The sequence below is a fragment of the Cornus florida genome, unplaced genomic scaffold (assembly GCF_030987335.1).
Source record: "Cornus florida cultivar Cherokee Brave unplaced genomic scaffold, ASM3098733v1 CherokeeBrave_3.0.0_Hap2_Chr11, whole genome shotgun sequence".
Classification (NCBI taxonomy): domain Eukaryota; kingdom Viridiplantae; phylum Streptophyta; class Magnoliopsida; order Cornales; family Cornaceae; genus Cornus; species Cornus florida.
In genome coordinates, this window is record NW_026775581.1 from 111738736 (window position 1) to 111882914 (window position 144179).

At 34.6% G+C, this 144179-nt stretch overlaps 7 protein-coding genes, 1 long non-coding RNA gene, 1 other non-coding gene and 1 pseudogene across 10 annotated transcripts; 7 read left to right on the forward strand and 3 right to left on the reverse strand.

Moving 5' to 3' along the window:
* Positions 1 to 263: 263 nt before the first annotated feature.
* Positions 264 to 10797, reverse strand: LOC132286985 (uncharacterized). The gene is made up of 6 exons (XR_009472908.1): positions 10447 to 10797; positions 9655 to 9740; positions 1980 to 2185; positions 1672 to 1897; positions 836 to 907; positions 264 to 335 (listed from the first exon to the last, which is right to left on the reverse strand). It is a non-coding gene; the product is annotated as an uncharacterized LOC132286985 (long non-coding RNA).
* A 2427-nt stretch (positions 10798 to 13224) lies between these two features.
* LOC132282291 (agmatine deiminase) lies at positions 13225 to 22639 on the reverse strand. The gene is made up of 10 exons (XM_059783905.1): positions 22220 to 22639; positions 20764 to 20877; positions 20578 to 20667; positions 20378 to 20462; positions 19728 to 19783; positions 19519 to 19597; positions 17851 to 17985; positions 16841 to 17073; positions 14183 to 14341; positions 13225 to 13757 (listed from the first exon to the last, which is right to left on the reverse strand). Exons 1-10 carry the CDS (start codon positions 22304 to 22306, stop codon positions 13671 to 13673), a joined length of 1125 nt encoding a protein of 374 aa, XP_059639888.1. The 5' UTR covers positions 22307 to 22639; the 3' UTR covers positions 13225 to 13670.
* Positions 22640 to 39489: 16850 nt separating this feature from the next.
* On the forward strand, positions 39490 to 62713 carry LOC132287211 (inorganic pyrophosphatase TTM1-like). Of its 2 annotated transcripts, none has more exons than XM_059789750.1 (12): positions 39490 to 39703; positions 43943 to 44310; positions 47461 to 47575; positions 48829 to 49024; positions 49147 to 49260; positions 49362 to 49535; positions 51108 to 51302; positions 58902 to 59024; positions 59093 to 59205; positions 59515 to 59638; positions 60420 to 60692; positions 62128 to 62713. In XM_059789750.1, the coding sequence occupies exons 2-12, from the start codon at positions 43971 to 43973 to the stop codon at positions 62344 to 62346; spliced, it is 1986 nt and encodes a 661-aa protein (XP_059645733.1). In that variant the 5' UTR covers positions 39490 to 39703; positions 43943 to 43970; the 3' UTR covers positions 62347 to 62713. The 2 variants fall into 2 exon arrangements, with proteins under 2 accessions (XP_059645733.1, XP_059645734.1); XM_059789751.1 differs by lacking the exon at positions 39490 to 39703 and adding an exon at positions 42484 to 42879.
* Positions 62714 to 73719: 11006 nt separating this feature from the next.
* LOC132286395 (inorganic pyrophosphatase TTM1-like) lies at positions 73720 to 98660 on the forward strand (annotated as a pseudogene).
* Positions 98661 to 99084: 424 nt separating this feature from the next.
* On the reverse strand, positions 99085 to 103034 carry LOC132282538 (H/ACA ribonucleoprotein complex subunit 2-like protein). Its single transcript, XM_059784258.1, has 4 exons — positions 102809 to 103034; positions 102643 to 102712; positions 100424 to 100529; positions 99085 to 99460 (listed from the first exon to the last, which is right to left on the reverse strand). Exons 1-4 carry the CDS (start codon positions 102942 to 102944, stop codon positions 99299 to 99301), a joined length of 474 nt encoding a protein of 157 aa, XP_059640241.1. The 5' UTR covers positions 102945 to 103034; the 3' UTR covers positions 99085 to 99298.
* Positions 103035 to 105989: 2955 nt separating this feature from the next.
* On the forward strand, positions 105990 to 107990 carry LOC132281861 (strictosidine synthase-like). The gene is made up of 3 exons (XM_059783523.1): positions 105990 to 106271; positions 106552 to 106818; positions 107442 to 107990. Exons 1-3 carry the CDS (start codon positions 106012 to 106014, stop codon positions 107920 to 107922), a joined length of 1008 nt encoding a protein of 335 aa, XP_059639506.1. The 5' UTR covers positions 105990 to 106011; the 3' UTR covers positions 107923 to 107990.
* A 610-nt stretch (positions 107991 to 108600) lies between these two features.
* LOC132281862 (protein STRICTOSIDINE SYNTHASE-LIKE 11-like) lies at positions 108601 to 109571 on the forward strand. The gene is made up of 4 exons (XM_059783525.1): positions 108601 to 108679; positions 108880 to 109009; positions 109098 to 109246; positions 109288 to 109571. Exons 1-4 carry the CDS (start codon positions 108601 to 108603, stop codon positions 109569 to 109571), a joined length of 642 nt encoding a protein of 213 aa, XP_059639508.1.
* A 17158-nt stretch (positions 109572 to 126729) lies between these two features.
* On the forward strand, positions 126730 to 128000 carry LOC132281863 (protein STRICTOSIDINE SYNTHASE-LIKE 12-like). Its single transcript, XM_059783526.1, has 3 exons — positions 126730 to 126977; positions 127110 to 127379; positions 127520 to 128000. The coding sequence occupies exons 1-3, from the start codon at positions 126730 to 126732 to the stop codon at positions 127998 to 128000; spliced, it is 999 nt and encodes a 332-aa protein (XP_059639509.1).
* Positions 128001 to 131755: 3755 nt separating this feature from the next.
* LOC132281864 (protein STRICTOSIDINE SYNTHASE-LIKE 10-like) lies at positions 131756 to 132993 on the forward strand. Its single transcript, XM_059783527.1, has 3 exons — positions 131756 to 131991; positions 132091 to 132360; positions 132449 to 132993. The coding sequence occupies exons 1-3, from the start codon at positions 131756 to 131758 to the stop codon at positions 132921 to 132923; spliced, it is 981 nt and encodes a 326-aa protein (XP_059639510.1). The 3' UTR covers positions 132924 to 132993.
* Positions 132994 to 134618: 1625 nt separating this feature from the next.
* On the forward strand, positions 134619 to 134702 carry TRNAL-CAA (transfer RNA leucine (anticodon CAA)). Its single transcript has one exon. It is a non-coding gene; the product is annotated as a tRNA-Leu (tRNA).
* The last annotated feature ends 9477 nt before the right edge of the window (positions 134703 to 144179 follow it).

The window sequence follows — 144179 nt, forward strand, 5'->3', positions numbered from 1 at the left end:
TTGCAAACAACACTAGATATCGTCTAAAAAAAAGAAACATTCAAATAGTAGACGAAGAAACCGTAGTTCACAGTAAATCCAAAAGTCCAACAAATTCACGAAGACAAACAAAAGAAAGAAAATCAAAAGGAATTCGATACAAAAGCTAAAAGAATTTAAACTTTTCTCGTTTTCTTGAATTCATTGCAACGAAATAGAAAGCCGAAAATATCAATTGGTTGGCGAACATACATAAACACACACAAGCAGATGGAAACACATACTTTTTCGCACAAATTTTGCCTTCGAAGTTTCTGATCGGAGAGAGGGAATCGCGACATTTTTGTGTCCAATTCCTGAATCCAAAATTGATGTTTTAGGAACAGCATATATATATATATATATAGGGATTAAAATTGTATAAAAATAGAGTAGATTCCTAGCAAAACGATGAACAAGACTAGAGAGAGAGAGAGAGAGAGAGAGCAAGAGAGCGTTGATGAATGAGTTGGGTTTAAGAGAAAATTAGCAAAACCTCTACATATCAACATGTACGAAGAACGTGAGAACTTGCATTAACTCATTAAACAACATATCAACAACTTCTCCTCCACAACAATCAATCAAAACCTCCACATACGATGATCCCATACTCCCATGCTTTCAACATTTTAAAACAAGAAAAAAAAAAATGGGCTCCACATGGGCCGATGTAGCAATAAGGTAATAAAGTTCATGATACACCATAAAATTGGTCACTTAAAGGCATGTGACCCCCCCGAGTATGAGTATAAAAAGCATTACAAATGTGCAATCATAAAAGATTTTTATCGAACATAAAGACCATATAACTTACAAATTTGATGTACTTGATAGCCATGCAATCGACGCTCCCGTTGTTATCTCTTCCCAGCCCCTAGCGGGAAGACTACATTTGAAGTACATGCAAATCAATTAAACAAAATATAACACCAAAATATTGTACAAGTGGAGATGGTTAAATGAAAAAACTCAAAAATAAGGGACATATGAGCAAACAACTTTTTTATTAGGCGCTAGTAACCAAAAGCAAGACTCTAAACAAAATAAATAAATAAATGGGGTAACAGTAGTCAACTAAGATTATAGCAAAATCCTTTTTATTATTGTTTATTTATTTTTTTATTCTATCAAACATGATTGGACAATTTGGACAACAAAAAATCAGAAGGAAGCCCAAAAATCTATTTGAAACAATTTTTCCCAGAAATACATACTTCACTTTGAAAAATCAATAAAAAAGAAATTCTCAAACAATTTGCATGAAACCAAGTCCATTGGAAGCTTAAACACACAATTTTTCTTCTATCAATTTAAATCAATAAATTTTCTTACCGATTAAATAAGGTTTGAAGGAAGAGATAGGAAGAATTCTGCTTACAAAACAAGGATCACAGCATGTTAAGATTAACTTCAAAAATCCATACTAATTTCAAAATCCAATCAATTTGAGCCAAAACAAAAACCTGTAAACTCATTAATAATAACTGATATCACATAATTTGAAGTGATTATTGTCAATTATGCTCGTGAGTTTGAAACGTATTCGTTCACGTGATCTTTTGGACATTTAATAGAGAAACAAACAAGTCTTTTTCTTTGTCATTGTATAAAAAAGAACAAGTGATAAATACCAAAAAGTGCCATACATACCTCATCGGTTCGCAACACAACAAATTGGTCTCTGCTGGTTATATGTGACAACACCTCACTTCAGGGACGGATATAAGTCCAAAATCCTTAATAAAGTAGTCCCCAAAGGCTCTAGACATTGCCAATCTGGGGCATTCCTCATTCGGCAGCCAAATTTTATGCACCACAGGCTTGTCGTTTAAACTGAACACTCTTCCTTTGTACTGATTTATCCATTCAGCCTCATCTGTCAAACAATGTTGATAATGTAAACACAATGTTCATATAATTTTTGAGACACAAAGAAAGTGAGGAAGAGAGAGACTCACGAGGTAAATTGTGGTTGAAATAACAGTCATAATGCAGTAGGGGAGCTCCAAGGAATTAATAGTGAGGAAACAAGTCATAATGACTTTAATATGATGTTATTTTCCTAGCCTTCCGTAAGCATGTAACATGTAAGCCCGTCCATTGTCACATAATCCCATAACCTCCTTGCTTTCACGACCCTCCAGCTGCCAGAAAACTCACACACCTATGATTTTTAAATAACACTCCACATGAGACTCATACGAGGACCCAGGAAAATAATTTCAATACCAAAATAAACCACCAGACGAATAATACAGATTCAACTTAGAATAAGTTACATCATACTTAGAAATGTTTTCTAAATAAGTTAGAAATACTATCACAACATAGTTATACTAATGCAGTAGGGGAGCTCCAAGGAATTAATAGTAATTACAAAATAATTCCATATTTAAGGCCTTAACACCTTACAAAATAACTCCACTAGAATTAGCAATTATATAACTATTCTATCCAGGTATAGGAGCCTTGCACTTTCGACGATTATGACCATTCTCGCCGCATCGCGAACAGTGTAACGACCTTACATTTTGAAATTGTGATTCGATTCGTTTAATACGAGGTCGTCCAGGGGGACGTGTTACCGCAGGAGGCCTAAGATGGGAAGCACCTTCACCGTCAGCTGCAGCAACAGCAGCTGCATTCGGCATATCATGCATGGGGACAGAAGACATGAGATGTTCACATAGTTTTTGTTGTGTTTCAACCCTAAACCATGGATCAACCATCTCATAAATATTTAAAGATAATTCATGGATGGCATAGCATGCATGCGAACAAGGAATCCCACTCATGGTCCACTTCAAACAACTACAAGAATTTTCACTGCCAAATACCACCCTGAATGGTTTTCTGTCTCGATCATATATTGTACACTCAGTAGGCGAAACACGCATCGACTGAAAACCAAGAGCTAACTCTTGCTCTTTTTTTATTTTCTCCTCAATACGATCCCCAACCGGGATAGTCCACTTCTGAACGTCCAAACTCTTTTGGTATAAAAATTTGCTGAGTCTTTGCATGTGTGTATCCATCAACCTTGTGATTGAAAAAACCCTCTCTTCTTTCACCCATGCATTGAAGGACTCTGCTTGATTGGTGTATAATTTATCCCAACGCTTGGAAGTAAACATAGCATTTGACCAATGTTCAGGTGAATTCGCCAAAACCCAATCACATAACTCCCCTCGAAATACCCGCATGGCAGCCAATGCATTCTTATACTCATCTACAGTTCGAGCATATGCAATTTTATCGAGTAATTTTTTCGCATGCTCTTTACCCGAAGCCCTCAATCCTAAACTTTGTCTCCCAAGAATGGATGTAGAAAAATTCGCCGTTAGGTGACGAAGACACCATGAGTGGTACTGGGAGCCAAAAATATCTCTAATACAACTTATTAGGCTCGGATGCCTGTCGGTTAAGATTGTCACAATGCGACCATCTAGAATCTCTTTCACCTTGCTCAAGAACCAATGCCAATCATCATCATTCTCAGAAGAAACAACAGCATACGCCAAAGGCCACAAGCCATCATTCGCATCGAACCCCGTTGCACCAAGCATTGTTCCTTTATAATTGCCACTCAAGTGGCAAGCATCGATTGCTAACATGGGCCTGCAATAGTTGATGAAACCTCGTATGGAGCACCCATAAGCTACAAACACTCGCTTAAATCTCCTATCATCCGTGCACTCCCACGATGTAATTGTCCCAGGAATATATTCTGCTATTCGTTCACACAACCACGGGACTAAAATATAGCTATCCTTGGGATTTCCCTCAATGATATGACGTGCACACTCCTTAGCTCTCCACGATTGCATGTAAGTCATTTTAGCAGAAAATTCACCGTTTATGTCTGTGGAAATAGTCTTGGGGGTGCATTTAGGATTGTCCCTAACCTTGTTCACAATAGCTCGACCCATTTCCTTCGACCAAAAAATGGCTTTATAATCTGAAATGTCTTGAGCAGTGTGAGTGTGAACATTATTAAACCGCTTGATTCTCACTATATCACCACTTCCTTCACAACCAGCTGATAATTTCCATGGACAATTATTAACCTCGCACACAACTCTATAATATTTTCTGCTATTGTCCAAGTACTTGAACCGAAAATGATTACGAAGACCAAACAAAACGAGTGCATCTTTGAAATCATTTGGGCTGTCAAAAAGCTGATCCACGCAAAGAATGTCATCAATGTGTCGGAAAGAATCCCGATGCGCATTTATCGGAGGAAATGAAGACGTTGACGCAACACTTTGTAGAAGACCAATTGGCGATGTGGCTTCAACAAATTGTCTACAAGTGGATAAAAAGGTATATTAAAAATCACATAACCTATGCAGCGCATACATCAATGTATTACTTTAAATATATGTGTCTTACCTCTCACTATGATCAGTAGAAATTGTGCATGATGCAATTACAGGCTCTGCATCTTCCATATACACATTTAGCATGGGACCACTCACTAGAAGCATCACTCTAAATCCAGATTCTCCCGTCATCCTCAAAAGTTCATTCTTGTTAGATTCGGTGGTATAATATATGACTTTACCACTCATGTTTGAAGATGAACGTTGTTGTAACTCATTTATAAATGATTCGTATGTTGTTGTTGTTGTAATCATAAAAGGGTCTGTGACACCGCCGATGTATATAATTTCCCCATTCTCATTTTTGTCAATTTTCCCATCAAATCGACAATAGCATATAATTTGTCTCTCATCCATTTGTCCAACTGCTTCGAAAATTGACTCATTAGTTTAAAAAAAAAAACTAAATATGAAGTTCAAAAAAAAATGAAATATAAAACAATTAAATATCATAATTATATAATGTAATTTAGAGATCTATTTACACCGAAACACTACTAATTCCCTCAATAGGGATAGGCGGTGTCAAGATTAAACTTTTCCTAAACACACACTACAGACCTTTTTCAAATCAAAATACAACCACAAAATCAATGCCATTGATTACTAGATAATTGTATCACTATGTGTACAACAAACATATATACAAGATGAGGGAGATTATGAGATGAATAGAGAGTTAAATGGGACAATATAGATTGAAAATAAAAAATTGAGAGTTAAATAGAGAGAGAGCAGAGTGTTGATTATTTTTCACACACAAATATTATATGTGTAAGTCTTGAAAATGGGGGAGACAAGTACAAGGGAATGTTGGAATAATAAATTAATACTAAATACATTTTTTTTATAAATTAATGCTAAATACATATATTAAAAAAGCCTCATTCATAGAGTTTGCTAGCTTTTGCATCAATTCTATCATGTGCGTAGATGCCTAAAGACATATTACACAGAGGTATACTCTACATGCCATTTGAGAAAGAGGCAACAATCTTGAATAATTCTTGATCTAAATTGAGTTATAATAATTAATTATACATAAAAACTAATTGGACTACCTATGTGTTGGTGGCTTTGAATTTTAACTCCTAAATTCCTACGTTCTGCTGAGGATTTAGTCTGCAGTCATCAAAGAGCCTTGAATATATAGCTTGAATACAGATATAGCTGATTTAGTCTGACTCTTTTTGTAGGAAGATACAGATATAGCTGATTTTACATAGATATTATTTTCTAACGGAGTGAATTGATACTACTCATAGTTATCGACCAATATTGTGGTGTGTATTGGTTATAACTGACAATGTGAATTTAAAATTTCAAATGGATATAACCATGGTCAGTATTAATGGTTTTAACTAAATTTTGATATTTCCATTAAAATGGTATCTCTCTTTGATTTTGGATCATGTGTGTGGTTATTAAATTATGTGTTGATTTGTAAGGTTGCTTTCAGATTTGGACAAAAATAAAATGAAAGTCTTGATAGTTTGTTGATGTAATGAGCTTAAAAATTTAAAATTATATGCTTTGAATATATATCTATATCAGTCCATGGCAACTACTGCTTAATGATAAATAAGCCGTGAAACTACTTTGATCATATGGAGCTTATTAGTTGCATCATGATTACTACTAGTTTTGTGTATGTGTTCCATTATGTACTAGTTAATGTGTGGTATTTAGGCTTATGGCCAGTGTGTGTGTGTTAAAATCATGTATAAACATACATATATATGACAAAGTCGTGTTATGTTTAAATATTTCAGCCTAACTCTTGTAAAAATTAGAACAAATTCATGTTGGTTTGGATGACTCCTAAAGGTTTTTTGTTTGGAAGGTTAAACAAGTATTATTATACCATTTCTCTCATTCCTTCTCTTTCTCCTTCCAAATCGAGGTACGTTAGGGTTTTCTCTCCCCTAATGGCACACGTGTTCTATGGACCTGTATTAGAGTATAGTTCACACTATGATTCTTAAGATTGATGTGCTTATTGACGGTCCAGTGCTGTTTCAATCTCCTCCTAACAGCACTTAACATAATCATAAACTAGATTTAGCTCAGCCATTTTGTCTTGAAGTTTTTCCTCAATCTCATTGGGAAGCTATTCATGTAGTGGCTGAAATATGTTTGTTTTTTTATGATCCAAACACACTCAAACAAACAAGAACAGTGACCAATAGCTAGCCGCAGAAGTTACAATAGGTGTAGCTAGCCTATGACAAGTGTGTTTGTGTTAAAATCTAGGTTATACAATTCTTTTTAACAGGTGTAAATCTAGCTCCCATTCTCACGATTTGTTTGTAATTTAATTTTGTTGCTTTTGCGCTCTATCTACCACTTTATGCGACTTAGTATAAAACCAAATATAAATATTAACTTACTGAATTTTTCTGTTACTATCAAATACCATTAAAGCAAAATTACAAAATTAGACCCTCCCTCACAAGAAACAAAATTTTAAGAATTTATTAATCACTCTAATCGATTGCAATAGGCTGCCAACATAGTTAATTGAGAGTCGATAATTCAAAGAGCATTTCATTTTATTTTTGTCCAAAGCTGAAAGCAACCTTACAAATCAACACATAATTTCATAATCACACACATGATCCAAAATCAAAGAGAGATACCATTTTAATGGAAATATAAAAAAATAAGATGTTTGGATACAATTGAAAATCAAAAAATAAAAGTACATGAAGCACCAGATTTAAAATTAGATTCCTCATAAGTACAAATAATTCTTTGAGACTACGCTTTCATGAGTACAAATAATTCTTTGGGAGCTCCGAGAATTAGTGGGGTAAAACCATGTATATCTCGATTGCGAGAAATATATATAATGCAGCTAAAAGAGCATAGGCAGATTTAATAAGGCAATCCCCACAAAAATCTATAAACTCTACCATGTTTGAAGGCTTTTCTCTTAAAACAGACTTTAGTAGTACTACACTTATCTGTTTCCCATTGAAAACTTTAAATCACCCATTAGCTGTTTTGATTTTGATTTTGATTTTGATTTTGATTCCTTTCCTAGTGCAAAGACATGTAGTATCCGTATTCACCTTCACATAAAGGTGGTGTCTTTGGTTTGATTGTAGTGCCAGAGTTTTGGACCAAAAAAATCAGATCCACCTCAAAGAGAGAGAGAGAGCTCTCTCATGTAGCCTTTTCAAAACAGAGCAAAATACAAAGAAATATTGTCAGTGTTCCCTCAACCTCTTCACTCCTCATTTATGAAACCTGTCTTTCTTTATTTATTTGACATCAAAGCTCTATCAAGTGAAATTCTCAACTCAACTCACAATATTATATATATATATATATATATATATATATATATATATATATATAATATGTTTTTGGAGTAAGTGTTGTGATTCTGTACACAATAGGAGATTATTTATTATCTATTATTAGAAAATCGAACAGATAAAATGAGAAACTTTGGGAATACCCCCCCTAAGGTAGTGTGTTTAATTGTGGCATTCATATTAAGTCATCAATTTAATATGTATGTTCCACAATATATTTATATATATGCACGGGTGTAGAATATATTAGATAAAAAAGTAGTGTTACTCTTCAATTTATACAAAAAGTAATGTTACTCTTCAATTTAGTTCTAACTTCTATTTCTACTTTGATTCCAAATAATGCAAAGAGGTGTCATATTCTGATCTGGTATAGAGAATGCTACTCAAAACCTAATTCTCAGAAAGCTTAATTTCTCTATTAAGCTCTCCTCTTCGCACTTCTTCAGCTCTCACGGCTGTTGGGGAAGTTCTTAAAAAATCGGCAAACTCTCTCTCATCTCCCAGAGAAATGCTGCCCAGAATTGACGAGAGTGGCAGGTTTTGCAGCCCCAGAGCCGCCAGAGAGATCACCTTCTATGTCCCCCTCTTACCAATTTTTGTTTTTCTGTGTGTGTATATATATAGAAAGTTCGGGCTATTTGTTTTGGTTCTTTGATGGGTTGAAAATTGCTTGAATTTCAATGTCAGGATAATTATTTATGCGGCGTGTTTGGAGGGTTATGACCCAATTCGGCTATTCAAGAAGAGAATCAACGCCCGAAGAGGTATTAGTATTACCAATGCTATGTCTTGTTTTATGACAATATGTTTATCTTCGGAGGAGTTTTTCTGCATCCCTTTTGATAAAACTGAATAAGTACTTAATTTATTTATTTATTATTATTTATATAACTGGTGTTTAGATAACTACCTACTGCTTTATATTTTCTCTTTTTCATCTCGTTAGAAACTAAATAACTTCCAAAGCATCAGTCTTGGACAGAATTTTGATCGAAATTTACTTCTTTCTTTCATTCTCTCTTTCTTTTCCCGTAAATACAATTTAGACGTAAAGGTCATATAACAGTTTTCCCATTATTGTTCGTGTCTTGTATTTTCAACTGAATTTGGGCTTAGGTATAAAGCAGCTTGCACTCTTCACCGGTTGGGGGGGGGGGGGGGGGGGCGCGGGGGGAACTTGTAAGCATATCTAGAAATTTGTTGTTTAAAACCATTCAAATTTCATGAACAGATGGTGAAGAAATCTTTTCCATTTCTGGTCATTGCATGGCAATATCTTAGACTAAATTTTTTAATCGTTTAAAAATGTTAACATATTCAATCAGTCTACTAAAAAGAATTATTTATCTAATTTATTTAAATGTTGGTAATTATCAGACACCAAGGCCATCACTGACATGCTCTAAAATGCTATGTTTCCCTAGTGAAAACATTTACCAAAGACTTCCAACCTTGTAAGCTAAGGCACAAATCATAGCATAACCATGAAGATTTGTTACTTCATCTATAAGGCACAAACAGAGTAGCTTCTTCCCTTTTGTTTTATATTGAGAACTAAAATCTTTATTAGTGATTCTTAACACCCAAGATATTAATCATGAAATTATTATAAAGCATTTTCATTTAATTGAACCAAACTCAAATTTTATATTTAATTACATTTCAACCACTAAACCACAACAAATATAGTATGTATGAAAAACTTGTTTTTAATTTAATATTGTAGAACCAATACTAGTAATCTTAAACAATTCTTTTACTAAGCAAATGCAAATGGGAATGTAGATTTCACAAACATTTGATAACAAGTGTCCCTACCCAAAGACTATCACATGCATGCCTCTTTACAGTTTACATTCATTGATTGTATCATAAGGTCTCCAGAGCAAATGACTTATGAAGATAGGATTTAAGCTTGTTACCTTGGCACAAGCTAGTTAGCTAACTAGTGAAATCCAACAAAAAGCCTGTAGGCACCACACGTACTGCCACTTGCTTCCACATGGTCCTAGTAAATTTAAAGAACATGAATTATTTGGATTTAGGGACATTGAATCTCTACTATACACAGGTAGGCATTAACAGTACAATGTTTAAGTTTTAAGATCAGATTAATGTTCTATAAAAAAAAATTCAGCAGGTAACAAAGGACATGCATGGAAATTTGTTTTTTATCCTGTTTAATTATGTTTTCTTCAGCAAATTCCGAGTATTTTAAGTATGAAAACCCATGCTAGTGGAAAGATTGTAGGATAACATTTGGGATTTCAGTTCAGTCAACGTATAAAGAAAGCATGAACTCTTCAAAAACAAGCAAACCTAATTACAAAAGAAGAAGAAGAAAAATAAAAAATAAAAAAAAAAACATTTGATTAATTAAGTATCTACTTTATGAAAATTTTGCCTTTGTTGGTGGGATAAAACTGAGTTTTAAAAATTAATTTTGTCACGCACAAGAGAGCAACATTTTGTTACGCACATTTCAAACATATACAACAAACAGAGCAACAACAATCTTGATTGCAGAATAGAAATTATATATATATGATTGCATAATAGAAATTATAAGAGGAGAATATATATAAACATAACCTCCATGAAAATCAGACATCCAATTGGAAAAAAAAAAAAAAAAAAAATATTATAACACTAAATCAGGACCATAATCATCTAAAATATAAACGTGTGTGTGTTAAGAGGGAGAGAGTACTTACCATATTACTAGAACAACAATAAATGAATGGCAGAAGTGGAGAAGTGCTTCGCTGGGTTACAGAGAGGGTGCACCAACGACGGTTAGACGTGGAGAAGTGCTTTGCTGTTACAGAGGGGGAAAGAGAGAGGGCTTGAATGAGGGTTAGGGCTCAACGGCTACGCTTCAATCCTGTTACAGAGATGGGGGGAGAGAGAGAGAGGACTCTTAAGGGCTCTTCACGAATGAGATGAGGGAGGGTTAGGGTTCCATGTTCGGTGATGCTGTGTTTGCCTGGGCTTGCTTCGCTGGATTTGTGACTGTGTATTTTAGGGCAACAAGTTGAGTGACTAAATTAAACGGGGGCAGTAAGGTAAATGTGCTGGAATAGTGAGAAGGGCATTTTAGGCACCACATGTTTTAAACAGTAATAATTCATGTGCCATGTCATCAATTTAGTCAACCTCATTTTTAAGAAATATGAGACTTTGACTCAGCCTCTTGGTAAATATGAAACTCTAACCCCATTTATATGTAATAATCCCTAAAAATTAGTAGCGGCAATGCTGTAAAAAGTGGGTGCCAATAATGCTTCAAGCCACCGTACAAGCCCAAATTGTTGTGTGTTTTTTTTGGTTGGGTTGTACTTCCTCCATCCAAAAAAAATAAAATTGTCATGGTTTATTTTTTTTATTTTTTTTTTTTTGGGGGTCTGTTCTAAAAATAATTGTTCACTGTTTTTTTGAAGCACTTTATTCAGTCCCATATACTAACCCACTACTCCTCCTAGCAGTTTAAAATTTTAATTTTTAATATTTAAAACTTAAAAGAATAAGTAACTTTTTAAAAAGACAATAAATATCTAGTATGTCCCTTTAAAAATTAATACTTCCTGAAAAAGACACTTAAGTTGAGACACTTAACATTTTATTCAGTCCTGCAATGTCATTTACATATGTATATATATTTTTACTAAACAAGAAAAGTAGTAATTAGTTTGAAATACGATCTAACATGTTGCTTTAACAATCTAAGTAAAGAACCAAGATTAAACACAGAATCCCCTCCACAAGAGGGGATCCGAACAAAGTTAACTTTTTTTTTCATTCGTCAAAAGAGGTAATTTTTTTTAAGGTAATTTTTTTATAGATCAAAAGAGATAATTTATTAAAATTAATCATCTTGTTTTGGTACTCTTTTTTTTTTTTTTTTGGATCTTGACAAAAGAGATAATTTTTTTTTTTTTTTTTTTGGATCTTGACAAAAGAGATAATTTCTTCAATAAATATATTTTTTGAGGTTTTTTTTCTCATGTCAAAAGAGAAACTGTAGTTTTTAATAGTTACTTTTTATTTTTGGTCCAGTCAAAATAGGAAATTTATACAACCTAATTTTTTTTTTTTTAGTAGTGTAAAAAGAGACCTAAAATTTTAAATATTAGAAATAAGTTGAGGAAATCTGGAAGGGCAGTTTTGTTATTTAAAAAATAATAATTATTTACTTGTAAAGTTAGTGTTAAAATTGTTAAGATTTTAGTACAAATGTTGAAAAGTGAAATGTTCGTATTGCCTCCCTTTTAGGATTTAGCAATTCGAGTGAAAAAAAAAAAGAAAAATCTTATTAAACTCAATAATTAGCTGAGATAAAATATGAAAAAGTTGTAACTATATTATTAAGTTTGCACCAACGGAATTCTTAATGATAAGTCGAAGGTCGAGTGCGTTTCTTGTGATAGGAATTTGAATGATCATTTATTTGCACAATTAATACCAATATCAATTAAGTATCTCAAAACAGTTATAACATAAATATTAATAAAACATTTTAATAACTTATTAACTTATAACGTACTAAAAGAACTTGCAAACTTATAGTTTGCCAAAAAAAATTTTACTTGCAAACTTCTTGTAATGCTCGATGGTGATGGTAAGTTTTAGACTTTAGCACATTGCCAAGAGTATATTGATCTGCATATTGACCCATTTGCATTGCAATATATTATGCATATCTCAAAACAAACCAATAGTGTGATAAATTTATCATTTAATAATAATTTAGAGGAGTATAATAAAAATTTAGTGATTTGCTTCATATTTTTAAAGAATAATAAAAATACAACCTTCTGATAAAAGTAATTTTTATGCTAAATGGAGTTGATAACCCAATCCCCGATTGGATTTAGCTTTTCAAAGCACTCATGTATTAAAATTCTGGAGTGATTTAAACATCCAAATTTTGTCAGTATTATTACAGTAGATGTTAGTATACAATACGTAGTCACAGTTGCTCCTACTTTGGCCTCAAGCTCATACCTAATTTTGTTTATTTTCAAAGATTCTATAATTTAAAGCATATTTAAATAAAATATCAAATTATATCACCTTGCATTAAAAATAGTTTTGGTAATAGCAGCACCACACTAAAGATACGTACATTGTTTTCGGTGAATCAGCCTTTGAAGTCATTTGCCTTGTAAATAGAAATCATTGTTGAATTTGATAAGAATGAAATCAATCTAAGGATTCAGAAAAATAAAAGTAACGATACAAAAACTGATCAGTTTAAATAAGAATGAAATCCATCTAAGCATCTCATCTTTAAGTCCCCCATCGATATTTATACCATCTTTCAAAAAATACTCGATCGATAAGATGTGAAATCGTTTCACAAACCAAGAGCACAAAGTATCACTGACATGAACACCTCACAAAGGCGAAAATTAAATTCCCATTTTTCACAAAGATCTAGCAAATTAATTTTCTGTTGAGTAGCCATCACATGTAGAACTTCTTCCTAACAATTCTTTGAAGAAGATCATAAACAATTCCAATTCGCCTTAATTCTGACAATAATTCTTATACATAATTCAAGTTTTTTAAATGTAAGCTTAACATTTTAATTGAAAAATTAAATAAATAACTCAGTGCTTAAGCACCATCATGGAAACCACCTCTGACCCTCCACAAACCCCTTTAAAAGTTTTTATGAATAGAACAGTAACTGATCAAACTCAGGTTGAGTCAAAAACAAAACAAAAAAACTTAAAGTTATGCTTGTACCTATTTTCAAGAGGTGTACCAGTAATTATTTGGTTAAGTGTCCTGTTTTGGCTCAAAATGTTGCCTTCACCATTTCCACACACGTTCAAAGTGATTAATCACAAAGTACCCATTATTTAGTTCATCACAAATGAAACAACTAGACCTCCGCCGATCTATTTATCTACTTAGTCATGCTTCAGTGCACTCACGGACAGGCTGGCTGCTGTTGTGTGATACAATGTATATTTCCACCTGCTAAAGCAATTTCTCTGGCACCTTCGATTCTTACCACCTGAACAGAAGGCCCAAAATGAAGTATGTTTAGTAATGAAGAAAGGGCATAGGATATTTTGCATGAAAAGACGATTATTGTTTAGTTAAAATGTATATACATGATTTAGATTTTCTTTTTGCAGCATTTGGTATGATTCCGTTCCATATCACAAGAAGATCATTATAAGAATTTCAACAACAAACATTACTTGGATGGTATATTATTATTTTTGCTGATGGCAACAATTTTTGCGTAACCGTTAAAATTTTTGCATGATTCAAACCCTTTGGCCTTTCTGAATGTACACCCTCTTCTTCTACAATAGCATTCTTAAAGATGGCATAAACTGGATAACTTCAGCAATTTACCCCTTTTTGCGTTTTAAAGATGAAGACTGCAAAGTAAATAGATAAAGCAAGCAGCAAAGAGTAAACATTGCTTACTTCATGATCCGGAAAGGCCTGCGACAGGACATGAACAGCTTCATCGTCCCACTTTTGATCCCCAAATTGTGGTGCTATAATTCCTCCATTGGCAATGTAAAAGTTTACATATGAAGCAGCAAGCCTTGTACCAGGAAGTCTTGCTTTAGCCTCACACTCCTGTTCTCCAAACATTAAAGACCCAAAAAGAAAAAAGGTAGGGAAAAAAACATAAAAAAAGATGCACTATATATGTATGTATGTATATATGTATGCATGTATGTGTGTGTATATATTATGTTCTCGTACACAATCTAAAATAAAAAGGGGGTAAATCAAGAGTTAGTTGCTTAGGAAATATAATATAATGATCATGCAATGCTAATGCAGATGAGAAATCTGGAAGCCGAATTGATTTTAATAGCTTCTCATAATAATAAAACCAAAGGTTCAAGAGTTAATAAGCTCAACTCCTTAAAAATATGACGAAACCCCCAAAATAATGTGAGAAGTCTCTGAACTATCTCCCAAAGTAAGAAGGCTGCTTGATACTGTAAAATATTTACATCAAATGACAAGGATTGTATCTGCTGGCATAGTAGGACTAAAGTAACAATTAAATCTTTATCTATGTTCACAGCTAGTAAGGTACCTCAGTAAGCTCTCTCTTCTCTAGTCCCTACCAATTGTTCTACAAGACAAATTTTTTGAGCATATAACACGCATCTATAGGCTGGTTATGGCTACCAGCCTAACTTTTCAAATCCAACTAGGACTCCACCTATCACAACACTTATTGTGCTAGAACACATAAAGACCGACCTCTACTGATATTACCAGAAGCTACCCGATAAAATGGCTAAAATATAACCATTGTGTTCAACTAAAACCATGATGTCGTTGGGACCAAACCTATCATCATCATCATCTCATGTTTTAATAGCCCAACAAGAACATGAGCCAAGAGTCCATGATTCTCTTAGTTCTCTCACTTGCACTATAACAAAATGTTTTTCATAAAAAAAATTAAAACAAAAGCTCTGAGTTTAAAACAAGATTTTAAGTTAAGTGGCTAGGCAATTGAAAAACAAATGATTATCTTCTTATTCAGGTTGCCCAACACTGAAGGAAAATTAAGCAATATTAGAGTTATCCAACAAAAATTAATTACAAACAACTCAATGAACGCCCAATGACGAAGGGCATATGCTTGTGCAGTACTGACCTTTTACCATGGTCAAAGCATCTATGAAACTAGTGTTCCCATGTAGCAACGTGCAGAAGTATGCACTGTGGAACAAGAACCACAGTGATGAAACAAAGCAGTCCTTCCCGTAAATGATTGCAGAAAACTATTCCAAAATAAAAAATCAGAATTTCACTAACATATAAAGCTTTAAGGCGAAACTTGAGCTTCCTTTGAATTTAAAGCTTTAATAGTACCTTTTTTTTTTTTCTTTTTTTTTTTAATAAGTAAAGCTTTAATAGTACCCTTCTCTTTTAGCCTCCAGCAATCTACTACCATAGCTTGCCCAAACTTCTTACAGAAAATTCACGGCTTCTGGAACTGTTTTGGCTTTGCAAAACTCTAAGGTTCATCCTCATTTTTCTTTTAATAAACTTTCTAGAATTACTGGAATATGTAAATTTATTTGTTCAGGCACAGTATTTCTCCTCCTTATCTTTCTTCCTCTATTAACAAACAAATATTCTACCATAAAAGAATATTTATGTAAATATGTATTGTGCATGACCAAAACGACAGATTAAATTTTATTTCAGAGTCTTAGTTGTTGGTATTGTCATATCCACAAAATCATAAGATAACTTTCCATTATACTATTTTCCATACTATTGTTCGATGTATAGTCCCCATTGTTAGGCTGATTTAACCATGACTCTGATGCTACAAGTAAATATTTGCATCAAAAAAACACACACCGTATCCGTTACAACACAGTAGAATTCTAGACGATAGGATTAAAATGACAATGAAATTTATTCCTGTATTCAAAGCCATTCAAGTACCTTGAAAACTAAGTTTTGTTCCGACAATCTAATGGTTTTACTTGAGAACAGTAGTTATATTTTAGCTGCCTGATTGGATATTGTTTGGTGGTAATTTTAGCAGAGGTTGTGGATCCGGTGCCCAATAGCCAATAGAAACTGTGATAGGTGGAATTCTACTTAGATTTGAAAAATTAGGGCTAATAACTGTCACCCAATCACATACAACTAGCTATTATACTCTTGAGAACTGTGACACGAAATATTAGGTATCATTATCTTAACTCAGGTATTAATAGACCAACAAATACACGAACTGTAAGGTTCATAATTCTCACAGATGGTTCATGTGACTCAGCTACAGGAACCTACAATATACAAATATTGAACTTGCAACATAAGATTATTGTTTTTTTCTGAAATGGATAGAATGTAGAAGTTTAAACAATGTTATTGCCGTAATGAGAGCATCTTCAAAAGGAAGGTTTGAGAAGAGATGGCAGACCGATTCACGCAAGTAGAAAATCAACCATAAGCTTTGAATGGTAAATGTGCCATTTGAAGAAAGTGAGCATATCCTCAGAGATTAATCTAGTATTCAGTTGTATGAATAAAAGTATGAATGCATAAACATACAGGGCATTAAAGAAAAATTCCAAACACCATGCTTACCTGCATTATTCCAGCTGCCTCTTCATCTGTCATATAGAGTGGCCCAGGTACATGGAGTTTAATTATTTGCAATTTTCTACCATTAGCATCTGTAGCATTGGAGAGAATAGAAAAGGCTTCCATAGACCGCTCATATTGTGGATCGGATTCATCATCAGTCCAGGATAAAATAACCACACCGGGCTTTACAAAACAGCACATATTGTCAATATGACCATTTGTATCATCATCACCTGTAAAACACGATGTGAAGGATTTCAATTTCACTAGATCATAAACAGCTAAACCTGGGAAAAAAAATTTCTTTTTTCTTTTTCTAGAGAATAAGTGAGCAAATAATTGAGATGATCAACCACAAAAGCACAAAAAGATATATTCGTAGAGGATCCCAGAGGACTCGACTTAAACATAAAATCTCTTTCTCGGAGGCCAGGACTTCTGTAGAGGCCATACTTTGTCCATCCATGGGTTATATACAGAAAAGATGGAAAACCTAATTCTTCTTTTTTCAACAAGAAAAAAGATAATTATTACTCAAACATATTTAGACAACCAACAGTCGTAAATACACTTATGAGAGTTTGACATATATTGTTGGCTCATTTTATGATAACTTAAGATTTTGGGATAACTGTTCTTCTAACTTGGTATTATAAATTTTATCATGGGAGATATTGGGTTTAAGTCGCTACATGCACATTTGTCCCTGCATTCTATTTATCTATCTATCCATGCACCTGTGCCATTCTCTCTCTCTCTCTCTCTCTGTGTGCGCGCGCTTGTGTTTGTTTCTTTGTATGCAGAATTTGCACATGAAGAAAGGTTGAGAACATTCGCAAGTGAGGTAAGGTTCTAGACATGCATTCTCGGCCTGTCCTCTAAAAGCTTAAAGCCTTCATGAATCAACAAAATGTGGCAAAAAACTGCCCGGTAAACCAAAAATCATGGATGAAATAAGCGGAGAGATGCTTTCTGTTGAATGAAGCATTCAAGGTGAATAGGATGCATACCGAACAATCCACGAGGCAACCAGATAATCTTCTTGACTCCAAGATATGCTTTAAGTTCATGCTCTATTTGTTCTTTTGTCAAATCAGGGTTTCTGTTTTTATTCAAGAGGCATTCTTCAGTAGTAAGGCAAGTCCCTGAAGGAAAAATAAATAAATGCTGATTAATTTCAAAACAGGAGAATTAAATCGGTAGAAAGCATGTGGTATCCAATATCCCATGGTAAAACATCAAACTGAATTCCTTGTCATAAGAGGGAGGGGGGAGGGAATGGTATTGAATGTGTGCAGGATTAAGGGAGAACAGAGATATGCATGAGATGATATGCCATAAAAGGGAGCTTTCACCACCAACTTGTCCCGTCTTTTATCGATGAAGCCATCCTTTTGTCATAGAATTACTTCGTCAGATCCTATATGCTTTCACTACTGGTCATAATGACCCATCTCACTGAATTCACCCCTCATCCCTTATCTATTTGATAGCCAATAATCCAAGAACCAGATTGTAGAAACAGAGGGTGTTAAGGAACTAACAAAGGCTATCAAACATTAGCTTGGTGAACTTTCTTAACACTCGCCAATACCAGTAGTTACATAGATGTAGGTCCATAAAATGGAATAGAAAGGTTGTAAGCGGTAACAACTAGTCATAACAACCCACTACTTTTGCTAGCTAATAACCTCATCCTGCCCCCCTCAACAGATTCTTTAAAATGCCTTCAACAAATATGTTGAACTTATAATTTGAAACAAATAAATGTTAAGATCAAGGCATATCAAAAAAGGATTACCTTACTAAAACCAGTCCGACACAAAGTTAACTGTGCAAAAAGGTTTTCATGGTTTTTTTCTTTGCATCTGTGTCTCCATCTAATCATCCCATCTTGTAGCTTTTCCTAAATTACAGTAAAGCCATAGAGCACATGGGGCATGCCTTTCACCCTTGTTTCATACATGTGCTGTTTTATTTGACTTGAAAATTAAATCAACATAAAATTTAAAAATTTGTGGGTGATTCAAAAAGTTGTCTTTTCAATTTAAAATGAAAAAATGTGACTATTCATTTTGAATTGAGTAGCTGCTTTTGACTTGTGACTTTATATCACCCAGAGATGCCTAAAGTCATGTATCCACTCTCGAGGTGCAATAGTGTCCATGTAAGGAAACCTTGCAACTAATTCAGTGGGTATTACTTTCAAGTTTCCTACTGTTTTGTTATATCATTTTCAAAGTTTTCTATACATTGAAGCACAATTGATTAGAAGCATTTGACCTAAGCCCGGTTGCTGGTACAATTGATCAGAAGGCTTTGACTTGACACTGGCCAACAAGCCTAGAGCACCAAGGATACAATCCAAACGGGAATGAATTCATTATTAAAGACAGTAACCACCATATCATGCTTCGATCATCAATATATAAGTTTTCTTTCTCTTGAAAGAGAAACAGAGGAAATGTTTGTGTTATGGGCCTCCACTAATTAATTTATTTCAGTAATGTCTAGTCCGACAATATAAATGTATGCATTTCTGCATGTATGAATACAAGAATGACAAATTAATGGAAGGATAAAGAGTGAAATTCTCATCTAATATGAATAAATTGGAAAAAAAAAAAAAATGTCACATTCAGCCGTGTAGTTTGTTTCTACAATATGGAACTTGTTACCTTCTCCATCTACATGGATGCTTCCACCTTCAAGAATCATACACTGTGGAAACCTAGGAAGCATTTCAATTGCCAGAATCTAACAACCAAACAATGAAATTACAGATTAAATGAGGGGAATGAATAATTAGCAATGTACTTGATAAAAGAAAACACGTGAAACTATGAACTATAACCCAGCAGACCTGCACACAGAAAATTTCACTAACCTTCCTTGCGACAAGAAGGTCAAGACTCCAATCTCTATAACAACCATCGTCAGTGCCTGGAAATTCAAGATAACAAAGTGAAAATATTTCATCCAAATGTAAAGAGCATAAATTTCTCATACAGAAGTTTTAATACTATCATACAATAGAATCCAGAGATATTTATAAGTTACTGTTTACAAGCTGCATATGGGTCCCCATAACTGCAACAATGCAATTAATATATCACAGCACATATCAAACAATTCCTTTCATAAGAACAATGATAGTAAAAGGTTAATCTAAGCACTACAGGATACAGTTGATTCTTGTTCCAGACCATCAAAATACCCTTTCTCAATCACCACCTGCAGTAGGCCTGTAAGTATGACAGCAGAAGAAAACAAGAGTGTCTGAAAATCCTATTAGGCTCTTCAAGTTCTAGGGTTGTTTCATGGACTGTCATAACATACCACTATATATCATAGGATGCAACAGACTATTACAAGACCACTTCTTAAGTTACGATACCCATAATATATGAGTTATTCGATTATCCGAGCGAATCACATTAACAATAATAATTGATGGTATTACATTAATAGAATGATAGCTCCAAAAGCAGTATCTAGTTGAAGGCAGAGATCAGAAAGCATATTTTGCAGCCTTACCACCCCAACTATTGAAGTTCCAATCAATTCCTGCAACTTTCTGTTCCGGGTTCCCAGAACTTGATTTGCTCTTGCGTATAACAAACTATCCAGGCAAAGTTCACCATTCCAGAGGTTAATATTTCCATGAAAAAAGATGATCACAGTGTAGAATAACACCGGTAGAAACTTATTTCAAGAGAAAATGTAGAAATGCTTACAGTTGGCCCAGTATCACGAAACCAAGAATCATTCATACTCATCTCAATAACCCTGATATGTTGAGGTAACTGACTGCGTGCATGTGTCCACTGACAGGTGAAAGAAATTACTTTCAGACTCAATCAAGTACAAAATGTCAAATATTGTATGGTGAAAGGTTTCCATTACTTACAACTCATACCAACCTGAGCAGCACTGGCACAGACAGTGACAGGCTCAAACTTTGAGATTGCAATTGCTACTTTGACAAATACACGTTGGCCGTGGAATGCACAGTCTCGCCAATTATCTTGACGTTCCTGCAAATCACAATGAAGTATCGTAAGTGGTGTCAAGGACCTCAAAGCCCTTACAGGAAAAATACAGTATATCTGAATAATCATAAGGACCAACAGAAAGCTACTGTTGGGGGGTTGGGGGGTGTTGTAGTACAGAAAAGAAAATTGATTTATACTGCAACCATCAAATTCATGAACATTTGTTTTAAGTTATAAGTTTATAATAAGGAAGCTATTATCCAATGTGGTCCATGTTAATTGTTGATTAAGAGTGATAGGAGGAATTGAGTAGGGACTAACCTAAAATTTGACAAAATTTATAGTCAAAAATGTAGAATAAAGTAGCAAATTGACTCTTTGTGACATCACTGCAAGACACCACAGAGTCCTAGCTTGATATTAATAACACATTAATACAAAATAGTGGCGGCATAATTTTTATTATTATTATAATTATTATTTTTTTTTTTTTTTTTTTTTTGATATGTAAAATTTCATTAAAAGGAACTCAAAGGGAAGTGCAACCTAGAAACAGTTATACAAAAGAATACAACTCTACAATTTCATACTGTCCAAAAAATTCATTAACTCCTCTACAGGTGTACAAATTATCCCTGAAACCCATAAAAAGAAGAGAACTCAGATATGTTGTTTTAGCACCCAAGTGAAGGCTTCCATTGTCATGACCCGCCCACCCTGTGTAAAAAATGTTCACTTTGCACACACTCGTGCTTACACTTTTCAATACGCACGTACACAGTTAGAAACTGTCCACACATATAAGTACCGAACAACCCACAATCACCCCCTATAGGGACCTAGTGTCCTCGCTGGCCTAATACCATATGTCACGATCCATCCACCCTGTGTAGGACTATTCACTTGGCAAACTCTCCATGCTCCCAATTTTCAAAATGCCTGTTAGGAAATGTTCACAAATATAAGTGCCAAACAACTTTTTCCCCAGGTGATATGGGACATCACATCGACTCCGTCAAAAGACCTATTTCTATTGCGCCACAAACCCCACCATATAGGACCTACTCTCCACGCATATCGAGCATGTCCCCCGCTTAACATCCCCTCCAAGACTTATACTTCCCAAAAACACAAAAAATCGTTAGATACATTTAGACACCCATTTAAAGCATCAACTGACCCATTAGAAATCTCAATTTACACATCTAACATAGTGTTGTACCAACTTGTTCTAAGTAAGAGCATAAATTTCTTCTTCTTTTTTCGCAAGCTAAAAAGTTGCTTTAAAAAACATAATCAGCTGAATAAAAATTAACTCATCAAATTATATATAAAAAAACATGACTAATTTTTGCATAGAGCCAACTGAAGAGAGATAACTCACCGGCCAACCCATCCAACAATGTGAGTGGGGTTCAAACTCTGCGGGCATGTGGCATCCATGGAGAGTCGGCGTCCCTTCCAAGTCCATCTGATCGATCTCTCTCCCTACGAGCAGTAGTATAATTGTGTGTGTTTATGTGTGTGTTTATTCAGTAGCATGTAGCAGCTTCAGGACTGGAAATGCAAAGCAGTAGCCAGTAGGCACAATGGACAGAGCGACGACCCGAGGGTTTCGAAGTTGGGAACACGAAACGAGCTTGGTGCGGGTCGCAATAATATTTGATAATTTCGTGCCGTTTAAAAGCGAATCCTTCGACAACCAATTATACTTTGAACGTAAGAATGGTTTCTGCAGCATTCGATCGTCTAATTTATCTCGGTTTCAGATCGGATCGGCTATCTATTTGGAACCAAATGATATATTGTTAAATAATGTTTATATATATATTTGGGAAAAGTACAAAAAAAAAATAACTCTGTGCTATTGACAAATTGCAACTAACCGGCTGAATTATGAATTTATTGTATTTCAGTCCCGGTGACTGACTTAACAGGAAAAATATAAAGTTTGTTTTACCCGTGAAGTAGTTTTGACCAAAAGTTGACTCCATGTTTCTTTTTTCCCTTCTCAAAACTCAAATTGCAGGCACAAAGGCTTTATTTGGATACACAGGAAAGAAAATAAATGAAAGGATTATAACAGAAAAGAAAAGAAAGGAAAATAAATGAAAAAATAACTATAATTTATATTCATATTTGAATAAATAGGAGAGAAAAGAAAGGAATTGGCAATATTGTTGTTTGGATAATACAAAAGAGAGAAAAGAAGGGAAAGGATAATAATTGGTGGCTTGTCGCACACTGACCCAAAGTTTGCACTAAAAGATAGTGGTGTAGAGATATGATGAATGTGGTCAAGTTTTACATTTAGAAATTGTCATTACTACCTTTTACTAAAAATATAACTAGAGCAAGTAGGAATCGTCCCAAGGGATTAATGAGTCGTACTAGATTGAGAAATCAAGATTAGGGTTAGTAGGTCGAGTGATCAAAGGATTGGTTGATGGTTGAATTACACTAAGATGCAATTTAAACTAAAATAATCAATAATGCAATAAAGAGAATAAAAAAGAGAGAGAGATCTTGGGATTTAGATATCACCACTAAGCATACTTTTCTACACCCTTAATGAGTGATTAATGAGGAGAAAAATATGTATTGCAACAAAGTGTGTGTGTGTGGTTGTTTCAACAAGTATGGATGACAAATTAAGCATGCACTATCTAAGCAACATGGTGGATAGCACAACATATCAAATTACGCCATTAATCCTTTTTTTAAGCTCACAATCCAAACACATCACAAGGTTAGAGATGTATGTTACTTGTTTTCATAAGTATGGAACATCAACAACAAGCATGGATTGTCCTCCCATTTAACATCTAAACTACAACTACACTACAATTAAGCTAATGACATGAAATTAAACTAATTAAACTAAGGGAGAGGTACAATCCATCAAGAAATGAGTGTGAACCATCAAATAAATCACAAGAACATTCCATTAAGTACTATGCCTTGACAATCTCTATATCTATAGCATTAATACACATAGACATACATCAACAACACAAGAAATAGAGATAAACACGTGAACATTTATTTTAGCATACATAGATATATGGATAGAATGAAATGATCAATTAGAAGCATTAAACCATACAAATCATTGAATAAACAAGATCTCTATATATAAAAGTGTCAAAACACGTATCACAATACAAATCCCCTAAAAAATACATAAATCAAGATGTAGAAAGCATGCTTAGGGCTAACTCTAGCCCCAAGAGGATGTCTAGCCACTCATAGATGATGTCTTCCAACCCTTAAGGGCAAGCTCCATGGAAGAAATCTGCTCCTTAGTTGATGAAGAACCTCTAATGGTATCTCTAGCCTCCTCTTCTCCTTTGCTTCCTCACTAAGAATTCTCTCAAAATCTCCCCTCTAAGTATCTAAGTATAAAGTATAAAGTATCCCTCAAAAAGTGGCTCATATTCCTTATATAGTAGGGGTGCACACGGTTCCGGTCGGAACCGGAACCGTTCACAACGGTTCTTTGAAAATGGAACTTGAACCGGAACCGGAACCGTATAACATGGAACCGGAACCGGAACTGAACCGTAGAACCGGTTCGGTTCGGGTTCGGTTCTACCAGAACCGTTAACTGTTTGGTTTTTGCGTGTGTGTAAATTAAGATACAATAACAGAAATCAATATTACTCTATGCACGATAGAGAAACTACACATGTGGGCATCTCAAAGATAAAACTGAACACCATCACATGCGGCACTCGGATCAATTGAGTATATTAGTATAATAAACTCTAACTAAGTCTAATTTATCTCAAAAAGAAAAAAAAAAAAAAAAAAAAAAAAAGGAAAAAAAAAATACAAAAGACTTGTTGGGCTGAAATTGTATGCTGATCAGACAACCACTTCCTTCTTCAACCATCATCATTTACCTAGTAAATCAATTCCAAACATGTACTAGATTTTTCAAAGAGTAAAAAATAAAATTAAATTAAGAGAGATGACAGAAGTCAGTGCTTTGGATTATCTCTTGGAAAAGACGATGAAGTTAATAAACAGCGACAATGAATTAATTAGCTTGAGATGAGACTTGAGACTTGAGAAGAGGCAAAGGCAATGAGGATTGAGGAGATGAGAGGAGGCGACTCAGGCGAGGGCGATGAGAGGTGAGGGGAAGCGATGATGTTGAGGCGAGACAAGGCGAGGCGGCCAACAAAGAGGAGTCAAGGACTGATCACTGATGAGGCGACTCAGGCGAGGCGAGGCGAGACGGCGGCTTCGATCAATTTTCAGAACAGATCGAGAGTTGGGATGAGTGTTGAGATTTGAGATATTAGATCTAGGTTTAGAATTTAGATAAGAGACTTGAGATTTGAGTTTTTGTGGACCACCACGTGCCATATAATGATTCTTGACTCATCTAAGTCATCCATCTGTCAACACATAGCTACAAATATCTGTCTATACAATTGTGGAATACATATAATTAAATATATATATATATATATATATATATATATATATATATATACGGTTCCGGTTCCTGACGGTTCCCACGGTTTGGAACCGGAACCGGAACCGTAACTCACGGTTCCAAAATTCCGGAACCGGAACCTTGAGAACCGGAAAAAATAGTTCCGGAACTGTTCCAAAATTCCGGAACCGGAACCGTGAGAAACGGAAAAAACGGTTCCGGTTCCACGGTTCCGGTTCTTTTGTGCACCCCTATTATATAGGTAAGTAAAAAATCACCCCAAATGAGCTGGGCTCGTACACCAAATATTCCTCCAAAGATTGGATATGAGAGAACTTTTAATGAACTGGAATTTGGATTTCCTTGGGATTTGGGAAGTTCGATCGATCAAACTTGTGGTAAGATCGATCGAACATGGCTGAGATCTATCGAATTGAAGCTGGATCGATCCTCTATGGCGGCACCTTTTTGGATAAAAATAAATCTGAGATATTTTGAAGATATTTTTGGGAAAAGGACAAAAGTGGTTGGTAGGGTGGTACAGCTGGATAAGATCAATCATTTGGATAAGGACAAGATGGTTCGATCGATCAGAGAATGAAGTTGGATCGATCGAACTTTGAGATCTTTGAATAGGGACAAACATGGCTCAGATCCATCTGGAAGTGCTGAGATCGATGAAAGTTGGATCGATCGAACTTTTCTTGAGATCGATCGAAGTTGCTGAAATTTCACCTTTTGCTTCCTTTTGTTCTACTTTGCTCATTTTTTTGATTCATCCCGTAATTGCTTCATTCTGCTCTTATTTGGCTGAGTTAGCTTATTTTAGGGATAAATACCTGAAAATGAAAATAACACGAAATCAATTTAAAGTGCGAAAATAAGATAGATAAAGGTCCTAGAACACCTAAGCTTAAGGGGTTTAAATACGCACTTTTCAGTGCTCATCAATAATGAAATTACCATCTTACCCTTTTTGGTAGGGTTAATAGGGCAAAATCATTTCAGCCTCTCATCGCCTCCATCTCTAATCCTCTTTCTCTCCAACTGCATATCGGCATATTTTTTCAGATTGTTCAAAAAATCAAAACCCATATATTTCAAGCTTGCCCCCCTCTCTCTACAACTGCTAACTTGTATGTATGGGTTTCATTTTAAATTTTTTTTCTAAAATCAACTAATCAGGGTCTGTAATTTTTGTTTTGCAACTTTCTCTCTCTTTCTGCAACTGCAAACTACAAACTACAAACTACATATATATATATATATATATATATATATATATATATATATATATATATTTCAGCCTCCCCAATAGCCTCCATCTCCTTCTCAGCCTCCCCCTCTCTCTCTCTACGACTGTAAAAATCTAAACCCATATCCGCATATCATTTCAGATTGTTAAAAAAATTAAAACCCATATTTAATAGTTTCTATCACCTGCTGTTCCAGTCCAGTTCGGTCGCCGTTCACAAATCAAAGTTTCAGTCGGCTGTCTCTCAACTCTCCAAATAAGGGATTTTGAGGGATTGTTATCCTCCAAATCTCTCCAAATCCTTTCTTTTCTCTCATATTCCTCTTATCTAAACACACTTATCACTATTCTTCCCTTTCTTTTCTCTCCAAATCCCTTTAAATCCCTCAATCCAAACGAAGCCAAAGAGGAGAAGCTTGATTTGGGGAAGCCATGTGATACCCCTCGATTCTAAAGCTACGGGTGATCAAGTCTGAGCACAGATCCGAGAAATACCAAACAATTAATATATAATTGAACACAGAATACAAAAAAATGATTTAAGAAATAAATTAAAAGCTAAAAAAAACTAAAAGAAAAACCTTGTATCACAATTAGTCCAATCTGATATTCCAAAACCTCCATAAGTTTACAACTCTGGAATCCATCCATTGGGCCCCTTATCAAAATTCTCAAACCGAAATTGAAATGACAAAAATAAACTCTAAAGCTATTATAGAGAAGATTTCTACATAGTCGGAGGAATGAATATCTGTATTTGCTCTGCACGATCAACCTCTAACTCTGGAACTGACGAGCACCTGAAAAATAAAGTAGTGGGTCAGGCCCACATGCAAGTCATGATCTACTACAATCCAAGCAGTAATTCGTTACGCAGATACACCCTAGGAAGACTCAACAATATCTAGAGTAGTCCATATATGTATATAGTACACACTATAGGACGCTCGCTAGTCCAGTAGGTCTGTCTCAGCCTGAATAGAAGGCAACATGCAAATACGCACCCTAAGCTGAGCATGAGTACCTAGACCTGCCAGGGAACAATACCTATGTCCAGTTATCCATCCTAGGCGATATACGCGCCCTAACCATGGTCCTGAGACTCAAGCTCACACCATGGCACATATAATAAATATATAAAGTCCGTACTCCTAATACAAAATATCATCCATCTGATTTGATTGACATGATAGGTCATTCAATCCTGAAACCATAATAGGTCATTCAATTTATTTGATTGACATGACACAAATAGGTGATGGACTTAACATTTATGGTTAATCCATACCTTAATCCAAATTAGGTAGGACTTAGTGTTTTGAACTAATCCATTCCCAATATAGGTAGGTCTTAGTGTTTTGAACTAAGCCATCCCTAATATGACGCCATCCCTAATATGACACCATCCCATACCGGTTCAGATATATCCATATAAGTAAGACTTAACATTTTTATGGTTAATCCAACTCATTCCAAATTAGGTAGGATTTAGTGCTTGAACTAATCCATACCTAGTATGTCACCGTCCCATACCGGTACATACAACCCTTCAGCTAACATAGTCGATAAAACAGTATTAGATGCAAACCAATCATACTCCAGTATAAGCGTACATAACACTCTAACAGGTGTAAGATCGAATTATGGACTCAATATAAGGTTTAGAAGTCCTAAACCAACCCTTTAAACTGATCAAGAATAATTGATCATTTAACTCTTCCGAACTGTGTAGTTAATAAAACCACACTATATAATCAACATCCATCCTCCAAAGTATGCATCAATATATATACATACATATATAACAAGGTAAGGTAATCACAATAGAACCTAAATATCATGCTCTAACAAATTTAAATAGCTAGAATTTGTCATAGCATTTAAATTCTTATGAAATCCATAAATTGATAAAATTAACAGAATGTAGATATCAATTTATTTTAAATCAAGCACAAATGATTTCAAGAACTTACCATATTTATAAATCTGTTTAATATAGTTAAACAGAAATAAATTATATACCACAGAAAATCCAAGTTCCAGAAATAAATTTAAGTATTCAAAACCGTGCGCAACATTCGAATTTTTCATAGGTTTATCCTGATTATTTTCTTAGTCCAGTTGGGAATTAATGTTTTCGAAAGTATTATAGGTATAATACAATCTCAAACCACATTTAAAACAGTTTAAAAACCATGCCAATACACTATATAGTCCAAACCCACGCCCAAAACACATACTATATGCAAAACTAGCAAGAACAGGCTCTAAAATTTGAGAGCCTGCTCTATTTAAAGGAAGAGCCGGCTCTAGTCTCCAAGAGTCGGCTCTAGAGCTGCAAGAGCCGGCTCCCCACCCTTTGGGAGCCGACTCTAAGAGTAGGAAGAGCCTGCTTTTCCTCCTTTAGATGCTGTCGTCCGTTTCTGCGTCTTCTTCTCCAACTCCGATGATTAACAGAGCCTCTGTGGTGGTTTTAAATCCTTGTTCTAGGTTCAACCTCAGTCCTAGGTACATCTTAAACCACTGACATCCTACCAGAACATGTATTGAACACAACCTTTTAAAGCGACGATTACAGAATCTCAGTTATAAACTTAAGCGTTTCAAAACAGATTTCTTATGTGAAAATTGAATACTATTTTTAATACTTATTTCAGAGTTCAATCTTAACCCCAGATTAATGTCTAGTCCTCAATACATAATCAGGATCCCCATTTAATCAAAGCTCAACATAAACACCGAAAAGAAACAAATAACAGAAACATCAAGGATTAGGCAAACCAGATTATCAACGAGACTAAATAAAAATCATATATGCATAAAAGAATTGTTATTACTTTTATTTAAGTCCGTTTAATCTTTATTTAAATCCCTGGAGTCCAACTAGGCATGCACAGAACACGAATTAACGGGAAAGAGAATAACAGAGACTTGCCTGCAATTTCAGATTTTGAAACTGTAAACCACCGTCTCTGAGTTCTTCGTCAACGTTGTCGACTACAGTTCTACACCTCCGGCGCTCTTGGTTTAATCCAGAAGCAACCCCGTTCCCTTCTCCTTGAACCTTTCTATTAAACCTTCAAAGATCTCACACTCTGCTGCTCTCTGTGTATCTCTCTGTTTCACAGACGTGACTATGGTGACTAGGGTTTTGTTTGTAACCCTAAACCAACGTATAATATGTATATATATAGGCTTCACACCACAATCCTAATTCTAATATAAAACCATCCCTAAAATCCACTCCCTAACTATTGTCAGCGTGTAAAATAAACCCTAATAATACAACCACAAATAACATTTAAATGCAGACCCACATAGACACGTAAATAATAAAAACTTAACAATACAATTCAGTGAATAAAACAAACCAAAAATACATTTTAATTTACCAATTAAAACAAAAACAATTAATACAATAAAATGAGCAATTAAACAGATAAAAACAAATAAACAAGCAATTAAACAATTAACTTAATAAAACACAATTAAATACAATAATTAAATTCCAGAACTGTCTTTTTAAAATTAGGGGTATTACAAACCAACAGTGAACCGTTGTATATATTTAATGGGAATATATATAAACAACATATATGTATACATTTTAGGAAGGGCTCAGCTGTGACGAGTATGGCTGTAGATAAATTGGCCGGTGGAAATGATGGCAGAGAGCTCGAATGGTGGAGCTCTGTTATGAAGAAGCTCGGCCGTGATTGGGTTTGATGGCGGCTGGCGGCGAAGTCTCTGCAAAAGCGATATGAAGGGTTGGTGATGGTTCGAAACAAAGGGATGAAGGGTATATGGGCTTGCTATTGGTCTCACCTTAAGCCCATTCTGGTTCATAATCCCGATTCGGGTTTGCCCAAAGCAGTGAAATTGAGGTGTTCTCTGTGTGAGTCTCTCTTATCTGCTTCGAACCCATCGAGAACTGCTTAAGAGTATCCCAAGAAAAGAACTTACCCAAATTACAATCATTTTCCCGACATTTCATTAATTTCACCAAATTCGGCAATTTTTACGCCTCATCTGGTTTCGCCCTCCTTTGCTGCGCAACAACACCACCACTACTGTTACACTGTAAGCATAGTTCATCTTCTTCCGGTGGTCGTGGCAGTGGGTTTGTGGGGAACTATTGGGTTTGACGAGAAATTGTTTGAATTTCAGTGGTAGGTTTATGGGGTTGTTTGACGGTGGTTCAAAGTCGCCGATCTCAGCCAATTTGGCTAAGCGGTGAATCTCGTAGCTCAGCAATTTTTTTTTTTCTTGTCAAAAATATGCAAAGAAGATGAACATTTTGGGTGTAGCAGGAAGATAAGGGCTTGTTTGTGTTTGAGTTTCACGTGCATAATGAATGGCATTCATTTGATATTGGAACGTAGTTTGTATGTGTTTGAAGGTTGATAGTAATTGAAATCCCTTGTATGATCCTCTTTCATCTTACTATGCTTGCCATTTAGGTATCCTCTATTGAGCGATGATGCTCACCCCTTTATCTTAAACATTTCAGGACTCGGAAGAGACGAAGTGGATGATTTATCTTCCCCATCGTAGAGCATTTAGGAAAAGACATTTGATGTCATTATAGTCTTCATTATTTGTATTGGTTTGAGTTCAATCATGTTGTAATTGTGTTCATTCCTTTGGCAATGCAAATTTTTATTATTTTGGGGTATGTAATTGGTAGCGATGGTATTACATCCTTATATTGTAATTTTTACAAAGCATTGTACCAACATTGTAATAATATTCGCAATAATTCTATTTGGGTATATAACCATGTTAACATTGTTTTGTTTAAGCAGATTGCATGAGGTGTAAATAAATAAATAAATATATATATATATATATATATATATATATATAGTTTCGGTGGCATTGTAAAGTATATTGATGGTGGTTTTAGTGGTTGTTATTTGGGTGGTTTAAGTGGAATTGGTTGGGTAAAAAGAAACGGACAAATACATGTCTCGTGAATCTCACAATTTTGGGCAGTGAGACGACTCCTATTAGTCAACGTGAATTACTCACACGTCGACCGAATGTCCCAAACCAGTCGACGTGTAGTATTCACACGTGGCTGTTTTTTATTTATTTATTTATTTTTATTTATTGTTGTGTTTTATTTCCCACTTTTACATTTTATTACACATTTAATGTTGTTAGTATTTACTTTATAACCCAATAAAGTACATTTATTATATTTTTCACAAAAATGACCATATTACCCACAACTCTTCTCAATCATTGGATAACCCTATCAAATGATTTTTTTACCCTTTTAAAGTCTTCAATCATCAAAATCTTGTTGGGCCTTAAAGTATTAATTTAATGGTAAATGACCATATTCCCCTTGCATGATATCGGGTTTGAGTAAGGACCCGGTTAGCTATTCGGACCCCATGGTATGGATCGTTACAGAAGATTTCCTTAGATAGATCTTCAAGTACATCCAAATAAACTCATTCACCGTTCAAATATCAAAATTGGTAGGGGCATTCTTGTTACACAAAAAGGGTACTTTTGAATTTTCAGAAAAAATTTACATCACCAACAGCTATTTTTCATCAAATTTATTCAATAGGGGTCATGCTCAAAAGATGAATAATACAGGGAGTTATATGCATTTTTTTTCCCTTTTATAATTGGAGTGTTTTTTACACATTTTTTATATAGCTAGAGGATTTTTTACACTTAACCCTAAAAATAAAAACACAACATTTTCTGTCTAATGTAACATTGAGAGTATGAGTATAATAATAAATACACATATTTTTAAAATTCATTCCTCAAAAATAAAAATAAAAAGGAAAAATTTGGCAGTTTTTTTTTTTTTTTTTTTTTTTTTTTCCTAGTTTGGGACTCACACACACTACCTCCACCGAGGTTCGAACCCCTGACCTCTTTTTGGAAAGTAGGAGCCTTATATCGCTAGGCCACAGGTCTATTGATTAAATGCTATGGGTAGTGATATTCACACCAAACACTTGTAGTAAATTGTCTAACCGAATTATTTTTAATTGGCTATTTATACCAAATACAATTAAGTGGAGGGTTTCACTCCTTATTTGTTCCATAATTGACCAATTAAAAGACTATGTTTAACAATTCACTGCAACTATTCGGTGCAAAAATCAATTTCCATAGATTGTATATATTGACATGTCTAAATGATGTATTGTAAAATCTATGGTACATTTGTTACAATAAAATTACACCCTTTAGGCCTGACAAATGGGAGTTGAGTCATGTTTGGGTCAGATCAAATATGGACGGGTCAAAACGGGTTGTGGTTTATATTCAACTTGCTTGTGGTTAGTTGTTACAAGGGATGACTTGTCATATATTGGATTCGGATGGGAGTGAAATGTGTATAAATTGGTGAGTGTGTAGCAATGCTCAATAGTTTAAACTTTTTGATAAATGGATAAGCGCTCACCCGTTACACTAGTCAAATATGGGTTAGATCAAAACGGGTTGGTTCAATTAACTATGACCCAATAAATTATTTAAAAAAAAAAAAAAACATAAAATCCATTATAAATTTGGATTGATTCATCATACTCTAATGGATAAATCCAATAATCTTATTTTTGGAAATTCTATACTATTTATGGAATTTGAAGTTAAAAATCTAAGTTACATGGGCTGCCTTGTTTATAAAGATTTGGCTCGTTTACAAGAATCCGCCCATTTTACCACAAACCGCCCATTTTAAATGAACCGACCTGTTAGACCAAAATATACTTTTAAAAATACCGCCTGTGGCGAATGCCACGTCACGCTTTAAAAAAAGAAAAGAACAAGTGCCCTTATTAAGCGATAAAATTGACAGAAAAGGAAAAAAAAGAAAAGATGAGATCATATCAGATCAAGTCTTGAACGAATTTAATTCCCCTTGGCCTGGTCCTGCCCAACGTGTATATGTATAGTTTTTTTATTTCTATTTTTATTTTTATTTTTATTTTTATTTTTTACACACACATATATACTAGTAAAAGGCACGTGCGATGCATGTGATGAATATTATGTAACTTATCGAAATTTTTTTTTTTATATATTTTTTAATTATTTTATAAAATTATTTTATTTTATTTATATATATCCTTATCTAATTAGATTTTCTTTTATTAAAAAACTTATAATAAATAGATAAATATATAGGTTATATGTAATAGAGTTCTATTTTAAAATTTAATAAATTTTTTTATAATAAAAAATAAATGATGAAATGCTAAAATCTTTATACTTTTATACTTTATTTATATGTATTATTATATTATTATATATTTTCTTTAAATATATCATTATCTAATGTGATAGAGTTTATATAAAATAAAATAAATAATTTGTGATAGAGTTTTATAAAATAATTTGTCATTTGTGGTAGAGTTTTATAAAATTATTTTATTTTCTTTAAATATATCCATATATAGCTTGTTTTTATTTTCTTTTATTAAAAAACTCATACTAAAAGGTAATTTGAGGTAGAGTTTTAGAAAAATTATTTTATTTTTTATATCAATTATTAAATATTTTTTATATTAATAATTCTTGTCTAGTTATTATATTTTATTTTATTAAAAAGCTCATAATAAATATACAAATAGGTAATTTGTATTAGAGTTTTATATAAACTTTTTAAAAAAGATATTTTATTTTCTTTAAATATATCGTTATCTAATTTGATTTGCTTCATTAAAAAACTCAAAATAAATAGATAAAAATAGGTTATATGTGATAAAGTTTTAAAGAAAATAAAATAGATAATTTGTGGTAAAGTTTATAGAAATTATTTTATTTTATGAAAATCTATTTATAATAAATAAATAAATAGGTAATTTGTGTTACAGTTTAATGGAAACTCTTTAAAAAATTATTTTTATATCAATTAATAAATATTTTTTATATTAATAATTCTTGTATAATTAGATTTCATTTTATTAAAAAACTCATAATAAATACATAAATAGGTAATTTGTGTTGGAGTTTTATAGAACCTCTTTTCAAACCTTTTTCTATATTAATTAATAAATAATTTTTTATCTTAATAATGCTTGTCTAATTAGATTTCCTTTAATTAAAAAACTGATAATAAATAGATAAATAGATAATTTGTGTTAGAGTTTTATAGAAACTCTTTAAATATATCTTTGCCTAATGTGCTATAGTTTTATTGAAAATAAAATATGCAATTTGTGATAGAGTTTTATAGATATTATTTTATTTTCTTTAACTATTTCCTTCTCTAATTAGATTTAATTTTATTAAGAAAAATAAAAATAAAAAATGTAATTTGTGATAGAGTTTAATAGAAATTATTTTATTTTCTTTAAATATATCCTTATCTAATTAGACTTAATTTTATTAAGAAACTCATAATAAAAGCTAATTTGAGGTAGAGTTTTAGAAAAAAATTATTTTATTTTATATATCAATTAATAAATATTTTTATATTAATAATTATTGTCTAATTAGATTTTATTTTATTTAAAAATTCATAATAATAAATAGATAAATAGGTTAATTTGAATTTTATTTGGTAGATTTTAGAGTTTTATCAAGTTCTTTTTTTTTTTTTTTTAAAAAAAAACACACTTTTCATATCAATTAATTAATAATTTTTTATATAAATAAATAAGTTCTGAAATACCGAAACTCTTTGCACATTTAATAATAAAACTTGTTTTTTGCATAACTTCTGTATTTTATAAATAAAAACTATTTTATATCAATTAATAAATATTGTTTTATATAAATAAATAAATACTGAAACTTTTTGACGGAGCTTCTGTAATTCTGAGTCTATGCTCCCTCTGAATTTCTAGAATTCTCAATTTTTTTTTAGAAAACTATTTTATTTTTTATATCAATTAAAAAATATTTCTTACATTAATAATTCTAGTCTAAATAGATTTTCTTTTATTAAAAAACTTATAATAAATAAATAAATAGGTAATTTGTTTTAGAGTTTAATAGAAACTCTTTTAAAAACACTTTTTATATCAATTAATAAATATTTCTTATATTAATAATTCTTAATGAATATTTTTTATATTAATAATTCTTATCTATTTAATTTTTTTTATTTATTAAAAAACTCATAACAAATAGATAAATAGGTAATTTGTGTTAAAGTTCTATAGAAACTCTTTTAAAACCACTTTTTAGATTAATTAATAAATAATTTTTTTATATTAATAATACTTGTCTAATTAGATTTGGTTTTATGAAAAAACTCTTAATAAATATATAAAGAGGTAATTTGTGTTAGAATTTTATAGAAACTTTTTAAATATTATATCTTTGTCTAGTGTGATAGAGTTTTATTAAAAATAAAATATGTAATTTGTGATAGAGTTTTATATAAATTATTTTATTTTCTTTAAATATATTCTTATTTAATTAGACTTAATTTTATTAAGAAACTCATAATAAAGTTAATTTGTGGTAGAGTTTTAGAAAAAAAATTATTTTATAATATATCATTTAATAAATATTTTTTATATTAATAATTTTTGTATAATTAGATTTTCTATTATTAAAAAATTAATAATAATGAATAGATAAATAGGTTAATTTAAATTTTATTATATAGATTTTAGAGTTTGGTAGACCTTTTTTTATTTTAAAAAAAAACTATTTGCATATCAATTAATAAATAATATAAATAGATACTTAAATACTGAAACTATTTGCACATTTAATAATAGTATAGATAAAAACTTTTTTTTATATCATTTAATAAATATTTTTTTATATAAATAAATAAATATTGAAACACCTTCGTAGAGTTTCTGTATTTTACTGTGAAAATTAGATTTTCTTTTATTAAAAAATTAATAATAATAAATACGTTAATTATAATTTTATTAGGTAGATTTTAGAATTTTATAGAAATTTTTTTTTTTATAGATATATAAACTTTTTTCATATCAATTAATAAAAATATCTTTATATAAATAAATAAATACTGAAATACTGAAACTCTTTGTATATTTAATAAATATTTTTTAAATAAATAAATAATACTAAAACTTTAGATCTACTTTTGTTAAAAAATTCATAATAATAAATAGATAAATAGGTTAATTTTAATTTTGTTAGGTAGATTTTAGAGTTTTTTTTTTCTTCCGTTTATTTTTTTTTTTAGAAAAACTCTTTTATTATCAATTAATAAATATTTTTTATATAAATAAATAAATACTAAAACTTTTTGCATATTTAATATTTTATTTTCTTTAAATATATCATTGTCTAATTAGATTTAATTTTACTAAGAAACTCATAATAAAAGTTAATTTGTGGTATTTTATAAAAAATATTTTATTTTATATATAAATTAATAAATATTTTTTATATTAATAATTCTTGTCTAATTAGATTTTCTTTTATTAAAAAAATTCATAATAATAAAAATATAAATAGGTTAATTTAAATTTTTTTAGATAGATTTTGGAGTTTGATAAAGTTTTTTTTTTTTTTTTGAAAAACATTTTTCATATCAATTAATAAATATATTTTAATATAAATAGATACTTAAATACCGAAACTATTTCAACATTTAATAGTAGTATAGATAAAAAATCATTTTATATCAATTAACAAATATTTTTTTATATAAATAAATAAATACTGAAACACTTTGGTAGAGCTTCTGTATGTTACTTTCAAAATTAGATTTTCTTTTATTAAAAAATTGTAAAAAGTAATACGTGTTAGAGTGTTATAGAAAATATTTTTAAAACTATTTTTATATGAATTAATAAATATTTTTATATTTTGATAATCCTTGTCTAATTAGATTAGCTTTTATTAAAAAAAACTCATAATAAAAGGTAATTTGCGGTAGAGTTTTAAAAAATTTATTTTATTTTTTATATCAATTAAAAAATAATTTTTATATTATTAATTCTTGTCTTGTTAGATTTTCTATGATTAAAAAACTTATAATAAATAAATAAATAGGTAATTTGTGTTAGAGTTTAATATAAACTATTTTAAAAACTATTTTTATATCAATTAATAATTTTTTTTTATTTTAATAATTGTTGGCTAATTAGGTTTCCGTTTACTAAAAAACTCATAATAAATAGATAAATATGTAATTCGTGTTAGAGTTTTATAGAAGCTCTTTAAATATATCTTTGTTGATAGAGTTTTATTGAAGATAAAATAGGTAAATTATAATAGAGTTTTATAGAAATAATTTTATTTATTTTTAAATATATGCTTATCTAATTAGATTTAATTTTATTAAGAAACTCATAATAAAAGCTAATTTGTGGTAAAGTTTTAAAAAAATTATTTTATTTTATATATTAATTAATAAATATTTTTTATATTAATAATTTTTGTCTAATTAGATTTTCTTTTATTAAAAAATTCATAATAATAAATAGATAAATAGGTTAATTTAAATTTTATTATGTAGTTTTTATATCAATTAATAAATAAATACTGAAACTCTTTGCACAAAGGCCGAGAAAGTAGTATTACACTTGATCTTAGCCAAAACCCCAAGAAAGGTTAGCTAAGAGGCCGACCCAAATAAATTTAGTACTACACTTGATCTTAGCCAAAAGGCTGAGATGTTGTGATTATTATTTCTTTAACTCTATAATTTCATAAGAGACTTTCATGTAGTCTTTTTTACTTAAAACCAATATGGAACTTTGTAACTTAAATTAAACTTTTTTTATATTTTGTTAATTTGAATTAATTTTAATTTTATTAGGTTATTTAGATACTGATATACTATTCTATATATCACGGGATATTATAATTAATGGGAGCTCTTTAAAAGGCCGACCCAAAAAAATTTAGTACTATACTTGATTTTAGCCAAAAGGTCGAGAAGGTGTGATTATTATTTCTTTAGCTTTATATTTTTATAAGAGACTTTCATGTAGTCCTTTTTACTTAAAATCAATGTGGGATTTTGTAATTTGAATTAAACTCTCTTTATATTTTGTTAATTTGAATTAATTTCAATTTTATTAGGTAATTTTGAGTTTTATAGAATTTATATCAATTAAAAAATAAATATTGAAATATTAAAACACTTTGCACATTTAATAATAGTATAGATATATAAATATGTATATTATGCCTCCTAAAAGTATTAGTTTTCAATTAAATTTTTTTTTTTCTTTTACTCTCTAAATTTCTTTACTTATCTTTTTAAAAAGGTTAAATTTTTCTTATTTAATCATGCTATAATTTGTTTATTTCAAAATTCATTTTTTTTTCCTTTTTCTTTTTCTTATATATATATTTAAAAAAAATTCTCTCTGTGCACTCTGAATTTAAATTCTAGCTCTCCCCTACTAGAAGTGGTCACGAATCTAACTCGCACTCCAATTTTTATTTTACTTCTAATTGTGCTGGATGGGTTAAAACAGTCTAGATCTAAGTCAAGTCAGATTCACGAATTTATTTTTTATCATTGCAAAGATACGCTATCATTTTAATTTTTTTTTGCCTCAAAAACGCCAGGTGCCATGCGCTAATCCGTTTCCTATTAAAATAACTCGGCCCGCTCATGCTTTCCTTCATTTTATTTAAATTGAATTGTGTGACATACAATATAGTATATAGTACTCCATATATATTTATTTGTTAACATGGGTTAAAAAAATACTCTTAAAAATTTGTTCACCCCGAATGAAACAGTGAATTTGCAAAGCGTCCAATATACTCAATTCTCCCCATATATAAATATTTGTTTTTTATCGGCGCGATTATTATTATTATTTTTTTTAGCACTATCTGTGTGATTTTATTATCATTTGGATATTATTACTACTGAAATGGGCAAGTACAACCTATAAATATCTTCTGGAAAACGAAAAAAAAAAAAAAAAAAAAAACTATAAATATCGAGCTAAAACAGAGAAAGACAAGATTATCCTCGTGCCATCATCGCCTCCATAACTGATAAGGACCGTAACCCATTGACGTCTTCTGTAAAAGACAAATCCATCTGACAACCCAATACTGTTCCAACACGTTGCCCCTCTCTCTCTCTCTCTGCCCTGTTCACGCAAAACCCATTTGCAGAGAACCTCAAGAATCTCGAGACCATCACATTTTTAAGTTCTCAGAAGCCACTGTCCACTTGAATTTTCAAACGGGGCCGGAATTGGGCAGACTGATTTCTCAAGGTTTTTTCTCTGAGAATCTTTACCTTCACACAACACATATACACGTCTCTGTATGCATATATATGTATCAGTTTCATGGTGATTTCTGCAATCCCATTTGGTGCATGTGCGAATTCAGTATCTTGGTTACTTTTATTTGATTTTGTTGTTAATGTAAGTTTTAACACTTGGGATCATTCAATGGGTGATTTATTTTTCTTTTTCTATCTTGAATTTTTAGCTGGTTGTGTGTGAAATTTTATTTTGTAACTGTGTAGTTGGATTCGTTTTCTGGGCATTTGCTGTTTGGGTTTGTTATTTGGTCTGAGTTTGTACGTTTTCATTTTGGTTTCATTTATTCCATACATGTAACTGATCAGTTGCAGAGTTCTTGTGATTGAAACTTTAGTTTGATATTTTTTTCTCCTGTTATCTCAGTTGGTTGTTCCAGTTGTGTGCAGTTTTTGTTCTTGATTTATTTATTTTTTCTTATTTCTTGTCGTTATAATTACTCCTATGCATTTGATGTGGCTAATTTTTATTACGTTGGTTATGGATATTTCATACACTTAATCATGACTGTGAAAATGCTCTTATGGGTTTAATTTTTTTGGGAAACTCACAAATTTACTAGGAGAAAGACTACTTGGGAATTTATTTTAGTTATTATTGTACAGAAGTTGGAGTGTAAACTTATGTTCTAGTTCTTCATACCTTTATGCTCAACTTTGTACAAGAAATTAAAAATTGGAAAGAAGGAAGAGAGGAGGGGTGGAGAAAGTGTCCTTAGGGTAAGAAATAAGGATGACTTTTCCCTCATTTTGTTTGGTTGAGAAGAAAGGAAGAAAGAATATTACATTTTAAATGAATGGTACTGTTTCAAGAGCAAATAGCAAAAATGTATTTAAAAAAAAGGAGTGTGTGGTAATTCTTTTCCCCTCCTTTCCTCCCACTTTTAGAAGGAGCAAATATTGTATGTTTGGAAGGTGGGGCCTGCCCACCTATCTCCTTCCCTTTTGGGTTCTTTCCTCCCAAATAATGGAAAGTCTATCCATTCCTCCCTCTTTGTTATCCCTCTTTTCTTCTACTGAAAATATTGTTAAGTTCCCCTATATTACTAAGGGTCTGTTGGAGTCTCTTTTGCCTATTTACATTGGACATTTCATTGTGATGTAGATATCTATCTTCTTATATGGAGCTCAATTAGTAAAAATTGAGATTTCTTACAACATTTCATCATTTTTAGGTTTTGCTTGAAATAATAATAGTAAAAATATTATGATTTCAAACTGTGATGCTGATACGACTCCTATAGTTCAAAATATTTCCACTCAAAATGAAAAAAAAAAAAAAAGTTTAATGCTCAGCAAAAGGTGAATGGGGCTATTCAAATTGAAGGAGGCGTCTGAACAGAAAATGAGAGAGAAGAAGCTTTTGAATCATGAATTTTATGTTCTTTTGGCATTCAAAATAATACAGAAGTCATTAATAAAGTCAAATAGTTCTTATTAGGCTTACTGTTTTGATTTTTCTTTCATCAATCTCTTCCATATATTGAAGGACCATAAATTTGAAATAAAATTTTATTCCCTCTAATGCTAAACTCTTAAGAATATGGAAAACTAAAAGGAATGGAAGGTATGAGGTATGCTGAATGCATAATATTCGTTTGAGTAGGAAGGAAGGAAATAGATGTTACTTCTTTTATTATAACATGCTGACAAATTAAGGGAAAGGGGTTGGCTGAGGCTTGGAGAGAAGGAACACATTCTTTACTAGCCTACTTTTGGGTAGAAAAACTATGATAGGCCCAGAGCATTGGTGCTTTTCTCCTCCTCTTACCTCCCAGTTTCATCCACCTTCTCTTCCTACCTATGTTGGAAACTCTTCTCATCCCTCCGCTTTCCCTCCTTCCTTTCCTTTCACCTTCCTTCCTACCAAACGGGCCATAATAGAGCATTAGGATTCGATCTTTACAATGGTAGACTTGTCTTTTGTTGCTCCACCCGAACTATTCCAATGAAGGGGAGTTTGGATTTCTTTAGATTGATTGCATTTTTTTTACCATGGCGAAAATTTAGGTTTGCATGTGTGCTTGTTATATGCCCAAGGTTTTAAGAATTAGAGGATACAGATGGGCATTACCGTTAAAGAATGTTCCTGTACTAGGCTGTGCTTTTCCCACGACATTGATGGTATATATATTGTATTATAATGGATCATCCTTCTCCCAGTTTTGGCAATACCAGGCAAGTACCAATATTTAAATAATTAAACCTAGAAGTAAATGCTTGATTTTTTGCTATTACTAAAGTGATTTATGATTGCAAGTGCAGCTAATCAAGTGATTTATGGCAAGTGGCTAGTCTGTCAAAATATTACGCTCAGATTTTTTGCCATTAATTCTAGCTCACAGAATAATGGTCAATCAATGATTCACTGCGAGTACTTAAGTTGTGAATTAGTGTGTACAAAACTGTGAATTAGCTGCCTCCGTGGTGGTGGCCACAGTAACACATTGTTTTGCAGGGTGAGTTCTAAGTAGGCATATCAGAATGATTGAGATAGGAGGGGTTCTGAAGAGAATTCAAAACGAGACTTCTGACTCCCACATTAGATTCAAGCCTGCTTATAGGCAAGTTCACATGTTTTTTCTGCGGATACTGAAACAATTCTACAATTATTTTCTTTGATTTCACCATTTCTATTATAACTCATAAGAGAGACAAGACTTCTGTTGAAAGGATACTAAAATTGGTAGACCCCCTTTGCAGCTAAGCCTTCCCTCGGTAGGGCTGCAAATGAGCCCAGCTGAGCCGATCTTTGAGTTGTTCGGGCTCGGCTCGCCAAAGTTAGAAACGTGTTCGGGCCCGGCTCGTGTTTGGCCGTGCTCAGCTTGATATTGTTTTGGGCAAGCTTGGGCGTGACTCGAGTTGGCATCTATACTCAACGAACTGAATGCCATTTTCACCAATGCAAGGAACTGCTGTCTCTGTTGCCAATTTCCAAAATCATCCACTGATCTTCATCCTCAGACAAGCCTATCGCGTGCTCATGATTTCTTAGACTGTAACAATTTTGAGAAATTTCAGAGAATGGAGAGAGAGAGAGAGAGAGAGAGAGAGAGAGAGAGAGAAGGACAATAATTTAACATACTCGAGTGCTTCATTTAAACCCCCTGCAGCCATCTCCGTGAGGTAAGCTCAATATTATGGCAATGGCATTGAGGGAAGGACAAGCATAGCAGCACTCCTGTAATTTGAATTGATGTATTAATTGTTGTTGAACTCTCACCTGGTTAATAGGTAGGCCATTTGTTGTTTAATACATGCTGCTACTTGTCAACCTATCTTGCTAGATGACCTCATACCATCATGCCACGTGTCATGCTAGTTTGACTACTGCATTTCACGGGGTTGACTATGATAGTTTGACACAATTAGTAGATTTATACATATGTAATTATATCTGGTTTCCATGTCTGTAATCCACCATCCTGGATAACTATGTATTTTATCTCCTTCCTCCTCTTCAACAGAGCTAGTGAATACGGTATTTGATGAATGAAGAGACACAATACTAGACTTTTTTTTAGATTTTGTTTAATTAGATAACTTAAATGGAACTTGGGAAATTCGTTTCAAATGTGAATTTTCTTTTATATACTAAATTACAATTTGATTTTGAATGCTAACTTGTAATTGGATTAAATGACATTGAAGCTTTGTTGATTTTACTCCTGAAAAGTACAATGACACAGGCATTGCTATGGAGACAAATATTTGTTAAACTCTCTAACTTTCCAAATTAGAGCAACAATGTGAAAAATAGTGGCGTCTACACCCTAATACTGACAATTACTTTCATGTGTACAATTCCTAATAATCGCGAACCATCTGATCCTTAGGAGTCTGTTTTTTCCTGGAATTGTAAGAACTTAGACAGTTTATCAAAAACCTCCCATCAATTTTACAGTTATGCTGGTTGTCTTTGGTTCATGTGGATGGGGCCTATCATTCATTTTGTGGATGTTACATATGACATCCATCCTTTGCATTTTTCTTAGCCCAAAAGCCACATCAAAATTTGGTTAATTGAAATAGTACATAATTATTTTTCCCTTGAAGCTATCAACACTTGCTAAAAGAATATTTGCAACACATTCTCTGAAAAGTATGTCTGGAGTACTGCTATTTTATTACTGTTTTTGCTACAAATATTTTAACATTTGAGTATATTGCAAATGTACCTTTTTGGCAGCTTTGGGGAATATCATATTTCCAGCTTTATGGCTTTGGATACATCTTCTGTTGCTGATTCACCTAGGCGACGATCTGGCCTACTACGAGATCAAGTCCAATTGGTTAAAAGAAAGGACTCTGATCGTTATGAGATTGTCCCGATCCAAGGTTTTCTGTCATTTGAGAAGGGTTTCTTTATAGTAATCCGTGCATGCCAGTTGTTGTCTCAAAAGAATGATGGGATAATTTTAGTAGGAGTGGCGGGTCCCTCGGGGGCAGGGAAGACTGTGTTTACTGAGAAGGTGCTCAACTTCATGCCCAGCATTGCTGTTATAAATATGGACAATTACAATGATTCCAGTCGTATTATTGATGGGAACTTTGATGGTAAATTTTCTATTTTTTTATTTTTTTATTTTTTTCCTTCTATTTTTTGGTTCTTGTTAAGATCCTCTTTCAGATAAGTAGATTGGTTGGCGCGCGCGCGCACATACACACATATAATTGAAATGGTATTTTCTTAAGCTTTTCTCTATTCAGGAGAAATTTCTTCCTTATAATTCATCTGGAATACAAACATGACTTGATAATATCCGTGGACTTTCCACATGTTACTTTTTAAAAATTGATTGAATATAAAGCAAAGTGTATGGGCAACAACTGCTTTTGTTTCTTACAAGAAGTTGCATAGCTGCATTTACAGTAGTATAGTTAATTCAACCAATTATTATAAAATGTATAGTTCAAGAATATGTAAATTCTATCAATAAGGTTACTACTTTTCATAACCAAATGGGTAAATTTGAATTTGATCCCTTTACACATGTGACTGAGTATTTAATCCACAAGGAATCTTTTTGCAACCATAATGTAATCCTTTTAAAAGTATTTTAAAAAGCATTCTAAGTGTGTTATTTCAGCTCCACATTTTCCCTGCTAATCAAACTTCGTTTTATTAGAGCACCAAGTTTGATTGTTTTGTTATGGCAAAATAGTTGGTTATTGGAATCAAAGGACAAATCAAAAGAGGAGTTTATTTAAATTAGGCTTTTCTTTAAGAACATTTGCTTATTATAACTTAGGTGATGAATAGCTTCGCAGTTGGGGAGTGAATCTTTGAGTTTTAGGTTGACGATTACTTGGGCAAAGGTCCTTTCAGATTCCAATTTTTGTCCAATGCTTTTTAGATAATCAACCTTTGTGAATTCAAGAGGTCCCTTAAGTAATCTACAGATGGTGATTGTTCTTAAAACAATTGGACAATAATTGGAATTGTAGTTGAATCAAACCCCAATCATTCACCAAAAGCGAACATTATATCCTTTTTAAGTCATTTGTCCAAAATTTTCAGGGCAACAATTGCGTAGTATGTGTGTCTCCACCCACCCACCCACCCTCACACACACACACACCCACAAAAGAAAGAAAAAGAAAAAGAAAGATGTATGTCAAAGCCATGTCATTGTTGCATGCTTCAAGAAATTTATACATGAATGAAATCTCTCAGAATATATGGAAAGATTTCATCAAGGTGCTGCTAATTATTTGTTAGCAATGGAGGAGAAGCATGCAGACATGATGATTGATTAAAAAGTTTGATACTTTGCTGCTTGGGTTGACAGTTGTCTCATATTTTATCATTTTCAGGTTTCCTATTTTAGAGTTATTTTTTCAGGTGGAAATCTAATTTTTGGGTTTTCTTTGGGGAAATGATTTTTTATATTCCTTGTTTACTAAGGAATTTTGTCAGGGCTTTATAAAATGGAGGTTAAGTGTGGGGTTTCTGGTGAGACAAAGATTTGAAAGTTACTGTGACAGTGGAGAAAGTTTGGGTTTTTATATTCTTAGGGTTTTTAGTTTCTATACTTGGTGGATTCTTCTTTGTAGTGTTTATATTTTTAGATTATAATGAATTAATTTATTATATTTGGCTGTGGAAGTATCCCCATTGGTAGGTTAACCACATTCACTCTTTGTGTTTGTCTTTTGCTCTTATTGTTTATTTTCTTTACTTCACTTTTCCCCTATCAATACCATCCAAAATAATTACTAAGCTTCCAGCAGTGCTCAATAACAGTATTGAAGTTTTGATCAAAATTTAACAATTGTTGTTAGAGCTTCCAAAGCATCCATCAACCTGTTGCTGGTCTATTTTAGCTGGGCTGGTTTGTTCCTGAAGATGAGATACAGTGGTGTTCAAGATCAATAACAGTCCCAAAGAATTTAGTAACTTTAAAAATGGAAATCCAATGATGGTAGCAATCTGAAGTAATGTCAAATATATAAAAACCACCAGCTGGATGAAGTCTTAATGCTAACCTAGAGGAATTATTGTTCAGTACGAGACATGCATGAACAAGATTGGGTGTGAAATGAGTTGAGAGAGCCTTTAAACAGATTAGACGGACTAGAAACCTTAGCAAAGTATTGTAATAAAAGGATGATGGAACCAAGGCTGGTGAGGGTAGAAGTTGAAAGAATTGAGGGTGGAAAAGTTTGAATGAGATAGGTAAGAAAGGAAGAAGAGAGGAAACTTACTTGGAAGGAGGGCATGCAGCAGATTTCCAAGTGTATTGAGCACACAAAGGTGTGCAGCAGATACACTGAACCACACCAACGTTCTCCAGTGCAAGCCACCGGGGAGGAAGATGACAGTTGAAGGGAGAGTTAGAAAGAGCAGGAGTTAAAGGAAGAAAGGGAAGGAATCGTGTGCAGCAGCGTCATTTCTCACAAAATGATGTCTAAAATCTCACCATCAGGGTCAATGCATAATTTATGGAGGATATGAACCAGAACCACAATATAAGCATATTAGCCTAAGAATAAGATTCAACCCTTATATTTCTTAAATCTATAGTGTCTTGAACCTCAGCTAGAGTTGTCTATACTTAGGTAGTCATGCGCTGAGCATGTGACCACTTAGTAACAATGCGAACACCCCTCGTATCATAAGGTAAAGATCATTACCAAGTGTGGTCCTTCCCATTAAACAAGGGTGCTACGAGGGACAGACTGGATACAGGCCTAACCTTTTGTCATTATATGGAAAATACCATTGAATAAAATTGGCAAACAAGATGTAAATCGAAAATAACGTACAACCAGAAAATAAAATAATAAACAAAAAGACAAAATCCTAAGCTAATTCACTAAGTAGAAATTGCCAATGACTTGCACTCTCATGTACATTGAATTTGTGGCCATAATCTACCTCCTTTCCATGGATGACATCATTTTATTGCATTATTGCTTTTGCCATTCTGTTATTATGTTACATAAGACTTGAAAGTTCAATGAACAATATTCTAGCATACACGCGAGTAATGAAATGCAGATTTGCATGGAAAGGGATGGTGATGATATGGATATTATGCAGTTCTACTTGTTGTACCCTTCTGAAAAATTGTAATGAAGTGTGTTTTGCTATTTCCTGGTTCTCCAGTGACCAGAGATTTTTGAACTCTGCCATCTCAGATGAATGATGAATGATATAAGGAAGCTTCGTAGAACTCTAATAACTTGTTTGTTTTGAAACAGACCCACGCTTGACGGATTATGATACATTGCTCGAGAATATTCGTAGTCTGAAGGAAGGGAATCCGGCTCAAGTTCCTATATACGACTATAAGTCTAGCTCCCGCATAGGGTACAGGTTGGGAATCACTGAAACTTGCTAAGCTGGAATTTATTTATTTTCTTTCTTAGTGAGTGTGTGTGTTCCTTTAATCTTTTTCTTTTTTCTTTTCTTTTGGGAAGAAGAGAGGAGGGGGGGGGGGGGCGGGTGTTATCTGTGGGCTGTTCTCACGAGCTCAATTTTTGCTACCTGTACATGTCGGTGCAATTAACATGACATTTGTTGATGATTAAAATGAATAATAAGCAGTGAATGATCCTTCTATTTCTTTTTGGCAAGTATATTACTTCTATATTAGTTACTCTTTTTGCTTATATGTGGTTTTTCTTTTTGCCAAGTCTACATAGCCTTTACCTTACGTGTGTATTATCTAATTTTTATATGCCCCCCCCCCCCCCCCCCCCCCCACTTTGGATTTATTTTTGAGTTTATTATATTTATCTACTATGCATGTGTACCTAACATAATTTTTTTCCCCAAATGTACCTAACACAATTTGCTTTATGTACATTTTGGGAAAGTTTCTCTTTGTTAAGTGCTGAATACTTATCAACCAATTAGTGAATTTGTTTCAGTCTGACAGTCATTATTCCTTTCCCCCCTTATGAGAGGAAGAACACCCCCATATTTAATAAAAAAAAATTTGCACAAAAGTCGGGGTTTTCAAATCTTCCTTAGAAATAATAGACCATTCTAGGAATGTGTCTTATGCTGTTCATGTCCAAGTATCATGAACTGTTATTTCACTTGTGAGTTAATTTTTTTAGTTCAATGTATATTTATTTTATGTTTTAGCAAAGGGTTCAATTAATCGTCTAGTGCTCATGTCGTCATCAATATCCCCATCATAATCCTTTCATGTCGTCACCATCATCCCCATCATAATCCTTGCCTTTCTCCCAAAAAAATGGGGTCAGCCACATGAATTATCTTTTTCCATTCTACTATATTATATGCCATTTCTCCTCTTATGTTCATTTTTTTAAAGTCATTTTTAATTACTTCATTTCATGTTAGTTTTGGTATGTCTTACCTTTATAAATTTATATGAACTAATTTTCCCTTTTTACTGGTGCATCTACAGGTCTACATTCTATATATCCATACCACCTAAGCTTGCTTTCTTTTATTTTATCACTAATAGACACTACTCCTAATTGAACACTCACACTTTGATTAGCAAATTTATCTCTTCTAGTCACTCCAATCATCCACCTCAACATTCTCAGTCTAGTAGTCATGTATCATAACCAAATATATTATTCTAACAGGACAATTGAAGTACCCAGCTCCCGGATTGTGATTATTGAAGGCATATATGCCTTGAGTGAAAAATTACGGCCTTTCCTTGATCTTCGAGTCTCTGTTACTGGTGGAGTACACTTTGACCTTGTCAAACGGGTTTTAAGGGACATTCAACGTGCTGGACAAGAGCCTGAAGAAATAATCCATCAAATATCTGAAACGGTTTCTTCTCACCTAACATTTTTTACGTTTCATTAAAATTATATTGAATAAGTTGTCTCAATAATTTTCAAGTAGACTTTTGAAGCTTTTAATTTAGTTCTCACGGTCATTCTTTCATGCAGGTATATCCTATGTACAAGGCTTTTATTGAGCCAGATCTACAAACGGCACATATAAAAATTACCAACAAGTTCAATCCATTCTCTGGTTTTCAGAATCCCACGTACATTTTAAAGGTTAACATCTAAATTAATATATACAAGGCTCTATCACAAGTTTTGGTCTGACATTTTGTCTTCTATCTGTATCACTGAATGAGTGCTTTCTGTTACTGTAGTCAACAAGGTCCCTAACTGTAGATCAAATCAAGGCTGTTTTTTCTGAAGAACACAAGGAAACTACAGAGGAAACATATGATATATATCTACTACCACCAGGTGAAGATCCTGAAGCATGCCAATCATATCTAAGGATGAGGAACAGGGATGGCAAATACAATCTCATGTTTGAGGTTCGGCCATTGAAAACTTAAGCTTATTTATCGAGATAGTCTCATTTGGAATTATAGCTTGCTAACCTTGATGAGAATAATAATTTATATATAATTACACACACACTCACACACGCATATATATTTATATATTTCTGCTGGGAATATAGATCTTATGTTCTTTGTGATGTTGATATTATCTTTTCTTTTACTATTGGTTGGTCCATAGAAATACTGCTCATTGGGGTTAACTGAAGATGTTACATAATTATTATGCAAGCGTAAACATCTCACCAATTAAATGCTATCTTACTGTCCTGTAGCAGAAGCAGGTACCTGTGTGCATACTGTAGTGGTGTTAGTTGATGCTACAGCTTAATAAATTTGTTGAATTTCCCAGTTCCTATTTTGTTCTCTTCTCTCCAGACCGTTTCTTTTCTATCAGTCAACCAGTCAGAAAAACTTACATTGCATTCACCATCAATACTTCCATTCAAATGCACTGATGAAAACTTTTATTAACTTCCTGGCTTTGCTTTGTACCATTTCTGATTGAAGAAACTAGATCCATTTACTGGATCGTGGAAGAGTCTACTGTTACATCAAAATAAAGCCTCTTTTTTATCTTTTCTTTTTTGCCCTTTTGATTTTTTATTTAAACGTTGGTCATTATCAAAAGTATTAACCACTAGTTTATATGGCTAGAAATTTGTTTTCATCCCAAACAAACACACACACGCGCACACTCTCTCTCTCTCTCTCTGTCTCTCCTTTTTTCTATTAATTGGGTATTTTTCATGTATTTCATTCAGAATATTTTACAACTTTGACATTCTGCAATGGCAATTGACATTTTCCACTTAGACAATTGACAAAACTTTGGTTCTGCTTCCTAAAGAGATTTACTTTGAAATTTGGACAATACATGGTGTCCATGTAAACATGGAAGGTTTAACACTTGAAAAAGTGGAGCTTGCTGCAGAGCATATCTAGAAAAGCTTAAAAGGTTGTGATGACATCATATAGTTTTTTCCTCATAAACAACTACTTCTCCTAAAAATTTTTAGCTGTTAGACAATAAGCCACTCGATGTTAATCAAGCTGACACACCCTCCCTAACGTGCAACCCCCCTCACAAGTGGAGTGTCGACAGACATGATATAATGGAGCGCAAACAGGCAAATAGGATTGGGGAACAGATGCAAATGGATAGACTGAAAAGCCAATACCTTCAAATGACTTGAAACCAGGATCGACAAAAGTCAAAGCTTTTGTAAATGTTAGATAACAAGTTGCTCCAAAATTTTAAGCTGTTAAGGAATGAGCCAAATATTGTATATCAAACTCATAAACGACCAAAACTATAAAAAAAAAGAGGAGGAAAATTACATTTGCAAATAATCTTATCAAAGGCCTAAAGTGTATACGTTGTTCAGCAGCAGATAAGATTTATTACATGTTCTATGATTCTATCTTCATGGTTTGAGTTTTGCGAAGTAATCTGTTAGACATATGTCTTATAGATGTACATACATGATAATAATTACCTTTAAAAACTATGTTGCTCCTGACTGTTTTACTTGCTGCTTTCAGGAATGGGTTACAGATAGTCCATTTATCATATCACCAAGAATCACTTTTGAAGTTAGTGTCCGCCTTCTTGGTGGCTTGATGGCTTTAGGGTACACAATTGCTGCCATCCTGAAAAGAAGCAGCCATGTCTTCTCTGATGACAGAGTGTGTGTGAAAATTGATTGGTTAGAACAACTAAATCGGAAGTATGTTCAGGTATGATATTGAGGCATTCACTCGTTTGATCGATTTGAAGTCCATTGCACTTAATTTTCTTCTTTGTTAGTGTTAGATCTTGTTAATTATACCTAATAAAGGATTGATGATTATTCCACATCTCCAGATTGATTTCATTAGTTAAATTTATTGGATGCTGCTGACTATGACAAGCAGTGAATCATTCTTTTGTGTACACTGATTAGTGCATGCACAATTATGTGCAAAGCACTTATTTTGAGGAATAGTGAAATACTTTGTTTAAAATCTTACTTCTTTATCCTTTTGTCTAAAACTAACAGTTCTCTTATACTGTTCCAAATATTACTAAATGCCATTCTGGGGCAAACTCGTATAAAATCTTCATTGTTTTTCTTTTGTCTAAAACTATCAATTCTAATTTCAACCTTTCAAAGCTCACAAAGTGACATGATTCTGAACTCCTTTAAGTGAATTATTTTTCAGCGGTGCATAATTGATGGTTGCACTACTTCCAAGATGTTTTACACTGGGTCTCCAATCTATATGGAGATCAGCTACAAGAACTCTGTGTCACTAGTTACTACGCCACTTTTTCTAGTCATTTTTTTCTGTATCCATAAATACTGGTAATTACTCCTTAACAGATTACCTATTGACCTTTTCAATTAAAGCCATTCATTTGGGTCGAGTTGTCCCCTCATAGTGGTGCAATTGGAGGCATTCATTGCACGTGACCAACCATTACAGGAATCTCTCTCTCCTTCATTATATCAATATTGATGCTGTCTTTGAGTTCTAAGGCTGCCTTATTGTTCTTACTAGAGATTCACCCTAATATTATGATCCTCTTGAGACTCCTATGGAGAATTTTGATTCAGAAATCATGACTCTTTTTGTAATATACCATTTATTTATTTATTTTTCTTTCCCGATTTGATTTACGTACATCAATAAAAGATACTCCAGCTGGATCTTTCTACATGCTCTATGTTATGTAAATTCTATGGGCTGTGTTATTTATACCCCTCCTTATTATGGACAAAATATAACAAAGAACACCCGCTCTTCATTATTTCTTGATTTCTGTCCTTATTTTCTTCTTTCTCTACACAGTTCCTTACTGTTTCTCAACTCTTTTTTTTTTTTTTTTTGGGTTGACTACAGTGGGTGTCTACACCCTTTTGGTGGGACTATTCCCCTCCAGACACGCGCCAGGTCCCATTGTCACGTGCTAATTGTAATCAAGGGAAAATATTTGTGAGGTTGGTCTCAAGGAGGAGTATCAAACCCAAGACCTCAGCCTTGTCAAGTTGGGTGCTTGACCTACAATTGCATCCCTTTGGGGTTACTATTTCAAACAAAATAGTAATGGTTACCTATTGACCTTTTCAATTAAAGCCATTCATTTGGGTCGAGTTGTCCCCTCATAGTGGTGCAATTGGAGGCATTCATTGCACGCGACCGACCATTACAGGAATCTCTCTCTCCTTCATGATGTCAATATTGATGCTATGTTTGAGTTCTAAGGCTGCCTTATTGTTCTTACTAGAGATTCACCTTAACATTATGATCCTCTTGAAACTCCAATGGAGAATTTTGATTCAGAAATCATTACTCTTTTTGTAATATACCATTTAATTTTTTTTTTTTTTTTCCTGATTTGATTTACGTACATCAATAGAAGATACTCCAGCTGGATCTTTCTACATGCTTTATGTTATGTAAATTCTATGGGCTGTGTTATTTACACCCCTCTCCTTATTATGGACAAAATATAACAAAGAACATCCGCTCTTCAGTATTTCTTGATTTCTGTCCTTATTTTCTTCTTTCTCTGCACTGTTCCTTACTGTTTCTCAACTCTTTTTTTTTTGGGTTGATTAGAGTGGCTGTCTACACCCTTTTGGTGGGACCATTCCCCTCCAGACATGCGCCAGGTCCCATTGTCATACGCTAATTGTAATCAAGGGAAAATATATGCGAGGTTGGTCTCAAGGAGGAGTATCAAACCCAAGACCTCAGCCTTGTCAAGTTGGGTACTTGACCTACAATTGCATCCCCTTGGGGTTACTATTTCAAACAAAATAGTAATGGTTAACAGTATCATTTGAAAGGAGGGTAACAATCAGTAGTTGATAAATGTAAGGCTCAGACGTCGTGAATACAATCCTGAAATTTGCAGTCTCACACCAAGATATTCCTGGTAAGAGATAGTGCAGTAACTTTAAATTGCACCAAAAATTACATAAGTTGAAGCTGGAAAAATATCATGGCTTATGATCTGATGTAGGATTTGGTCTGGTCTGCAGCTAATGGCAAAAAAGGATTTGTGTAGCCAACCTGCCGCAGTTGGGATCTTGGGCTTTGTTGAATAGCCTATGAAATCCTAGCCTCAAGCAATTTTTTGGGTAAAATTTTATTGCCACTAAGAGCTTTGAAATGGATTCAAGTTATATGGTAGGTCTAAATAAGTCTGATCCACAAATAGAAACAGACTATCTCCCCTATATGTGATAATCAACTTTTGAAGGATGATAGTAGCAATCCATTTCTCTTCTCAATCGATCAGAACAAAACTGGGATAGTTCTCTCTTTCTTTAGAATTTTTTGAATTTCAATGAACTGGTGAGGCTAAACCCACTAGTTACTTAATCCAATTTTCTAAATTCTATTTTTGTGCTTTTTGCTAGGCTTGTTTTCATGGTTTTATCAATAAGAGAACTATTAGAAATTGTCACCAGGAGCTTGGTTCTAGTGCTCTAAATCTGATATCTGATGGGAGACCTGGGAGTTTCAGAAAGCACTGAGACAAGGAAAGTAGGAACCATTTCACATATGTCAGTTGAAATCTGATCTATCACGTTTTATCTTGTGCTGACTCTTCCAATTCTACGGGTTCAGAATCCGCAAAGAGAGAAAAAAGGTGTAGGATTCCTAAGGGATGGACGTTCTGGAACTGCTTTTTAGTCTCCCCACAATAGACTCACTACTGCCAGGATGGCTTCGTCCACGCATCATAGACAGCATGCCCTTTAAGATCGAACTATGAAATCACAAAGAAATCACAAAAGTTCCTTCTCACCTCGACCTTGAAACCATGATAGATGAGACTCTTTGGTGTCTTTTCTTTGAATTGAAATGCTATTCTTGCATTTCTTCATCCCTGGAAGTGTAAAAAGAGCCAGCATGCTCCAATAGAGCTTTCCTAGGCTGATATGTCAAGTTTAAGGGTCTTCTCATAGGTAAAAGTACTACAAATAAGGTATTGTTTTAAGCAAGCCTCAAATGCCTCTCCCGGAGACTGAAAAGTGCATTCTTTAAAAGAATGAAAGTCATCAATCATTCTGAAAATCAACATACACCTTAAGCATATGGCTAGCGAGCTCCTTGAAGGAGACTGCATCCGAACTTAAAGGATTGACCTTTACTTTAACAACTGACTTCTCCATCTTATGTGTATTGAGACTTCTGTAAGTTCTAAAAGGAAATGCACAAAGAAGGTCTGAGTCTTGCTAGAGTATGCGTATTGGTTGATCTATTGAATTGAAGAATCACAAGCCTTTCTTTCGCTCATACCCGGTGCGGAACTTGGAGTCGAGTAGCTCATCTGCTACCATAGAGAAGGAATAAAAGCATTTTGAGTTGAAATCCTTCCTAATAGCAATTTCGCATCCTTCCTTGCCTGTACTTGTCTGGTACAAAAGGATCAGCACTTTTTCTCTGACTCTTATTAGTGAAAATCGTCTGTTAACAAAATGAACGGGGTTGCCAACCAACTTCAACTGCATAATCCCGAATACCGCGGGGTTTCACTCTAGATGAATAAGAATGTTGGAAAGCAGTGCATTTATTAGAATGAGATTTCTGTTCTATGTTCATTCCCTTGCGACCTCCGCTTCGAACGGCCATAGCATAGGTGTTTCATAAAAGAATCAAAAAATCAATAAAGTAAGTAAATAAGTGCTATATAAAAGTTTGGTTTTTCGAAGGAGTAGGAGGCTTCTTAGCCCGCGGATAGCTACATAGCACCCGGGCGCTTTTCGTCTGCTCTCTCTGCAACATCAGTGGAAACATCTTCTACAAGAAAAGGAGACACCATAAGGAAGAAGACAGTCATGAAAACTCTCAAACAAATCATAGTCATGAAAACTCTCAAACAAATCGTAGCAGAGTTTAAAACAGATTTCACATGGCTTCGTTCTCTCTCAACTGATGAGAATCATCCAAATAGAAAGAACTGCTAATTTTCTTTTGAATGTAAGGATGTAGAAAAATGAATGATGCACTTGTTTACAAATACTTCATCACAGAATATTATCATTGAAAGACTCCTCATGAGAATGCTTTCTACTAGATAGCCTCCTCTAGGGGCACCTATTGTAACTTCAATCGTTTGACTCCTTTTGGTCTTCTTAAAGCACGAAAGATTTATCCGCGGGGGGTAAAACAACATATGTTCAAACTCCAAGGGAAGGGTCTTAAGGGTAAAGAATTTCAACCATCAGAGTCGCGATTTTTTTTTTTATTTTGGGGGGGGGGGGGGGGGGGGGTTTAGTAAGGAGGACATTGATTGAGAATCACTTGCCAATAATGAAAATTGCTTTTTTTTTTTTTTTTCACGCATAACAGTGATCTAAATTGGACGTCCCACTGGGGAGCTTGTTTGTGCAAAGAAATGCCTTCGAAAAGGCAGAAAAGTCAAGTCTTGGCTTTATACAAAAGACGGTAGTTTAATTGTGAAGTCCGCGTATCAACTGGCTCTCCGCACTAGTCGGATTGTTAGCTAGTGTGTATCATCTTACGAGTAGTAAGTACATCACCTTTGAGTTGATTGCTCGCTCTTGATTCATCTTGCTTCTTTATATGCCACTAAGCGAAACTTCAGAGTCCATGAAACCAGTTTGACATTGTTTTTTAAAAAAAGACCCGCTATTGACCTTAGTGCTCTAGAGGGCTTGCCTGGCAGTGTAAGAGTACCAATCTTTCTTCGGTATCTCCTCTACTTTCCAAGGGGAAGGTTGAGGGTGCAAGTCTCCACTCTCCATTAGCGGCAATTGTGGGTGTGTGCGCATGTGTTGTATTTACAAAAAGGAAAAAAAGGGAAATGATGACAGAAGAAGTCAACATATGTCCCTAAAGTTAAGTTAAAATGATGGGTCCAATGGGATATCGACTTTTTACTAAGATAGTTTCAACATTTGATATAGAGTGAGCGTTTCTTTAGGGGTAAATGTGTTTGAATCCCTAAAGTTTATTGCATGAGGAACAGTCCTAAACTTCTATAATGTAGATATGAATTGTTAAACTTGTCGATCAACAGTTGGCATCTGTTGATTATACTTAGAACTCAATAATGGCTTAATCCGAATCAGTATGTATTATTTTTGGATATATATTGATAGCAAAAAAATTAGTTGTGCACAAATTTTCTTCTTTTAGAAAGAAAACCTGAGGAGCACTGATGTTATGGTTTGTTTCAAGTTGCTCAAATGGAGTTAAAAACTTAATTGATCAACTTGGTTCAGGTTTTCGCCAAATTAGCTCAAAACTTATGTCACACTCACCGGCGAAATCTCATGCTGTCTCATCTGTTTCAAAAAGATTGTTATCAAAACTGCTTTACCTCTTTACTATCATAATCGTGATCAATAATGCATTACCTCTTTTATGCCATCTGCATGCACACTCGTACACTTTCCCGATGCCTTCCTTTCTGTAAACTATTCCTTTTGACTATTGCCTAGGAACTACCTTACAAAAACCACATGAATGATCTTACAATCACAGTTTGGAAGGGTGAGGCCCATCATTATAATAAATCCATGGACCATAGGTAATTTTTAATATTCTAGCCACGGAGGTCAAGCTAATCAGGCTACTTTTGGACAGCTCATGATCAACCCATTTAGTGTATGAAGTTTTCTCAATGGGTAAATAAATGGAATGCCAGCAAGGATTTCAGTAATATCTGATGAGTTGAGCTCCATCTCACTAAGCTTAGCTCAGTAAGCTTGTTAGATCTTATGGCCTACCATTGACATATTGGTCTTTACTCTTTAAACTTTTTACAGATGGAGAGGTGTTGGTCTACCACACAATAGGTGGTGCATTCTTGCTGTGGTTTCACATGGGCTTCTGGTTCTGTATACAAAAATTAGTTGGATTGATAATAACAGTATTTTTTAATTTTATTATTATTATTATTATTTCTAAGATTGGGTTTTCGTGACCTACTTGTTTTGGGAGGAAGAAATATCCTGAGTTTTGGATAGACATAGTTCTCCTTAGAAGTTCTGTTTTAAAATTATGAGGTCTTTTAGTATTTTTTTCCTTTTCCAACTATCCATTTGGTTTCAATTTCCATTCCGTATTAATAAATCGAACTGCATACCTTTCTGAAAAAAGATCAACATGTTTCAATTGATTTTCATTAGAACTTTACTTTTCTGTGTGGGTTAACAGGGGCTGGACAGTGTCATCTTAAGTTCACTTTCTGGTCAATCTAGTTCGGGAACTTTTGAAGATGTACAAGCATGTCTGTACTTTACTGGCGCTATTATCAGATGCGGTTAGGAGGCCTCTTTTTTTTTTTTTTTTTCCGTCCTGAATTTAGGCCTGTCTTTTGAACTCATTGAATACAGAACTGTGGGGCAGGCTTGTTAAATGGGGGAGGGTTGTGTGTTCTACTAAATGGCCTGCTTTGGTTTAGGAAAGGCTTGGAACAAAGCTGAATGCCAATACCAAGCAACTTAACTTGAATCCAGTTTTACTGTCTTACCTACCAAGAAATATTTCAACCCAATTTTGATGCAGTAAACTAAAACAATGGTATTGTCATTTTGAAACAACATCATTCGAATGTGACTTTCCAAAAGAAAAAAACATCATTTGAATGTGTTGATCAATTATTTTACAAAATATTACTGTTTAAGTGGCAAAATTCTAAAAGAGTTAACATAAATCAGGTCTTTATTTCACCTGGCCAACATGTTAGGTGCATTTATATTCAGGGACATGGTAATGCTAATTATCCCATGCAATTGTGTGTACTATGAATTTGTCAAAAAGAATTTATCGAATCCTCAAATATGCTGGTTCAAACGAAGGCTACACCTCACCTTGCACCTTCTAAAAAATTTGTCCAGCCTGTCCTAGATCAGGGTCAGACAATGGGAAAATTTGTGCTTACAGCAAATGGGGCAAAAACCGCCAGTTGCCATACATATAAATGACTGAAGGATTATAATAAAATTTTCCCCAAGCTTCTCAGGGAATTATCCACCAAAATAGGTCAAGCCATGTCAGAAAAAATTCTTAGAAGATTTTGAACTGAATAAATAAATAGTTCATTATTCTTGTTTGGCATAAAACTTTTCTGGAAAATGTTTCCTGCAATTCTAGGCATATGATTGCGTGTAATATAAATTATAGGAGAAAATTAAAATAGCTTGCAAGACTGGAAAATGACTTTTGGACTCTTTTTAAACAAGTCATTTTCATTATACATTCTTGTGCCTAAATTATCATCACTTACCTATTGAAACTTTCAGTGTTAACTTTCTAGCGAACTCCTCAAAGCTAATTGCTGTTCAACTTTTTGCTTATCTTGATATAAAGGTGCAAGGAAGAGACCGTTTGTATGTCAAATATATTGCAGAGGAGCTGGGCTTGAATGGTTCATTTGTTCCTCGCACTTACATAGAGCAAATTCAACTGGAGAAACTTGTGAATGACGTTATGGTATGATTCTTTTGGCTGGCAATGCGTTTTTGTGGCTTATGTTTTTTCCTGATTGAATCAATCCACAGACACTGCCAGATGATCTAAAATCAAAGCTCAGCATAGACGATGATATGGTTTCAAGCCCTAAAGAAGCACTATCTCGGGCCTCGGCAGATAGAAGGATCAAGTATCTCAACCGGTATTTCTGTTCCCCATCCATGAGTTTTTGGCCTCAATCTTTTGTTTTAAAGCAGAATGAATGATTCATCCAGTGAGTGCTAGTGAAGAATGCAAGCAAAGCTGGATTGCGATGTCATGACTGATGAAGTGTTTAATAATTTTTTGGTTTAATGTCGTTCGGAAATGCATGAATTTTATATCCTTTCAAATTCTTCAAAATGAGTACCAGTTTTTGCTAATTTAGGTGGATCTCTGGTTTGACATAAATCTTTGGAGTTCAATATTGTTATTTGCTGTAATACGTTCATGTTGTTGTTATATTGACCAGTGGTTTATCACACTCATTTTCAACACAACGAGACAAGAACCTTTCCAAGTTGACAAAACTTGCTGTTAATAATAGACGATTTGATGGAAGAGCTCCAGATTCACCAGCAACGATTGCAAACCAGGTGACTTAATCCGTTTATCTGCCTCAAGAAGTTGGTTTATTATGATGGTTATTGTAGTGCTCTTCATAAGACGGTGGGGTTGCCTACTTTTAACTTGAAGCATCTACTTCTCAGATTGTTGTTTTCTTGACTCAGGTTTCCTTCACCGACTCTTTTTTGGATTTTGTAGAAAATATGGACCTCTTAGGATTTTAGTTGTTTTGTTTCAGTTGTGCTCGTGTTTCCTTTGACCACTTTTACTGTTACTTTACCTATCAAAAAGTCCCCAAGGAAAACATAGGGCCACAAGCAAATGTTCTGGACGAGGAAAAGAGTTGTGCTTAAACAAGGGCCAGTGTCTGTCTTTCTCTTTGATTCTGGTCGATGGATCATTGGATTATGGGGTCCCGAGTGAGGTCCCTGACTTGGCTTGACAAAAAAAAAGCCATCATCCACCATGCAGATGATACCATCTTTCAGCATTTTACTTATCAAAAAAAAAAAAAAAATTTTTCAGCATGGTCGCCAAGACAAAGGAAACACGGAACCTTACTTTTTCCATTATGTGGTTACCAACAGACATGAAATGATGAGAAAAGGAGGCAGGAATAAGTTTTCACTAGTATGTAGGAAGTGTCATCACCGCACCACATTACCAACATATTCCACCCCATAATTGCCTCTTAAAATGTGTTTCCTATAAACATCTTTTATTCCCTTCCCTTTTTAGTTTCTTTCCATCATTTGTCAACCGAATAGAGCATCTCTTTTACTTGTCATCTTGTTTTCTTGATTGTTTCAGGGAGTCATTACTCAACTGTCAGAACAAATTTCCACATTGAATGAGAGGATGGACGAGTTTACATCTCGCATTGAAGAACTAAATTCAAAGTTCTCTACCAGAAAAGTTTCTGTTAGCCAGCAAAACTTGGCTTTGCAGGCTGAAGCCTGCAATGGCTCTGCGCCCACTTCACATTTCATGGCCGGCTTAGGCAATGGATCGTTGACCGGTTCTCTATTACCCAATTCCTCATCTTCTTCCCAATTAGCTAAGGAGTCTCAACTGATGGAAGAGGTATGACCACTACTCTCATTTTCATCAATGGCAAGAAAATAGTTAAAAATGTCACTAGTGTTATAATATTTATAATATAACGCAACAGAAGAACTGTGGGGATAAATTATAGAAATGAGAATTATCATAAACTTCTTGAAAAAAAAAAAAAAGTTTTATTAAAAACGGAAGAGAAAAAAAAAATCCTAGATGTATAAAATGTAGTAGTACCTTTGCGCTAGAATTAACCTACCTTCAACTAACAATGTTTCACTTCTGGATTTGGGGATGGAATGTTTATCATGGGTTTTTCTAGCGAAGGACCTATAACGAAGTGGTGAGAAGGAAAAATGTAAAATGACCTTATGAAGTAATGAAACAATAGGGTCAGACTTATCTATGTCAGAAGTAACTGAAGAGCAGAAGCTTTGGTTTTGTATGGTTCAGTTATAAGAATACAGTTTCCAAGAACTTCGAAAACATTAAACAGTTTTAGAGAACTACAAAAGAGGCATTTTTAATGCACTTTTCATTAAACAGTTTTGAGAAAATTGCCAACCAAAATAATTTTCAAATTATTTTTTGTTTTCCAGTTCTCTGAAAACTGAACCAAGAGGCCCAAACTTTCCCTCTTCGCTTGGAAGAACTGCTGCAAACGTAAGAATGAAATCATATTTTCCTGGTTTATATAAAAGAACGGATATATGGACATAAAAGGTGTTCTGTTTTACCTCTAAGGCTCTAACCAAAACATCCTTTTGGGCTCACATTCTTATTTCCTGTTTCTTAATTTATTTATTTTTACTTGTATAGACTTGTATTCAAATACGTGTAAATGGGGATGCAATATGAATTGCAAAAGTGTTTTTATATAAATCAGTTTACCTTTTTCTTTCACTTCTTTAAAATTCTTATGGTAAAACCATCACCCACTCCCAGATCTAGTCCTACCTATTTGTGGGGCTGTGAGCCTATGAAGGAAAGTATGGAGATAAACCTAACCTTTGACATTATGTTGCATATCTTACCGTAGAACTAAAAAGTAAAGAAGAACGTTCTTTCTCACCCCAAGAGAAGTGAATAGTTAAAGGCAGTAATGTTGTCATACATCATTGATCAGAAAAGTAATGATACTAGAGGGGGCTTCAAAGGTCAAATGCTGGGGTTGGTGTGTTCTGTTTGTCTTTTGGCCTGGAAAACTATGACTAGATTTGTTAGTTGGACATTTGGGATTTGTGTGATTGCAATTTCATTTGGGTTGAGTCTTATTTAACTGGACTCATAGATGTGGCTTTTCTTTAAATTTCGTATATTCTCTCGTGTAAGAGTATACTTCTGTTGTGGTTTCCAGAAAGTGGTTTAATTTTTAAGCATATATGTCCAATTATAAACTTAAAACTCTTTTCAATTCCTGTGCATCTTGTTTCTAATCTGTTTGGAAACATTTTCCAATCAGGTGTTGCTTGTCGCAAGGGGACAGCGTCAAATCATGCATCAGTTGGACAGTCTTAGCAATCTTTTGCATGAGTGCTGGGGAGAGAGGTCTCGGCAAGGAAGAACAGACAGGACAAGCAGAACAGCAGATGTTGAATCTATTGGCATTCCTTTAATTGTAACTTTGGCGGTTGGTGGTTTAGGTGTCTTTTTGTTCAGGACTCTGTCATCCCAAAAATGATTCCAATGCTAGAGAATTTTTTGCAGCATGTTGGTATTTGTACATCATCCTGTTGAAGTATTGTTGTCGTCGTCGTTGTCACCGCGGCCACCATCATGCCATCCCTTCTCACTTCAGACACACACAGAGAGATCACACGCCTTGATGTTCTCTCCAGATATAACTTGTAGTTCTCTAATGCCCTTTTGAAGTTTTAAAACTAAACGTTGTAACTTTACGAGTCCTGTAAGTATAAACAAGGAGGGTCACGTACCCGGGAAAAAAAGAAAGTATAAATGAGGAGGGTGTTTCGATAGTTGCCATGTATCACTACTCTTCCTGATGCTATCAATATTGGTGCAGTGAATGACATATGTTAGTGGTCTCAGGTGGTTTGGCATAACACAACCCAAAAAGGTTGTCTTCTGACTGCTAAATTATGTCCAATATCAAATTTAGTAATATATAAATAACCACATGGCATCTCAAACCGAAACAAAGTACATCATTTAGAAAAAAGGCACATATATCTTAGTTTTTGTTGTCCTTCAGAACATAGAGGAAGCAAGTTCGTACACATCTGATACAACTTGGGTATAATCTGCCTTCAGTTTTTCTTGTTCCTCGTGGCCTAATTCCCCCTTGGTAGGCTTGGTTAGCACCAGAACACAGCACGTCGGCCTTTTCGTGGCTCCTGCATTTGCAAGATCCTGAAGAAAGCAGTCCATTATGTTCTCACCGTCAAGATTTACGAGCAATGCACTGAAACATATATTTTACCTAAACTACCATGAGTGAGTGCCTACACCTGAATGCTCGTCGCCAATGCATGATTCACTAGAAAATGAAGCAGATTACTTTGAAGGACACTTCTACGATTAACAGAAACTTCAATTTAAGTTGAATAAATTATAATTATTTTGCTTGAATAGTCAACCACTTAAACAATCTAACAGTCCCCAGACCTTGCTCTCGATGTGGCGTGAGCATGGTGCATTGGGCTAGCCCTATGTTTTTTTTTGGATGTCCAGTACGGCTTTGAAACTATGCAACAGACGGACGGAGATGAATTTGGTCAAAATCTTATCTGTAACTGTAAAGAATGAAAACAAGAGCCCAGCTCATACTCCATTATGAATATGAATCAAGTCCAGGTGTACATTCAAGTCAACAAATGAATAAGCAAGTTTACCCCCTCCTGAAACTCGAAAACTAAGAGCATATGGTGCACGACAATTAATAGAGAAAAAGTTTGAAAAGGAGACAGAGAGAGGGGTGGTATGCGCATAAAGTATAGTACTATTTTTGTGCCTCCCAGAGTCTTCTCTATGCTTTTCACCACAGAGAGAGAAGTGTTTGGATATGATCTATCCCTTTATTTAATATTTTATTTGCTCATTCTATCTCTTCATATTGATATGTTTTGAAACAGCTCTTTTAAAACAATTCTTTTATTCATTAAAATGCTATTTTATTTATATAAAAGAAATTACATCTTATAAATACTAATTCATCTTCAATAATTCTCATCTTTAATAATTGTCTCTCTCAATATTTTTTTAATATTCATTTCCATAGATCTTTTACCTCCATTCTTTCTGTAACGACCCTAAACTAAAACCATTTATACAAAAATTTCGGCATGACCTCCCCTAAAAGTGGTCATTTAACAACCTGTTCCAATACACAAAACAAAAAAATATACTCTAGCATCCCATTCATCACACCTCAACATAGTTCCTCTCATGGTAGAACATCCACACACCAATTAATCTAAATTATCATAATTACAGTCCCAAAATACAAGATTAATATTTAAAGTCCCTGTCTTACAACGTTACATGATACAATTGCATGGAAACATATACCATAATTCCACTAGTTTCATTTACATCAAACAAAAGATAAGTTCGTTCTTTAGTTACAAGGCCATATATACTAACTTAGTTACATTTCCGCAACTACGAATATACATAGAATGGTCAAAATACAAAATAGCAAACAACCTTCTAACAACTTTCAAGTTTGCGGAGGATTGTCATCCGCCGTTTCTTTGCCATGACCTGAAAAAAATAATAAGTATGCAGGGTGAGCTATATGCTCAGTAGGTGACACTTAAGACACACATCTTGTGTCCCTGTGAATCCAAACATATAATAGGTCAATGGGAATGGGGATCATACAATATCGGGATAATACAACATTCCAATCAAACTCAAGTACAAACAATGCAATGCCATGAAATGCTAATGCATGCCGATGTCGCTCCCCGTTTTCACATTTAAAATCCATCACTTTCAAACTGTTAATATAACCCGCCCTTTGGTGACCCCGCAGCCACACGAGAGGAGGATTGGCTAGTGTCCCTGACCCTTGGTAACTCCGCGGCGTCATTATGGGGCCCAGCTAGCTCAACCATGCTAGGGCGACTCCCTAATCCCCTCTAGGCTATATTAACACTCCGGCCCTTTGGTACCCCCGCGGCGACTGGGTTTTCCAAAAACACTTTCATCAAAATACTTTTCCCCAAAACTCCCTATTTTCATTTCAAAAACAATCTTCCCAATCATGTCTCATGGTATACATGTACATCATGTTCTTAATGCCATGGAAGTGAAGGCTTTCACATTATACAATTGTGCATACATTATAAGTACTCTAGGGAAATTATACATGCCATCCCATATCATTCTAGCAAGTTTTACAACAATATAAGCATGGTAAATCAATTTATCAGACAAGGAAATTAGTCAAATAAACATGTTCTCATACAACTCAAGTAACACATTTAATCATAACCTCACAAATAACACTTACATCATCTTTAATACAATTAATTAAAAAATAAGCATGCTTTTCAACAATTTAGGAGGTATAATTCACAAAAGAGCAAGAACATCATGAGTTAAGGGCCCCTACCTCAAGATTGCACAAAACCCTTAAAATGGGTCTTGAATTTCGAACTCCAAGAAGGGCACCAAATCTGGAATTGTTCGTATGGATGCGTAGAGCTCGTCGTGGGCTTCATTTTGCCTCAAACGGCACCTAAATCCGATAAGAGATGAGAGAGAAATTAAGCCTTGAAGCTTTGAAGAAAAAAAAAAGAAAAAAAAGAGAGCTACTGGACGAGAGAGAGTGAGATACGCAGAGAAGAAGAAATAAGTCATTATATTGGCTTATAAATCATGTGGGCCCCACAGGTGAATAAAATTTTATTTAACTTTAACACACACACACACATATATATATATATAAAGTTAAAAACATTACACTTTCGCCCCCATCTCAACCAATCTCATAATTCCGAATTATCACCGCAATCCAATTATAATTTGGATTCTTCAAAATTTTTCAATCCGAAAATCCATTTCAATCCCAATACTCTTATTTCCCATACCTACCACATTCCCAATTCCAACCTCATTTCTAATTCCAAGCATCTCAATCCCAACCATCTCAAACCTAACATGGTTTGACAATGGGGAAGATGAAATATTATACAAAACATGGTTTGACATTGGGGAAGATCCAATAACGGGTTTGGATCAACAAAAAATCACGTATTAGCAACAAATCCTTGAAAGATGAAGACTAGAGACTAGAGAATAGAGAATGGACTTGGGAATGCAAAGAAATGGACTTGATAATTGAAAAAAGATAGACTGAGGAGTTTATATAGAAATTGAAATATAGCTGTTGAGAATATATCTGTTGAAAAAAAGCCAAAAAAATTATAAAATTAGAATTAAATTTTTTTGTTAAATTTTTAAAATAAAATAATAAATAAATAATGAGATATAAAACTTATCAAATAAGAAAAAATAAGCTTACGTGTCAATTTACTAAGCTTACACCACATGCTCCGAGTCCTATAACCCGTATAATTTCCTTTTGGTGGAAAATCTGCACATATATGTTGACACGGCGCATGTAAACCTCTTTGTTTAATAGGAGCACGGTAGCCTCCTTCGTGTACAAATATTGTGAGTCCTCTACACCGATGAAATGTCCCCCTCTACAATTTTAATTTATCTACAACCAAAGCCCCCAGAATCGAAAAATCCTTCAAACTAAGGCCTTACAAGCAGACAAGCTCATCATCCACAAGAAAGAAAGTTTTCGGCAGGAGGGCTCGGCTTACCGACTTCCTACCCGCCCTAAAACGCCCATTCCCCGTCTCCTTATGTTTCTGCTGGTTCGCTTACTTGGAAAAAGGGCTCACTCTGAGTTCAACTTACATATGGAAGTCTTATTTCCTTTATAGACGGAGAAGTAAGACTAAGACTTATGAGACCGTGTTCCAACTCTCTGCAAAAACCTACTTTCTTGATGCTTCAGAAAGAGACTAAAAATAGCATTTGATCGATATCATTTATTCCATGCATGTAACTGATCAGTTGCAGAGTTCTTGTGATTGAAACTTTAGTTTGATATTTTTTTCTCCTCTTATCTCAGTTGGTTGTTCCAATTGTTGTGCAGTTTTGTTCTTGATTTATTTATTTTTTCTTATTTCTTGTCGTTATAATTACTCCTATGCATTTGATGTGGCTAATTTTTATTAATATTTCATACACTTAAAACATGACTGTGAAAATGCTCTTACGGGTTTAATTTTTTTTGTGGAAACTCACAAATTTACTAGGAGAAAGACTACTTGGGAATTTATTTTAGTTATTATTGTACAGATGTTGGAGTGTAAACTTATGTTCTAGTTCTTCATACCTTTATGCTCAATTTTTTATTTTTCATTTCATAGATACCTTTATGCTCAACTTTGTACAAGAAATTAAAAATTGGAAGGAAAGAGAGGAGGGGTGGAGAAAGTGTCCTTAGGGCAAGGAATAAGGATGACTTTTCCAGTTTTTCCTCATTTTGTTTGGTTGAGAAGAAAGGAAGAAAGTGTTGGAAAAATATATGCTTAATGTGACTTTTAAGATATAACAACCCTTATACTAATATGTCATAAGATAATTAACAATATGCTAATAAATCATTAATTAAATATGCAACTCTATATTTAATTAAATATGCAAAATAAAACAATAAAATAATAATAATATGCAAGGAATGAACCTGGACCGAGGCTAGTATTCGATACTATGTCCTTAAGACAGATTCGCCCCACTATGATGCTAACGGACTCAGTGGCGTCTATCTCCCAGGATACAACGGTCTACATCCACCAGTAGCAGTACTACAAACTCGTGGATACGGCGAATCTCCTCCGTGTAATACTCTCTCAGACTCAAAAATGCATCTATATACTATATAAATGTTGAATTGGGTGTAATCCGAACCAAATGGTTCGGACCAATCTTAATATGGCTCGATGAAATTAGATTAGGGTCGAAGTGGCTCGAACCACTTAACCTATGGTTTGAACCCTCTTGGGTTGGGTTCCAGTCTAGAGAGGGAGATAGAAGAAAATGAAAATGAATGAATTGCAAATGATCTAAAGGGGGGTATTTATAGAAACAGAAATGCCTTTTCGAATGGGGTGCGTCTTTTCATCATTGGACACAACCATTGCAATAGGTTGCAATGGTTCACATGGTGTCTATTCACCACTAGACACATCCATTCCAATAGGTTGCAATGTTTCACATGGTGTCTGTTCACCAATAGACACATCCATTCCAATAGGTTGCAATGGTTCACATGGTGTCTGTTCACCAATAGACACATCCATTCCAATAGGTTGCAATGCCTTTTCGAGTGGGTGCAACTATGGGTTATGATGGTTCGGAAAAAGGTGTAACCCTTTGGGAAAAACTAAAAGTGGTTTTTTAATTTAAAAGGTGTAACCTTTTAGAAAAACTAAAAAGTAGTTTTTTTAATTCAAAAAACCAACCACCCAAAAACCCCACTCATTTGTGAAACCCATTTAAATAAGCCCAACCCAAAATTAGGCCCAATCCAAAATTCCAAAAAAAGAATAATCTGGACTTTACAATTAGGCCCAAGCCCAAGCCCAAATCCTAAACTCAGCTTATTTAAATTTCAATTTGTTTCAACATTTTTTCCATGTGGGACAAACACTTCCCACATTTTGCATACCCATTTAGGCTTATCAAAACACCACACTTTGGAGCTAATTTCTCATTCATCCGGAAACGAATTTCAGAAAGTAAATATACCATAATCATCTCCTTACGGAGAGAAACGCGCTTGTCTAGAGATCCGTAAAAAATTATTAACGGAATCTATTTCAAATCTCATCCAAAGTTTATGTTTTTAATGCCCCCGTTTCTAACAATCCCCCACATGAATGGAAATTTGCGTAAAATGCAAAAGATGATTATGCAGACACTAGAGAGAGTATAATCGAAAAGTTACTGCATCAGGATAGGTGGCTTTTGGCTTTGAACCTTCCCTAGTGTATTGCTATCGGATTTACTGGCTAACCAGTGAACGCGATGTCTTGAACTGTTCAGCCGTTTGTGTAAACCAAGACAATAACAAACACACAGTAGCTTTCCTCACAAAGTTGGTTCTCATTGTTGTGTTCATTTTGGCCCTGAACAAGTCCTGGTATTCAATGAGTGCTCTAGAAAACTTAGCCTTTATAGTTCTCATAGAAGCGGCCCCACTTCACACTCATATAGGTAACTTCTTATTAAGAGTATCCTACCAAACCCCACTTGAATTTTCAAGGTATAAGAGTTATTAAAAGCGTAGCTTATCCTGATCATCGCTGTACGTAGCACTGTCTCATCATAGAAATGGGTAGAAGATTTATATCTTCCCAGTGCTTTTGATGAGTCACTCAGAATTTCTGTTGTCCCTTTGAACCTAGATCTTGTGATCTCCAGTCAACTAGGTTGGGTTTCCATTAAGGTGACTCGTTAGCTTTCGGCTTTAAACCCCATTCCCCTCGATGAACTGTACAATTACTCTCTAGTACAACCTTCAATTTTATATGTGGCCACAAGGTTGCGTTTAGAAATATTACACTCTGCAGAGATTTCTCCAGGTGAGAGCAACTGTATACTTTGTGCCCTAAAATTGCTTATTGTTAGCAATATCATTTTCTTTAGTGGCACAGGTGTAGACTTACTTTGAATTGTCCTCTAGGTGAAATCTATTGACTTCCCTATTTGATTTATTCAAAGTTTCTAACTTTGAGTTATATTAAGAACATAGAACTATACCTTTAATATAAAAGACATATCCACTATTGGATTTGAAGTCTTTAATATCCCATATCCAGATTGCATCACTGTTACACCTCCAATTTAGTTAGATACCTCGATCTATGCAATATTGGATTTAGGGTGTATCTCAACTACCCAATTTATTGTTTTTTAGTGATCCGATCCTGGATTGAAAATGTGCAATTAAACACAGTTATTAAGATGCCTTGCAATCTCAACCAATGATATACATTGGCTAGTATTTATATTTGAGATTTACATCTACAAAAGTTAGCTAGGCTTTTGTTATCATAACTAGTATTATCTCAATCTCACTCTATTGAGAATATACTATGTTATTAGATGTTAAATCTTTCATATCAAATATACCAATCAGTATATCATTTATATTTTAAGGCGTAAAATGACTTACGCATCACATTTATGTCATTGTCTCGGTAGTAGCTTTAATCCATTCAAGGACTTATAAGCTTGCACATTTGACTTTTCAACTGGAACAAATAACTCAGCACTTCAACTGAACAAAGAACTCTTCTAGTTGTTCCATAATATTTTCCTCGTAGGAAATAATATGCACTATTGTTATAATAATATAAATGATTTTTGGTTCTATCCTAAAGCTCTTAGGACTTGGAACCCCCCACATTTATAAGTATTGCTGTTAAGATAAGTGACTCGTAACAAATTTCATCTATGGATAATATATCCCCACAACTTTGGGATAATCCTGAAATTTTATCTTTAATGTATTTATTATGATTTTTCAACTATGAAAGTACCATATATTAAATACTTCATCTCATCTACCTTTTCAAGGTTCCATATTCGCTTCTCAACAAGCATATATAACAGTCTCTAGTACATATGTATTCACTTTATCTTTAGCATATTCTTATAATAATTCACTGACAATACCGTGAATTAATGCTAAAGATATTAATTACAATGGGCTCGAATTAATATATTTGATTTTACTTCTTTTATATTTATAAATTGAGTTATTCATATTTAGGTTCATGTTAAGTCAGTCATATTAACATGTTATAACCTTTCATGTGTCACACATCACATAACTCAATCATTTAAGCAAATAATTATCTTATTATTTAAGCTTTGGATACAATCACTACAGAGTGAGCACTCACTTCTCAAGTATTATTACACACTCTTCTCATATCTCACTACTAAATTATGATGAGCACCTACTTTTCAGTTATTACCGCTAGCTTGAAGTTAAATTTGTTTAGCTAGCAATTCTAGTAGCTCATACCTTTAGTACACACTTATCTAAGTGGTCTATCTTGGTAGTAGAGTAATTTGTTTTGAAGAATATTCTTCAAAAACTACTACTTTACAAGTAATATTATTCTCTCCTACATGAGCAACTATGATGAATAGCTCAAATAGCTTATGGCTAAAATAGCTACTCGTCACCCTCGTGTTCTTTTTTTTTTTTTTTTTTTCACTACCAAGTTGAGAGCTAGAACCAACTAACAGATTTTCCATCTTCCTCTTAGGTTCTGTGCACCTCATTAATCATTTTAACTTATAGCTAATCTAACTAGTTTACAACTTAGTAACATTTTAGCTTTCAGCTAAATTGTACATTATAGCTAACTAGCTTGATTTAGCTTGTCTCAGTGTACTTGCTTACTGTATCCATAACATTTTCCATTAAACACTTTAAAGTTGTTGAAAAATCTTATCTTATTCAGCCCATTCACAGCTATACGTGTCTTTAAACACTAGTATAGATCTTTTTCCCTTGACTATCAGGAGAATTGACATAGCTAGACTAGTCAATTTTTGTCTGTTGTATTAAATACACAAACCAGTCATGAACTCATACAAAATTAATAATATCAAACATTAAATCAACTATATTGTAAAATTAAATTACTATGCACATTAAGTAATTCTACTACATAGTTTAATATTATAATCTCAATTAAAAGTAAGCACTTATATAAATAATATTGAACTCAGATAAATAATATTATACCATATGATTAATTATATCACATAACTAATCTAAGAAAAAAGATTTGTGGCTCATTCTCCAATAAACATGCTAGAAAATTAGGACCAAAAGATGTAGACGTTCTAGCCTACAAGAAAATGATATGTACTGATGTTATAACCTACCAAAGGTTTTATGTAACGATCCACTCCACTATATAGTATGATATTGTCCACTTTGGGATCAAGCCCGCACGATTTTGTTATTGGGTTTTATCTCAAAAGGCCTCGTACCAATTGGAGATAACACCACTACATAAAATCACTTTACCTTTCCCTTACGTAGGTGGTGTGGGACTGTGCACCTGTAACTTGCTCAATGTGATAACATGTCAGTGCCTCTTGCACCTACCCACGGCACACCCACCCACAAGGTTGCCACATTATAGGTCTCACTTTAACTTTTCATAGGAGTAAGATCTGCAACCTTAAATAGACACCCCCACACTTTTAAGAATTTATAGAAAGGTTTTCAACCTTTCCATAATTCATATGATGTCACATTTTTAAGGTTTCATCTTTGCTTCGTGGCAAATACACATAACGGTATCTTGTGCAACCAATGATAAAAGTAACGAAGTACTTTTTTCCACCTCTAGTTGGTACATGTTTAAGGTAATGTCATATACTTCATAATATCATATTACAAAATTAAATAATTCAACCAATATTGAATAATTCAATAATCTACTTATATAACATGCTTCAATTTCACATAATATTGAATGCATTAATATTTAACATATTATCATATAATAATGTATATAACATTATTTTATCATATCTCAACTATTAGTATAATATCTACTTATTTATATCTTAAATAGAAATATATAATAAAATCTACGCAAGGAAGGAATCTGTCTTAAGATTGTTGGAAAAATATATGCTTAATGTGACTTTTAAGATATAACAACCCTTATACTAATATGTCATAAGATAATTAACAATATGCTAATAAATCATTAATTAAATATGCAATTCTATATTTAATTAAATATGCAAAATAAAGCAATAAAATAATAATAATATGCAAGGAATGAACCTGGACCGAGACTAGTATTGGATACTATGTCCTTAAGACAGATTCGCCCCGCTATGATGCTAACGGACTCAGTGGCGTCTATCTCCCAGGATACAACGGTCTACATCCACCAATAGCAGCACTACAAACTCGTGGATACGGCGAACCTCCTCCGTGTAATACTCTCTCTGACTCAAAAATGCATCTATATACTATATAAATGCTGAATTGGGTGTAATCCGAACCAAATGGTTCGGACCAATCTTAATATGGCTCGATGAAATTGGATTAGGGTCGAAGTGGCTCGAACCACTTAACCTATGGTTTGAACCCTTTTGGGTTGGGTTCCAGTCTAGAGAGGGAGATAGAAGAAAATGAAAATGAATGAATTGCAAATGATCTAAAGGGGGGTATTTATAGAAACAGAAATGCCTTTTCGAATGGGGTGCGTCTTTTCATCATTGGACACAACCATTGCAATAGGTTGCAATGGTTCACATGGTGTCTATTCACCACTAGACACATCCATTCCAATAGGTTGCAATGGTTCACATGGTGTCTGTTCACCAATAGACACATCCATTCCAATAGGTTGCAATGTGCCTTTTCGAGTGGGTGCAACTATGGGTTATGATGGTTCGGAAAAAGGTGTAACCCTTTGGAAAAAACTAAAAGTGGTTTTTTAATTTAAAAGGTGTAACCTTTTAGAAAAACTAAAAAGTAGTTTTTTTAATTCAAAAAACCAACCACCCAAAAACCCCACTCATTTATGAAACTCATTTAAAGAAGCCCAACCCAAAATTAGGCCCAATCCAAAATTTCAAAAAAAGAATAATCTGGACTTTACAATTAGGCCCAAGCCCAAGCCCAAATCCTAAACTCAGCTTATTTAAATTTCAATTTGTTTCAACATTTTTTCTATGTGGGACAAACACTTCCCACATTTTGCATACCCATTTAGGCTTATCAAAATACCACACTTTGGAGCTAATTTCTCATTCATCCGGAAACGGATTTCAGAAAGTAAATATACCACAATCATCTCCTTACGAAGAGAAACGCGCTTGTCTAGAGATCCGTAAAAAATTATTAACGGAATCTATTTCAAATCTCATCCAAAGTTTATGTTTTTAATGCCCCGTTTCCAACAGAAAGAATATTACATTTTAGTAGGTATAAACCATGAAGATATCCCAAATTTCAGTTTTTGGTTGATACGAAGTATATGGTAATGCGGTGCTTGTTTGTTGCTCTCTCTTCATAGTATAAAACCCATTTGCAGAGAACCTCAAGAATCTCGAGACCATCACATTTTTCAGTTCTCAGAAACCACTGTCCACTTGAATTTTCAAACGGGGCCGGAATTGGGCAGACTGATTTCTCAAGGTTTGTTCTCTGAGAATCTTTACATTCACACAATACATATACACATCTCTGTATGTATATATATGTATCAGTTTCATGGTGATTTCTGCAATCCCATTTGGTGCTTGTGCGAATTCAGTATCTGGGTTACTTTTATTTGATTTGTCGATTAATACATGCTACTACTTGTCAACCTAAAATTACCTCACACCATCATGCCACGTGTCATGCTAGTTTGACTACTGCATTTCACGGGGTTGACTATGTGATAGTTTGACACAATTAGTAGATTTATGCATTATGTAATTTTATCTGGTTTCCATGTCTATAATCCACCATCTTGGATAACTATGTATTTTACCTCCTTCCTCCTCTTCAACAGAGCTAGTGAATATGGTATTTGATGAATGAAAAGACACAATACTATGTTAATGATGATATCTTGTTTTGAACATAGATCATTACAGTACACAATAAGACAAATGCTAAGTGGCAAGAAATGGATATTGCCGGGCTTCTTTAATTAGACATTTTTTAAGATTTGGTTTAATTAGATAACTTAAATGGAACTTGGGAAATTTGTTTCAAATGTGAATTTTCTTTTATATACTAAATTACAATTTGATTTTGAATGCTAACTTGTTATTGGATTAAATAATATTGAAGCTTTGTTTATTTTACTCTTGAAAAGTACAATGACACAGGTATTGCTATGGAGACAAATTTTAGTTAAACTCTCTAACTTTCCAAATTAGAACAACAATGTGAAAAATAGTGGCGTCTGCACCCTGATACTGACAATTACTATCATGTGTACAATTCCTAATAATTGCGAACCATCTGATCCATCCTTTGCATTTTTCTTAGCCCAAAAGCCACATCAAAATTTGGATAATTGAAATAGTACAAAATTATTTTTCCCTTGAAGCTATCAACACTTGCTAAAAGAATATTTGCAACACATTCTCTGAAAAGTATATCTGGAGTTCTGCTATTTTATTACTGTTTTTGCTACAAATATTTTAACATTCAAGTATATTGCAAATTTACGTGTTTGGCAGCGTTGCGGAATATCATATATCCAGGTTTATGGCTTTGGATACATCTTCCGTTGCTGATTCACCTAGGCGACGATCTGGCCTAATACGAGATCAAGTCCAATTGGTTAAAAGAAAGGACTCTGATCGTTACGAGATTGTCCCGATCCAAGGTTTTCTGTCATTTGAGAAGGGTTTCTTTATAGTAATCCGTGCATGTCAGTTGTTGTCTCAAAAGAATGATGGGATAATTTTAGTAGGAGTGGCGGGTCCCTCGGGGGCAGGGAAGACTGTGTTTACTGAGAAGGTGCTCAACTTTATGCCCAGCATTGCTGTTATAAATATGGATAATTACAATGATTCCAGTCGTACTATTGATGGGAACTTTGATGTTAAATTTTCTGTTCTTTTTATTTTTTATTTTTATTTTTATTTTTATTTTTTGATTCTTGTTAAGATCCTCTTACAGATAAGTAGATTGGTTGGCGCGCGCGCACACACATGTATAATTAAAATGGTATTTTCTTAAGCTTTTCTCTATTCAGGAGAAATTTCTTTCTTATAATTCATCTGGAATACAAACATGACTTGATAACATCCGTTGACTTTCCACATGTTGCTTTTTAAAAATTGATTGAATATAAAGCAAAGTGTATGGGCAACAACTGCTTTTGTTTCTTACAAGAAGTTGCGTAGCTGCATTTACAGTAGCATAGTTAATTCAACCAATTATTATAAAATGTATAGTTCAAGAATATATAAGTTCTATGAATAAGGTTACTACTTTTCATATCCAAATGGGTAAATTTGAATTTGATCATTCTTTGCAACCATAATGTAATCCTTTAAAAAGTATTTTAAAAAGCATTCTAAGTGTGTTATTTCAGCTCCACATTTTCCCTGCTAATCAAGCTTCGTTTTAGTAGAGCACCAAGTTTGATTGTTTTGTTATGGCAAAATAGTTGTTTATTGGAATCAAAGGACAAATCAAAAGAGGAGTTTATTTCAATTAGGCTTTTCTTTAAGAACATTTGCTTAGTATAATTTAGGTGATGAAAAGCTTCGCAGTTGGGGAGTGAATCTTTGAGTTTTAGGGGGACGATTACTTGGGCAAAGGTCCTTTCAGATTCCAATTTTTGTCCAATGCTTTTTAGATAATTAATCAACCTTTGTGAATTTAAGAGGTCCCTTAAGTAATCTACAGTGGGTGATTGTTCTTAAAACAATTGGACAATAATTGGAATTGTAGTTGAATCAAACCCCAATCATTCACCCATAGTGATAGACATTATATCCTTTTTAACTCATTTGTCCAAAATTTTAAGGGCAAAATTTGCGTAGTATGTGTATCTCCACCCACCCTCACACACACACACACACACACACACCCACAAAAGAAAGAAAAAGAAAAAGAAAGATGTATGTCAAAGCCATGTCATTGTTACATGCTTCAAGAAATTTATATACATGAATGAAATCTCTCAGAACATATGGAAAGATTTCAACAAGGTGCAGCTAATTATTTGTTAGCAATGGAGGAGAAGCATGCAGAAATGATGATTGATTAAAAGTTTGATACTTTGCTGCTTGGTTTGGCAGTTATCTCATTTTTTATCATTTTCAGGTTTCCTATTTTAGAGTTATTTTTTCAGGTGGAAATCTAATTTTTGGGTTTTCTTTGGGGAAATGATTTTTTATAGTCCTTGTTTACTAAGGGATTTTCTCAGGGCTTTATAAAATGGGAGTTGAGTGTCAGGGGTTTCAGGTGAGACAGAGATTTGAAAGTTACTGTGACAGTGGAGAAAGTTTGGGTTTTTATATTCTTAGGGTTTTTAGTTTCTATACTTGGTGGATTCTTCTTTGTAGTGTTTATATTTTTAAATTATAATGTATTGATTTATTATATTCGGCTGTGGAAGTATCCCTATTGGTGGGTTAACCACATTCACTCTTTGTGTTTGTCTTTTGCTCTTATTGTTTACTTTCTTTACTTCACTTTTCCCCTATCGATACCATCCAAAATAATAACTAAGCTTCCAGCGGTGCCCAATAACAGTATTGAAGTTTTGATCATAATTTAACAATTGTTGTTAGAGCTTCCAAAGCATCCATCAACCTGTTGCTGGTCTATTTTAGCTCGGCTGGTTTGTTCCTGAAGATGAGATACAGTGGTGCTCAAGATCAATGACAGTCCTAAAGAATTTAGGAACTTTAAAACTGGAAAAATCCGATGATAGTAGCAATCTGAAATAATGTCAAATATATAGAAACCACCAGCTGGATGAAGTCTTAATGCTAACCTAGAGGAATTATTGTTCAGTACAAGACATGCATGAACAAGATTGGGTGTAAAATGAGTTGAGAGAGCCTTTAAACAGATTAGATGGACTAGAAACCTTAGCAAGGTATTGTAATAAAAGGATGATGGAACCAAGGCTGGTGAGGGTAGAAGTTGAAAGAATTGAGGGTGGAAGAGTTGTAATGAGATAGGTAAGAAAGGAAGAAGAGAGGAAACTTATTTGGAAGGAGGGCATGCAGCAGATTTCCAAGTGTATTGAGCACACAAAGTTGTGCAGCAGATACACTGAACCACACCAACGTTCTCCAGTGCAAGCCACCGGGGAAGGGAGAGTTAGAAAGAGCAGGAGTTGAAGGAAGAAAGGGAAGGAATTGTGTGCAGCAGCGTCATTTCTCACAAAATGATGTCTAAAATCTCACCATCAGGGTAAATGCATAATTTATGGAGGTTATGAACCAGAACCACAATATAAGCATATTAGTCTAAGAATAAGATTCAACCCTTATATTTCTTAAATCTACAGTGTCTTGAACCTCAGCTAGAGTTGTCTATACTTAGATAGTCATGCGCCGAGCATGTGACCACTTATCATAAGGTAAAGGATCATTACCAAGTGTGGTCCTTCCCATTAAACAAGGGTGCTACGAGGGACAGACTGGATACAGGCCCTAACGTTTTGTCATTATATGGAAAATACCATTGAATAAAATTGGCAAACAAGATATAAATAGTAAATAACGTACAACCAGAAAGTAAAATGATAAACAAAAAAGACAAAATCCTAAGCTAATTCAGTATGTAGAAATTGCCAATGACTTGCACTCTCATGTACATTGAATTTGTGGCCATAATCTACCTCCTTTCCTTGGCTGACATCATTTTATTGCATAATTGCTTTTGCCATTCTGTTATTAAGTTACATAAGACTTGAACGTTCAATGAACAATATTTTAGCATACACGTGAGAATTGAAATGCAGATTTGCATGGAAAGGGATGGTGATGATATGGATATTATGCAGTTCTATTTATTGTACCCTTCTTAAAAATTGTAATGAAGTGTGTTTTGGTATTTCATGGTTCTCCAGTGACCAGAGATTTATGAACTCTGCCATCGCAGATGAATGATGAATGATATAAAGAAGCTTCGTAGAACTCTAATAACACTGTTTGTTTTGAAACAGACCCACGCTTGACGGATTATGATACATTGCTCAAGAATATTCGTAGTCTGAAGGAAGGGAATCCGGCTCAAGTTCCTATATATGACTATAAGTCTAGCTCTCGCATAGGGTACAGGTTGGGAATCCCCGCAACTTGCTAAGCTGGAATTTATTTATTTTCTCTTTCAGTGAGTGTGCGTTCCTTTAATCTTTTCCCTTTTTCTTTTCTTTTGGGAAGAGAGAGGGGGGTGTTGGGGGTTGTTATCTGTGGGCTGTTCTCACGAGCTCAATTTTCGCAGTACATGTCAGGGCAATTAACATGGCTTTGTTGATGATTAAAATGAATAATAAGCAGTGAATGATCCTTCTATTTCTTTTTGGCGAGTATATTACTTCTATATTAGTTACTCTTTATGCTTATATGTGGTTTTCTTTTTGCCAACTGATGCTTAGTCTACATAGCCTTTACCTTACGTGTGTATTATTGGCCCCCCTCCCTCTCTCTGGATTTTTTTTTTTTTTTTTTTTTTTTTTTTTTTTATCTACTATGCATGTGTACCTAACATAAATTTTTTTCCCCTCATGTACCTAACACAATTTACTTTATGTACATTTTGGGAAAGTTTCTCTTTGTTAAGTGCTGAATACTTATCAACCAATTAGTGAATTTGTTTCAAAGTCATTGTTCCTTTTCCCCCTTATGAGAGGAAGAACACCCCCATATTTAATAAAAAAAAATTTGCACAAAATCAAATCTGCCTTAGAAATAATAGACCATTCTAGGAATGTGTCTTATGCTGTTCATGTCTTAGTATCATGAACTGTTATTTCACTTGTGAATTAATTTTTTTTAGTTCATTGTATATTTATTTTATGTTTTTAGCAAAGGGTTCAATTAATCGTCTAGTGCTCATGTCGTCATCATCATCCTCATCATAATCCTTGCCTTTCTCCCAAAAAAATGGGGTCAGCCACATGAATTCTCTTTTTCCATTCTACTCTATTATATGCCATTTCTCCTCTTATGTTCAATTTTTTAAAGACATTTTTAATTACTTCATTTCATTTTAGTTTTGGTATCTCTTACCTTTATAATTTTATATGAATTAATTTCCCTTTTTTACTGGTGCATCTACAGGTCTACATTCTATGTATCCATACCACCTAAGCTTGCTTTCTTTTATTTTATCACTAATAGACACTACTCCTAATTGAACCCTCACACTTTGGTTAGCAAATTTATTTCTTCTAGTCACTTCAATTATCCACCTCAACATTCTCAGTCTAGTAGTCATGTATCATAACCAAATATATTATTCTAACAGGACAATTGAAGTCCCCAGCTCCCGCATTGTGATTATTGATGGCATATATGCCTTGAGTGAAAAATTACGGCCTTTCCTTGATCTTCGAGTCTCTGTTACTGGTGGAGTACACTTTGACCTTGTCAAACGGTTTTAAGGGACATTCAGCGTTCTGGACAAGAGCCTGAAGAAATAATCCAACAAATAACCGAAACGGTTTCTTCTCACCTAACATTTTTTTACGTTTCATTAAAATTATTTTGAATAAGTTGTCTCAATAATTATCTAGTAGACATCTGAAGCTTTTAATGTAGTTCTCACGGTTATTCTTTCATGCAGGTATATCCCATGTACAAGGCTTTTATTGAGCCAGATCTACAAACGGCACATATAAAAATTACCAACAAGTTCAATCCGTTCTCTGGTTTTCAGAATCCCACCTACATTTTAAAGGTTAACATTCAGTTTTGGTCTAAATTAATATATACAAGGCTCTATCACAAGTGCTGGTCTGACATTTTTGTCTTCTATCTGTATCACTGAATGAGTGCTTTCTGTTACTGCAGTCAACAAGGTCCCTAACTGTAGATCAAATCAAGGCTGTTTTTTCTGAAGAACACAGGGAAACTACAGAGGAAACGTATGATATATATCTACTACCACCAGGTGAAGATCCTGAAGCATGCCACTCATATCTGAGGATGAGGAACAGGGATGGCAAATACAATCTCATGTTTGAGGTTCGATCATTGAAAACGTGAGCTTATTTGTTGAGATAGTCTCATTTGGAAATATAGCTAGCTAACCTTGATGAGAATAATAATTTATATATAATTATACACATATTTATATATATATATTTTCCTGAATGTGTATATATATATTTCTGCTGGGAATATAGATCTTATGTTCTTTGTGATGTTGATATTATCTTTTCTTTACTATTGGTTGGTTGAGAGAAATACTGTTCATTGGGGCTAACTGAAGGTGTTACATAATTATTATGCAAGCATAAACATCTCACTAATTAAATGCCATCTTACTGTCCTGTAGCAGAAGCAGGTACCTGTGTTCATACTGTAGCGGTGTTAGTTGATGCTATACCTTAATAAATTTGTTGAATTTCCCTGTTCCTATTTTGTTCTCCTCTCTCCTGACCGTTTCTTTTCTATTAGTCAACCAGTCTGAAAAACTTACATTGCATTCATCATCAATACTTCCATTCAAATGCACTGATGAAAACTTTTATTAACTTCCAGGCTTTGCTTTGTACCATCTCTGATTGAAGAAACTAGATCCATTTACTGGATCATGGAAGGGTCAACTGTTACTTACATCAAAATAAAACTTCTTTTTTATCTTTTCTAATTTTCCCTTTTGATTTTTTATTTAAACATTGGTCATTATCAAAATGTATTAACCACTAGTTTATATGGCTAGAAATTTGGTTTCATCCCAAACACACACACACAGTGTGTGTGTGTGTGTGTGTGTGTGTGTGTGTGTCTCCTTTTTTCTATTAATTGGGTATTTTTCATGTATTGCATTCAGAATATTTTACAACATTGACATTCTGCAATGGCAACTGACAATTTCCACTCAGACAATTGACAAAACTTTGGTTCTGCTTCCTAAAGAGATTTAGTTTGAAATTTGGAGAATACATGGTGTCCATGTAAACATGGAAGGTTTAACACTTGAAAGAGTGGAGCTTGATGCAGAGCATATCTAGAAAAGCTTAAAAGGTTGTGACGACATCGTATAGTTTTTTTCCTCATAAACAACTACTTCTCCTAAAAAATTTTAGCTGTTAGACAATATGCCACACGATGTTACTCAAGCTGCCACACTCTCCCTAACGTGCAACCCCCCTCACATGTGGAGTGTCGACAGACATGATAGAATGGAGCGCAAACAGGCAAAGAGGATTGGGGAACAGATGCAAATGGATTGACTGAAAAGGCAATACCTTCAAATGACTTGAACCCAGGATTGACAAAAGTCAAAGCTTTTGTACATGTTAGATAACAAAATTGCTCCAAAATTTTAGGCTGTTAAGGAATGAGCCAAATATTGTATATCAAACTCATAAACGACCAAAACTATAAAAAAAAGGATTAAAATTACATTTGCAAATAATCTTATCAAAGGCCTAAAGTGTATACGTTGTTCAGCAGCAGATAAGATTTATTACATGTTCTATGATTCTATCTTCATGGTTTGAGTTTTGCGAAGTAATCTGTTAGACGTACGTCTTATAGATGTACAGACATGGTAATAATTACCTTTAAAAACTGTGTTGCTCCTGACAGTTTTACTTGCTGCTTTCAGGAATGGGTTACAGATGTTCCATTTATCATATCACCAAGAATCACTTTTGAAGTTAGTGTCCGCCTTCTTGGTGGCCTGATGGCTTTAGGGTACACAATTGCTGCCGTCCTGAAAAGAAGCAGCCATGTCTTCTCTGATGACAGAGTGTGTGTGAAAATTGATTGGTTAGAACAGCTAAATCGGAATTATGTTCAGGTATGATATTGAGGCATTCACTCGTTTGATCGATTTGAAGTCCATTGCACTTAATATTCTTCTTTGTTAGTGTTAGATCTTGTTAATTATACCTAATAAAGGCTTGATGATTATTCCACATCTCCAGATTGATTTCATTAGTTAAATTTATTGGATGCTGCTGACTATGACAAGCAGTGAATTATTCTTTTGTGTATACTGATTAGTGCATGCACAATTATGTGCAAAACACTTATTTTGAGGAATATTGAAATACTTTGCATAAAATCTTACTTCTTTTTCCTTTTGTCTAAAACTAACAATTCTCTTGTACTGTTCCAAATATTACTAAATGCCATTCTGGGGCAAACTTGTATAAAATCTTCATTGTTTTTCTTTTGTCTAAAACTATCAATTCTAATTTCAACCTTTCAAAGGTCACAAAGTGACATGATTCTGAACTCCTTTAAGTGAATTATTTTCCAACGGTGCATAATTGGTGGTTGCACTGCTTCCAAGATGTTTTACGCTACTTTTTCTAGTCATTTTTTCTGTAACCATAAATACTGGTAATTACTCCTTAACAGATTACCTAACACTAGTCTGACCTTGTAAGCATCTCGCTATCTCCTTTGATCCTAGGTCCCCTCATAGTGGTGCAATTGGAGGTATTCATTGCACGTGACCGACCATTATAGGAATCTCTCTCCTTCATGACGTCAATATTCATGCTATCTTTGAGTTCACCTTAATATTATGGTCCTCTTGAGACTCCTATGGATAATTTTGATTCAGAAATCATGACTCTTTTTGTAATATACCATTTAATTATTATTTTTTTTCCAGATTTGATTTATGTACGTCAATAGAAGATACTCCAGCTGGATCTTTCTACATGTTCTATGTTATGTAAATTCTATGGGCTGTGTTATTTATGCCCCTCTCCTTATTGTGGACAAAATATAACAAAGAACACCTATTCTTCAGTACTTGATTTCTGTCCTTATTTTCATCTTTCTCATTTTTTTTTTTTTTTTGGGCTGACTAGAGGGGGGTGTTTACTCCCTTTTGGTTGGACTATTCTCCTCCAGACACGCGCCAGTTCCCAATGTGACGCGCTAATTGTAATCAAGGGAAAATATTTGTGAGGTTGGTCTCAAGGAGGAATATCAAACCCAAGACCTCAGCCTTGTAAAGATGGGTACTTGACCAACAATTGCACCCCCTTGGGGTTACTATTTCAAACAAAATAGTAATTGTAAACAGTAAAATTTGAAAGGAGTATAATAATCAGTAGTTGAGATAGGATTTCCAAGGGAAAGTTCAGTCTTGGTAGGAGGAAGTGAGTTTTACAGGCTCTGTTAGCTATGTGTTAGCTAGAAAGTTTCAGATTCTAAAAACTGAGTTAAAGAGGTGGAATAAAGAAGTGTTTGGAAATCTTGAATGGAAGAAGAATAGAGTTCTTGCTGATATTGCTGAGCTCGATCGTCTTGATGAGGTGGGGCAGGATGTGGAGTCATTACACTCTAAAAGAGCCTCTTGTCAGGTGAATTTTGCTGAGATCGCTGTTATGGAGGAGATTTCGTGGCGACAGAAGTCTCGGGCATTGTGGTTAAAAGAAGGAGATCGTAATACAAATTTTTTTCATAGACTTGCCAACGCTCACAGAAGATGTAATCACATTGGGCTTATCCATGTTAATGGTTCTGAGCTGTGGAGAGAGGGGCGCGGAGGGATTGTTTCTTTTTATCAGCAGCTTTACATTGAGACTTTAGGTTGGAGACCTACTTTTGATGGTCTTCCTTTTAATTCTATTTCTGCGTTGGATAGTGATAGGATTGAGGCTCCTTTCACTGAGGAGGAAGTGCTTAAGGCACTATCTAGCTGTAATGGGGACAAAGCTCCAGGACTAGATGGGTTTACTATGCGGTTTCTTAAGGAGAGTTGGGAGGTGGTGCGAATTGAGGTGATGGGCACCTTTCAGGATTTTTATTCTCATGGCATATTTGAGAAATCATTGAATGCATCTATTATTGCTCTCATTCCCAAGAAGGGTGGTCCCTCTAATATTAAGGACTTTCGGCCAATTAGCTTAGTGGGAAGTATGTATAAGTTCATTGCCAAGGTTCTTGTCTCCAGGATGAGTTATGTTTTGGATGGTCTTATTTCAGAATCACATAATGCTTTTGTTGGAGGACGGCAGATTTTGGATTCTGTTCTTATCGCAGGGGAATGTGTTGATTTTAGATTGAAAAGTGGGGTTCCTGGCGTTTTATGTAAGCTTGACATTGAGAAAGCCTATGATCACGTTAATTGGAAGTTTCTTCTTTATATACTTCGGAGAATGGGGTTTGGAATTAGGTGGATAAAATGGATAGAAATTTGTATCTCGTCCGTTATGTTCTTTGTGCTTGTGAATGGTTCCCATGCGGGCTTTTTTGCTAGCTCGCTTGGTCTGAGACAAAGAGACCTATTATCATCTTTTCTTTTCCTTATTGTTATAGAGGGATCGGGCAGATTAATGAGAAAAACGGAAGATTTGGGTTAAATTAGGGGGTTCAGAGTTGGCAGAGATGTTGAACATCAGATGCAGATCTCCCATTTGTTGTTCGTGGATGAGACTTTGTTTTTTTGCGATGCTGAAGTCTCCCAACTCAGATATCTTGGATGCATTCTTGCTTGTTTCCAAACAGTTTCTGGACTAAAGATTAATGTTGGAAAGAGTGTGCTTGTTCCAGTGTGGGATGTTCTAGATATTTGCTCTTTAGTTCCTATTCTTGGGTGTGGAGTGGGCATTTTCCCTCTTCCTTAGGATTGCCTTTGGGAGTTTCCGCTACGAGAGTAGGGAATTGGGACCCAGTGATTAATAGATATGAGAAGAGATTAGCAAGATGGAAAAAATAGTATCTTTCTTCTCGTGCGCCCGACCGGGGGGGGGGGGGGGGGGGGGTGGAGGAAGTCACTCTCATTAAGAGTACTCTCGCGTCCCTTCCTACCTACTTTTTATCTTTGTTTCAAATTCCATGCTCTGTTGCTGAAAGGATTGAAAAATTCAGAGGGATTTTTTATGGGGTGGAAGGGGAGAGGAGTTTAAGTATCATCTTGTTAATTGGGAACAAGTCTGCCAACCGTTGAAATTAGGTGGGTTAGTGATCGGTTGGTCAATCATACATCAACCTTCGCAATAGCACAAATCATTGTAAAATAGGGCTATTGGTCGGGTAAGTCGAACCACTGGGACTGCGCTAGTCTTAAGACAACCTAAGTATCTAGAGTTATTTAAGAATGATAAGGTGTAATAAGGAGTTGTTAATTGGTTTGTCACTAAGCTAGTAATTGAAGTGTGCATAAAACAAGAATGCTAGTAAATGTAAAGGAAGGAGATCTAGGTAGAGAGGGCTAGGGAAGTGAATCCACTACCTATCCATAAGCATGTTAATACATGATTTACTTGGGGAATAATATATACACATAACCATGAAATGCAACAACATAAAATTGCTACATTACCTTCAAGAATTTTTATGAAATCAATAGGCAAGAATAACTTATCAAAGTATTGCATGTTTTGGTTACCTAAACTAGGTTGCAACCTTAGACATACTCACTAAGCATAGAGTTATCAAGCCCTTAATCACATAGTAGAAGCACATGACATTAGGAATCAAGAATAATCTATCAAAAGAGAACCCTAAGCTATAGACTATCAAATTTCCCAAGCATCATGCCAATAAAAAATTTCCATAAACTCATCTTCATTGTCACTATGAAAATGGAAGCAAAATAATCATAAGAGGAAACAATCTTAAGATAAGATCTTAAACTCAAAATGATCATTAATAGACATTGAAGCTCTTCACATCAAATAAAGCTCTAGTTCATGGAAAGGTCATATATATACATTACATCCCCAAATGTAAATCAAAAACAAGACATACTTACAAGAAGGAGTTTCATCACCTCCCTAGAAGGGAGTTAGTTACCCATTGCCAAGCTAGAAGAAGGAAGAAGCTCCATCTTCATGGCCATTTTCGTGCAACCTCCTTGGAGCTTCAAGAACACCTCTCTTGCTCTCTTTTCTCTCCTCTAATCTTGTAGAAATGTAGCTTCGGATGCATGTGGCCCTTAGTTGCCTTATATCTATCAACTAAGCTCTCTCTCTCCTCCAAAGACATTCCCAACCACTCCATAAAGAAGGAGGGTGGAAATGTGGAAACCAATGCACAAGTGGGCTGAAGAGGAGTTCATTTCCGAGCTACAATCTGGCTGATTTTCGAGCACTCGAAGAGTGGTCTCGAGCACTCTAAATTAGTGCAATGTGCAACATGCTCTTCTTGCTCAGCACTGACCTACTTTGGTAAAACTGCTATAACTTTGTGCCCCGAACTCCGAATGATGATCTGTTTGAAGATTTGGAGAGCTGATTCAGTGCTTCAAAAACTTCATGTTTTGATGACGACCCAATTCTCAAGTCTGGTTGGTCGAAAATGGGGAGAAATGCAGTACTTCAGTGCTGCCAGGCAGTTCTGCGCACCTCTGTTAAGAAGATCATAACTCTCTGTTCCAAACTCCGAATGACGAACCGCTTGAAGATTTGGAAAGCTGATTCAGAGCTCTAAATCTTTTATGTTATGATGGAAGTCCAGTTCTTGAGTTTGCTAGGTCGAAAATGGCGACAAAAGTCAGGTTCTACCGCTGCCAGAAATTCAGAATTGGCACCCTTTTTGTTCATAATTCCACAAGGCATCATTTTTGCTTCCTTTTTGCACTTTAACTTGAAAATGCACAAAAACATGCAAATGGAGTTAATCTACATAAAATAATCAATTAATAGACTTTGTTAATGTAATTTAGGGCGCCTGAATATACAGTATTCAGCGCTTATCAGTTAGGCATTCGAAAGTTGGTCCCTTTTAATCGAGCTCTCTTGGGAAAGTGGTTATGGAGATTTGGAAAGGAACGCCATCGTCAGTGGAGAAAAGTTGTCTCATGTCGCTTTGGAGAGGAGATTGGGGCCTGGTCCTCTCTCCCAGTCACTCTTACTGGTGGCGTTGGTGTGTGGAAATTCATTCGGAAGGGCTGTGATGTTTTCTCTTCACACATTAGATTCAAAGTTCGTGATGGTAGACATGTTTGATTTTGGGAGGACTTATGGTGTGGAGATCAGCTGTTGTCACACTCCTTTCCTAGAATTTACAGTATTGCAGACAATAAGCACACCTACGTAATTGATTGTTATCAACTTGGTAGCAGTAGAGTTACGTGGGATGTGCGTTTTAGGTGACCCTTTTAGGATTAGGAAATGGAGGAAGCTTATGTTTTTTTGGATACGTTATGTAGACAGAAGGATGTTGGCAGAGGGTGTGATGATATTTTGTGGGTCCCTTTAGCTCATGGTAGGTACAGTGTCCGATCCATGTTCTTGTGTTTGTCCAACTTCGTTGGTCACGATTTCCAATGGAAGTCTGTTTAGCGTTCTAAAGCTCCTCTTAGAATCACATTCTTTGTTTGGACTGCCACATTGAGAAAGATTTTGACATTGGATAACTTGAGAAAGAGAGGCAATATCATTGTTAATTGGTGTTCTTTATGCAAAGTAGACGAAGAATCCGTGAATCACATTCTTATGCACTGTCCTGTGGTGTACGATTGTTGGAATTTCATATTTAGCATGTTTGGCGTTTATTAGGTAATGCCTAAGCATTCCTCTCAATTGATTAACGCATGGAGACGATGCCCAGTTAAAGAACATGCTCGTAATTATTGGAGGATTGTTCCACATTGTGTTTGGTGGTGTCTATGGTAAGAGAGGAATAACAGAAACTTTGAAGGAAAGGAATTGTCTTTAGCAAATCTGAAAATTCATATTTTTCAATCTTTGTTCTGTTATGTAAGAGGAAGCGCATGCTCTTCAATTATTGACTTCTTTGATCTTTTGTATGCTATTGGTCCTTAGGTTTTTTTTTTCGTCTTTGTATTAGGGACCCGATCCCATTTTGAACACTTTTCTAATATGCTTATTACTTATCAAAAAAAAAAAAAAAATGAAAGGCTCAGACGTCATGAATACAATCCTGAAATTTGCAGTCTCACACCAAGATATTCCTGGTAAGAGATAGTGCAGTAACTTTAATTTCACCAAAAATTACATAAGTTGAAGCTGGAAAAATATCATGGCTTATGATCTGATGTAGGATTTGGTTTGGTCTGCAGCTAAATGGCAAAAAATGATTTGTGTAGCCAACCTGCCGTAGTTGGGATCTTGGGTTTTGTTGAATGGTCTATGAAATCCTAGCCTCGAGCAATATTTTGGGTAAAATTTTATTGCCGCTAAGAGCTTTGAAATGGATTCAAGTTATATGGTAGGTCTAAATAAGTCTGACCCACAAATAGAAACAGACTATCTCCCCTATATGTGGTAATCAACTTTTGAAGGATGATAGTAGGAATCCATTTCTCATCTCAATTGATCAAAACAAAACTGGGATAATTCTCTCTTTCTTTAGAATTTTTTGAATTTCAATGAACTGGTGAGGCTAAACCCACTAGTTACTTAATCCAATTTCCTAAATTCTATTTTTGTGCTTTTTACTAGGCTTGTTTTCATGGTTTTATCAATAAGAGAACTATTAGAAATTGTCACCAAGAGCTTGGTTCTAGTGCTCTAAATCTGATATCTGATGGGAGACCTGGGAGTCTCAGAAAGTACTGAGACAAGGAAAGTAGGAGCCATTTCACATATGTCAGTTGAAATTTGATCTATCACGTTTTATCTTGTGCCGACTCTTCCAATTCTACTGGTTCAGAATCTGCAAAGAGAGAAAAAAGGTGTAGGATTCCTAAGGGATGGACGTTCTGGAACTGCTTTTTAGTCTCCCCACAATAGACTCCCTACTGCCAGGATGGCTTCGTCCACGCATCATAAACGGCATGCCCTTTAAGATCGAACTATGAAATCACAATAGTTCAATCTCACCTTGACCCTGAAACCATGATAGACGAGACTCTTTGGTGTTTTTTCTTTGAATTGAAATGCTGTTCTTGTATTTCTTCATCCCTGAAGTGTAAAAAGAGCCAGCTACAGGGCTCCAATAGAGCTTTCCTAGGCGGATATGTCAAGTTTAAGGGTCTTCTCATAGGTAAAAGTACTACAAATAACGTATTGTTTTAAGCAAGCCTCAAATGCCTCTCCCAGACACTGAAAAGTTTATTCTTTAAAAGAATGAAAGTCATCAATCATTCTGAAAATCAACATACACCTTAAGCATATGGCTAGCGAGCTCCTTGTGGGAGACAGCATCCGAACTTAAAGGATTGACCTTTACTTTAACAACTGACTTCTCCATCTTATGTGTATCGAGACTTCTGTAAGTTCTAAAAGGAAATGCACAAAGAAGGGCCGAGTCTTGCTAGAGTATTTGTATTGGTTGATCTATTGAATTGAAGAATCACAAGCCTTTCTGTCGCTCATACCAGGTGCGGAAAGCTTGGAGTTGAGTAGCTCGTCTGCTACCATAGAGAAGGAATAAAAGCATTTTGAGTTGAAATCCTCCCTAATAGCAGTTTCGCATCCTTCCTTGCCTGTACTCGTCTGGTACAAAAGGATCAGCACTTTTTCTCTGACTCTTATTAGTGAAAATCGTCTGTTAACAAAATGAACGGGGTTGCCAACCAACTTCAACAGCATAAGCCCGAATACTGCGGGGTTTCGCTCTAGATGAATAAGAATGTTGGAAAACATTGCATTTATTAGAATGAGATTTCTGTTCTACGTTCATTCCCTTGCGACCTCCGCTGCGAATGGCCATAACATATGTGTTTCATAAAAGAATCCAAAAATCAATAAAGTAAGTAAATAAGTGCTATATAAAAGGTCGGTTCTTCGAAGGAGTAGGAGGCTTCTTAGCCCGCGGATAGCTACATAGCACCAGAGCGCTTTTCTTTTGCTCTCTCTGCAATACTTCATCAGTGGAAACATCTTCTACAAGAAAAGAAGACAAGTCATTTCACAACTCTCGAACAAATCGTAGCAAAGGGTTTAAAACAGATTTCACAGGGCTTCGTTCATGCTCAACTGATGAGAATCGTCCATATAGAAAGAACTGCTAATTTTTTTTGAATGTAAGGATGTAGAAAAATGAATGATGCACTTGTTTACAAATACTTCATCACAGAATATTATGATTGAAGGACTACTCATGGGAATTGTAATGTTTCCAAATTTTACCATCTTTCATTTTCTGAAATTTTCTGATTTTTTTCGAGGGTATTTTCGTCTTTCTGTGTTTTGCGTGTCGGACACCGTGGAGTGTGCCGGGTGTGTCCGAGAGCTAGTTGAGGTATTTCATTGAGTTCAGGTCTCTTTGAAATGCAAGGGTTGCCATTTCGGCATTTTTTCATTTTTCGGGCCGGATGGTCCCGTGTGGGACCTGCTATTGGAATTGTTGCGCACGGGAGTTGCGGCACGGGTCAATTGCATTTCTTGCATTTTTATTTTGTACATGACCTTTAGTTGCTTATTAAATTGTGTGGTGGTAGTTTAATTGGTTTATATATATATGTGTGCGTGTGTGTGTATATATAATTATTTTAGGAAGGAGATATTTTTATGCTTGTGGGGCCTACTCCATTTGTTCATTTTAATGACCTAAAGGCCATTTTGGCCATCATTTTTCCTCTCTCCTGTCCAGCTCTCTCTCTCTCCCTCTTTTCTCTTTTCTTTTTTTCTTTTACAATCTTCAATCTTTGATTTCTCTCTCATCTTTGAGAGATTTTTGGTGCCGTTTGCGGCAAATTGAAGAGCACGATGAGATCTACGATTTGATCGGAACCAATCTCCGTTTGGTGCACCTTGAGATTTTAAATTAGGGCTAGGAATTGGGCAATTTTTGGGGCTTTTCTCTCAATTGAGGTAGGGGTTCCTAATTCACTAAATTTCTTGCTCCTTTGTGAATTTCTCTTCTTGATTTGTGGTCTAACATGCTAAGTTATGTTGAGTTTTCTCTAAAATGATTAAATTGTTGTAATCAAGTATGTGGCTATTTGTTTAATTGACTTTACATGATATAGCATGTTTGTATGAATTTAATTTCATGTTCATATGTTTGTTATGCTAGATTCTTATTGAATGAAAGCATGTTGTAAATTCTTGGAAATTCTTGCAAGTATGCGAAGTGATTTAGATTTGGATTAAGTGTATGACAAAGAGTATTGGCATAGCATGAAATGGCATGATGCATTCATGCATGAGCATTGGGAGGTAAATGGGAAATGGTTTTGAAAGAAATAAAAGAAAATATTTTAGGAAAGGTTTTGATAGAAAGTTTGCGAAAAACCCAGTCGCCTAGGAGATTGCCTATGGGGCTGTGGCGTTAATTTGACCTAGAGGGAACTAGGGAAACCCCCTAGCGTGGTTGAGTTAACTGGGCCTCAAATGACACCCTGGAGTTTGCCTTGTGGTCAGGGACAGTTAGTCAATCCTTCTCTTGTGCCGCCATAGAGCTGCCATGGGACGGGTTGCATTAACGGTTTAGAAATGATGACGGGAATGACTTTGAAAATGAGGAGCGACATTGCATGGCATTGCATCCCATTGCACGGTATTTTCATTTGTGAGTTTGATTGTTAATGTGATTATGTGGTTATTTTCTCCTCGGTATGACATGATCCCGACTTCTCTATTATCTATTCATTATATAGATTCACGGGGTCTCAAGAGGTGTGCCTTAGGCACCTCCTACTGAGCAATATGCTCACCCCTTCCTCTTACCATTTTTCAGGTTCGGGGGAAAGAAGTGGTGGACGACAATCCACCACCGGTTTAATCGGGTTGACGGACTTGGACTCTTTTGTGCTTGATGTGTATTTTACCCCTTTTTGTTGTAATTAATATTAGGAATCATTTTGTATCTTCCACATGGTTGGAAATTGTCTTGAGACCATTCTCTTGTATTTTGTGGTCTCATTATGATTTCAATATCCATGTAAGGCCTTAAGGCCATATTTTTTTTGTGCATGACGGATTTGCTTAATTTTAATGATGTATCGGACTCGTGTATGGTCTTATTCGATTTTAGTACCACTTAGTAATGTTAGTTTCATCATTAAATGGAAGATTTGGAATAGGTTTAGGCTTTGAGTAAGGTTACCAAGGGACCAAAGTAGTACCAAAGTGCATAGAATCATAATTTTAGGTTCTGGGCATTTTGAACCGGTTCAGCCCCATTGAACCAGTTTAAGGGGGGATCTTTGGTTCGAGAATGGGCACACTGCCCATCTTGAACCGGTTCAGCCCCACTGAACCGGTTCAAGTCCCCTAGTGCACTATTTTGCCTTCTTCAGTTGTTAGCTTGGAACTCTTGACTTCGGACGGTCATAACTTCTTCGTTCTGAACCCAAATAGGGTCATTCTTGAGTCCATTTTCAAGGATTTTGAGTTAGATTTCCAATGAGACCAACCTCATCTTCAATTTCCATTCATGTTGAGAGTCATGGTTATTTTAGTGGAACAGTGTCGGAATTCCCCTTGAACTGGGTAAGGGTACTTTTGGGAATTCATATCCAATGACCGTAGAACCTCACCGACTACCATGGAATGACTAGAATAATTGTTTTAGACCCCATTTGACTAGTTTGAGGTCTTATTACCCTCTCACATTGTAAAATGACAATTTTACCCCTAGTGTGTCCTCGGGTTTGGTTAAGGACCCGATTAGCAATCCGGACCCCCGGTTTGGGTCGTTACAAGACTGCCTTCTGCTAGATAGCCTCCTCTAGGGGGACTTATCGCAACTTCAATTGTTAGACTCCTTTTGGTCTTCTTAAAGCACGAAAGATTTATCTGGGGTGGTAAAACAACATATGTTCAAACTCCAAGGAAAGGGTCTTAAGGGTAAAGAATTTCAACCATTAGAGTCACGATCGGCGGGGCCCCTGGGGGGGGGGGGGGGTGGGGGTGGGGGTGGCTAGTAAGGAGGACATTGATTGAGAATCACTTGCCAATAATGAAAATTGCATTTTCTCACGCATAACAGTGATCTAAATTGGACGACCCACCGGGGGGCTTGTTTGTGCAAAGAAATGCCTTCGAAAAGGCAGAAAAGTCGATGTTGGCTTTATACAAAAGACGGTAGTTTAAATGTGAAGTCCGCGTATCAACTGGCTCTCCGCACTAGTCGGATTGTTAGCTAGTGTGTATCATCTTACGAGAAGCAAGTACGTCACCTTTGGGTTGATTGCTCACTCTTGATTCATCTTGCTTCTTTATATGCCACTAAAGCGAAACTTCAAGGTCCATGGAACCAGTTTGACATTGATTTTAAAAAAAAAGACCCGCTATTGACCTTAGTGCACACTCGTACACTTTCCCGATGCCTTCCTTTCTGTAAACTATTCCTTTTGACTATTGCCTAGGAACTAACATACAAAAACCACATGAATGATCATCATTATAATAAATCCATGGACCATAGGTAATTTTTTAATATTCTAGCCACAGAGGTCAAGCTAATCAGGCTACTTTTGGACAGCTCATGCTCAACCCATTTAGTGTATGAAGTTTTCTCAGTGGGTAAATAAATGGATTCCCAGCAAGGATTTCAGTAATATCTGATGAGTTGAGCTCCATCTCACTAAGCTTAGCTCAGTAAGCTTGTTAGATCTTATGGTCTACGATTGACATATGGGTCTTTACTTACTTTAAACTTTTTACAGATGGAGAGGTGTTGGTCTACCACACAATAGGTGCTGCATTCTTGCTGTGGTTTCACATGAGCTTCTGGTTCTGTATACAAAAATCAGTTGCATTGATAATAACAGTATTTTTTAATTTTTTTATTATTATTATTTCTAGGAATGGGTTTTCGTGACCTACTTGCTTTGGGAGGGAGAAATATCCTGACTTTTGGATAGACAGAGTTCTCCTCAGAAGTTCTGTTTTAAAATTGTGAGGGTCTTTTAGTATCTTTTTCCTTTTCCAACTATCCGTTTGGTTTCAATTTCCATTCCGTATTGGTAAATCAAACTGCATGCCTTTCTGGAAAAAGATCAACATGTTTCAATTGATTTTCATTAGAACTTTACTTTTCTGTGTGGGTTAACCGGGGCTGGACAGTGTCATCTTAAGTTCACTGTCTGGTCAATCTTGTTTGGGAACTTTTGAAGATGTACAAGCATGTCTGTACTTTACTGCCTATTTTCAGATGGGGTTAGGAGGCCTTTTTTTTTTTTTTGGTCCTGAATTTAGGCGTGTCTTTTGAACTCGTTGAATACAGAGCTGTGGTGCAGGCTTGTTAAATGGGGGAGGGTTGTGTGTTCTACTAAATGGCCTGCTTTGGTTTAGGAAAGGCTTGAAACAAAGCTGAACGCCAATACCAAGCAACTTAACTTGAATCCAGTTTTACTGTCTTAACTACCAAGAAATGTTTCAACCCAATTTAGATGTAGTAAACTAAAACAATGTTATTGTCATTTTGGAACAACATCATTCGAATGTGACTTTCCTAAAAAAAAATACATCATTCGATTGCGTTGATCAATTATTTACAAAAAATTACTGTTTAAGTGGCAAAATTCTCTAAGAGTTAACATAAATCAGGTCTTTATTACACCTGGCCAACATTTTAGGTGCATTTATATTAAGGGACATGGTAATGCTAATTATCCCATGCAATTGTGTGTACTACGAATTTGTCAGAAAGAATTTATCAGAAAGAATTTATCAAATCCTCAAATATGCTGTTTCAAACGAAGGCTACACCTCACCTTGCACCTTGTAAAAAATTTGTCCAGCCTGCCCTAGATCAGGGTCAGAGAATGGGAAAATTTGTGCCTACAGAAAATGGGGCAAAAACCGCCAGTTGCCATACATATAAATGACTGAAGGATTATAATAAAATTTTCCCCAAGCTTCTCAGGGAAGCAATTCTAGGCATGTGATTGTGTGTAATATAAATTATAGGAGGAAATTAAAATAGCTTGCAAGACTGGAAAATGACTTTTGGACTCTTTTTAAACTAGTCATTTTCATTATACATTCTTGTGCCTAAATTATTATCATTTACCTATTGAAACTGACAGTGTTAACTTTCTAGTGAACTCCTCAAAGCTAATTGCTGTTCAATTTTTTGCTTATCTTGATATAAAGGTGCAAGGAAGAGACGGTTTGTATGCCAAAAATATTGCAGAGGAACTGGGCTTGAATGGTTCATTTGTTCCTCGCACTTACATAGAGCAAATTCAACTGGAGAAACTTGTGAATGACGTTATGGTATGACTCTTTTGGCTGGCAATGCGTTTTTGTGACTTTTGTTTTTTCCTGATTGAATCTATCCACAGACACTGCCAGATGATCTGAAATCAAAGCTCAGCATAGACAATGATATGGTTTCAAGCCCTAAAGAAGCACTATCTCGAGCCTTGGCAGATAGAAGGATCAAGTATCTCAACCGGTATTTCTGTTCCCCAACTATGAGTTTTTGGCCTCAATCTTTTGTTTTAAAGCAGAATGAGTGATTCATCCAGTGAGTGCTAGTGAAGAATGCAAGCAAAGCTGGATTGAGATGTCATGACTGATGAAGTGTTTAATAATTTTTTGGTTTAATGTTGTTCGGAAATGCATGAATTTTATATCCGTTTCAAATTCTTGAAAATGAGTAACAGTTTCTGCTAATTTAGGTGGATCTCTGGTTTGCCATAAATCTTTGGAGTTCAATATTGTCATTTGCTGTAATATGTTCACGTTGTTGTTATATTGACCAGTGGTTTATCGCACTCATATTCAACACAACGACACAAGAACCTTTCCAAGCTGACAAAACTTGCTGTTAATAATAGAAGATTTGATGGAAGAGCTCCAGATTCACCAGCAACGATTGCAAACCAGGTGACTTAATCAGTTTATCTGCCTCAAGAAGTTGGTTTATTATAATGGTTATTGTAGTGCTCTTCATAAGACGGCGGGGTTGCCTACTTTTAACTTGAAGCATCTACATCTCAGATTGTTGTTTTCTTGACTCAGGTTTCCTTCACCAACTCTTTTTTGGATTTTGTAGAAAATATGGACCTCATAGGATTTTAGTTGGTTTGTTTTGGTCGTGCTCATGTTTTCTTTGACCACTTTTACTGTTACTTTACCTATCAAAAAGTCGCCAAGGAGCGAAACATAGGGACACAAGCAAATGTTCAGCACGAGGAAAAGAGATGTGCTTAAACAAGGGCCAGTGTCTGTCTTTCTCTTTGGCTCTGGTCGATGGATCATTGGATTTTGGGGTCCTGAGTGAAGTCCCTGACTTGGCTTGACAAAAAAAAAGGCCATCCTCCACCATGCAGATACCATTTTTCAGCATGGTCGCCAATATAAAGGAAACATGGAACCTTACTTTTTCCATATGTTGTTACCAACAGACATGAAATGATAAGACAAGGAAGCAGGAATAAGTTTTCACTAGTATGTAGGAAGTGTCATCACCGCACCACATTACCACCATTACTGCCACCACCATATTCCATCCCATAATTGCCTCTTAAAATGTGTTTCCTATAAACATCTTTTATTCCCTTCCCTTTTTAGTTTCTTTCCATCATTTGTCAACCAAATAGAGCATCTCTTTTACTTGTCATCTTGTTTTCTTGATTGTTTCAGGGAGTCATTACTCAACTGTCAGAACAAATTTCCTCATTGAATGAGAGGATGGACGAGTTTACATCTTGCATTGAAGAACTAAATTCGAAGCTCTCTACCAGATAAGTTTCTGTTAGCCCGCAAAACTTGGCTTTGCAGGCTGAAGGCTGCAATGGCTCTGCGCCCACTTCACATTTCATGGCCGGCTTCGGCAATGGATCCTTGGCCGGTTCTCTATTACCCAATTCCTCATCTTCTTCCCAATTAGCTAAGGAGTCTCAACTGATGGAAGAGGTAAGACCACTACTCTCATTTTCATCAATGGCAAGAAAAATAGTTAAAAATGTCACTAGTGTTATAATATTTATAATATATTAGCTACCACGAAACGGAAGAACTTCAAAAACATTAAACAATTTTAGAGAACTACAAAAGAGGCATGTTTTAATGCACTTTTCATTAAACAGTTTTGAGAAAACTGCCAACCAAAATAATTTTCAAATTATTTTTTGTTATCCAGTTCTCTGAAAAGTGAACCAACAGGCCCAAAGTTTCCCTCTTCACTTGGAAGAATGGCTACAAACGTAAGAATGAAATCATATTTTCCTACTTTATATAAAAGAACGGATATATGGACATAAAAGGTGTTCTGTTTTACCTCCAAGGCTCTAACCAAAACATCCTTTTGGGCTCACATTCTTATTTCCTGTTTCTTAATTTATTTATTTTTACTTGTATGGACTTGTATTCAAATACGAGTAAATGGGGATGTACTACGAATTGCAAAAGTGTTTTTATAGAAATCAGTTTACCTTTTTCTTTCACTTCTTTAAAATTCTTATAGTAACCATAACCCGCCCCCAGATCTATTCGTACCTATTTCTAGGGCTGTGAGCCTGTGAAGGAAAGTATGGAGATAAACCTAACCTTTGACATTATGTTGCATATCTTACCGTAGAACTAAAAAGAAAAGAAGAACGTTCTTTCTCACCCCAAGAGAAGTGAATAGTTAAAGGCAGTAATGTTGTCACGCATCATTGATCAGAAAAGTAATGATACTAGAGGGGGCTTCAAAGGTCAAATGCTGGGGTTGATGTGTTCTGTTTGTCTTTTGGCCTGGAAAACTATGACTAGATTTGTTAGTTGGACATTTGGGGTTTGTGTGATTGCAATTTCATTTGGGTTGAGTCTTATTTATCTCGACTCATAGATATGGCTTTTCTTTAAATTTCGTATATTCTCTCGTGTAAGAGTATACTTCTGTTGTGGTTTCCAGAAAGTGGTTTAATTTTTAAGCTTATATGTCCAATTATAAACTTAAATCTCTTTTCATTTCCTGTGCATCTTGTTTCTAATCTGTTTGGAACCATTTTTCAATCAGGTGTTGCTTGTTGCAAGGGGATAGCGTCAAATCATGCATCAGTTGGACAGTCTTAGCAATCTATTGCATGAGTGCTGGGGAGAGGTCTTGGCAAGGAAGAACAGACAGGACAAGCAGAACAGCAGATGTTGAATCTATTGGCATTCCCTTAATTGCGTAGACCATTTCACTTGCTGGAGAAAAAAGTTGGGTGCATTTCGGCTACAGCTTTTGATGTTTCTGGTCTTCTTATGCACTTGTGAGTCGTGCTTGTTACAACATGCAGAACTGCAGTGAGTTTCAAGAAACTGGGACTGTAATAGGATAAGATGGCCTATTTGATAACTTCATCTATAACACATTAGGTCTTTCTTATAAACTCAATGGAAAATTTGAGGAAAAGGAGATCTGCTAAATTTGAATGAATCCTAAACTAATTGAAGCCTCAAAAACAATGCCCAGAGATGCACTGTTTTCCTGCATTGGGTGATGAATGCCTTGTATGGCATTACCAGTGTCATTCTGTTAATCGAGAATGCTGGTAAGCTGAGCAAAATGAGGATTTGAGCACAAGGTACCCTTTTTCATTATTATTATTAACCTACCAAGAAAGCAGAATCTTTTCCACTCAGACTCTTCCTGGGTTAAAGAAAATGTATCAAAAGCGAGGCTCTCTTCAAACTGGTACACGGTAACCAAAATTTGAGTCTTCAGCATAATGGGAAAACCTTGAATTTATCAGGCAATAGTCGGATTCACATATGGCTCCTTTGGCTTTCAAATGTAAAAAGATTATAGTATAGTAAATGGAATGATGTTCAGATAAACTGCAATCCTTTTATACGGGCCATACGGCTGTAACAAAAGTCAATTCTGAGATGAGAACGAGACTATAACTTGAACCCACAAATTTGGAAGAGAATTGGATAACCAACTTGCTCTTTAGTAGGAAAGACATACATGAACCATAAGAACTGGGCATGGGTTGATATGTTATACCAAGCACATATAAATAAATAAAGCAACCTAACTGCATGTTATATAATAACCACATGGCATCTCAAACCAAAACAAAGTACATCATTTAGAAAAAAAAGCACAGATACCATAGTTTTTGTTGTCCTTCAAAACATAGAGGAAGCAAGTTCGGACACATCTGATACAACTTGGGTATAATCTGCCTTCAGTTTTTCTTGTTCCTCCTGGCCTAATTCCCCCTTGGTAGGCTTGGTTAGCACCAGAACACAGCACGTCGGCCTTTTCGTGGCTCCTGCATTTGCAAGATCCTGAAGAAAGCAGTCCATTATGTTCTCACCATCACCACTTATGAGCAATGGCACTAAAACATATATTGTACCTAAACTACCATAAGTGAGTGCCTACACCTGAATGCTTGTCACTAATGCATGCTTGACTAGAAAATGAAGCAGATTACTTTGAAGGCCACCTTTATGATTAACAGAAACCTCAATGTAAATTGAATAAATTATAATTATTTTGCTTGAATAGTCAACCAGTTAAACAATCTAACCCTCCCCAGACCCCGCAGTGGCGTGAGTCTGGTGCATTGGGCTAGCCCTATGTTTTTTTTTTTTGTTGATGTCCAGTACGGCTTTGAAACTATGCAACAGACGGAGATGAATTTGGTCAAAATCTTATCTGTAAATAATGAAAACATAAGCCCAGCTCATACTCCGTTATAAATGTGTAACAAATCCAGGATTAAGTTCAAGTCGGCAAATGAATAAGCAAGTTTACCCCTCCTGAAATTCAAAAACTAAGCCCTATGACCCATATAAATTTATTTTGATGGAAAATCTGGACATATATGTTGGCACGGGGCATGCAAACTTCTTTGTTTAATAGGAGCACAGTAGCCTTCTTCATATACAAATATTGTAACATAACTCAAGGACAGAGTTCTCTACAACGATGACATGACATGACATGACATGACATGACATGAACAATCACCATGGACAAAAGTAGTAATAATAATAATAGTAAATGGAATCATTTTAATCAAACCACTGAACTTAACCCAAAGATAATAAACATGCATGTTGATGGACTCGATGAAATGTTAAGAAAACTGAAGTGAACTTATTTCATACATTGAGCAAATAAAGCAGGATGACATTAATGAAATGATATGGTGAAACTCATCCTTAAGATGCTCTAGATAAAAAGCAAGAGGAGGAAAAAAAAAGATGAAGACAACAAGGGGAGGGGCGGAGAAATCAACTCACTTCTTTTGAGGAAACGTATATGTAGGGTATTTCAGACTCCTCACATAAGACTGGAACATGAGTGATGACATCAATAGGAGATATGTTCCCTGCTATGACACATAATCTGCATTCAGAGAAAACATGAGAAGTTAAACAACATTCATTTTCAACTTCAAAAGCAATCCTGGGGAAGAGATCTTTAGAATTGAGCACATGCCACATAAGCTAGATGATAAGCTCAAGAAAAATTAAAATCAACACCTAACAAATTAATTAACATTTAGAACAATCACTTCATTGGCAACAAGAACATCAACCCTGCATAATTTTGGAACGTTAGTAATTCGACTAATCACAATATAAAATCCATTCCAAGTAACATAAAATCTTCTAGATGACTAAAAATGGGATTTTCAAATTCAATAAACATGCCATACCAAAGATTTGTCCTTTCACATCTACTATGTATGTAAAAGTTAGGAAATCAAGTAACTGAGACATTTCTGCCAATATCATTTGAAGATAGATCTCAAATAATCTTCTAAAAATTCTAAGGGTCTGTATATCAATACTTTTAGTGACATACTTTGTTTTATATGGTTCTGCCTACTAATCATTATGACAAAACAACAATTTCCATTCAATATTAGTTTAGCCTCTTTAACTTTATATTAGAAAGCTTTTCTAACATTATTTTTCTTTAAGAGGCCAAGCTTTGACTTTGTCGCAAATTAACTTTCCTAACATTACTTTTGATAGGAGGACAAAGCTTTTACGGCACAGTGGTTAAGTGCTGGCATGCTTCTGAAGGAGGGGTAGTTAATGTGTTCGATTCTCTTTGTTGATTGAGGGGAAGAAGTCTTTTAAATAAGATATTAAGGAAAGCTAATTCATCTGAATTTGATAAATTGCAGTCATCAGATAAATTTGACACAACAACATTAGCGCATACATAATGAAATGTCCCCATCTACAATTTTAATTTATCTACAACCAAAGCCCCCAGAATTGAAAAATCCTTCAAACTAAGACGTACAAGCAGACAAGCTCATCCATAAGAAAGAAAGTATTCGGCAGGAGGGCTTGGCTTACCGACTTCTTCGCTAAGGGACCCACCCTAAAACGCCCATTCTCCGTCTCCTTATGTTTCTGGCTGGTTCGTCTACTTCGAAAAAGGGCTCACTCTGAGTTCAACTTAAATATGGAAGTCTTATTTCCTTTCTAGACGGAGAAGTAAGACTAAGCCTTATGAGACCGTGTTCCAACTCTCTTTCTTGATGCTTCAGAAAGAGGCCAAAAATAGCATTTGATCGATAGCGTAATTTCGGGAAGGATTGCAAAAATGAAAATAAAGGGGGTATTGCAATTTTCCTGTTTTCAGGCCAAGATGCAGGGTGGTGATCCTATCAAGAATCTATACTCTAGGGGAGAAGTAGTCATGGCTTTCTACAATCTTTATATGGGCTGAAGTAGTCACCTCGGGCATGCTTTCACCGATTCAGTGATGTAGTTATCACTTCACACCTGCTTCCTCCATCGCAGTCCAGATAACCGTTGTTCCATTATCTTGGTTTATGTTGGCTCATCCACATTGATGTAGTCGGTTCCCTTATATTCGTTAGTTTGGGAAAATCTATTTACCCACTCTTTTCCCAAGTCATCGGGATCTAGCACTACCTCAAACCACATCATTCTTACCATCAACCTGTAGCTCATATATACCCCAACATCAGATATTCGTACTAAAAAAGCCACTCAAATATGCAAAGATAATGCCAATCATAGTTATCTACCACCAAAAAAAAAAAAAAAAATCCAATAATAACAAAAAATACTGAAACATGTCAAATTCCTAAATCTCCAAACAGCAATCTAAAATGAGCTGCTGGGCAATCTAAAATGAGCTGCTGGGCAATCGAAATTGAGCATCTTTTGGGGTTTTATTCAAAATCTCAAATAAAATTGAAAATTTTACGATCAGAGAGAAACTAAAACAAAGTCACCAAACTTTGTAGTTTGCTATTTCATTTTCAACAAGGCTTACCTAAATAAACTCACAAGGTCGAACAGAAATCAATATCCCTCGTTTTGCGAAGACTTGTATCTAAGTTAGTCGTATTAAAGAACATACGAACTAATGGGTTTATCACAGTTTCACATAATTAAAAAAAAAAAAAAAAAAATTCAAATATTGATGCTAACGCAATGCAATGAAGCAAAAACTCAAACTGACTGACCCTTTGTTACCACGCCGAATACTTTTGACAACTTCTTTGACTCCTCTCTTCAGGCATTTGTGTTCGGCAGCTGAAAGAAGACGACCAGGTCAATATAATTACAGAAACATATATATATATATATATATATATATATATATATATATAGACAAAAATGTATAGATACCTCGGCGGACGAGTTTGAGGGTTCGCTTAGAGAGCTTTTTTCCAGCAAGGGGTTTGGCAATGGGGGCCAAAGCTAACAACTTCTTATTCTCTTTCTCCTTCTGCGCCGACTTCTCTGCTTCATTATCGCTTCCCATCTCTCTCCTCTAATACTTTCTTCCTCTAACGAGAAGCACAAAGTAGACAGGGGTTTTTGGTTGATGGTGCTAGGGTTTAGATGTGAAGTGTGTTGTATATAATATCTGCTTCCCACGTGCCTTCTACAAGTTTCTTGGTTCGGGCTTGGGTCCAAAGGCCGGCGAACTTTTAGTCGCCTGATTGGAGGGCCTAGCGTTAATTGTGGACCTAAATGAGGTTCCATGGACCATGCCACTTGGTCTCCTCCAATCATTCGTAGCCCGAAACACATACAAAAAATATACCGCGTCCGGTTCGGATTTATTTATTTATTATTATTTTTCAACAAACAAACCAACTTTCAATAAAGAAGAAGAAAAATACAATCACGAAGAAGTGCTTGCAACAGCCATGAGGGCTAGACGCACCACTCCAAGTCAACATCTGGTTGTTGTAGTCTTCTTTTCTTACTCAATAAATGAGCTACGCCATCCACGGTTCGATTTGAATATTTGCCACATTGGGTGAAAATGTTAAAAGTTGATAAAAATTAAAATTAACTAGATAGAAAAAATAGAATGAAATTATAATTAATATAATTGACCTAAATAGTTGAGGAAATTTTTGGATTTTTTTTTTTTAATCTAAAAATTGTAATTTTGCCTTTTTTGTTGTTGTATAGGGATCATGTCATTTTATTAGCATCATATTTCATCTATTTTATTTCAAAAACAACCATTTACCGGAGAAAAAATCACTATTAAAAATTATTCTACATTATTTGTAAATAACTTTTTTGAGAGTTATGATCTATTGTATTTTTATTTATTAAGAGATTCAAGAGATGAGTTGTCATAAATAAGAAAGCTCTTCTTCTACTTCTCCAAAATTTATGTACAAATTATCGGGAACGCAAGTGGTTAATTATTGTAAAAGAAAATAAAAAGATATATAAATAAATTTGAAAATTTTTAAAAAAAATTCCCCGTATTACCGTATACCGCCTACAAAGTACAAAGCCCGTATCACCATCAATCGCCACAAAAACAAAACCGGTGAAGTTCGCCGTCATGCCAACCGTCAGCGTTGGAAGAGACCGTCTCTATGAAGCCCTAGGACAAACATAGAGTAAGTACTCTACTGATCTCTACTTAATTCATCAATCAAAATCACACGTTTACGCATCATTCCCCAATCATTTTTCAGTGTAGTTTCATTCAATTTTTTTCAATCTCCCTCCGCATTTTTAGTGGGCTTCATCCTATTCCGACATACAAAATGTCTGATATTAGTACAAAATCCATGCTTAAAGTGCATGCAAAACCAGAGGTACATATAAAACAGAGTAACAACCCATTTTGGGTTTTGATTTACTGCATGTCATTCATTGATAATGACTTCTTTTTTCTTTTCTTTTCTTTTCTTTTCTTTTAAATCTTATTCTGCGGTTATTATTTATCACCATTTTTCCTCTGCAGACATCTTTGATTCGCCCTTATGTTGTTTGTGCCGTTTTAAGAGGTGTAACAGCTTTATTGAACTTCAAGATAGGCTCCATCAAAACATTTGCCTGTAACACATTGAACAATGGTTTCAATTATACAATGCAGCAACATATTCTTCAACTTCACTGATCAGAGTGGGAGTATTCTATTGTGCATTCAAGACTCACTGTTTTCAAAACAGTTCCCCAGCAGGAATGTTCCAATCTTTACTCACTGGCACTGCTTTTTGGGGTCATATTATCCTTCTTAATAATTACTTTTTATATAATGCATATTTATTATGTATTATTATTAATATTAATATTAATTTAAAATAATTTTTTTGTTACGTTCATATTAGATTTATTTTATTCTCAAATTTGCTACAAGCAAGTATTTTTTATATTTTAGGATCAAAAATTTTAAAAATTGAAAGGAAAGTGCTTGATTGTAAAGTTGTATGTCAAAACAATGTTGATGCAATATCGTTTTTAGTTACGAATTTGTCACTCTAGTTGCTATACTTTATCAACAGAAGCACGTCGTCGTTTCTTTGTGCATAACAAAATGGCTTCGTAAACCTTTTTGTTCTTCCAAAATAATATCTATAACAACCTTTTGCGAAACTCGATAATGGATGTTACAATATGGGAACAAAGCTGTGTTTGGAAAGTATGAACTTACATTTTTGACTTTTTAAAGAAAATATATATATATAAACCAAAGCAACTCCAACAAAAAAGAAGAAGAAGATATTTAATGTGATATTAGAGAGCTTGAACTGACCTAATAAAACAAAGGTAAAAACAAAAACAAAAAGATGATGTTCTATGGATCTACATGAATATGTCTTAATCTAATGAATGCTTTGAACTTGTGGTTTGTATTGATTGGGAATATTTAATACTCCTTCGGATTCGATTAAAATTTAAATGTCGTGACATGTACGAAAAGATGTGAAATATATTATTTAAAAAATAAAAAGTAAATAATTATTTATTTATTTTTTGACCGAGGGCTTTAAAAAACAAAGTAGCTTTTTGAAATGGGATTGGCCTATGCTAACACTGCTGCCCATAACATAGTTTCAGAATGGTCAACTATACATGTCTAGCTGTCTAGGCATGTAAACTTCCTCCAATAAGTGCATAGCTTTTGAAATTTGTTGCACATTGCAAGGGCTACTTAATTGATTTTCTAACCAACAATTGTGACTATCACTTGGCCTTGAGTTGCTAGTGTATCGTTAGTGTAACACATACATGAAAAAATTGTTATGTATAAGAAATATAATGTAGTTATTATATAAGCGATGTAAAGTTAGCCACACACTGAAAAGGATCCAAGTTTATATATATAAGACTACACTTACTGAGTAAGAGCACAAACACAAACTTAAATCAACATTAAAAAATCCTACGAACTTCAATTAAAAAGGAGGGGAAAAAAAATCTCTAAAATAATATATATAATAATACCCCATACTCTCTGCTCTACGTATATAATAGAACCCCAGATTTTCTGGCAACTCCATAACTCAATAGCCATGCTATGCAATGCCTATAAGTACTTGCGTGGGTAACCTTGGTTCTTCATTCAAAATATGGCAGTTATATTGAGTTTTAAAGCTGTAGCCATGCTATCTATTTTCATTCTTGTTATTTGTCTCCCCTTTTCTATGGGTCTTTTCTACCCAGCCTTCAACAAGCTCCAACTGCCATCAACAAGTATAGGTCCCGTATCCTCCGCCTTCGACCTGTTTGGTGGAGGACCTTACGTTGGTATCTCCGATGGTCGAATTGTCAAGTATCAAGGGCCGCCCACCAACACTTTTATCGATTATGCATTCGACACACCAAATAGGTATAGTTTATACATTTCGCATGGCAAAATTAATGATCAAGTCTTTATGTAGGTATGGTCCAAATATATGATCATTTCACAACAACCGTTACAATAATAATAATCTTGTAATTTGTTAGACTAATACGACTAAATCAGTGAGAGTGAAGTATCGCATCATTTTTTTCTTAAATAACAAAATACAAACTAATTCAAATGACATTGGAAATTAATTAAGGTTTAATTCTTGTGCATCTTATCGGAACTTGGATTATATAATGTGCACATGTTCTTAATTCAGGTCCAAGGCAGTGTGTGATGGGACGAGTAACCCAGATATGGGACCTCTCTGTGGGAGGCCACTTGGGTTGGGATTCAACTATCGAACTGGTGAGCTCTATATAACGGATGCTTATTATGGTCTCATGGTGGCCGGAACTAATGGAAGGCTTGCAACCCAACTTGCCACTAGTGCAGAGGGGGTGCCCTTTCGCTTCCTCACCGGTTTGGACATTGACCCAACTGGAATCGTCTACTTTGCAGATGCAAACACCGTCTACTCTTTGAGGTATATATATATATATGTAAGTATATGTATGTGTTATATCTTATGAATTGGTGACAATCTTTTATGAATTAAGATTGGATAAAGTACATGTACAAGGAGTTGATCCTTACCCACCCAAGTAATCAGTTGTAATGACTTAGAGAGGATTATGTACTCCACCAACGGTGAAGATTGGACCACTAAGTGAGTTTCACCTATGATGGTCCACTCTAATTATTTGAGGATGCAATCTTTACCGTGACGGAGTTCATAACTCTTTTTAGCACTGGATCCAAGTCCCATTAGACTTAACAATGTAAGGTAAAGGTAGAGAGTAGAAGATCCTCTATAACGGAAGCCAAGGATCTCTTACAAATTTATTCTACGATGATTTTTCGTATTATGTTTTTATATACACATGCTTATGAGTTATGAACAAGTAAGACTTTACATACATCAGTTTATCTTTACGCATGATTTCATATCTATATCCAGTATTCATATTTATATTTCATAAAATGCAGACATGTATAAGCAAAAATATTCTATAGGATTGGAGAGCATCCAAGTCCCTTGTAGAGAATCTTACTGAATTAAAATAATAATAATAATAATAATAATAATAATAATAAATCAACTTGCAGAGAAATTCAACAGGCAATTCAGAGTGGTGATGCAACAGGAAGGCTGATGAAATATGATCCGAACACAAAACAAGTTACAGTGTTGCTAAGGGGCCTCGCCTTTGCAACTGGGGTGGCAGTTGGTAGAAATGGAGGATTTGTCCTTGTTTCAGAATTTAAGGGCAATAGAATTCAAAAGTATTGGCTCAAAGGCCCCAAAGCCAATACAGCAGAAATTTTATTGAACTTACCTGGACCAGGTATCATCAAGAGGACCACATCAGGAGACTTTTGGGTGGCAGCGAATGTCCTGCAACAACAGCCTGCACAAACTGCGGTGCGAACAGGGCAAAGGATCAATGAATTTGGCAATGTTGTGCAAAATGTGACTCTTGACGCACAATATGGCAATGATTTAATCACTGAAGTTCAAGAGCGTCTTGGGACGTTATATATAGGGTCTCTGATTAAGAACTTTGTTGGTGTGTTGAGTCCTGTATAGGGCTTCAAACAAGTCCCCAGATTATAAAGTCAAGTCAGGTTTGTTTTATTATTAAACCCCTTGGTACTACTGGAAACTGCTATTAATAAATATTGGCTTGCTTATTGCCAACATTTAAAATATGAATATGAATTAATAAATTTCTCTGAGATTAATATGATTTATGTTCATAAAGTTACGTCCTGAGATTAATAAATGTTGGTTTGATTCTAGAACTATAATTTATTGGTGGTACCATCAATAGAAAATATATATATATATATATATATATTGAGAATCAATACATTTTTATACTTTTGTCAAACACATAGATTCAAATGAAATTGGACAACAACATACACATTCCATTAATTTGTAACTCCATCAAGCTTGATTTAATATAAAAGGATCATTACCTAATGTGGTTTCCATTAAATGAAGAACGACTTTACCATTCCCTAAATTTTCGTACTTTTAGAGCAACAGGGGTGGCAGTTAGCAAAGACGACACATTTCTCCTTGTGACTGAGCTAATCACGAGTAGAGTTCTTCAGATTTTGGATCAAAGGTCCAGAAGATAATTCTGCAGTAAGTATTAGTAAACCTCCGAGGGAAATCCTGATAAAATTAAGACAACCATGTTGGGAGACTTTTGGATAGCAATGAACATCCAAAAACTGCAGCCTACACTTACTTACCATGCCCGCAGGGGCAACGGCAGTGGCTCTTGATGCTGAATATGGCGCTACATCAGTTAGTGAAGTTCAAGAGTATGCTGGTGCATTACAGTCTCTGTCTGCTAACATTGTTAGTGTATACAGGAATTGAAGTCCAAAATGGCAATTAAAACTAATAAAGCTACTAATTAAACAGAACTGTTTTCTGGTCTTCCTACTATATAAATAGAGTTGGATTATTTATTTAAGATCATTGATGCTTTTGGTTCATGTTTTATTTTTTTGTATATTAACCATGTAGTCACTAGGTTAGCAACCCGACTTGCTACCAGCGCAGAAGGCTTGCCATTCAAATTCACCAGTGGTGTGGATGTTGATCTAAACAACGGGATCGTTTATTTCGCAGACGCTAGTACAACATACGAGCTAAGGTACTTATTAAATCCATTTTCCTAGACTGATCCTAAATTAATTGTGCAAAAATGAGTGTACTTAAACTAGTAAAATTTATTTGTGCAGAAATTCCACGCGGCCAAATTTCAAACCCGACTCAACCAGAAGATTTATGAAATATGACCCGTTCAGTAAACAAGTGATGGTGTTGCTAAGAGGGCTTACTGGGACAGGAGGACCAGCAGTTAGTACAGATAGCTCATTTTTGTTTGCTTGTGAGTTAAATGCCAAAAGAATTTACAAGTATTGCTTACAGGTGTGAAAGCCAATACAACAGAAGTTTTCATAAAGTTTCCTGGAAATTCAATTAAAATTAAGAGGGCAGCTACAACCGGAGAATTTTGGGTGGCAGTAAATGAAATAAATCAACAGCAGGTTACTTTGCCTCAAGGTTATAGGATCAATGCTTATGGCACAGTGGAAATTGTATCTTTCGCCGCGCAATATAACAATAAATCAATCAGTGTGGTTCAGGAGCAGAATGGGGCATTATACGTTGGGTCTCGTGTAGTTGATTTTGTTGGTGTGTTCAGGAACTAGAAATCCCTGAAGTGGTGTCTAAAGCAACTAGCAGATGCTGCTAAATAAATGTTCCTGGGAAACTACTAAATAAAATTTCACTTTTCATTTAAGATTTTCGAATCCTCAATGCTTTATATTATGTCAATCTTTAATGGCTTGAGTAATTGTAGAAATAAATAAAGTTCCGGGGCTATGAAAATGAGATCATTCCATTTTATCATACAATTGCATTATGTAATTTATGTGGCATGAATTCAGAAACATTACCTCAAAATTAGAAGCCTTCAAATCTTAGGCACAAGTTGAATGCAATGACAATCCTGAAGTGGCTAATTTCTTCAATGTTGCAATTTTATTCAATTTCAAAGGTGTAGTCCATTCAGGTCCTTATGAAAGCTAAATTACAGCTAAATCCAATCTTGTACCTCTAAAGTTGTGTATGTTTGCCATGCAAGTTTATTGGAGTCCTATTTTCATGCTCCCTAAAAAAGTCATCAAAGATATCAATAAGGTTCTGATGAGATCATTGTGGAGTGATAATCTAGATGGTACTTAGCATGCTAAATAGCTTGGATTAATAATCTGTACCATCCTTAAATTAATTTTTGTGCAGCATATCAGAAGTTTGCATTCATTGATGCCTCCCCTGACTTTCCCCCTTTTGGAGGTAATAATAATAATAGTGGATTCTCAATAAGCCCATAAGATGCAGTCTAATCTCCAATTTTCAAATTATTCCACGTACATTTCTAAAACACAGCTTTTGTTTTCTCATTTATCTGATTCTCTTTTTTACTTGCTGAAAATTGACGGTAATGGCTATTAATTAATTGTGATTCCCAACATGCTTAGAAATAATTAAATAGTTATATCGATTGAGTCACTTTGATTTAATTTTGATTTAGGTTGTGTTTTGGTTATTTGATCCATTAAACAAAAGAGTTTGGTTTGGGTCAAGAAAAAGGGTTCAGTTGACCTGAATCCAACTTGTTGGCAAGGTAGCCAATTTTTTTTTTTTTTTTGGTACTCACACAGTACACCTATGCCTCTACTGAGGCTCGAACCCCTGATCTCCCTTTGGGAAGTAAAGGGTCTGATACCATTGGGTCACTTGCCCGTTGGTCCAAAAGTTCACTCTTAGTAAGTTGTGCGGCTGGTGTACCTACCGTCACGAAGACAAGGTTTAAATTCAAGACTGAAGCCCTATCTAACACCAATTGGTAGTGGACTGATCGTCGCGAAGACAAGGTTTAAATTCAAGACTAAAGCCCTATCTAACACCAATTGGCAATTGGTTTCAGGAGAAATGGTGAAAGTTGGGGCTAACACAACTCATGTTAGTAGATCAAAGTGAAGTTCTTTCAACTCCCCATGCCATATTCTCTACATAATATCTGTTGGATCTGGCCGTGCCATCTCATCTGAAAATCAATTGGTGTCTAGTGAGGGAAGGACACGCCTTTTATGACATTTGACACTATAAGGCCCATTCGTGAGCGACATTGTGTATTACACCAATTGACAATATCATTTTTGCATAAATTGAATAGTTAGCATTTCTGATTTAGAAATATCAATTTTTATACTTCTGTCAAACACATAAATTTCAAATGAAATGGGACAATGAACAAACGCACTCCATTAATTCATAACTCTATCAAGCTTAATGTGATTCCCTTAAATGAAGCTTGATTTCATATCTCCTATTCAAATTTCTTAATTACTACTTATTTTCATCTCTCTTTCATACAAATAGAGAATATATATATATTAAGCATATGGTCAGGATGGCTGAGTGGTCTAAGGCGCCAGACTCAAGTTCTAGTTCTCATGAGAGAGTGTGGGTTCAAATCCCACTACTGAAAACTTTATTAATAAGCCTAAGGTTTAACACCTTTTGGAAACTAGCTACTACATGCATCTTTTTCTTTTTCTTTTTTCCCCAAGAGAACCACAATGTAGCTATGGTGGGGGTGAAACAAACTCCAATCATTTGGCAGTATCTATAGTATTTTAAAGAGTTCTAAAGAATGAACTAGTCAAGGAAAGATTTGTCATTGAAAAGTAAACGTGTCTGTCATAGTTCCACATAAGTTGCTTATTAAAAAACTAGGAAGAATATGTTTCCGAAGAGGATATGTGTCCATTCTAGTGATTTATAAATCAAATTTAATTAATTCCTGAAAAAAGGGATTCATTGACTTAATATATATACAGTTGGTTTACTTTAATGGACATGAAAAGGAACTGGACAAAGGAAGTATGGACATGAGAAAGATGCAGCAGAATGGGAGAGGAGAGAAAATCTTTGACAAGACTTAAAAACTCCATTTTATATGGTGAATGGATCAATAATCCATCTTCATCCTAAAATAGCATGCTATATAGTCAAAAAGCTTGATGTCATGGCTGTTACTACCCATTCTCTGTGTGCGTGCGCGTGCATGTGGACGAGGACCTTGAGAATTAGTTTTTATGCTTATAAATACAATTACCAATTGCATTGGCTTCTCCATTCTAGCTATGGCAGTTAACTTTAGACTCACAACAATGGCTGCCATGGTCTCTATTTTCATCTTTTTCTTCTCTCTTCCTTATACGACTACTTTTACCCAACTATACAACCGACTTGATGTGGCAATTAATGATTGCCATACACATCTAGGAAAGTGTTTTTATTGTTTTGGAAAGCTGACGAGTCTTGTTGGACTCTTTCTATTGCCATAACTACAAAAACCTATTCGCTTTTGTAGCAGTACTCTTAACTGAACCACGAGTTTTTACACTCCGATACTACTGTTGGAAGCCCAGTCATTAATTGGAAGAACAAGACAATTTTAGAATGAGGTGGGACAATACCTTGAATTTTGGTTGCACTGCACATATCATGCATGGAATAGAATTACGCTTATCAAGGTTTCTATATTTTAATTACAGGAGTACATGAATTAGTTGTTTCTAGCTAGAATTTGTTTATAATAGTTAAATTAATTTTAAATTTTAAATACTTCCACTTATCAGCTGATTGACCTAATTAAAGAAGATAGAAGACCAATTTTACTCATTATAATCTATCGCATAGACAATTATATTAATTTTACCATTTGAACCCAAATCAAACTAAATACTTCTTTATTCCCCAGAATTAGGACCCTGATTAGCCTTCGTGTAGCCAGATTCTTCGAATTTTCTCAGGGAACAAACAGCACACAAAATTTTCAACAAAACTACAAGAGAATGTAGTTGAAACAAATAATTCAGCACTATACAAGACGGTCTTCTCTAGTTTCGGACAAAACCATCAAGTAAAACCCTAATTCGAAATCACAACAACAGAATTTTCCAGCTATCAAAGTTCGTATATATGCTTATATATATATATATAATAATCAGAAAAGAGAGGAAACGATGACTTACAGAATCTAATCGACACAACCCGATCCTTCCGAATCTAAAGATCGGACTGGTACTGAATGGTGTCACGGAGTCGTTAACTTGCATGATATTGCATTTCTAAAGTTTTTCTCTCACCGTAAGAAATTATATATTAAAATCATTTGAAATTTAATGCCTGATTGGCCAGTGCTGCCACAAATATCTTCAGCCATTTGTGCAATGCATTATGCAGTTATATTTTTTCTAGGGGTTAATTGGATTGGATTAAGCCATTTTAAGGATTGGAAAATTTTCAAATACGTAGTAGCTCAACATTATTATTTTTAATCATGACCTAATTGATAAATTTTTAATAGTAGGTGTTTAAGGTTAAGAGCATCCGCAGCCCCTTAGCCAAAGGGCTTTTTTTTTTTGCGATTTGGGCTTCCAAATGCACCGCAGAGGGCTCGCGGAAATTGGGCGGGCCCACATTGCCTCGCGGATTGGCTCGTGAAATACCGTGAGCCCAAGCCCAATTGTTTAATTTTTTTATTTTATTTATTTTTGTTTGACAAAACAACGTGGTTTTGGAGGAGTCTTGTTTTTGCCTTTGATATTTGGCAGCAACGGGCCATAAGGCCTTAAGGTGTATTTGGTAGGGTTGATTTGGAGAGATAAGGAGAGAAAAAAAAATAAAGGATAAAGTGAGAGTGTGTTTGAATGGTTTTAGTAGAGAGAAAAAAGAGGATAGAGAGAGATAGGGAAGGATAGCTATCTCTCCCGATCCCTCATTTGCTTTCTTTCCTAATTTGAGAAGATAGGGAGAGAAATGATAGTGGAATAAGTGATTAATTCGTAATACCAAAAGTAGTCTCTACAAATCATTATACAAAAAATGTGTGAAGTGGTTATGAAAGGGTAAGACAATAATTTGACCATTATCCTTTCTTTTCTTTTCTCTCTTCTATCTTATCCAGACAAAAATAACTATCCTTTATTTCCCTATCTATCCAAACACGAATAGAAATTATTACTATCCTTTATTTTCTTTTATTTTATCTCCTAACTAATACTATCATTTCATTTCTTTTCTCCTCTATCTATCCAAACACAGCGTAACAGGTATTTTTGGAAAAAATTAAAAAATGGGTGATCTTAAGCTTTTTTAAAAATAAAATAAAATAAAATTCATTAAATAAAAAATATATTTTTTAAGCACTGTTTGTTCAAAAAAAAAAAAATTGATTTGGGCCAAAAATAAATTTAAAAACCCTTTTTAATTTTTTTTTTTTTTTTGCTTTAAATTTCTGCCACAAACAGTGCATTTGGCCATTAAGGCACTGTTTGCCTAACACAAATAGTGCCTTAACGGCTATAATTTTTTTTTTTTTTTTTAAAAAAAAAAAAGTTTAAAAAATCATTTTTTTTTTAACTTTTTTCAAAAAACAAATTAAAAAATTAAAAATTAAAAAATCATTTCTCTTTTATAAATACCCGAACTCCTTCCATCATTCTTCACATCTAACCCATCTCTATTATTTAACTACCATTCAAGTTATTTCTTCTTCTACTTTCTCAATGTTAACTATTATTTTCAAACTCATTTCGATTCCATGAATCTTCAACATCCATATTATTACAACACCCAATTCAACTTGTCAAATGACGAGTTTTACAATTTTCCGAAAACAATATCAATTGGCCTCACAGTTAAAACTACATTCTAATTATTATGGAGGAGAATCTCAATTTCCTTCTCATTAACCATCGCAACCTTCTCATCTGTATTGTGGTACTAATGTTCCACAATCAAGTAACTCACAATCTTTGACACAAAAACCGATTATCCGAAATCTAAATTGGTCCAAGGCCGAAAATGAGACTTTATGTTAGGCGTGGATGTCCATTATCTCCGATACGATTATGAGGGTAAACCAAAGTAAGAGGAAGTTATGGGAGCGAATCCTGGAACGTTATGTACAATATCTTGGAGTTCGAACTTCTCGAAATTTAGGAGCTTTGATGAATCGTTGATCCACCATCCAACAAAAAATTAGCAAATTTTCTAGGTGAATGACTAACATCGAAATGAATCATCCCAACAGCTTCAGCACCGATGATATGGTGAGTTATTTATTGTTTAAATATAACTCGTAAATATTTTAAACAGTTTGACTTTTAATTTTTTGTTAATTTTTTTCGTGTAGATGATAACAACTAAAAACCTGTTTCGTAGACAAACATGCAGTGAATTTAAATTAGAATGTTGCTGGCAGATCTTGAAGTATAGTAATAAATGGCATTCACATTGTGCCAAAGAAGTAGAAAAAGGCAAAAAAGAAAAAAACAATCAAAGAAGATGAGTGGATTTGACTTTGACGTTAATGAGTCTGTTGGACACTCATTATCATTTATTTCGTCAAGTCATGCAGCCACAACAGATGGAGCTTTAATTAAAGAATCATCACACATGGGGGAAAACGATTCACCAGGTGTGGAAGAATATCAACAACTACAGTAATGTTTCCATTTTTCACCATTTTTCATTTTCTGGAATTTTTGTCGTTGTAAGGGCATTTTCGTCTTTTCTCGTTTTACATATCAGACACCGTGGTGTGTGCCCGAGAGTTGATTGGGGTATTTCATTGAGTTCAGGACTCTTTGAAATGCAAGGGTTGTCATTTCGGCATTTTTTCATTTTTAGGGCCGGACGGTCCCTGGGGGGACCCGCTACCGGAATTATTGGGTATGGAGATTTTATTTTGGGTCCATTGCAAGTCATGTACATTTATTTTTGGCATAATTATATTGTTTAAATGATGTGTGTGGTTGTGATTTAAATGATGTATGTATATATGTATAAAATTAAAAAGAGAAAGATTTTTTTTAAGTGGTGAGACCCACCACTATTGTAATGTTAATGAATATATATATATATATATATTATTAGTTAGTGGGACCCACCTGTTTATTAAGCATTTTAATGACATAGGGTCATTACAGATCCATTTTCTCTCATATCTCTCACGCTGCTTCTCTCTCTCTTTCTCTATTTTTCTTTTTCTTTTCTTTTTCACACAAACTTCACTCCTTAATTTCTCCCTCACCAAGTGGTATTTTTGGATGCCATTTGCGGCAAATCGGAGAGCACGGCGAGATCTACGTGTGGGTGTAAACAATTCCTTATTTGACAAACTCTAGGGATTTCGAAATTAGGGCACAAAATTTGGGGGTTTTTCTCCTTCTTTGAGGTAGGGTTTCTTAATGCACAATTTCTTGCACTGTGGTGAATTTCTACTTGATTTGTTGCATAGCATGCTAATTTGTGTTGTTGTTTTTTTTTTTTTTTTTTTTCCTTTAGTATGACTTAATTGTTCAAAATGAAGTATATGTTTATATGTGTTAGTTGATGTTGTATGAGAAAGCATGCCTAAATGATAAATTCCATGCTTATTGTATGTTAAGTGTTGAATTTGGTGATTTAGAAGTGTGATATATATTAGGGGTGGCCACGGATCAGATTAGGCATCAATTCTAATCCGATCCGCTCACAACGGATTGGGAGATTCTGAATCCGTCACCAATTCGTTAGCCCACAGATCGGATCGGATTGGATCCGTGAAATGACGGATCGGATCGGATCCAATCCGCGGACTGAAATTTTCCAATTTCACCAATATAATATAACATAAATTAAACTAATTTAGATGTATAATAGGTGTTTAACTCCATGAATCTCCTCAAACCTTAGTCACATCTGCATAAGCATAAAACAATTAATTAGTTACTGATGAAACAAAGCTACAGATTCATATTCCAATTACATATCTCGTTTTAATAAAAATCAATAATCAAGTGATGAAATTATTGGAATAAAAAAATTAAAGAAAACAAAAAGAAAAGAAATGAATTCAAAGATACTGATGAAACAAAGCAAACAGAAAGGAATTTAAAACGAAGAAAAAGAGTCGAATTTGAAATTATTGGATTTTTTTTTATTTTTTTTAAAAAGAAAACAAAATAAAGAACTTCAATATTTAACCAGAAAATCACAACACATTTAAATCATAATAAGAGAAGAGAATAAACTTTATGAACTCACCGGAAATGTATAAATCTAGACGATGAATGTGTCGTTGTTGCGGCCTAGGGTGAACTCAGGTCAACAAATGATGAAGATACTGATAGTGTTGTGGAGGAGGAGACGACAGAGAAGATCAGAAGAAGAGAGGAAGACCAGAAGAGAAGATCAGAAAAAGAAGGAGACGACAACGAAGATGAGCTTTTCTTTTTTGTCTTCTTTGGTTCTTTGGGTAGGTTAGGAGTTGATTGAATGAAGAACGAGTAAAGTTAGTCTTGTGAGGTGGTCCCAATAGTAATGTTATATATATATAGGATTTTATAATTGTATATTACTATATTTTAAAATTATTTTATTATTAATATATATATATATATATATATATATATATATATATATATATTTGCTACGGATCGGCCACGGATCGGATTTACGGATCGGATCGGATTTTTAATAGCTTGATTCGTGAACTACGGATTCAAATTTTTTGAATCTGCCACAGATCCGTGGGTCTACAAATTGATCCAATCCGCACTGATCAGATCGGATCCACGGATTCGCGAATTTTTTGCCAACCCCTAATATATATATATATATATTTATGAATCTTCTATGAGGCATGTATAGTGTAAATGTTTGACTTGTAAGGAATAAATTTCTACATTGGCATGGCATTGAAATGTATGAAATACTCATGCACTCATTGGGAAAGAAAAGGGAAAAATTGGTTTGAAAGAAATGAAATGGATTTTGGGAAATTTTTTTGTGAAAAACCCGGTCGCCTAGGAGTTGCCTAGGGACCGCGGCGTTAGTGAGGCCTAGAGGGGATTAGGGAGATCGCCTTAGTGTGTTTGAGTTACCTGGGCCCCAAATGACGCCATGAAGTTACCATGGGTCAGGGACAATGACTAATCCTCCTCTCGTGCCGCCATGGAGTTGCCATAGGACGAGTTCACTAATGGTTTGAAAATGAAGATGGAAATGGTTTTGGAAAATGGAGAGTGACATTGCATGGCATGACATATCATTGCATGGCATATTTGTAATACCCCTAATTTTAAAAGGATAGTCTCAGTATTTATTTATTTGTTTTAATTGTATTTTTAATTATTTAATTGATTATTTGACTAATTGCTTATGTGTTTAATTGAATTAGGTATTACTTGATTATTTGATTATGTGTCTATGTATTATTTGTATTTGTCTATGTGTTAATTGTTTAATTAGGTTATGTGCTTAAATGGTATTTTGATTAATTGTAAATTAAATGTTTTCTTTTCTTTTATTATTTTATTTTATTTTTCTTTTATGGTTATGGTTAGTAGTAATGGGCCAACCGATTGGGTCCCATGGACTACTTGGATAGGAGGTTGGATGTGTATGAATTATTACCCATGAATAGTTGTGTATGTATATATATTGATGTATATTATATACATATATAAAAAGGAAAGTAATTTATTAAGTACTTTTATAGTAACTTGGGTAGTAATATTTAATCTGATGTATATGTTTTATATTTAAATAATAAAAATATACATAGATTTGAGACGTGTTATGTTTTAACTTACTTTATAATATTATGGTAACTTAAGTATTATTGGATAATCCATTAATAAATAATGGAATGTGTATAATTTATTTATTTAATAAACATATACATAAATTATATATGTAACATATTTTACTTACCTTTTTAATATATATATAAAAGGGAAAGTAATTTATTAATTACTTATATGGTAACTTGGGTAGTAATATTTAATCTGATGTATATATTTTATATTTAAATAATAAAAATATACATAGATTTGATACGTGTTATGTTTTAAGTTACTTTATAATATTATGGTAACTTAAGTATTATTGGATAATCCATTAATAAATAATGGAATGTGTATAATTTATTTATTTAATAAACATATACATAAATTATATACGTAACATATTTTACCTACCTTTTTAATATTTTAATATATATTTTTTAAGTTGACTTGGATTGGAAAAAGGGTTAGGGTTATTTTATTTAGCCTATAAATATATAGTTATAGGTTGTAAAAAGGTGTTAGAAATATTCATGTGATATATTCTAGAGAGAGAGAGAGAGTTAGAGAGGGAAGGAGGAAAAAAACCTGTAGAGAGAAGATCAAGGAAGAAGAAGTTTAACTTTCGATCCGAAAGTTTAAGGCAAGTTCTTCTTCTATCTCTTTCCCTTTGATTCGTGTTTCTATACATGTCTAGGAAATTTCAGGATTTATTAAACACATAAAATTAAATAATTATGCATGTTTAATTGGATTAGAACATAGGTTTTATGAATTTGATTCATATCTGTTCTTGTGTTATGAATTGATAAATGCATGATTTTGATTTGATTTCCGGTGTGAATTTTTATATGTTTAAATTATGTATATTTCATATCTGTGGAATGATGGAACGTAGAAACATGCCTAGGATTCCTGAACATTAAATAAGAACTAGGTTTGGGTTTAAATAAATTTAAATAGACTTAATCATAATGATGCTTGCTATTTGAATTTATTAAATAAACGAATGAATTTAATCTTTTAATATGTTTTAACAATTGAGATTAAATGTGTAGGATGAATTGGATATGGGGAATCCTTATTTGATGTATTTCCTTAATCGTTACATCAATTGTTGAATTGTGTGATTTAATGCACCGGTATGGGACGGTGGAATTCTAGGGACGGATTAACTTATCAGTTAAGTCCTACCTATTTTATATAAGGGAATGGATTAACTAAAATGTTAAGTCCTACTTATATTCAAGTCAGGTCAGCTGAACAAGTTGAATGACTTATGGAGGATTAATTTATTATATAAGGGAATTGATTAACTAAAATGTTAAGTCCTACTTATATTTAAGTCAGGTCAGCTGAACAAGTTGAATGACTTATGGAGGATTAATTTATACTGGATAGGATGGTTACTAGATTTTATATATATAAGTATGGTGCCATGATATGAGCTTGAGTCTCAAGATCAGTGGTTAGGGTGCGTATATCGCCAGGGATGTGTAGCTAGATATAATACAGTTGTGTACCCTGGTAGGTCTAGGTATTCATGCCCACTATATGTGCGTTTTGCATATTGCCTATTATTCAGGTTGAGACAACCCTATAGTTTAGTGAGGTTCCTTTAGTGTGTGTATATATATATATACGGACTATTAGTTACTGTTGGACTGACTATGATGTATACGTGTATCGGATTTCTGCTTGGACTGTAGTAGAGTAGAACTTATTTGTGGGTCTGACCCACCATTATTTTTCAAGTGTTCGTCAGGAGTAGAGGTTGTTCGTGCTGAGCAGGGATCAGTCTACTTCATTCTTCCGATGCTACATAGGAGTTCCTTTATGATTCAGTTTCCTGATTTAAACAGTTATTGCTGTCATTTGTTTAGTTTGGATTTTCTAGGGGTCCACACAGTATGGATTCCCGAGTTGTATTTTGGAGGATCAGTTGTATCAGAATAGTTTATTAATTAATGAAAATATATTCCGAGGTTTATTATTAGATTATTATTTTAGTTTCTTGTTAGCATTTTATTTATTCTTCTTTATTCTTTTGTACTCTGTGTTCGTTTATTATCAATTTATTTTGATATCCTCGGGTATGGGCCTGGCCAACCCGCATTCGGGAATCTGGGGGTATCACAATATTCATTTGTAGTATCGGATTAATGATGTGGTATTGTGGTTATATTCCTTATTTATTGTGTGGATTCACGGGGTGTCAAGAGGTATGCCTTAAGTACTTTCTACTGAGTTTATGCTCACTCCTTCATTTTAACATTTTTTAGGAAACGGGAATAAAGTGGCGGATGACGTTCCACCACATGCCTAATATGGATTAAATGATCATTTTGTTATTTTTGTATCTAAGTCCCCCTATTTTTTTTTTTTTTTTTTTGTAAAACTTAGTATATTGTACTAAGACTTATGGACTCTTGTTATTGTAGTTATATTTTTGGGACTGTAATTATGATATTTAGATTAAATAGCATGTAATTGTTTCATCATGAGCTGAACCATATTGAAGCATTATGAATAGATGAAGGGAATGTTGGAATGTATTATTTGTATTGTGTATTGGGACAGGTTGGATAAGTCTTGAAGGGCCAAGAAAGGCCATTACATTTTTTTTCTTCATTTATTGTAGGCCCTTTTTTAACAGAGGTCATGCCAAATTTTTTTTTTTTTTTAATTGGTATCATCAGTTTAGGGTCGTTACAACTATCACATTAGTGGCCAAAAGGCCATGTTTGGCCTCTCATTCTCTCTCTCCCCTTCACATTTCTTCATTTTTTTTTTTTTTTTTTTTTTCTCAAAGCAAACTTCAATTCCTCCCTTATTTATGGGAATTTTTGGGTGTCGTTTGCGGTAAAACGAAGAGCTCGGCGAGATCTTCAAGTTAATATAAGCAATTTCAGTTTTGGTGCATCTTAGAATTTTTGAATCTAGGACTTGGGAATTGGGGGTTTTGCATCTTTTTGAAGATAGGGGTCTCTAATCCATGCATTCTTGTGCCTTTGTGCGTTTCATTCTTGATAATTGTTGCCTAACATGCTAGATTGAGTTGATTTTCCTTCAAGATGACTTAATTGTGTAAATGAAGTATGTGATTATGTGTATTAATTAATGTTGTTATGAAAGCATGCATAAGTGGTAAATTTCTATGCCTATTGTGTTAAATTGTTAGATTTTGCAATATGATACCATGTGGTTATTATTGGAAATTTTTCTTCAAAGTCTATTATATTGTGAATGTTTAACTAGAATGGTGTATGATTTACCCTTGTAATAAGGTTGAAAAGCATGATGCATTCATGGACATCATTGAGTATAGAATGGGGAGTAATTTGATTTGAAATGAAATAGGGCTTTTGGGAAAATGGTTTTGACAAAGTAGTTTTTATAAAAACCCGGACGCTGAAGAGGTACAGAGGGTCTGTGGCTTTAATATGACTTAGAGGGAATTAGGGAAATCACCTTAGCGTGGTTGAGCTATCTGAGCCCCAAATGATGCTGGGGAGGTACCAAGGGTTAGGGACAGTAGCCAATCCTTCTCTTGTGCATCGAGGAGTCACCAAAGGACGGGTTATATTAACGGTTTGAAAAGTGATAGATGGTTTTTGAAAATGGGGAGTGACATGGCACGACATTTCATTTCATAATACCACATTGTTCATTTGGATTTGAAATTGGTATTGTATTTCTCCTGGCATAGCATGGTCCCTTTCCCTATTGTTCTATTCATTGTTTGGATTCACGGGGTCACAAGAGGTGTGTTTTAGGAATCACTTACTGAGCAATTTGCTCACCTTTTATATTTAACATTTTCAGGTCACGGGAAGGAGTTGGCGGATGACAATCCCCTACAAGTTTGAAAGGGTCTTGGAGTTCATTCTTTTTGATATCTTTTGCGTATTGAGCCTTCTATTGTAAACTAATGTCTTGAAATGTATTTAAACTACCAAACATGGCCTTGTAATTTAACTATGAACCTTGACTCTACTTGTTGTATATTTGAACAGAAATGTAAAGACAATGTATTATATTTTATTTGAATGGTTGATGGAGTTGCCTTATATTTAAATGTTGATGTTCATAAGCACAAATGGTGGTTTATCATTTTTACAGTGTTTTAGAGCTGGTTTAGAACATATTTGCAAAGTTCCCCATAAGCCTCCATTCATTTTCAGATTTACAGCATTTCCAGTAACAGGACCATCAGTCGACCGGTTCTTCCAGTAGCTTTGGCTACTGTTGAGTCCATAACCGGCCGACCGAAATGCCTGTTTCGGTCGACCAGTTCAGGGGGGTTGCTTCGGCCTACCGAAGCCCCATTTCGGTCGACCGAAGTGCACCTGCTCTGCCTCTTTTGTTCCATCCACCGAGGTAAATTATCCTAAGCCTCGAAAATTTGTTTTTGTGTCGTTGTGGAGCACAACTATGACTTAAGAATGATGTTGTAATATTTTCATTTTTCATCATTTTCCATTTTTCTGGAATTTTTATTGTTGCAAGGGCATTATCGTCTTTTCTCGTTTTACGTGCCGGACACTGTGAAGTATGTCGATCGTGTCTAAGGGTTGGTTAGGGCATTTCATTGAGTTCAGGACTCTTTGAAATACAAGGATGATCATTTTTGCCTTTTTCTGTTTTTCGGGCCGGACGGTCCCGTATGGGACACGCTACTGAAATTGTTACATACGGGGATTTTAATTGAGTCCATTTGCATCATAATTATTTTATTTAATGTATTTTATGTGGCTATAATTTAATAGGTGCATATGTATATATATTTATGTGTACGTGGTGTAAAATGAAAACAAAAGAAAAAGGAAAAATAAAAGAAAATTGGTGGGACCCACTTTAGCCTTTTAAGAGGCCACTTGGGTCTCATTTCTCCCTCACTCTCGTAACTCTCTCTCTCACCTCCTCTTCTTGAATTTTCTTTTTTCCTTTGGCCTTAAATCTTTAGATTTTGATTTTTCCCTCAATACTTGGTATTTTTTAGTGCCGTTTGCAGTAAATTAAAACTCACGACGAGATCTACAAGTTGATCAGAGCAATTTCTAGTTTGGTGCACTCCTTGATTTTCGAAATTTATGGCATCAATTTGGGAGTTTTGCATAATCTTGAGGTAGGGGTTCTTAATTCCCAATTTCTTGTTCCCTTGTGAATTTCCTTTAATTATTTGTTATCAAGCATGCTTTATTTGAATTGATTGCCTTGAAAAATGATATGGTTGTTGTATTTGAAGTCTATACTTATATGTGTTGATGAAATTATGTAAAAAGCATGCTTAGATGTTAATTTCCATGCCTACGGTGTCTATTAATTCTCTAGAAATTGCTATGAAAGAGCATGTTAAATTGTGTAGTGTGAATTTATCTTATTCTCATATTATTGAAAAAAAAAATAAAAAAAAATATGTGACATGCATTCATAGCATTGGGCATGAATGGAAAGGGCAAAATGTTTTGAAATGAAAGTGAAAGGAGATTTTTGGGAGAAATTTGATTAAATAGTTTTATGAAAACCCGGTCGTCGCAGAGCCACCAAAGGGCCGGTGTGTTAATGTAACCTAGAGAGAATTAGGGGAAATGCCTTAGCGTGGTTGAGCTATCTGGTCCCAAATGATGCCGCGGGGGTACCAAGGGTCAGAGACAATAGCCAACCCTTCTCTTGTGTCACTGCGGAGTCACCAAAGGATGGGTTATATTAATAGTTTATAAAGCGATGGATGTTTTTGAAAAACGGTGAGTGACATACATGACATTGCATTCATGGTACGATATTTGCTTGTTATGGACTTAGAATTGATGTTGCGTTTTCCCCGGCTTTGCATGACCCCGTTCCCTATTGTCCTATTCATTGTTTGAATTTACGGGGCTACAAGAGGTGTGTCTTAGGCATTACCTACTGAGCAAATTGCTCACCCCATTATTTAACATTTTTTCAGGACACGGGAAGGAAGTAGGAGATGGAGACCCTTCACAAACTTAAAGAGACCATGAATATTTTTTTTGCTATCTTTTGTATATTTGCTACACTTTTGTAAAGTCTCAAAACCATAGTAAAGTGTATGCATTTTGCAAGCCATGGTCATGTATTGTAAACTACAACTCTTGTCGGTATTTTGAAGGGAAGCGAGACTATGTAAATACTTTGTGTTGAATGGGATAATGATGATGGGCCATCTTAAGGAGGTTGTTGATGCTGTTATTTTGGGAATGTCTTCTATTTTTTTTTTTTATGTGTGTTGGGACAGGTTAGATAAGTTTTGAAGGGCCAAGAAAAGCCATTGCATTATTAATTTTTTTTTTTTATTTAAGCAGGTTGTTGTAAGCCCCTTTTTAACAGAGGTCATGCCAATTTTTTTTTTTTTTTAATTGGTATTCAATTTAGGGTCGCTACAGATGTTTTGACATTTGTAATGATAGGAGTAACTTAGGTAACCTCGGGTTCGGGTCGTTACAACTACAACGACCAGCAGGAGAAAAGTGACGAAGCACCGCTAAGCAAAAAATAATTCAGCATTTGAATTGCAAAATTCATTTGTTAACAATTTTAATGATCTCAAATGCTGTTATGAGAGTCGTCAGGAGAAAATGAAGATGCCCAAATGGCACGAGAGGTAAGAAAAGTGGAGAAAGAGAAAACGAGGAAGTTAGAGATTCAAGAGAAACAAAGAGCTGAAGATAAGGAGATCATGTTAACAGATTCAAATTCAGAACTAACAAAAGTGGGGAAAACTTGAATTATTGCACGACAACATGAGATATTGGAATCTTTGCATTCACGATCCGCCTCAAAGTTCCGATGAGATTTTGTAATCTTATTCTATTTATTTTCTTATTCCAATTCAGGATATTGTATTGTTTAAGTTATTTTTAATTGTTATTTTTATTTATTTATTTTTAATCCATAATGGATAATGTATTATTTAAAGTTATAATATAAATCGTAGATTTTTTAATAATTTGTAAAGATATTGTTTAATTGAAAAATATTGCCGTTAGAGAAACAATTTCATCATTTTTAATATTAAAAAACCATTACATAATAAAAATTCTAGTACACGAAATATAGCCGTTACAAATATAAATGTTAGGGATATAGCGGTTAGAAATATACCCGTTAGGAAAATGTTTTATATATATATAATTTTTTTTTTTTTGTAAACTCGAGCTTGATGGAGTGTCTGTTTATGGAAAGCAAAAGTTACTGACGTGGCTCTTGCAATTACTGACATGACTATTGGAAAAGCTGAAATGGCATTTTTGGAAAGCCAAAATCTGGAAAGGCCGGTGCGGATGCTCCAAAAGTTAGTAAAACTAAAAGTAATACAAGAATAAAGAAAATAAAAATTATATATATATATATATATATATATATATATATATAATCACGGGATTGACGGATCAAACGAGAACCCTACAATTTTTCTAACGATCAAGAACAATTTTACTTAAGGTTATTGTAGAAGCTAGAGAGATGATTTTGGGCCAACTTGGCTGCATGTAATGATCCATTTCCTCCTTCTCTTACCACAATGCCCATCCTTGAGCCCTTAAAATTGTGAGTGGCTTACAATGGCATTGGCCTCATCACCATCCCTGTGAATCATTTGTCACTTGTCCATTACTTGGAAGGCTTAACTAACTATAACTAAACAGCCCCTCTTGCTACGTAGGTCTTGGACTTTCTCGGTGCCACTTGCACAACTTGCCTGTGTCTGTATAATCATATTTTCAGCTGCAAGTTTTGATTCTAGTTTAATGTAAATGATGTTTCAGCAATCAAGATCAATACTGGTGAAATTTGGCGTGTTAAATTATATTGCATTTTTGTTCATTAAAATCTTGTGAGGGCTGAAACATAGCTAGCTTTCCAAGCAGTAATTATTGCAATATAGTAGTACTCAAAATATTTATACTAGTCTTAAATTAGTGACTTTTATGTATAAAGCTGATATTAAGTTACAGAATCTAAGGCACTCAACCTCAATGATCGAGTTTAAGACGCGCTTAAACTAAAATAAAGGGAAAATTTGTATCAGAAAGAAACAGATCTCATCAGTTTTAAACTAATTCACTTTGAATATAAGCCTAATCTTGGATGAGGTCCTCTCTCTCTCAAAGTACTATAAATTCTGGTATGATTTATTTCGGCCTTCATTGAAAAGATGCCATTCATCTCAAGTCTCCCAACAGGGGCCATGCTGTCCATTTTCCTTCTCTTCTATCTTCCTCGTGTGGCTCTTTCTAATCCATTTCCATCCTTTAACAAACTTCAACTTCCAGCCATAGGTCCGGAGGCCCTCGCTTTCGACCAGAAGGGTGGACTTTACACTGGTGTTTCTGATGGTAGAATACTCAAATATCAAGGTTATAGTGACAGTTTCGTTGATTTTGCCACTACTTCACCACACACGTAATCATTCCTGTGAGACTAATCTCCAGTTTTTAGTCACATAAAAACATACAATCATCTTCAGTTCTTGTTATTGTTTTGGGTTTCTTCCAGACATATTTTGAGTATGTATCCTTTGTCACTCTATTTCAGGACCAAGGCACTGTGTAATGGCACAAATGACCCAAATTTGGGAGCCATCTGTGGGAGGCCACTGGGCTTGGGTTTTAACTATCTAACCGGCGAGCTCTACATCGCTGATCCAAATTTTGGCCTATTCATGGTGGGAGCCAATGGAGGTCTGGCTACCCAAATTGCTAATGGTGTTGAAAATATGCCGTTTGCCTTCCTCAACGCCTTGGATATTGATCCCCAAACTGGAACAGTTTATTTCACAGACTCTGGTGCTATTTTTCGGCTAAAGTATATTCCTATTTCACATAAAACTTTTTCTTATTCTCAATTCATCTTTGTAAGGTTTTGACAGAGGTTGTATCTAATTTGTTAAGACCTAAGCAAAATGTGTAATGAATTGTACTAAAATTGTGGTACCAATTTTGCAGTAACATAACTCAGATTATTCTTAGTGGTGACACTACTTCAAGGCTGCTGAAATACGATCCAAAGACAAGAGAGGTCACAGTGTTGCTAAGGGGGCTCTCTGGAGCAACAGGGGTGGCGGTTAGTAAAGATTGCGCATTCGTCCTAGTGACAGAGCTAATTGCAAGTAGGGTTAGAAGGTTTTGGATCAAAGGTCCGAAGGCTAATTCTGCAGAAGTATTGCTAAACCTCTCAGGATATCCTGATAACATTAAGAGAACCATATTGGGAGATTTTTGGGTGGCAGTGAGCATCCAAAAACTGCAGCCTATGCCTACTACCATTCCCACTGGACAACGGATCAACGGATTGAGAATGGTTTTGGAGACAGTTGCTCTTGATGCTGAATACGGCGCGACATCAGTTAGTGAAGTTCAAGAGTATGCTGGTGCATTATATATAGGGTCTCTGTCTGCTAACTTTGTTGGTGTATACAGGAAATGAAGTCCTAAAATGGCAATTAAAACTAATAAAGCTACTAAACACAACTGTTTTCTGGTCTTCCTACAATATAAATAAAGTTGGATTATTAATGTAAGATTATTGATGCTTTTGGTTCATGTTTTGTTTTTTGCATACTAGTTGTTTAGTCACTAGCTTTAATGGAAAGTGAAGGAGCCAATAAATGGAATGAAACAATTCTTCCTTTCCAACATAGCAACCTCAAGCATAAAATCAATACAACAATATACTAGGTGTTATGACCAAAATGGTACCTAAAACTGATGTCAATACGTGATGCCCAAATTCCTATTGATAAACCTATAGATAGGACACAGAAAAACTTATTTCAAAGGTTGTAGAAGAAAATAAGTTCAATCTATCGTTTGAATTAGTTCTTACATTCAAGCGATTGGACGAGCAAATGACCTTTATGAAATTGGCATCTCTAACGACATATGAAACGAAATGTAAAACTCCTCTGTATGGAGTATCATTTTTCACATCTGGATTGATATTAACTCAAAAATTTTATGGCGACTGGGTGCATTGTGAATGGAACTGTTTCAATCTTTGAGTGCAACAAGATAAAATTTTCTTGCCAAACCGGAAAGAAACCCGACCAAAGATACCAGACCTGGCTAGTCATAAAGTAATGTTACTTTTTCAGTTACTTTTTCTTTAGTCGAAATAACAGGAAGAAAGGAAGGAAAATTATGCGTATCATCCTTCGTAATTTCTTTCCTTGAAAAGAAAAGAATGGTAATGGAAGGAAATAAAAAAATGTGTTTGGTAAGAAATGTTGGATGGAAAAGAAAAGGAAAGGAAAGGAAAAAAGGAAGGATTTGGAGTAATAGCTTTTGTTATCCTCCAGAAAATGAGAGGAAAAATTAATATTTTTAATGAAACTTTATTAATACCAAATTTGCTCTTATTTTTTTAAAAGAAAAACTTTATGAAAAAACGTATGGTTGTAAATTCATTATAATAGTTTATTTCCTTTACTTTTCTCAAACGTGATTATTGTCATCTCCTTTATTAATTAACCAAACACTACGAGTAATTAACACTATCGTCTCATTTCCTTACTTTTTATTTATTTATTTATTTTTCCTCCTAACTAATGTAATCATGTGATGTTTTTGATTTTTCGCATATCTCATTTTTTTGGAATTTTGTTAGTGCAAGGACATTTTTGTCATTTCACGTTTTGCGCACCAGACACCGGAGGGTGTGCCGGGTGTGTCAGTGAGTTGGTTAGGACATTTCATTGAGTCCAAGACTCTTTGAAATGTAAGGTTAGTCATTTTCACATTTTTCCGCTTTTCGGATCGGACCGGACGGTCCCGTGTGAGACTCGCTACCGGTATTGTTGTGCACGGAGATTTTAGTTGGGTTCATTTGCATCTTATACATTTTATTTTATGTATATTAAGTGGCATTTTTTTGGTGGTGTATATATATACATTTGGGTGGTGTGGGAATTAAAACAAAGAAAAATGATAAGTCAAAAAGTTGGTGGTGGGACCTACCACTCATATTTTTAGTGGTCTAGAGACCACCTTGCTTCCCCACTTTCTCTCTCCCCGTATCTTCTTCCTCTTCCTCAATTTCTCTTCATTTTTCTTTGCTTTTGAGAAGCAAACTTTGAATCAAGATTACTCCTTCAATACTTTGAATTTTTGAATGCCGTTTGAGGCAAAACGGAGAGCACGACGAGTTCTACGCGTGAGTACCAACAATTTCAGCTTTGAGCCTCCCTAGGGATTTCGAATTTCTTGACTCATTTGAGGGTTTTATATCAACTTGAGGTAGGGGTCCTTAATCCACGAAGTCTTATGCTTTAATGAGTTAATTTACTTGATTTGTGTACTAGTATGCTTAATTGTAGTGATTATAGTTACTTTGACTTGATGGAACATGTATGAATGTATGAGGATGTGCATTAATTTAAGTTGTATGATGAGCATGCTTGTATGTGAGTTCCTAAGTCCACTATGTTGTTAACATGCTATAAATGATGTATGAGAACATATTTAATTGTGTTGTGAGAAATCATCTTAGTATTATTGCAATGTAAGCATGAGACTCATATGCATAACATTGGGCTTGCATGAAAGCAATTGTTTTGAAATGAAAATGGGGAATTTTGGGGGAATGGTTTTGATGAATTGGTTTTATGAAAACCAGGTCGCCGCGGGGGTACCAAAGGGTCGGAGAGTTAATATAGCCTAGAGGGAACTAGAGAGATTGCCCTAGCGTGGTTGAGCTAGCTAGGCCCAAAACGACGCCGCGGGGGTACCAAGGGTCAGGGACACTAGCCAATCCTTCTCTCGTGTCGCTGCAGGGTCACCAAAGGGTGTGTTATATTAACCGTTTGAAAGTGATGGTTTTGAATGTCGAAAATGGGAAGTGACATTGGTATACATTGCATTCCATGGTATTTCATTATTTATATTGAGACTAACTGTTATGTTGAGCTTTCTCGACACAGCATGACCTCGAATCCTATTGCTCTATTCTTGGTTGGATTCACGGGGACACAAGAAACGTATCTTAAGTGCCACCTATTGAGCAAATCGCTCACCCCATCATATTCTACATTTTTTTCAGGACATGGCAAGGAATTGGCGGATGATAATCCACTATAGAACTAAGGGAACGTGAAGAGCATTTTGAATGTATTTTGTTGAATTTGAACTTATTTTGTAAAGCATATGATGTGAAATGTATTAAGTTCATTTAGTATGTAAAGGATAATGTAACTAGAAACTTGAATCCATTTTGATGTAAGTTTTCCATGATGTAAAACATAAGTTTAAGACTCGTGTAATTAATTTCAATGATGTTTTATGTGATCATGTGTTGGTATCCTAATCTGCGGCCGTTAAGTAACTCAGTTTTGGTGACTTATTTCGAGTTAGGATCATTGTGAAGTCTCCATTTTAGTTTCCCTTTCATTTCCAATGTGCAGCAGATCAACTGCAGGATCAGGACTCGAATGAGTCATTTCGGTCGACCGAACCTTTTTCAAGCTCTCAGGATCTCACTTTCGGTCAACCGAAGAAGAGTATCGGTCAACCGGTTTTGAAGGGCCTGCTTCGGCCGACCGAAGCTCCACTTCGGTCGACCGAAATGCACCTGTTTGGTCCTCATTGCCCTTCCCTCTTTGGTATACCATTCTTAACCTCTGGTATTCATGTTGGAACCATGTGACAACCTAGGAATGATCCTAAGGGTGTTGTTCTGAAGCTTGAAATGATGGGTTTGACATTGATGACCTTGGGTTCGAGTAAGGACTCGGCTAACGGTTCGGACCTCTAGGTTCGGGTCGTTACAAATTAGTTCTTTTCTTTTTCACTTTGCAAATAAATTAATTAATTTAGATGATAAGGAATCCATTGGCTTACTATATACTGTTAGTATTATACTTGAATATATGTATATGAAAAGAATGGACAAAGGAAGTATGGACATGAAATGACGCAGCAAAATCTTTGAGAAGACTTAAAATCTCCCTTTTATATGATTAATGAATGAAACATTTATCTTCATCCTATTCAATTCAAACAGCTTGATGTCATGTCCGTTAACACCCCTTTTCTCTCTCTCTCTCTCTCTCATAGCGTGTGTGCACGCGCATGTCAGCATGTGGATGAGGACCTTGAGAAATATTACTTTCCATGCCTATAAATACTATTACCTATTGCATTGGCTTCTGCATTCTAGCTATGGCATTTAACTATAGTCTCACAACAATGGCTGCCATGCTCTCCATTGTCGTCTTTTTCTTCTCTCTTCCCTATATGCCTCTTTCTGATTCATTTACATCATTCAGCAAAATCCAAATGCCACCAGGAGTCATAGGTCCTGATTCTGCTGGCTTCGACGCCTTTGGTCGAGGACCCTATGTCAGTGTTGGCGATGGTAGAATTCTCAAGTGGCTAGGTCCCATTTTTGGTTTTGTAGATTTTGCCTATACTTCGCCAAAAAGGTAATTTTAACATGGGAAAAACCTCTCTTTACGAGCTTTCTTCATGTGTTACTAATGTTATGGTTTTGAACCATTCAACCTAATTTAATTCCTTTTCAGGACCAAGCAAATGTGTGATGGTACTACTGATCCAGAGATGGGACCAATCTGTGGGAGACCATTAGGTCTTAGCTTCTACTATAAAACAGGGCATCTCTACATTGGTGATGCTTATTTCGGACTCCTAGTGGTAGGACCTAATGGCGGATTAGCAACCCGACTTGCTACCAGCGCAGAAGGCGTGCCATTCAAATTCATCAATGGTGTGGATGTTGATCTAAACAACGGGACCGTTTATTTCGCAGACGCTAGTACAACATTCGAGCTAAGGTACTTATCAAATCCATTTTCCTAGACTGACCCTAAATTAATTGTGCAAAAATGAGTGTACTTAAACTAGTAAAATTTATTTGTGCAGAAATTCCACGCAGCCAAATTTCAAACCTGACTCAACCGGAAGATTTATGAACTATGACCCGTTCACTAAGCAAGTGACGGTGTTGCTAAGAGGGCTTTTCGGGACAGGAGGACCAGCCGTTAGTACAGATAGCTCATTTGTGCTTGCTTGTGAGTTAAATGCCAAAAGAATTTACAAGTATTGGCTTACAGGTGTGAAAGCCAATACGGCAGAGGTTTTCATAAACTTTCCTGGAAATCCAATTAAAATTAAGAGGGCAACTACAACCGGAGAATTTTGGGTGGCAGTAAATGAAATAAATCAACAGCAGCTTACTTTGCCTCAAGGTTATAGGATCAATGCATATGGCAGAATGGAAATTGTATCTTTCGCCGCGCAATATAACAATAGGTCAATCAGTGTGGTTCAGGAGCAGAATGGGGCATTATATGTAGGGTCTCGTGTTGTTGATTTTGTTGGTGTGTTCAAGAACTAGAAATCCCTGAAGTGGTGTCTAAAGCAACTAGCAGATGCTGCTAAGTAAATGTTCCTGGGAAACTACTAAATAAAATCACACTTTTCATTTAAGATTTTCGAATCCTCAATGCTTTATATTATGTCAATCTTTAATGGCTTGAGTAATTGTAGAAATAAATAAAGTTCTGGGACTATGAAAATGAGATCATTCCATTTTATCATACACAAGTTAAATACAATGACAATCCTGAGGTGGCTAATTTATTCAATGTTGGATTTTTCTTCAATTTCAAAGGTGTAGTAAGTCCATTCAGGCCCTGATAAATGCTAAATTACAGCTAAATCCAATCTTGTACCTCTAAAGTTGTGTACTGTTTGCCATGCAAGTTTATTGGAGTCCTATTTTCATGATCCCTACAAAAGTCATCAAAGATATCAATAAGGTTATGATGAGATCATTGTGGGGTGATAATCTAGATGGTACTTAGCATGCTAAATAGCTTCGATTAATAATCTGTACCATCCTTAAATTAATCTTTATGCAGCATATTAGAAGTTTGCATTCATTGATGCCTCCCCTGACTTTCCCCCTTTTGGAGGTAATAATAATAATAGTGGATTCTCAACGAGCCCATAAGATGCAGTCTAATCTCCAATTTTCAAATTATTCCAAGTACATTTCTAAAAACAGCTTTTGTTTTCTCATTTATCTGATTCTCTTTTTTACTTGCTGAAAATTGACAGTAATGGCTATTAATTGGTTGTGATTCCCAACATGCTCAGAAGCACCAATAAAAATTCAAATTTTGAAAAGGAAAATAATTAAATAGTTATATCCATTGAGTCAATTTGATTTAATTTTGATTTAGATTGGGTTTTGGTTATTTGATCTTTTAAACAATTTTGATTTAGATTGGGTTTTGGTTATTTGATCTTTTAAACAAAAGGGTTTTGTTTGGGTCAAGAAAAAAGGTTCAGTTGACCTGAATCCAACTCGTTGGCAAGGTAGCCAGAGTTTTTTATTTATTTATTTATTTTTATTTATTTATTTATTTTTTGTGGGTTACTTGCCCATTGGTGCCAAAGTTCACTCTTAGTAAGCTGTGCAGCTAGTGTATCTAATTGACCATCACGAAGACAAGGTTTAAATTCAAGACTGAACCCTGTCTAACAACAATTGGCAATTGGTTTCAAGAGAAATGGTGAAAGTTGGGGCTAACACAACTCACGTTAGTAGATCAAAGTGAAGTTCTTTCAACTCCCCATGCCATATTCTCTGCATAATATTTGTTGCATTTGGCTGTGCCGTCTCATCTGAAAATCAATTGGTGTCCAATGAAGGAAGAACACACCTTTTATAACTTTCGACACTATAAGACCCATCCGTACAAGGAGGCGACATTGTGTATTACACCAACCAACAATATCATTTTTGCATAAATTGAATAGTTAGCATTTCTGATATAGAAATATCCAATTTTATACTTTTGTCAAACACATATATTTCAAATGAAATGGGACAATGAACAAACGCACTTTATCAAAATAATAATAATAATAATAATAAATCATCTCTATGAAGCTTGATTTCATATAAGAAGACCATCACTTAATGTGATTCCCTTAAATGAAGCTTGATTTCCTATCTCCTATTCAAATTCCTTAATTTTCTCTATTTTATTCAAATACAGAAAAAATATACATCTTGCATATGGTCAGGATGGCCGAGTGGTCTAAGGCGCCAGACTCAAGTTCTGGTTCTCGTGAGAGAGCGTGGGTTCAAATCCCACTTCTGACAACCTTTTTAAATAAGCTTTAGGGTTTTAACACCTTTTGGAAACTAGCTACTACTACATTCTAACCCTTTTTTTTTTGGTTTCCCAAGAGAACCTCATGTAGGTATGTTGGGGGTGAAACAAACTCCAATCATTTGGCAGTATCTATAGTATTTTAAAGAGTTGTAAAGAATTAACTAGTCAAGGAAAGATTTGTAATTGAAAAGTAGACGTGTCTGCCATAGTCCCACATAAGTTGCTTAATAAAAAACTAGGAAGAATGTGTTTCTGAAGAGGATATGTGTGTCCATTATAGTGATCATAAATCAAATTATTTAATTCCAGGAAAAAAGGGATTCATTGACTTATTATATACAGAAGTTTACTTTGATGGATATGAAAAGGAACTGGACAAAGGAAGTATGGACATGAAAAAGATGCAGCAAAATGGGAGAGGAGATTAAATCTTTGAGAAGACTTAAAAACTCCATATAAAATGGCGAATGGATCAATAATCCATCTTCGTTGAAAAATAGCATGCTATATAGTCAAAAAGCTTGATGTCATGGCTGTTACTCCCCCTTCTCTCTGTGAACGCGCGTGAGTGCTCATGTGGATGAGGACCTTGAGAATTAGTTTCCATGCTTATAAATACTATTACCTATTGCATTGGCTTCTCCATTCTAGCTATTGCAATTAACTTTAGTCTCGCAACAATGGCTACCATGCCCTCTATTTTCATCTTTTTATTCTCTCTTCCTTATCTTGCTCTTTCTAATTCATTTACATTCAGCAAGATCCAATTGCCGCCAAAAGTCACAGGTCCTGAATCTGCTGGCTTCGACGCGAGAGATGGAGGACCCTATGTCAGTGTCGCTGATGGTAGAATTCTCAAGTGGCTAGGGCATGTTGGAATTTATATATATATATTTAAATAATAAAATTATTTTATGGTCCTATGTATTACGTTTTCTAAAATAGGTTTGTAATACTTGATGGATTGGGTTGTACTTTCTAATTTGGTGGTCTAATTGGGAATATGGTTTTATACCGTTGGATTGTGATTTTCCAACTTATTTGATGTGATTTAATTCTAATCATTGATATCTAAGTTTTCATGATAGGAAGAGGGGCTTAGATATGCTTGTTTGTAGAGAAGTTGTCCCCCTTGTTGTTGTTATATATAAGGGTTTTAAAATCCTTATTCAGTCTTATCGTATCGACAACTCTTAGAAGGAGATAAAATGCTCTAATATTTTGCAGGAACTCACAGAGGATTACATAGATATTCTAAAGGGATTATGTGATTTAATTATCAATCAAGTACGATATCTAAATTACTCTTTAAAGTATTCTTGATTTTTACATCGATTAATTTAATTAAAATCCAACAATTGGTATCAGAGCAAAGTTAGGGTTTATCGAAATCAAAAATAGTAAAGATTGATTTATGGTATATTTGAAATCAAACTGATTGCGTAAATTCTCAATTTTCATGTGTGATGAATCAAACATAAAGTTAAAAATTGTGTGTATTTCTACTGATACTTATATGGGTATGTAATTAATTTATATACAAATATATAAGGTTTTGTCTTCAACTGCTATCATAATGTTGCGCACGCCGAACGAGAATAGAAAAAAACAATAGACAAGAAAGTTTCAGTTTGCTATTTAATTGTAATAGAAATTGTGTACTTAAACAACTGACAGCTTAAACCAAACGTGGATCAGTGGATTTGAAGGCTCAATTTCGCCAGTCATTTTCTTCATAATGTATGCACGCTGAACGAGAAAAAGAAAAAAAAAAAAAAGCTACAGTTCATAATGTAATAAAGCTACAGTGAAGTTTTGAAGGTTTGTCATTATCTTATTGATTGGGTCAATCAATTACAGTGGTGCTTTATATACATATAAAGCTGATTTATTTATAATTATATATAAAACAAATGCATTAGTTTTAATACACAAACTATTTATTTAAATTTTATAATATTATGATACAGATATTGATATACACACATAATTAATTCATGTATGTATATATTCATGGGTTAGAGATGTACACGTATAAGTGATGTAAATTTTTTCTTGTCCACGTACTTGACTGATTGGTTTTGTGAGCAAGCCTTTGTATAGTGAATATATATGTTTTGATATATATGTATATATATATGCAAGATTGCATGGACAGTAGTGCGATTAACAGTAAAGAAAAATATATATTTATAAAATTTTACTTTCATGAATTTAAAGTGGACTTGTTTATTTGAATGTGTTTATACAAACACGCATCAAATGCATAAATGGTCAGTGAGGTATTAAAGTGTGATTTGTTTTGCCTAGTTGATGTCAGGTTCAGAATTTTAATTCATGTTATATTACATGTAATCAGTGACCTTTGAGTGGGACATGAGGTTGTGTGACTATTTAGTCACATTGAGTAATTAATGATACTTGTTTAATTTTAGGTTGAAAACCTATAGGGCTTGCGTGTCATAAGCAAGCAGTATTAACCTAATTGATTTAAAGATTCAAAGTACTTTAAATTAAATATCCGAAATATAATATGCATGCATCATGTTTTAAGATTTCTTTTAATTAAAGTATATAAAGAATTGAGATTTTTTAAATCTCAATTGAAGTGCATGCTATTATTATATTGTTCACTGTAATTTCTTAAAATATATGAAGGGGTTTTATTTTATTTGTATTAAAGCCATTTATATTACGGTGAAATTAAGTGTTCCATAATATTTAGGTTTAATTTATGTGCATTATAAAGAAATTGTTTAACTTAAATAGATGGAACTTCAGTTTAGGGTTTTCCTTGGGGTTTAGGAAGACTGGTAAAGTGACCGTTTAAAAGGTAATAACTAAAGTAGGTGCTGCCTGCCAAAAGGTGACACGCTCATGGAGGTTATTATTTTATTAAATTTTTAAGGTATTGGTCTTATTGAGGTCTTACGGTGCACTTACTTATATAAGGGCGTTTGTTTTGCCAAAAGGTGATCAATGTCTTAGTGTGGGATAAGTGGGTAGAATATTTGAGAGTGTTTGGATTATAACTAAATAATCCTCTTGCCAAAAGGTTGTGGAAGTGTTTAGCAATAATTCAAGTATAATCAAATAGGTCTATGTGAGATTTTATCGCAGGTTTGGGAGGTAAAGTAAAATCTAAAATTCTGCCAAAAGGTGATTTTAGATGGCATTTTATCTGTTCCCGCAGGGTGGATGGTTTTGCACATAGTAAAACACCCTGAGAAATTCGGCTTAAAACCCTAAGCACAAATTAAAGTAATAATCCCTAAAGTTATGACATATTATTTTATATGTTGTTTATGCGGTGTTATTCAATATAACATTTATTCAAGTTGCATACGCTTCCGCAATTTTAAAGATAGCTCATAGGGATTGAACCATTGAATGGTTAAAATTATATTGCCTAGAAGACATGGTTTGATATTATATTGGGTTTCTTAGACCACGAGTCTATGTTTTTTGAGGAAGAAACCCATATGCCTAGTGCGGAGTCTTTTTAGGTAGAAAAATTGTGGCATTTTTAGGTGGACTAAAGGTACTACTATGCCATTAGATTAATTTATACTTCTATTGGTGATACTATTCAGGGTGGTATTCTGGTTTTGATACTGCAAAGGAGCTTCTTGCTTTTATCAAGAAAGAGTTAATAGACATTAAAAAGCAATTACAATACTATTATCTGACATGGTTTATGTTACTCAGATATGATGGCAATGGTTCAGTAAGGGAGTACATCTATATGATGTGAAGCTGGTTAATGATCTGAGGTAGTAGGGAATCATATTTAATGATAAGTTATTAGTCCACTTAGTGATCTATTCTCTACTTAGATTGTTTCAGTTTTCAAGGTGAATTATAATTCACAAGAAGTTAAATGTGGCATTAACCAGTTGTAAGTACTTTGTGTGATTGAAGGGGAGCGACTCAAGGGTGTTAAAACTGAGTCAACTCTTCTTGCCATGACAACAAGAATTGTTTTGAGAATAAATTAGGTGGCAAGAAAGTGAATAAAGCTAAACAGAATAAAGAAAGGCAGAACAATACATGAAAAGACATTGATCATGGAATGATAAATGTTGATCCTATAGAAATAACAGGACATCAAAAGAAACAGGTTATTGTGGTGGAAAAGAAAACCAAAGCAGGGAAGAAAATTGACATGTTAATAGTTTGAGCCTAACTTGGTAAAAGTATAAGTATAGACATGGTAGATGAATCCGGATGTGATCATATTTGCTTTTTGTTTTCAATTGACTCGATACCGTTCAAATAAAAAACGTGTTTTGGTTAGAGAGGATTCATCTATGTTATGCATAGGATATTAGGGAATGTCTCAAAAAAGACTTGAACGCTTGGTCAAGGATAAGATTATTGAGCCACAAATTTTATGTGTTGGTTGTATCAAATGATAGATGCTAAGAAACGCAATTTTGAGGCTAGTAGGTCATTTGGTTTTTAGACTATATTTATACTGACATTTGTGATCCATTTCTTATTGTAACTCGTTTGCAGTAAAGGTATTTCATTGTCTTCATTGATTAGTTCTCAAGGTATGATTGTGTACTTAATCCACCAGAAGTCCGAAGCACTTGATGTGTGTAAATTCTACTAGACTAAAGTTGAAAGTAGTTGGTATAAAGATTATGGTTTTAAGATCAGACTAAGGTAGTGAGTTTTAATAGGAGAATGATAAGGAGAGTGTAAATAGTAGAATTTTCAATACATACTTAAAGAGTAGGGCATTGTGCCACAATACACCATTCCTAGTTTTCCTGAACAGAATAAAGTTGCAGAAAATAGAAAGTGTAGGGATATCTTATAAAGACATAGATATATAATGCAGATATTAAGGAGCTTAATACTCACATTACTAATGATTATTTTATTACACATCTTGAAAGATTAAAGAATTCGAGATTTTACTGTCCGGTAGACCTATGGAGATTATTGGAATATGTCATGCATATTTAATGAGAGTGAAGAATCCAGTGGGAGTTTAAGATATTGTAATTTCTTTTGCAGAAAGGTATTTTCAGCATCTATTATATTTATTCCATGCTTCATTCCACTTTCTTTAGTGGTTTCAGTTAAAGCTCATATTCATACTCTTTCAGTTATTTCTTCTTCGCAGACCTTTCTTTCAGTTTCCAGTCTAGTTCCTAAGCCAGTTTAGCTTAGGAGATTTTCTAGAGCTTGGAAGTATGCTGTAGTTGGTAATTTTGAGATGTCTGGTGGATATAAAATAAAAATTGATGGCCAAGTGCTTAAGCAAAAGTTAAGTAAGTTTTAAAGCAGTAGTATCCAAAATTTTGATACAGTGGTTACTAATTGTAAGTTCAAAGAGAATGTTATGGATAAATGCATATACCTCAAGTTTAGTGGGAGGCATTTTGTTTTCCTTGTCCTATATGTTGATGATATTTTGCAAGGTAGCAATGACATTCATGTGATACATGATATTAAGAATTTTATGTAAAGTTTTGACATGAAGGACATGGGTATGCAAAGTATGTCCTTGGCTTTAGAATCCACATAAATCATGCTACTGAAATATTTGGACTTTCTCAAAAGGCTTATATTAATTAAGTATATGAAAAATTTTAACAGTGACCAAGCGTAGTAAGCCCATTGACATAAAGTTCATTTTTAAGCATGAGAAAGTTAAGGTTTAAGTGCCTTTAAGATTTCCCATATGGTTACAGAAAGATTGTTACATGTCCTCTCACTAAAGGTCTTCAGCCAAAGATAATAAAGTATTTATAAAGCACGTGATTCGGACAGGTGTTCGAGAGTCATTATGTTATGATATCCGGTATTTCTTTTATATATGCTACATTGCAGTTAGTTTCTTTACGCCTTGTGGTGACAGTTATTTTTCCTCCAGTTTATGCCTTATGGTGATAGTTATTTGCATCCAAAATAAAGTTATGATGCATAATTATTATTGTTTTGATATATATGGTTTATGCAAAATAAAGTTATGATGCATAATTATTATTGCCTGGAGTGATATTTCACTTATGAGGTTGTTTGGGTTAGATGTGAGATTGACACCACATCGATAAATCCAAAATAATTATTAAAAGTTGTCTGAGAGTGATAATTCACTCATACGGTTGTTTGGGCTAGATATGAGATTGACGCCATAACGGTAAATCCAAATATAAGATTTGTCTGGGAGTGGTATTTCACTCATGAGGTTGTTTGGATTAGATGTGAGATTGACACCACATTGGTAAATCCAAACATAAATATTAAATTTTGTCTGTGGGAGTTTTTTTCACACTCCATGAGGATAGCTTGGCTAGATATGGGATTGGCTCCATATCGATAAACCCTCACACTGAACAGAAGGTTGGCGGTTTGTTGTAATATGTTCAGGTGACATACCGCGATGGTATGAAGTAGGATGGATAGCTTGGGCTAGATATGGGATTGGCTCCATATCGGTAAACCCTCACACTGAACAGAAGGTTGGCAGTTTGCTGTAATATGTTCAGGTGACATACCGCGATGGTATGAAGCATGACGGATAGTGAGGTGTGCGTTTAGACCCCATGCAGTTTGTATATCTCATGAAACACAGTAAAACCACTATATTTGCTTGAATCCTAGATGGAATCAGTTTTGAGACCATGGAACTGTTTAGACTAATATATTACTTGTCTACGCATTCATGATTCACTATTGAGGAAATTTATGGAGGAGAGTGTTCTAAAGTTTCAATCCATTAATTTCAATAATTGTATTTTCTAAATAAAAATGGGTGGTCACTCGACTTTTATAAAATGTGTTGCAATCCATAGTGTCATTTTATAAAACTTAGAGTGTATGGACCAAGTGGGAGATTGATAGAATTTTTATATATATATTTAAATAATAAAAAATATTTTATGGTCCTATGTACTACGTTTTCTAAAATAGGATTACAATGTGATTATTGATACTTGATGGATTGGGTTGTACTTTCCAATTTGGTGGTCTAATTGGGAGTATGGTTTAATACCGTTGGATTGTGGTTTTCCAACTTATTTGATGTGATTTAATTCTAACCATTGATATTTAAGTTTCCATGATAGGAAGGGAGACTTAGATATGCTTGTTTGTAGAGAAGCCGTCTCCCCCTGTTATTGTTATATATAAGGGTTTTAAAACCCTTAATCAGTTCTATCGTATCGATAACTCTCAGAAGGGGGTAAAGCGTTCTAATATTTTGCAGGAACTCACAGAGGATTACATGGATATTCTAAAGGTACTATGTGGTTTAATTATCAATCAGGTACGATATCTAAATTACTCTTTAAAGTATTCTTGATTTTTACATCAATGAATTTAATTAAAACCCAACAGGGCCCAATGTTGGTTTTGTAGAATTTGCCTTTACTGCACCAAACAGGTGATTTTAACATGGGAAAATCTCTCAATTTAAGCTTTCTTCACATCCCTATTAACAATCAGCTACTCTAAAAACTTAAGAACTTTATCCTTTTTTTCTTTTTTATCAATATGAGGCATTACATAAATGTGGCCACTATTGCAGGGAAATGAACACATGCTGCGCATTTGAACCATTCTTCTTAATTTATTTCCTTTTAAATCCCTTCCAGGAACAAAACATTGTGTGATGGTACAACTAATCCAGATTTGGGACCAATCTGTGGGAGACCATTAGGTCTTAGCTTCTACTCTCGAACGGGGGAGCTCTACATTGTTGATGCTTATTTCGGATTCCTAGTGGTAGGACCTAATGGCGGGTTAGCAACGCAACTTGCTACCGGTGCAGAAGGCGTGCGTTTCAAATTCCTCAACGGTGTGGATGTTGACCAACTGACTGGAATAGTTTATTTCTCAGCTGCTAGTGAAAAATTTGAGTTAAGGTACTTTTTTAAATCCATTTTTCTCAACTAATCCAAAAATTAATTAGTACACAAATGAGCTGGAAAATAAGGTACTTGAACTGGTAAATGTGCAGAAATGTCACGCAGCCAAATTTTGGAGATGACTCAACTGGAAAGTTACTGAAATATGACCCGAGCACTAAACAAGTCACAGTGTTGCTAAGAGGGCTGGCTTTTGCAGGAGGACCGGCACTTAGTGCGGATCGCACATTTAGGCAAAAGAATTCAAAAGTATTGGCTTGCAGGTTTGAAAGCTTATACGGCTGAGATTTTTGCAGACCTTAATGGAAATCCACTTGAGATTAAGAGGGCTGAAAAATTTGGAGATTTTTGGGTCGCAGTGCAAGTCATAACTCAACAGCCTGTGCGGTTCACCTCGCCTCAAGGGGTAAGGATCAATTCATTTGGCACTGTGCAACAAAATGTATCTTTCACCGCACAATATAACAATGCGTCAGTCACTGTGGTTCAAGAGCAGAATGGGGCATTGTATACAGGGTCTCGTCGTGTTGATTTTGTTGGTGTGTACAAGTTATACTAGAAAGCCCTCAAGTGGTGTCTAAAGACTAAAACCACTAGCTGCTACTACTAAATAAAAGTTCACTTTTCAATAAAGATTTTAAATCCTTGATGCTTTATATTATGTCAATGTTTAATGGCTTGAGTAATTGGTGAAACAAATAAAGTTTTGATACTATGGAAGTGAGATCTTTCCATTTATCGTGCAATGCCTCAAACCTAGGAGCCCTTAAATGTGAGGCAAAAGTTAAGTGCAATGAACCTAAATGATTAAAAGTTAAAACTAGGAGTCCTAAATCAAGATTATAAATCACTGTGAGCACAAACCATTAGCCATCGATGAGTTCGGATGCTCTGTTGTTACAAATGGAAGCCCAGTGATGGCCAGTGATTAGTTGGAAGAACAAGACAATTTTAGAATGAAGTGGGACAACAGGTTTATTCTATCAGAGAAAAGGATTTTATAAAAAGGCTTTTACCTTGAATCTTGGTTGCATACTGTAGAGTAAGATGAGCCTTTTTATATTTGTAGAAGGAGAAGCTAAAGCAAGTTTCTGATTCTATGAATGAGAGAATTCCCATACCAATCAGCCGTGGCTTTGACGACGAGGTTAGTCCATGACAAGAAGCAGTGCTAACCAATCTTCTGAGACTCCCAAATGCCGGATGAACTTTGTTTACAAAAAAATGTTCAATTTAGTTTCAACTAAAATTCACAAACTAGAGGAGTATGGTTTTGTAAAATAAGTATGATATACCTCGTAATCACAAATGTTTGCAAATTTGAATAATTTGTACTTCTAAATTAGAAATATCCATTTTTGTACTTTTGTCAAACACATATATAATGAATGGGACAATGAACAAACGCAATTCATTAATTCATAACTCTATCGAGCTTGATTTCATTTAGAAAGACCATTACTTGATGTGGTTGCCCTTAAATGAAGCTTGATCTCCTATCTCTTATAACAATTTCTTAATTACTATTCTCTTTTCATACAAAGTAGAGAAAATTGCATTCTGTAGTTATTCTTTCAC

Coding starts and splice junctions, on each gene's coding strand:
- LOC132282291 (XM_059783905.1), bottom strand. CDS start 22,306: ATGGACTTGGAAGGGACGCCGACTCTCCATGGATGCCACATGCCCGCA. Junction 20,878..22,219: donor ATTGTTGGATGGGTTGGCCG/GTGAGTTATCTC, acceptor TGTGATTTGCAG/GAACGTCAAGATAATTGGCG. Junction 19,598..19,727: donor ACCTTCTTGTCGCAAGGAAG/GTTAGTGAAATT, acceptor TTTGGTTGTTAG/ATTCTGGCAATTGAAATGCT.
- LOC132287211 (XM_059789750.1), top strand. CDS start 43,971: ATGGCTTTGGATACATCTTCTGTTGCTGATTCACCTAGGCGACGATCT. Junction 49,536..51,107: donor AATACAATCTCATGTTTGAG/GTTCGGCCATTG, acceptor TGCTGCTTTCAG/GAATGGGTTACAGATAGTCC. Junction 60,693..62,127: donor AGTCTCAACTGATGGAAGAG/GTATGACCACTA, acceptor TTTTCCAATCAG/GTGTTGCTTGTCGCAAGGGG.
- LOC132282538 (XM_059784258.1), bottom strand. CDS start 102,944: ATGGGAAGCGATAATGAAGCAGAGAAGTCGGCGCAGAAGGAGAAAGAG. Junction 100,530..102,642: donor ATTCGGCGTGGTAACAAAGG/GTCAGTCAGTTT, acceptor CTCTGAATGCAG/ATTATGTGTCATAGCAGGGA. Junction 99,461..100,423: donor TATACGTTTCCTCAAAAGAA/GTGAGTTGATTT, acceptor TGCTTTCTTCAG/GATCTTGCAAATGCAGGAGC.
- LOC132281861 (XM_059783523.1), top strand. CDS start 106,012: ATGGCAGTTATATTGAGTTTTAAAGCTGTAGCCATGCTATCTATTTTC. Junction 106,272..106,551: donor GCATTCGACACACCAAATAG/GTATAGTTTATA, acceptor TTCTTAATTCAG/GTCCAAGGCAGTGTGTGATG. Junction 106,819..107,441: donor AACACCGTCTACTCTTTGAG/GTATATATATAT, acceptor ATCAACTTGCAG/AGAAATTCAACAGGCAATTC.
- LOC132281862 (XM_059783525.1), top strand. CDS start 108,601: ATGCCCGCAGGGGCAACGGCAGTGGCTCTTGATGCTGAATATGGCGCT. Junction 109,010..109,097: donor AGTACAACATACGAGCTAAG/GTACTTATTAAA, acceptor TTATTTGTGCAG/AAATTCCACGCGGCCAAATT. Junction 109,247..109,287: donor TAGCTCATTTTTGTTTGCTT/GTGAGTTAAATG, acceptor TATTGCTTACAG/GTGTGAAAGCCAATACAACA.
- LOC132281863 (XM_059783526.1), top strand. CDS start 126,730: ATGCCATTCATCTCAAGTCTCCCAACAGGGGCCATGCTGTCCATTTTC. Junction 126,978..127,109: donor GCCACTACTTCACCACACAC/GTAATCATTCCT, acceptor ACTCTATTTCAG/GACCAAGGCACTGTGTAATG. Junction 127,380..127,519: donor GGTGCTATTTTTCGGCTAAA/GTATATTCCTAT, acceptor CCAATTTTGCAG/TAACATAACTCAGATTATTC.
- LOC132281864 (XM_059783527.1), top strand. CDS start 131,756: ATGGCTGCCATGCTCTCCATTGTCGTCTTTTTCTTCTCTCTTCCCTAT. Junction 131,992..132,090: donor GCCTATACTTCGCCAAAAAG/GTAATTTTAACA, acceptor ATTCCTTTTCAG/GACCAAGCAAATGTGTGATG. Junction 132,361..132,448: donor AGTACAACATTCGAGCTAAG/GTACTTATCAAA, acceptor TTATTTGTGCAG/AAATTCCACGCAGCCAAATT.